General features: G+C 25.8%; 4 protein-coding genes across 4 annotated transcripts; 1 reads left to right on the top strand and 3 right to left on the bottom strand.

Moving 5' to 3' along the window:
- Positions 1–7049: 7049 nt before the first annotated feature.
- LOC145843917 (uncharacterized) lies at positions 7050–16320 on the bottom strand. The gene is made up of 3 exons (XM_082951196.1): positions 16217–16320; positions 12173–12197; positions 7050–7964 (listed from the first exon to the last, which is right to left on the bottom strand). The coding sequence occupies exon 3, from the start codon at positions 7864–7866 to the stop codon at positions 7579–7581; it is 288 nt and encodes a 95-aa protein (XP_082807322.1). The 5' UTR covers positions 7867–7964; positions 12173–12197; positions 16217–16320; the 3' UTR covers positions 7050–7578.
- Positions 16321–27821: 11501 nt separating this feature from the next.
- LOC145829275 (phosphopantothenoylcysteine decarboxylase-like) lies at positions 27822–31225 on the top strand. The gene is made up of 2 exons (XM_082937029.1): positions 27822–28036; positions 30509–31225. Exons 1-2 carry the CDS (start codon positions 27872–27874, stop codon positions 30890–30892), a joined length of 549 nt encoding a protein of 182 aa, XP_082793155.1. The 5' UTR covers positions 27822–27871; the 3' UTR covers positions 30893–31225.
- A 10196-nt stretch (positions 31226–41421) lies between these two features.
- LOC145849281 (plexin-B2-like) lies at positions 41422–94225 on the bottom strand. The gene is made up of 42 exons (XM_082954438.1): positions 94112–94225; positions 93289–93485; positions 90673–90874; positions 88703–88914; positions 87621–87870; positions 87262–87463; positions 84008–84180; positions 83489–83689; positions 81122–81283; positions 80793–80921; positions 79671–79771; positions 77976–78111; positions 77594–77771; positions 77133–77283; positions 76729–76804; positions 76146–76330; positions 75442–75520; positions 74548–74637; positions 73897–74058; positions 68783–68934; positions 67543–67659; positions 66824–66973; positions 66450–66588; positions 65409–65527; positions 65064–65205; positions 63166–63345; positions 62311–62449; positions 61946–62144; positions 54017–54221; positions 53691–53881; positions 51523–51594; positions 51392–51458; positions 49654–49800; positions 49341–49484; positions 48264–48342; positions 47753–47919; positions 46904–47005; positions 46649–46753; positions 46038–46195; positions 44762–44909; positions 43289–43429; positions 41422–42518 (listed from the first exon to the last, which is right to left on the bottom strand). Exons 2-42 carry the CDS (start codon positions 93447–93449, stop codon positions 42318–42320), a joined length of 6114 nt encoding a protein of 2037 aa, XP_082810564.1. The 5' UTR covers positions 93450–93485; positions 94112–94225; the 3' UTR covers positions 41422–42317.
- Positions 94226–134635: 40410 nt separating this feature from the next.
- Positions 134636–138569, bottom strand: LOC145843946 (ATP-dependent RNA helicase DHX8-like). Its single transcript, XM_082951232.1, has one exon. The coding sequence runs from the start codon at positions 138549–138551 to the stop codon at positions 134937–134939; it is 3615 nt and encodes a 1204-aa protein (XP_082807358.1). The 5' UTR covers positions 138552–138569; the 3' UTR covers positions 134636–134936.
- Positions 138570–144179: the final 5610 nt, after the last annotated feature.

The following is a 144179-nucleotide window of genomic DNA, read 5'->3' as shown; positions in this document are numbered from 1 at the left end:
AAGGGTTTGAAAAATATGGAATTTTGTAAACTAAAACTGATAAAATCTGACTTTTTTTTAATTTTGTCAAACTTCCTGACTTTTTTTCAAAAACCCACATTTTTCCTGACATTCCTGACTTTTGTCATTCTTTTTAGTTTTTCCTTACTTTTCCTGACGTTGTGGCAACCCGTCACAAACTAATTTTTTAAGCGGTAAAAGGGGTCATCCAGGGTTGCCACAGATCAAGTCGAGAAAAAGTTCCTGACTTTTTATTAAATTTTCCTGACTTTTCTTAATCAATTTCTTAACTTAAACTTATTCTAAAATACATAATCAAACACTTGTAACTAATCAATTAAAACAATTAATTAAATTATAACTACACAGAGATATAAGATTACTAAAATTTTAATAAAAACATGTATAGGTTTGTCATAGTCTAAACCAAACTATCAGCCATAATTAAATGAAAACATTAAATCTAACAAAATGATAATTATTATAGCTATTTCAAATAAACTAGGCACAACTAATGACTCATAACTTATACTACAAATTTAAAATTCATTAAAGCCGTTATGAATACATTGGGCATAAAACATTCCATCAGACATTTTTATTTGGCTCTTTTCTTGCTTTTAATTTTCTCTTGCTCTTCCCATAACCTAAACTCTATGAAGTTGCATCAGTCAGAAACAGTTTTTTATTTACTGACTTTACATGACATTCAAAACAATGCAACTAAAAAATTAGTTTCATTAATTTAAGTAATAATTTAACTAACAATTTATCAATTAGTAATAAAAAAAAGTTGTGTACATTTTTTGAAGTCTAAAAATGATAATATTTACAACTTTTATTATATCAAGTTATAAAAAACAAAAATTTGAAAAAATTTCAGGTTTTTTCAGTTTTATACAAAATTCCAGATTTTTTGGCGACCCTGCCTGAGTCATCCTGAGATTTTCAAAAACTAAAAAATATTCGTAGTTAATTAAAGTGTGTGGCAACCCTGAGTACTATGCAAAAAGTTAATCCTGAAAATCAAATGTTTAAGATTTTTTCAAATGCTTCCAGAAAAACCCAGTGACTTTACGTAATTTTGCAATTATGCATGACACTGTAACATATAGTTTTTTTTCTGTGTAACTTTACAAGATTTCTTCATTTGTAATCAATCTTTAGAATATTATTATTAGTAAATAATGTTTGCTTCAGCTTACAAATAACCAACTGCAAAAGCTGAAGACAAGAAGAAGGTATTTAATCCTATTTTGGTTAAATTAAGATATTTTTAGCAGAAGGTTAAGATCATAAAAGAGAAAAAAAGTTGGCAAATGCTAGTTTTAAGACCATAGATTAAAATGTTGAGAAGGTGTACATCAATGAGAATCTTATTTCATTTAGCCAGAACCTTATTTTCCATACAAAAAGGTTTCAAAAGGATAATGGCTGGAACTTCTCTTGGCCATCTGGTGGGGCTGTACTGATGAGGGAGAAGGAAACAAGCAAGGCTGTCATAGTTTGTTGTGTAGAAGAGTTAAAAAATATTCTATCAGTGGTTGTTAACTATCACTTAATTCTAAATGTTTTTTGTTTTTGTTTATTTTTATTGAATTTTTTATATTATTTTAAATAAGCTCAAATAAAACAAAATTAGTTAAAACTGCTTTTGTTGAGATTTGAAGAGTTTGTAAAAATGATTTTAAACCTCCAAATTTTGAATCTATATATTGTAATGGGTGTAAAAGATGGATACATTTTAATTGTTCTGGGCTAACTAAGCTTAACTTTAATTTATATTTATATAACAATGATTTATTTTATTGTAAATATTGTACAAATAATTTTGAATTTGACATTGTTGGGAGTGAAGACTTTTGTAAAAATTATTTTAAAAGAATTTCTGTTAAACATTAATGTGTGTATTTTGAAGAATTGCAATTGTGTCAGTATATCAAACAAGAGTCTTACTAAAATATGTAAAAATTATTCACCTCTTTTTTGTAAAGATTGTGATTTGAACATGTCTGATTGTTATAGATGTGATTTAGTTTGTAAAGACTCAGAAAATTGTTTAATTTGGTTTTTATGTGATAAAAAACATCACTTTGAATGTACAATTAGTAAAAGCGCTCTATAATACCAATTTAATAGCGATAATTTTAGGTTTTAATGTGGTCTATGTGAAAAATGTGTTTTTCCATTTCAGTGTGTTGATGATCTTGACTGTGATTGCTTTAAAAAAATTAATAAGATAAGTATTAGTTGATAAGATGTTGACCAATATTTAGACTTGAGTTGTGTGAATTTTGGAGAAGAAAATACTATTAGTGTTGTTTACATGAATATTAGAAGCATAAATTAAAATCTACATAAAATTGAGAAATTTTTGAGTGAAGTGAAAATTCTATCTGACATAATTTATGTTTGTGAAATTTGGTTGACTAGTCTGAGACCTTTCACGGGTTAACTGCATGGGTATGATTTTGCAAATAAGTTGTCCAATAGTAATCAATCTGGTGGTGTTGCATTTTTTGTTAGAGCTTGTCACTCTAATGAGGTTGTAGAAGGTGTCTTTTGGACAGTGTGATGTAGATGATTTGTGGATCTCTATTAAACTTAAAAACAATAAACTTATACTTGGTAATGAGTACAGACACCCAAGCTCTACATTAAATACTTTTAAATAAAATTTTCTTGAAGTTTTAGGTATATTAAATTAAAAGCAAAAAGATTTTATAATTGGCGGTAATGTAAATATAAACTAATTTAATAGAGATCAGTGTACTTGTGACTATTTGAATTGTATTTCTAGTGATGGTGCTAAACAAAAATAAATGTTTTTTTTTTTTTTAATAAAATTTTTATTTTTTTATTTTTTTAAATTTCATTTTGACATTTTTTTAAATATATCAAGAAACACTTCCTAAAAATTTAAGGTAGTTTTCTCAAAAAACGTAGGAGAAGATAGATGTTTAGTGAAATAGTCTATTTTTGCTGTTTTAGTTTGTGCCTCCCATAAGAATCCTATTGCTGTCTCCGACTTTGACCAGCTATACCTCAAAAATTTTATAGAATTCTTATAATCTGTAAAAACTCTCTTGTAGCTTAGTAAAAACTTTATAAAATAAGATCAAATTCCAACAAAAAAATGTTTTACCCCCTATGTCCTTAGACTTTATCCTAAACTAATACAACTTTAACATTTAATTGCTTTTATTTGAAAATTTAATTATTCATTACAATCATCCTAAATAATTACCATTAGTTTGTTGTTTACTTTATTTTGGATAGTTAAAGTTAAATATTAATGGGGCAGGTAATATTACATATGATGTAACAGTCTCACTGTTCCCCTGAATACATTTATTAGTGCAAGGGGTAGAGTTTGAGACTGATGTTTTTCTACATAAAAAGAAATAAAATGAGTGGGCTTAAGTTGTGTTAAATAACCTAAATTGACTTAAGTTAATAAAATCTTTAAACTAGCCCAACTAGCCTAAGTATATGGAAACCCTACACTTGTTTTACTAAGTTTTAAACAAAACTTGCAAAAAAATGTAACAAGTTATAATAATTAGTATAAACTTAATAAAAGAAAAAATTTACATAAGAGATACATTCAAAATATCCGAAATAAGTATAAAAATTAATTTTGAACAACTTAGGCAATGGTAATCTATAACATTTGTACATAAATTTGTGTACATGTATAAATAAATATCTAAATCTTTGGCATTAAAGTTTGAAAAATGCCTCTGACAAAATGGATTTTATTTTTTGTACTTTTGTCTACGCAGTAACTATTTTTGTTTTCGTCTAATTTTTTTCGGAAAATTCTCTTATAAAAAGTCACTTTTAGTGAAACATTATACAATGTCTAAAATAAACTTTTTAGTTTTATAGATGGTTGTTTTTTTAATTATGTTAAAAAAATGTTTTTTCGTTTTTATATATTTTGTCGTAAGTTCTTTTGAAAAGTTATATTTTTGTTTTAAAAAGTCTAAAAAAGTGTTCTTTTGTTTCTGTATTTTTGCAAGTCAGTCTTTGAGTTTTTTTTTCCAAAATTTTACACTTCTCTTGTCCTACAAAAGTTTTATCAGTCGTGTTACTCATATATAGTAAAAATTGGCTATCAAAATTATCAGCATATTAATAAGCTTTGCATTTTTGCCAATTAGTGTTTTATTTTTAAGAATTTTTTTGTTATTAACTACACGAAAGTTCTTTTTGTTTCAATTTTTTTTGAATAATTTCCTTTTATTATGTATTTTTTTATTTAACAGCGTGTTCCTTAATCTTTGAAGTTTTGCAAACTATACTTTAATTATATTTTTTCTTACAAACTTTCATTTTATATATACTGTATCTTTGACTAGTATCTTTACAAAAACACTTTGCCATAAGATGTTACGCTCATTTTTACAAACTAAGTTTTTGATTTATTTAAATATTAATAAAAATCTTTGTTTTATAAGTAATATTTGTAATTTTGAGTGTTTCTTTTTTTTTCTTTATTAGCTTTCTTTCATAGGCTTTCTATGTATAAGGCTCGGGTGCTAATACCTCAGTCCAACATTAGCACAATAAAACACAATAGTTATATTAAAAGTCCCTATTCGGACATTTTTCATAAGAGAATTAGAAAATAAAATTACTCTGAAGTAAAAATCTGAGCGTGTTTTTCAAAGTTTTTAGTTTTGCAATTTTTTTTTTTCATAATGATGTTATAAAAAGTGCTTGTATAGTATAACACCCATAAATACCTAGTAAGTAAAAGTTTTGCGTACAAATAATAAACTGTAAACTTTTTTCATAAACATTTTATTTTAATCATAAATAAAACTTTAAGTATTTGAGGAAACGAAACAAAACTTTACCGAGTTTAAAACTTATTATAATATTTTATTACATAAATGCTGAGGAAATGACTTTTAAAACACTTAACTAGTATCTTACACTTACAATTTTAAACAGGGATTCCCAATTTGGGCCATGATAGAAACTTAGAGGCCACGAGCAGCAAAGAGGGGGGCCTTTTGAAAAAAAAAAGTTTGGGAAACCTTTGTTTTAGAAGATTAAATACTTAATATGTATAATTATAATATCATTAACTATTTATTTTCTTAAACTAACCAAGCGTTGACTAAAATAAAAGTTATTTATATGAGATTTTTTAAAACTTATTCGTTTCTGAACTAACTATATACAAATAAGTTATATAAGAATACTATTTTAAAATAAATAAATAGCTTACTTTTTAAACTTTAAGTACTGTCAAATCATCATTTTTATCTTTCTCGTTAACAAATAATATACTAAAATAAAAGTTATTTATATGAGATTTTTTTAAACTTTTTCGTTTCTGAACTAACTATATACAAATAAGTTATATAAGAATACTATTTTAAAATAAATAAATAGCCTACTTTTTAAACTTTAAGTACTGTCAAATCATCATTTTTATCTTTCTCGTTAACAAATACTGTTGTTTAGTAAAAGGTTTTGTATGTAATTGATGAATAAAACTAAGTCAATTACTATAATCAAATTAGTATATATTTTCTAAAATAAAAAACAAAAAAAATTATGTTATAATTTTTATATACCATTTGCAACTTATTGTTAACAGATTAGTCATTTTGTTTTATATTTTATTTTACAAAGCTTTTCAAAACTATACAAGTTCCATTTTCAAGTGATAAATGTTAAATGAAATTTGAAAAATTTTTGGTTACTGAACAGCTCAAAAAAAAAATTTAAATTATGACGTATGAATAAATTAAAACAAATAAAAAATTTATAGGTTTAGCAAGTAAAACTAAAGGTATGTTTATTAATAAATTGTCAATAATTTTGCTTTTTCATTTAATGCTATTTAACTTAGGTCGCTCTTCCTCAATCAATATTGATTCCAGGCTGTAGAATTCGCTTTGTTTGCATCGTTTCATAACCTCTAAATTTTGTACTTATTTCAAGTTGTTCATACGTCATAATTAAAATTTTTTTTTGAGCTGTTACTAACCAAAAACGTTTTAAAATTCGTTTAATAATTATCACTTGAAAATGGAGCTTGTATAGTTTTGAAAAACTTTGTGAAATAAAATATAAAACAAAATGACTAACCTGTTAATAATATGTTGCAAATGGTATATAAATACGTTTAAAAACCTTCCTATAATAGTACTTAAGTTATAATAATTTATTTAATCTAATAGTGTTTATATTTGAATTATCTTAAGTGAATTATTATAACATAAATATTTTTGTTGTTTTAATAAATATTTGTCTCAATAACATATATGTCAGAAATAACAGTTTAACAATACTTTTATATAAATTATTATAAGGCAGATATTCGTAGACTTTAAATATTTTTAATTTTTCGCCTAATTTTAAATCTATTAACCACGCTTGTCGTTCTTTTTTTTTTTTGTTAAGTAAAAACATATTGTGAATAATATGCTAATCTATAATTTCTGAATTTCTAGTTATTTTGAAACTTAAAAAACACTGTTTACAGCCCAAAATCGAGCTAATTTTTTGCTTATTTGTTTTCTAAAAGTCAGTTTTTTTATGATGTTAATTATGCTAATAACTTTACGTTTAATTCAACAAATAACATTTTAAGCGGGCAATCTAGTTTTTTTGTTCTTCAATATTTAATTATGTTCAATAGAAAGTTCAAAAAGCACTTTTTACAACTCAAAAGTCGCGCTTACTTTCATTTTGTTTTTAGTGAATGCAGAGAAATTTTTTTGAAAATATCATGTTTAAAGGTTAAGCATTTTAAATGGATAGTTAAGCTTTTTTAAATTACAGAATTTCAATCTATACTAATTACAAAACGTAAAAATAGTTTTTATAAAGCAACAAATTTGATGTTTTATTGTTACCAACTTATTTTAGAATAAATTTTTTGTAATCTTTTGCCATTTTTCTTTTTCTTTGTTTAATAAATACAAAGCAACATTTTTTGCAATCAGTCAAGTTTGATATTTTCATTTAAGACATAAATGAAATATATTTGAAGTGAAAAAAATTTAAAAATTAGATGACATAAACCAAAGATATTATATAGAGTTTTATCTAACAACCTAGAAACTACCAAAACATAATTTATGATCGTTGAGTTTATTAGAGTTTTTGAACATTATATAGAAAAGAGAAACAATTCAAGAGATAATTATAATGGTTTATTTAAATATACGAGCTACAATTTAATTTTATGATATATATTGGTTGGCTATTTAAAAATCTAACAAATACATACACGCTAGCAATTGAAAATCAATCAAAGATAAAACATATACATACTTATTTCATTATCATTCGGTTGAAACTAATTTATATGCTCTGACCACAAAAATCATAAAATATTTACTTTATATTTAGTCTTTAGTTATTGTTATACATCTCGATTACATTTAAAAATACTTAGTATATAAAAAAGTTAGCCACCTAAAATTAGATTCGTTTAATACTTTAAAAAATTAATTTAATTCAGTAATAGTAACAACTAACTAATTAAAATGAAGTTAAAAAAAAAATTTTTTTTTTTTCATAAAAGTAAACCACAGTCAACTACAACCGCTACAAATGCATTTTAAAACCAAGTCCAGGGGCTGATTCACCAAAAAAGCTTCCTACCCATTCTTCTTGATTTTCGTCCTGGAAAACTCCCTTTCCCTCAAATTGATTATTAAAAAATTGTCCATCATATATGCATTTGTCATTAAAAGTAAGCTTACCATCACCTTGATAATTCCCGTTTACAAATTGTCCCTCATATGTTGTCCCGTCTTTGAATTTCAAACATCCAAGCCCGTTCATGCGATCATTAAACCACTCACCCGTGTAGGTGAGCCCAATTGGTAACATAGAAATATTGGTACCAAAACCACATCTTTCTATTTGTCCATTAGATCTTATCCGGTATTGCCCATCATAAGTATCGCCATTTGCAAAAAGAAATTTACCTACAATTGATTTAAAGTTACACTATTTGTTAAAGAAAAAAAACAGTGAAAACTTTTAAACTTATAATGTTATAAAAATCATACATAATTTAAATTTAGCAAGATATTTATTTTCTCTAAATTACAAAAAATCATCAAATTATTAAAGAGTTCTAAAAAATAAATAAGCTGGTATTGTCGCTATCTCGACGTTCTACTTATACACTGTTATTGGCCTGGTTTATAACGCAACGTGCGCTCTAACTTGTATAGTAGATGCCCCAAGATAACGCTTAAATTGTAGTTGATAAATTGACTAATATGACTTACTTACTATTTACTAAAGGTATAATAAATCAATTACTTAGACTAATTTAAACTTAGTTCGAATCTGTGATAATGATTATATTTACAATGAAACTGCGAAACGAAAAGATGATAAAATACTGCACAACATTACACTAATAAATAAAATTATCAATTCTTTTAAAAGACGAAAATACTTAAATCAAAGAAACTAAAAAACTAAACGTTTAAACCAAACTCAAAAAGTGTTTTAAAATCGGAATCAACTCGACAAACAAAACTGAAACTAGCAACAACTTAAGTGCGGCGAAAAGCCGCGCTGACTTCAGTTCGCTGCAACGCAGTAGAAACTCAAAGCCCAAATTACGCGCGATATTCTTAATTTATACTCGCTTGAGAGAAAAGAAGAAAATAAAAAAGAGACAATTACCGTGTAAGCAGCACAGTATAAACAACAAATTTTTACTTAAACTTCACTAACAGCATAATCTTTAAAATATAGCTATTACTAAAGTGTTTTAAGTCTGAACTTAGTCTGAACTTTTAAGTCTGAACAAATAAATCTACTAGTCTGAATTGAGTCATCGGTATTTAACTAGGAAACAAATTAATATTAATTTTTTTTAATAAGTAAGATTTAAGGAAATAAGGCATTAAATACTAGAGATCAAAAATCAGAGCCCGTTGGAAAATTAAAAATGATTTTATAACAATTACTTTATTGACTAGCAAAATATTACTGCTCATAAAATATGTGGTCTGCAGAGTTTTGTAACATAACTTACATTAGAAAATTTCATATAAAATTACTTATATATGTGTTAGATATATTTACTACAAACATACATTTGTACATTAAATAAAAATGAGATGTTAAATTTAATCTAACGGTAGAAACCAGGTTTTAATAGTTAAATTTAAGTTTTGTTTTCAACAAAAACAGTATAGTTTTATAATATGTCCTGGACAAGACGTTAAAAGGTATCCGTGGTGTGCGACTCAATAACCGAAAGGTTCTTCGTTCACCAGGTTCTAGAACCAAACATTTTGAGCGTATTTTTGTCGTTCAATAAACTATAATAATAATATGAACAATAAAAATACATTAATAACATTCTATACTTTAAGTAAGTTTATACCATACAATTATACTGCTGTACTTGAATATAATCTTAGATGTAACTATTACTGTTGAACAAAATTTTACATCTTGTCCTTATTTACAACTTCTAAGTAAATATATATATCGGATTTTTAAAATAAAAATTACTTTGTCTCAAATGAAGAGTGAAAATTTGATGTTCTGTAAAACCTGACTTATATTTCATTCTTTAAGGTTTCATAAGAGCAAATGTTAATGTTTGTTAAAAAAATACCTTACTTCCCTCTAATACCTTTAACTTTATTCAAAAGTAATAAAAGTTTAGTTTCAAATTTTATGGAAAATAGAAAACAAATTTTAGTGGATCATTTATTTTGGGACTTTAATTCTTTTTAAACATTAACTAAAACTTCACCTTTACATACATAAAAATTATTATTTTTCACTTAAAGTATAGCATCAAAATTTTTTGTGTATCTTTTAGTTTTATAGATTACTTTTTGAGATTTTTGGATATGGTGTTCAATACTTTTAATTAACAATTTATTGTTTAAGATGCAATTATATTGTATGCAGGATTGCCAATTTTTAAGGTAAAAAACTAGTTTTATGTGATAAAAAACTAGACTGAGTCACTACAAACAGGGTTCTCACTAATTTTTTTCAAGAACTCACAGAAAACTTTTTAAATAAAAATTGTCCGTTAGTAAGCTCTTAAAATAATTAAAGAATATATCTATATAATAAGCTTTAACTATTTTATGCTAGTAGACTTTAAACTTTATTTGTGTAGAAAAAATTAACAAAATAATTAACGATTTTAGAAAAAAGGTGTTTATTTAAAAATCTGGTGTGCACAGGACTTTTCCTTAATTTATCTACTGTGCACAGATATTTAAGAGTTAGAGAACAACTAACTTAAACTTATTTTTATCTTTCGCTTACTTATAATACAAGTTTAACAGGTAATACTGTTAAACTTACTCAGGGTTCGTGCGCAAATTTTTCTATTTTATTCTGATTTAGACCAATATAGCCTGATATTTCTTTAAATAATGGAAAATCCCTTTAGAAGTCATTTTGGGTATCGGGGTGGGGGTCTTAAAAAGTAAATTAACAAAATATAAATGTTCACAAACACTACGTTTAAAGAAAATAAAAGTTAACAAAGTTATTAAACTTTATTTATCAACCATCTATCATTGAAATTGGTTTTTCCCATAACTTTTGATATAATGCTATCACTAAACTAATTTCTTCTACGTTTTTTGAGATAAATGCCTCAAACTTTTAGGAAATGTTCCTTGCAATATTTAGAAAATTCTGTTGGAACAAAGTTTTGAATAATAAGAAATTCTACAAAAAATTAAACAAAAAAACAGTTTTTTTTTGTCATAAAATTATTATTTTTTAATTTTCTTAAATTTTTTAATGACATAATTTTCTAAATATAGCAAGAAAATTTCCTAAAAGTTTGAGGTATTTATCTCAAAAAACATAGGAGGAGATATTTTTTTAATTATTTCTAGTTATTCCCGGTTTTAGTTTGTGCCTCCCATAAGGCTCATATTATAGTCTCCGACCTGCTATATCTCAAAAATTGTTTTGAGCTTTTTAAACCTGTAAAAATCAACTTGTAGCTAAAATAAAAAAAAGTTGGTCCAGCACTAGAAAAAAAAATTACTCAAGAAAATTTAGTGTTTTTCAATATTCTTTAATTTTATCCAGGAAAAACCTAAAAAGTTAAGAGCATGTATAAACTAGCCCAAGTCAGTCTTAGTTAATTAAAACGCTTTAAAAATTTCAATTATTTACTCAAGTGATAAGTATCAACTAATTTTAATAAAACTACACATAATTAAGGCCATAGGGGTGGTAAACCATGTTTTTTACAAGTTGATCTTATTTTAAAGAGTTTTTTCTAAGCTTGTAGATGCTTTTTATTGTTTTAAAAAATTAAAACTACTTTTTGAGATATGACTAGTCCAAGTCGGGCCGCATAATAGTTTCCCTATGGAAAACTAAAACAGCGAAAAAAGACTACTTAATTTAAAATCTATCTCCTCCTACATTTTTCAAGCAATCTTCTTCAAACTTTCACAGTCTAACCTTTATACAATAAAAAAAAACGTTACTTTAGAACTAAAAAAAAATTGTAAACATTTTTTTTAGAAAATAAACACTTTTTTTTTTTTTGTGACAAAATTTTTTTTTTACATTATTAAAATTCTAAAGTCAATTATTTTAATTTTAATAAAAAGAACATTTCCTGAAAATTTGTAGAAGATTGCTTGAAAAATGAAGGAGGAGATAGATTTTTAGTGATTTTTTTCAATTTCCAAGAATATTGACGGCAAAAAGTTTAAGGTCCATATGTTTGTATCAAAAACTTTTTACAAAAAGTAAAATATCTCAAAAGTTAAATGATACTTTTGAATTATATAAAAACAGGCTTGTAATTTGTATTTAAAGCTTTTATATAAAAGCCATACTTAATTTTTGTAAAAAAATGTTGGACCCCCCCTTCCCTATGGCCTTAATACTTACTTGGTTTTTTTAAAACATCACTCAAGTTAGTATCTCTGTTGAAGCTTATACTTTTAACTCTTTTTGAAAACTAGGATATAGTTATAAGTTGCTTTTTAATTTATTTCTTTAAAGTTCTAGTTTAAATAATATTTAGTGTTAATAGATTAAACATCTTTTTGCACTTATTATTTACACTAAAGATTTGTTGTTAAAAATAATTGAAAGTAAAACAGTTAAATAAAGTGTAATACTGAGAACTAACTAATTAAAAGTAAACAAAATTAATCCTTACCCTCTTTGATCTCAGTTTTTGTTTTCTGAAAAAAAGGTATAATTGAAATAGTGTAAGGTAACATTTTAATTTTGAATAACTTTTTTCTAATATTCAAATACCATTTGCAACTTATTAAGAATATATTTTTTATTTTCCAAAACTTGTAAAACTTAAAGCTTTTCGAATCTTATCTCTGATTCTTTTTCAAAAGTTTAATGAAATGTTAAACATTTTGATTAGTGATATAAAGTTTGTTAACTAATTTTGACGTAGTTGTACAAAGTTATAAAAACATGCTAGTAGTAGTAACAAAAAATTAATAAAAATAATTGAGTTAATATATTGTTAGTAGGGCTTCTTTCCATTTCAAAAAATTAGCATATTTAGTTTTGGTTTTTCTTTTTTGATGAGCACTGATTCCTCTTCTTTGTGGTCAGCAACTCTTCTAAACATTTGACGTGAAGTATCCCCAATATAGTAAATGATCTGGTCTACAAAGCAGGTATACTTATATATGACAGGTATACTTCATATATTATAAGTATACCTACTCTGTAGACCACAGAACCTCCTATATTGGGGATAATTCGCGTCAAATGTTTAAAGAGTTGCTGACCACAAAGGAAAGGATAAATGCAGTGCTATTTTGAGCACTTGCACCATTGTACACAATGTCAAAACTCCAATATTGATAATATTTTCAAAGTCCTTAAAAGGTGTTCCCGAGGTGAGCTTTATAGATTGGAATCAATGCTCATCAAAAAATAAAAGCCCAAAAATAATTATGCAAGTTTCTGTGTATGGAAAGAGAGCCCTTTTAACAATATATGAACTTAATTATTGTTATCAATTTTTGTTTTACTAGCATGTTTTTTATAACTTTGTACAACTACTTAATAAGTAATTTAGAAATTCTTTTTTAATATTCAAATCTGTTTAACATTTCATTTAACTTTTAAAAAAGAATCAGAGATCAGATTTGAAAAGCTTCAAGTTTTACAAATTTTTGAAAATGAAAAAAATTCTTGATAAGTTGCAAGTGGTATTTATATACAAAAAATTCTTTCGGACAATAGATTTTTTTTTTTTTTCAAGTATATAGTAAATATAAGTGGTTTTTAACAATTTCTAAAGTTGTGCAAACTGCACTATAAATATTTGAATTATTATTAAAAAAGAATATTTGTTATGTTTTGATTGTCTTAATATAGATATTGTATGAACTGTTACTTTATGTGAATATTATGATTACTTAACAAAAAACTAAACTAACATCACTAAACTTTTTTTTATCTTACTAAATTTTCTGTATACAAAAGAACAATTTATATGCACACTGCTGTGCACACAATGATACCATTAATATATAAACACATAGATATACTATCTTATACTGTTATCATATGAAAACTATACCATTTGCTATAACCAGGTAGTTATTCTTAATGACAACAATAATTTCAACATAGTTAATTGGTAAGCTTTTTTAATACTTCTGCACATATTAGTTTAACCTAAAACTTGGGTGTGGTCAAATATTTCTAACATTATGCATTTTATTAAAAACAATAAAATCTGTAAGACTTATAATAGGAATACAATCAAAACTTTGTATAGCTGTCTACTTGACATGAAAATTATCATCTACTCTCACAATATTTAGAAGAAGCAAGCAAAACGGATAAAATGTGCAACTGTAGAACTAAGCTTAATTTCCCATTTAATAGTAAATGCCTTTTAAAGAGTAAATACAAAGCTAGTCAGGCACAAGGAATGTGTTTCTTTCAAAACGAGATTTCAACAGCACAAGTATAGTATTTTGAAGAAATCTCAAGCAACAGCCCTGGCTATATTTGCTATTATAATTAACATCAAGTTCTCTGAAATTAAATGGGGAATGCTATATAAAATCAACAGCTCAGTACTAAAAAAGGCAACTAATTGTTTCTTTGTAATCTAGAATGAATGACCATTGCTGAAGCAGATAGAGTTAAATAACTTAAAATAAGAAAAGAATTAAGTTCCATGTGCCCTCACTTCAGATTATGTTATTTCTAACTTATTGATTATTGTTGTACCTTTTTTATGTTTATTTTACTTCCAAAAGTTTTATTTTATTCCTCATTAAGTACTTATATTTATTAGTACTACTTAATTTTGATAAATGTTTTTACATAGTTTTTCATTAAATATTTTAAATTCTTTAAAAAACATCTGTTTTCCAATTATTTCCCTTAAATTTACTTAAGTATATAACTATAATGTCTAATATTTATTTTTATTATATTTATAGTTATTTTTATTGCTACTTAAAGCTTTGAAGATCCTTTTAGGTGAAACAGCGTAAGCCTAGTAACAATTTTTGAATAATCATTTGATATTTCTAACATCCACTGAAGGCAGAACTGGTAGCATAACAACTAAAATTTGAAAAGGCTTGAAACTGCTAGTATGTGATCCAAATGGCCATTGCTTGCCAAGATCTTGGTCGGAACAGATTTTGATTTTTAAAATGATCCAAATTCAGTTCTGGCCTAGTTTTGATTTAAAATAAAAAGTTATACCCGGTTACAGCTGGATCTCAATTTCACAATAAGATCCAGATTTGGCTGAACTCAATTTAAAAATAAATTCGTCCTAATTCAAACCTTTAATTTGAATTAATATCAAACCAAAACAACATAAGACTTTTTTAAATCAGAATCGGTCTGATCCTGATCTTAGCAAGCTATGGCTAAATCAGGCATTTGAACCTATTTGCCACAAGTTAAAACACATAACAAAGTTTAATTTCTAGAAGTTAAATTAACTAAACTAAGGTCATACAGATTCCACCTTGTTTTTTTAAACTGATCTTATGCTGTAGATTTAATTACAGATGTCAAACACTTTTTTCTACATCTAAAAATCTAAGTAGTTTTTAAGATATAAAACATTTAACTTGGGTTTTTTAAGTTCCTACAATAAAAAACTAAAATTTGGCATCTCTTGCTCAAAAAAAAAGACAAATTTTTAGCTAATATATTAATTTTAAAGAAAATTATCAGTGAATTATTGTAATCTGTACTTTTGTACAGAAAACAACTTAAAAGTTATCTATATTGCAAAATTAAATTACTGTTTATATATAACTGAGATTTTTACATTCTATGGCATCTAACTTATACTTTATACTCAAAACTTTGATAATGTAGCATTTTTAATGGTTTTATAACCCTTATGGCCTAAGGTTATTAAAGTCAATCTATGTTTGAAATTATTAACAACAGACTTACAGATAACAACATTTATTAGTGTAAAAACTGTTATTACCTGAAAAAAAAAACTTTTACAATAAACATTGAAGCAGTATTTAAATTACATTAAAGAAAGTAAATAAATTATTAGAATAGTTTCTAATAATCTACAGCAGTTGTTTAAAACTTTTTTTAAATAAAACTTCATAAAAGTATCATATAAACAAAATTATAAGTAATTTCTAAGTTTTTCAAAAAAAAAATTGAAGAGTTTTCACTGGTAGATAACATGAAAATTGAATAATTTATTTTCCTGACTCCTGAGTTAATGATATTAATTTAGTTTTTTAATAAAATATTAAAATAATTGTTTTTCTAAATGAATAATATTACCTATCTTAGATAGCATTAAACAAAATAAATGTTGTGAAAGCTATAGTTATCAAAATACAATTTACACTGCTTAAAAAAAGATTTCCTAGTTTATAACCTATTTGTGAATGGAACAGTAGCCTTTCCAAAAAAAAAATAAATCTTAGCACTCAATTTAAATTTAACTAAAACCTATGTACATTTATAATTTATAAAATGTTTTAATAACTGTCTATACATAGATGTACAAAATTTTACTAGAACAAAATTTTTTAATGAGTACTAACTAGAACAAAAACAAAACATAAATAATTTTTTTTGAAGTTGTCTACGCTTAAGCATTTAAAGCAAAAAAAATATATAAATTGTTCATAAGTTTAAACATTGATTTTTTGAAACTTAAACTATTTGGCTATTACTTAAACTTAAATATTATGTTTTAAGAAAAAAAAACCTTTTTATGAGAAGTTTCAATAAAAGCTTCTTCAGATAACTTTACTTCTAAATCACCATCAGGATATTCACTTTTAACAATAGAAATATACTTAATTCCAGACATTATCTGTCAAAAAACAAAGCATTGTGTACTAATCTAATTTAGTTTTCAAAAGATTAACATTTGCTGAAGTTTTTTTTTTTTATAATATTTATGTAAACTACATCAGGCTAGCCACTGGTATATTGGAAATTTATTAATTAATAAAAAATTTTATTTTTAATTTTTAAGTACAATTTATTTTTGTTAATTTGAAAAATTAAAACGTTTAATTTATAACTTAAGGGGATTAATGCAAGGGGATTTGAAATAATTTTTCTTTTAGAACAAACAACATAGGATATTATTAAAAAGGTAAAAATGATAACTATAAATTGCAGTTTACATAAAATTAAAGATGCAATTTGATTTTTATATATATTCAGTTTTTAGAAACTTTGTAATATAGTTATTTGTCTTAACTAAAATTTATTGCTCAACTTACTGGAATGTAAATATATTATTTGAATAATAATGTAAGTGCAAATTTAAGTATTTTATTCACCACCAGGTTTTGGTGAAAAATATTAAGTGCAGTTTACTTTCTTATTATACTTAAAAAAGCGTAACTTTTTTGCCACTAAAACCTGGTTGTGAATAAAGTACTTAAATTGGCACTTGTATTATTACTCAAAAACTTTGTTATAAAAATTATGAGGTATTTTTTTATCAAAAATAATTTAATGTTTTCTTAAAATAAAATTTCCTATATACTCAAGTTATAATAACAAACTTCCAGACATCGTAATTTTTACACTGAACAAAATCACACTGGACAAATATAGTTGCTTTTTAAAGGTAAAATTTTTAAAACATTAGGTAGAACTTTGGAAAACAAACTGCTTCATGACTGTACATTTAACAACATTAAATACATTTTGTATTATCATTACAATATGTTTTTTTTTTAAAGAACATACCTATCTTTAAAATTGAATAAACTTAAAATACATTGGGATTTATTATTGAGGCCCCTTAGATTTCTTTTTCATTTTTGAATAAAATGTGTCTATTCTATAACAGAGGCCATCAAACAAATAAATGATGAATAAAGAGGTGTAATTTTTAGATTAAAGAATGCTTTTAAAGAAAAAAATTGTATGTTAAAACAAATTAGGCTCTTAATCTAGTAGTTACTAATGTTTTATTTTTGATTATTTAACCACATCTTTTATTTGAAAAAAATATATTCATAATTGTATTAAAACTAGATTTTTAAAATTTGGCCAAGTGAAGACTTTTTTTTTATTTTTTCAGATGGTGGATTTTTTTCCTAGTAAAAATGGATCCAATGGCAATTTACAAAAGGCTGCCGTAATTATTATAAGCAATTTTAGTTCTAGCTTTTTAGTTACCATAACAGCTTTTCCGCTTTAGGTAACATTTTATATACTTAACTTTCTGGCTTGTCTAATCAAATTACACAATGAAGTTTTAGTTTATAACCACAGTGATTTAACAAAAGTGATGCTGTACGAATTTGACACGTTCCTTGATTTCACTTATGAATTAGAATACTAAAGTGTAAGTCAAAGTATAGTTGCAGAACATACAAACTACAAATAAAAAATATCAACTAAACATTTTTGATAAAAATTGTAAATTAACACTTTTGTAAGTAAAAAAGGTTAGGGAGATAGTATCATAATTTAGGTTACAGCCTCAATATTTAAAATATTTTAGTCTAGAAACATTTAATACATTTAGTTAATGTAGCGATTTTAAATGTTTTAGTTACTTAAACCTAGATCTAGATCCCAAGCGTATATTCTTGCCACATTAAGGTAAAAAGTAAAGTAATAAATCACCTAATTTCAATGTAGATAAATTTATAACAAATATGCTTAAAGTATTAAAAAAAAGTAAGAATTACTAAAAAAATTAAAAGTACCACAGATGTTCTTGTGCTAAAACTTTATTTCAACTAACGGCGTTTCACTGCTCTCAAACAAATTTAAGAACAGATCTACGGAGTCTATAGAATATTAACACACATTATAAAAAAAGCAGAAAAAGCATGTATTGTATAATTATGTATAGTGTTTATGTAGGTAGTAACTATAAATGAACTTTATGGTTTAAAAACAAAGTTTGGGATAAAAACATAAACCATAAATAAATAATTAATTTTTAAACCACAAAGTTCATTTATAGTTACTACCTACATAAACACTATACATAATTATACAATACATGCTTTTTCTGCTTTTTTTCTAATGTGTGTTTATATTTTATAGACTCCGTAGATCTGTTCTTAAATTTATTTGAGAGCAGTGAAACGACGTTAGTTGAAATAAAGTTTTAACACAAGAACATATGTGGTATATATTCGATAAGCTTAGCTTATCAGGATTTGAAGGATTTAACGCCTTTTAACGTTACATCTTATAAATTAAGAGTAGATGTTTTAAAAAACATCTACAGTTTTAATAGCCACAAAACATCAACAGCAGAGCACTTTGTTACCAGTACAAATCTAAAATATGGGAAATAATATAGTTTAAAATAGTTTAAGAAAAAATTCTCGTAATACTTTTGATTTAATTAAACCTTAAGTTTTTTATGTGTTTAGCTAAAACTGTGTACATAAATAAATGATTATATTGCCTGTTTATATACTTTTAACGTCATATGTATATTTTTGATTTAATTAACTGTAATTTGTTTAGACTTAGTTTGGATTTAATTAGTAAGAATAATGATTAGTTTTTTTTTAATAAACATTAAAAACTTACGTTTTAAATAGGTTTTGTTGATAATCTTGTCTTGCTTTTATGTGAGTTATTTTTCATGTTGCAGAAAACAGCGCAAAACTTTTCAGTTGCTTATAAAGATTGTCTTTTATATATTAATTTAGGAATTTATTCGTAGTTACGGTTATTTCTTAACTGTAAATTGCATTCGTAGCACATTGTTTCGTCGGATACTAGAAATTTTTTTGCTGAAATTATTCGATAAAACTTAATAACTTTGTTTACTAATATAGTTTTTATTGCTCTTGATACTTTTATAAAACACGTTTCAAAACTTCAATTTCTATGATATTGAAGCAAATTAAATTGTGTTTTTTTTTTTCAACAGTAGAATTTTTTATAGTTTTTAAAGGTGAATTAAAAAATTAAACAATCTACAGACTATTGTTGTATTGTATTAGTGATTTGTAGTTTGAATTAGATATTTTTTTAAGTGAGTTATGAGCCAGATTGTAGCTCTTGAAGAAAACCCCTCCCTACCCAAAATGGGTAGGCGTAGGAGTCACATATGCACGAAGGTCACTTTTAAACGGTGTTAATTTTGCATAAATACACTTTTGCACGAAGGGTCACTTTTGTACGAATTGATTTTTTTTTAATAATTGTTTTTTTTATTTCTATTGATAAATCTTTTTTGTTGTTTAGTGTTTTTTGTTTTTAATCAATGTTACCGCTAACCCTTACACTTGGTCGTTAACTTTTTTTGTTTTCTTAAAATTTTTTATTTTTTTACGCTCGTGCAAAAATGACCCTTTTTTAGCAAAATTGACCATTCGTGCAAAAGCGTTCTCGTGCATATTTGACCCGTTCCCACTCCTAGTACAACTAGTAAATTTAATTATCTATAACGGAAAATTTTCATATATAACAATTAATATCAAACAATCTTATCAAAGACAACAATTTAAAATGATGAATGTTTGCTAAAATTTCCAAGTTTACAATTTTTGCAATATTTGCCTAAAAATAGTATTAATAATAATTTAATTTACAACAAATAATATTTATAACATCTGCATTTGAAGTTTTTGTCCTGAAATTATAGTTTAAATTTACTAGTTATATATTTGAAGTTCTTTTATCTGTTAAGATAGTTCTACAAGAATTTTTATTTATGTATTGTTTCAGTAGCATCTATATATTATTAATAGTTGATATTGTCAACTACTTGAAAAAATTTAATTTAAAGAGTTTTGACTAAACGTTAACAGTTTCTCTTAACTTTGGATAATTATAAAAAATTGAGAAATCAATATGTTTTTGAGTTATGGACTAAGTAAAAATAAAATGTTTAGAAATCAAGAGAATATCTTTTAAGTATTTTTTTGTTAGTTGAAAACGTAAACTACTATTAAAACTTATAAACATTTTTAACTAACTGCTTTGACTCTTGTCTCTAAAATTATGTTATCTAAATAATAACTGTTACTTAGTTTTATACAAACACTACTTAATTTTTTTCTTCAGAATGTTCTTTGTAAAACAAGTAAAAAAAAAGGCCATAATCAACTAGTATTAGTGCAGCCGTAGCGAAGTTATTAGTGAGTCATAGTTGCCAGAATTTCTCGATTGTTCTTCTATTAGTTTTGTAAGAAAATTGACGTACACAATTTTTAGCCATTGAGTGTCACTCAAGAGCTATGTTATACTCGGGGACGGTTTCTAACTCTCGGTTTGAAATCTCACTTTTAAAATTAAGCTAAATCATTTGTAATAATGCAAGCTAGAAGTAGCTGCTTAAACTATAAAACATCTAAATTTAAAATGATCACATTTAGTATAAGAAAAAGTATCAGTATGCTTATACAAAAGCATTTTTTATCAAATTTTACTCATTTATGAAGTTAATATGGTGATTTAGTGGTGAATGTCACTTAAAAAAAAAATTAAATGCATTTCTTTATATCAAGCTGCAAGCTATAAATTTAAATTTTATGATTTTCATTCATACAAATAGTATGATGTGTAGAAAGGCTGACCTTAGAGAAGTGTACTTATAGTTATTCATACCCTTATTATAAGTTGTTTAAGCAAAAATTATAAAACAAAATGTAAAAAGTGTAATTGTTAAGTGTAATTCAAATATTTTTATGTTTTTACTCATACTATGAATAAGTTTTTACAAAATCTTTGAAAACAAACTAGAAATTTGTAGGTTTTCATGTTAAATTAGTTATTATAATGAATTATCCTAGCTTGTATCTTATATGCTTAGTGTACTAGGCTTGTTAGTTCATAAACTATAAAGTTTTAGTTATAGTAAACGTGCTAAGATAGAAAAAAAAAAATTAGTAAAAGTTTTTTTCTTTGTAAATTTTATACCGTATATAAAATTTTCACGGTTTTGCTTTATTAAATACTAGTTATATTTAACTAAATTTATAATTTAAAAGAAAATTGTAAACTTTTTTTAGTTGAAACAATTGATAAAAAGAAATTTTATAAGGTAAATACCGATTTTTATAATTAAAATTTTGTGCTATAACAGAAATTCAAATTTTTTAACGTCAATTTCTTTTTTTAAGTAAAAAAGTTTGTTTTAGAACAATTATCGTTGATTTGAATTTAGTTAAACAATTCTAATTTCAAATTCAAACTTAGAATTATTTTATAAAAATTATTAATAAGTGTTTATACAATTAATATTACAATTTATTTTTACATTATCAAATTAAAATTAATCAAAAAAATTAGCAAAAAACTTATAAAATAGTTAAAAGTTAATACTTTATTACATTTTTGTAACTACTAATTAATTGATCGAGTTTGTTAACGTCAAAAACTTTTTTTGGTAAAAAATTAACTTTAAATTATAAAGTTTGCTTAAGAAAAATTATCGTTGATTTTGTTTAGTTATTATTAAATTACACTAGTTCTAAAAAATTAACAAAAAGTTAAAAAATTGTTAAGAGTTAAGATTTTATTATAATTACATAATTATCAATTATTTGACAATTATGTTAAAATTAACTTAAAGATTTATAACACGTACATTGATCAGATGAAAAATATAATTTTCTTTTTGTGGTACTTCTTTTAGTCTATTAATGGTTCGTTTAAAGTTTATTAAAACCTTTACTACTTAATTCTCTTTTAAGCCCTGTTTTTACTATTCACAACTATTGATGTGAACAGTGAGTTTTGATATAAGTGAAATATACAAACCGAGAGTAAGAATCCTTCCCTTATACTCTATTTTGACTATCAATGAATTATTAGTTTACTGTCTAAAAATTATAGTGTAGTGCTTTTCTCAGAAACTTTTAGTTAATGGAGTAAAATTATTCAAGAAATACTAAAAGATATTTTGCAACCGAGCAGAACATATTCGGATATTGTTTTTTAAGTGATTAAAAAATAGTGGTAAATAGCATATTTTTACTTATTAGAGTACTTATGATGATTTCCAAATCTAAAAGTCTGGGTTCGCATTTCTTGAGCTAGCACACTTAGTTAATTTTGCAAATTTTGAGTTTGCCAGGGTTGCCACTTTACTTGGAATCCTGGAAAAACCTGGAGTTTGGGAAATTTTGAAAAATACCTGGAAAACCTGGAATTTTAAACAAAATTCACTAAAAAAAACCTGGAATTTTAAGTATTTTTGTATGTTCAGTAGATTGAGATCTTAATTGGCTAAGATTTTTTTCTGGCTAAGATTTGAAAAAAGTCTGAAAACGTTCTGCTTGAATAACTTCATCGCGGCTAATGTTGACTAAAGTAAAAACTGGCTAATGTTGGCTAATTTTGGCTAAAGTAAGAATTCGACTTACAGACTCATTAAAACTCATTTAAACTAAAAAACAAAATAAAAATTAATAGACTCAAGTTCAAAAGTTATATGTTAATAAGTTAAAACATAATCAATGAAAAACAAAATCAAAAAAAAATAAATAAAAATACTCTTGGTTGTTAATATTTATTAAACGAAAAAAAAACGATTATAAAGTATGTTTTAATTTTAAGAATCTCTTACATAAATCGGAAATCTTTAAGATATCGAGTAATACATCATCATATTACAATACATTTTTTTACAATATAGTTGAAAAGCTAATAACAATTTAAGTTAATTAAAATAATAATAAAAACGTTATAGTCACGTACAAATTAAATGAAAAACCTTCTATTTAAACTGCGCGTTATTTGTAAAAGTATTTGTTTTAGAGCTTAACAGTATTCTTGCATAAAAATCTCCACAGTTAAACACAAATTCATTTAAAACTTTATATAAATATGTTGGATTAAAAAAATTAGAATTTTAAACAAATCACTTTTATATATTAGCTAAAGTTGGCTAAAGTATAAACTTTCAATAAAATTAAACTTTAATAACATTTTATTTATAAAATTAATCAGTTTAATTTGAAAGATGTTATTACTGAATGTAAACCTCAGTAAAAAAGGTAATCATGATGTTAAAAATAGAGAGAGTAGCTCATTAACGCTGTATCCTAAAATGGTTTGGAATTTGAAATATCAGCAGAACAACAACCAAGAAAATATTATATTTTAAGTTGGTGAAACAGAATATAATTTGGTAAAGAATTTTAATAAGTAAAATAAATATGTATTAGAATTTTTTTATATAACAATAAATTTAACTAATATAATTTAAACATATTTTAAGTACCGTAACAGTAAAATTATAATAAACTTATACTGTAAAAAAAAAACTTTATAATAGTCTCATAACCGAAACAGAATAACTCTAGACCATTTCAAATGTTACATTAAAAGAGTTATAGATTTAATAAAGTACTAAGAGAATAAAAGATAGACTATGTCCTTGCCATAGTCATAACTTTAACAGCTTTATTTAAAATCTTGTCAAACTTTGTAAAATTGTTCTTAAATGTTAACTAACTTTCCCAATTAAAAGTTTTTTTAATTTTTTTTACTTAAAAAGTTATAGTCTTTTTAAAATTACATTTTTTACGTAAATGATCTGCGTTTAAACTAAGCGCTGTAACAAAAAGCATATATTTAAGAACTTAACACTTTTTTTCTAGGGTTCATAACTTCTATGTTTTTACTTGAAATCTTGTCAAACTTTGTAAAATCCTTTTTAAATGTTAACTAAACATCCCATTTAAACAAAATTTGTATATATATTGTACTTAAAAAGTTATAGTCTTTTTAAAATTATCTTTTTTACGTGAATGATCTGCTATTAAACTTAGCGCTGTAACAAAAAGCATATATTTAAGAACTTAACACATTTTTTCTAGGGTTCATAACTTCTATGTTTTTACTTTAAATCTTGTCAAACTTTGTAAAATCGTTCTTAAATATTAACTAAACATCACATTCAAACAAATTTGTATATATATTGTACTTAAAAAGTTAAAGTCTTTTTAAAATTACCTTTTTTACGTAAATGGTCTGCATTTAAACTTAGCGCTGTAACAAAAAGTTTAATAGCAGATCATTCACGTAAAAAAGGTAATTTTAAAAAGACTATAACTTTTTAAGTACAATATATATACAAATTTTGTTTAAATGGGATGTTTTGTTAACATTTAAAAACAATTTTACAAAGTTTGACAAGATTTCAAGTAAAACATAGAAGTTATGAACCCTAGAAAAAAAGTGTTAAGTTCTTAAATATATGCTTTTTGTTACAGCGCTAAGTTTAAACGCAGATCATTTTCGTAAAAATGGTAATTTTAAAAAGACTATAACTTTTTAAGTACAATATATTTACAAATTTTGTTTAAATGGGATGTTTTGTTAACATTTAAGAACGATTTTACAAAGTTTGACAAGATTTCAAGTAAAAACATAGAAGTTATGAACCCTAAAAAAAAGTGTTAAGTTCTTAAATATATGCTTTTTGTTACAGCGCTCAGTTTAATAGCAGATCATTCACGTAAAAAAGGTAATTTTAAAAAGACTATAACTTTGAAAGTACAATATATATACAAATTTTGTTTAAATGGGATGTTTTGTTAAGATTTAAGAACGATTTTACAAAGTTTGACAAGATTTCAAGTCAAAACATAGAAGTTATGAACCCTAGAAAAAAAGTGTTAAGTTCTTAAATATATGCTTTTTGTTACAGCGCTAAGTTTAAACGCAGATCATTTTCGTAAAAATGGTAATTTTAAAAAGACAATAACTTTTTAAGTACAATATATATATACAAATTTGTTTGAATGTGATGTTTAGTTAACATTTAAGAACGATTTTACAAAGTTTGACAAGATTTCAAGTAAAAAAATAGAAGTTATGAACCCTAGAAAAAATGTGTTAAGTTCTTAAATATATGCTTTTTGTTACAGCGCTAAGTTTAATAGCAGATCATTCACGTAAAAAAGATAATTTTAAAAAGACTATAACTTTTTAAGTACAATATATATACAAATTTTGTTTAAATGGGATGTTTAGTTAACATTTAAGAACGATTTTACAAAGTTTGACAAAATTTCAAGTAAAAACATAGAAGTTATGAACCCTAGAAAAAAAAGTGTAAATTTCTTAAATATATGCTTTTTATTACAGCGCTTAGTTTAAACGGAGATCATTAACGTAAAAAAGATAATTTTAAAAAGACTATAACTTTTTAAGTAAAAAAAATTAAAACATTTTTTAATTGAGAAAGTTAGTTAACATTTAAGAACAATTTTACAAAGTTTGACAAGATTTTAAACAAAACTGTTAAAGTTATGACTATGGCAAGGACATAGTCTATCTTTTATTCTCTTAGTATATTATTAAATCTATAACTCTTTTAATGTAACGTTTGAAATGGTCTAGAGTTATTCTGTTTCGGTTATGAGACTATTATAAAGTTTTTTTTTTACAGTATAAGTTTATTATAATTTTACTGTTACGGTACTTAAAATGTGTTTAAATTGTATTAGTTAAATTTATTGTTATAAAAAAAAATTCTAATACATATTTATTTATTTTAGTTATTAAAATTCTTTACCAAATTATATTCTGTTTCACCAACTTAAAATATAATATTTTCTTGGTTGTTGTTCTGCTGATATTTCAAATTCCAAACCATTTTAGGATACAGCGTTAAAGAGCTACTCTCTCTATTTTTAACATCATGATTACCTTTTTTACTGAGGTTTACATTCAGTAATAACATCTTTCAAATTAAACTGATTAATTTTATAAATAAAATGTTATTAATGTTTAATTTTTATTGAAAGTTTATACTTTAGCCAACTTTAGCTAATATATAAAAGTGATTTGTTTAAAATTCTAATTTTTTAATCCAACATATTTATATAAAGTTTTAAATGAATTTGTGTTTAACTGTGGAGATTTTTATGCAAGAATACTGTTAAGCTCTAAAACAAACACTTTTACAAATAACGCACAGTTTAAATAGAAGGTTTTTCATTTAATTTGTACGTGACTCTAACGTTTTTATTATTATTTTAATTAACTTAAATTGTTATTAGCTTTTTAACTATATTGTAAAAAAATGTATTGTAGTATGATGATGTATTACTCGATATCTTAAAGATTTACGATTTATGTAAGAGATTCTTAAAACATACTTTATAAGCGTTTTTTTTTTGTTTAATAAATATTAACAATCAAGACTCTTGATTCAAGAGTATTTTTATTTAATTTTTTTTTATTTTGTTTTTTATTGATTATGTTTTAACTTATTAACATATAACTTTTGAACTTGAGTTTATTTTTTTTTTTTTGTTTTTTTAGTTTAAATGAGTTTTAATGAGTCTGTAAGTCGAATTCTTACTTTAGCCAAAATTAGCCAACATTAGCCAGTTTTTACTTTAGTCAACATTAGCCGCGATGAAGTTATTCAAGCAGAACGTTTTCAGACTTTTTTCAAATCTTAGCCAGAAAAAAATCTTAGCCAATTAAGATCTCAATATTTTAAAACATAATTATTTTTAAAAAATAATTTTTTTATTTAAATTGATCTTAATATTTAAAAAAGTTAGGAGATTAATGAAAAGACAATGTAAACTTTTTAATTATATTAAACGTCTTATCAACAAAAATCATTCATTAGTTTAAAATTATAGTTGTCTAAGTAAATTCAATCTTAAAATAAAAGTAATAAATCCTTCTAATTTTTTAAAAGTAAACTATATGATTGTTTATGAATCTTTATTGAAAACTGACCCTATTAAATATATGTAAATTTATTTAATGTTTAGACTTTCAATAATTAAGAAAAAAAAGTTTAAAGTAACTTTAAAATGTGTATCCTTTATGTTAAAAAACAATAGTGAATAAAATCAAACTTTTTGTCATTATTAATTGACTAACTTATTTATCAAACATAGTTGTTAAGCATTGAACACTGTGTGATAACGAAAAGAGTACTGTTTAAATTTGATTTGACAAATTTATAAATTTATTACAAATAGTATTCTATTTTACTTAAAATAAATGAGAAAACCTCAAAACAATGTTATCAACATTTTAAAGTATTTTTATTTATAAAAAAATCTAGTTTTTTACAAAATGTAGTCTTCAAAATAGAAGAAAAAAATTTTCATATAGCTTATTGCTATAAGCTTCATATTGTAAATCTTCTTTTATATTTCAAATAAATAATATTAGTACACAAATATGCTATAAAACTAATAAATATTATGATGTAATTGTGAAAATTATATATGAAACAAACAATTGTACTGTTTCTCAAACATTACATTTTGTAATAAATTATTAAAGCCCTTAAAAAGGCTCAGTGAAAATTGAAAATAATTAGATTCTAGTTTATGTTTAATCTATTTTTTTATTTAATCATTTGCAAATTCTACTATAGCATTTATATTATTTATGAAAAGAAGTATGTTTTATTAAATTGAGTACTTTTGTTATGTCTCCAAACATTTTAATTGGGTGCACAGGAAGTGTTGCTAGCATTAAACTTGAAAGTTTAGTAACTCAAATCAAAAATAACTTTAAATCAAACTGCAATATAAAAGTTATTTTAACCTCTGCTGCAACAAATTTTGTACCATTAGAATCACTTGATGTTAAGGTTAATTGATATTTTTTTTAACAAAAATTAATATTATTAAATTTACTTTGTTTCATCTTAAGTATATATTTTATCAATATGATGGCCATTTAATCTTGAATAACCTAGAATTTGAAAATTTAGTCAAAAAACAACCTAGAAAAATCTGAAGATTGATACTTTTTCAGAAAAACTAGAAGTTTTGAAAAAATTTACATGTAAAATAATGAAATTTGGAAAGAAATTACACAAATAAAAAGTTTAGAATATTAAATCCTGTAAAAGACATTTAGAACACCATTTGTTACAATATGCTTTCAGTAATTTAAATTTATTTATTAACAACTTTAAGTTTAATTTTTTACATAAAAGAAACAAGAAAACTTGTACTTTAAAAAATATTTAAGATAATCAGAAAAACTATAAGAAGTTTTTAAAAACCTACGAGTCAAATAAACAAAGTAAAACTAGTTTTATTTATTTTAAAATGGAAGATGACAAAAATATTTCATGCAGCTTTTTGCCCCAATCTTTAGCAACGCTATTTGAATTTAGACTTCAAATATACAGTAAAGGATCATGACTAACTTTAAATTTTGCTTATGGTGTATTTGCGCAAAATTTTGACTTTGCTTCAAACTAACAACCAACACCTCAAATAAGTGAGCACAAAATTTAAAATCTTATAAATTTGTTATACTAAAAGAGTAGTTATTTTTATGTGACAAGACCATAAAAATTTGCTTTTCTTATTTAAACAAGCCTCTTGGTTTAACAACATATGATTCTTTTGAGCACAGTCTGCACACTGTGTTATCACCATAAGCTACTATAGGCTGTGCTCATTTTATTATTTCCTATGTGATTCTGAAGTTAATGTTTTTGTGCTTCAAGTAACAAACACACTTTAAAAGCTCAGTCTCCTTTTAGTACAGCCGCTTTAAAATATGTTTAAAAAATTAGAAAAATAAAATTTTATAATAATAATAAACAAAAAAATATTATTTTTTGTGTTTTGTCATGAATTTTATTTTAACAACTTTGTTTCAGCATATTTTGTTAAATATTGCCAGGAAAACTTTAAGGTATTTATCTCAAAAACGTAGGAAAAGATAGATTTTCAGTGATTTTTAATTTATTGTTTTGATTTTCTCCTCCAATAAAGAACCTATTGTACTCTCCAGCACTATAACTGGCCATGTATATATATTTTTTGAATTTAAAAATTCTGTGAAAAGCAACTTGTAACTTAGTTAAAACTAAACCAAATAAGACCAAGTTGTGAAAAAAGGTTTACCCCTTTTGCTCTTAAGTCAATAACTGGGGAACGGGTTAAATACACAAAGATATAATTGCACAAAGTTAGTAAATTGCAGGAGGGGACTTAATTGCTTGAGAACAAACTTGCACAAAGCCAATTTTGCACAAGGGCAAAAAATTGAACGGGAAAACAAAATTTTACAAAGACAATTTTGCACCAAGGGTCAATTTTGCACAAGTTACATTTTTGCACAAGAGTAAAAAATACAGACAGATAAAAATAAGCAGAATAAAACAACTGAAAAAATAAGTAAAAATAAATGTTACTGACCGAGGGTAAGGGTTAGGGGTAACAGTGATAGTAAAAATAAAAGCAAAAAAAATAAGTAGGAAATATTTTTATCAAAAAGTATTAATAATAAAAAAAAAAAAATTAATCAAGTAAAAAAGAAGCTATTGACCGAGGGTAAGGGTTAGCGGTAATAGTGATAGTATAAAATAAATTATAAACAAAAATTAAAAATTAAAAAAATATAAATAATAATAAAATAACTTACTGACCAAGGGTAAGGTTTATGGGTAACAGTGATAAAAAAAAAAAACTAAAAGTTTTTAAAATAATCAAATACTAAACTAGAAAAATTTAACTCTTACAAAGTTGTCTGCTGGTGCAAATATTTCTTTGTGCAAGAGTATCATCGTGCAATTTTATCTCCTTGTGAATAAGTGTCTTTGTGAAATTTTGTGCACTCGTGCAATTTTGTACTCTCGTGCAAACTTGACAGCTACCCAAATAACTGTGTTAAAAAATAAAACAATAATATCAACATATGAACTGATAGTTATTTTTAAGTTAAATGTATGAATCAGTAGCTTAATATAGGTGTTCTCTAAATGTTTTAGTTTGCGCCTCCCATAAAGATCCTATTGTTGCCTCCAACTTTGACCAGCTATATCTCAAAAAGTATTTTGAATTTTTAAAATCTGTAAAAAGCATCTCGTAGCTTAGTAAAAACTATATAATATAAGATCAAATTGTGAAAAAAAGTGTTTAACCCCCCCATTCCCTTAATTGTAGTTTGTATTTGTCAACTTACAACTAAGTTAGTATACTAACTAAGTGATAGTTGTTTATGCTGTTAATTTTTTAATTTTTATTAATATTAATTATTTATTAATGTAACACTTTACTATTAATTGAAGTGTAAAATAATGACATTAATTTTGTTATAGACTCTAACAGATGATGATGAGTGGAAAAAATGGGAAACTAAAGAAGTGTTGCACATTCAGCTTCGTAACTGGGCAGACATATTTGTAGTTTCCCCATTAGATGCAAACACGCTTGGTAAGCTTGCAGCTGGTATATGTGACAACTTACTTACTTGCGTTGCTAGAGCTTGGGATATCTTAAGTAAACCTCTCATTATTTGCCCTGCAATGAACACTCAAATGTGGCATCATCCTATAACTGAAGAATCATTGAATAAATTGAAAAGCTGGGGTTATATTCTGATACCACCAATTTCAAAAAAGCTTGCATGTGGCGATTTTGGTATTGGTGGAATGGAAAGAGTTGAAGTAATTGCTGCTAAGATTAATGAATTTTTAATGTGATATATTTATAAACTTAGTAATCATAATTTTTATGTATTTATTTGTTACTTAATTAGTATAAATTTCTGTTTTTCAAACTTGTTTACTGTTTATACAATTTTATAATAATTTGTAATTATTATTTTTACATTTTGTAAACAGTACTTTAAGACTTTCAGTCTTCAGATTTAGATAATATTTGCTTTTTGTTTTTTAACCTTTTGAACTGTTTTTATCATTTTGAGCTTCACCTAGTTTATAAAACTGTAAACTTAAGACTTATAATGATGATGTATGATTTATTGTTTGCAGAATGCATAAAACATTTTATCAAACTTTTTTTTAAATTAATAAAAAGAAGCATAATATGTTTTTACTGTGTTGATTTAAGTAATTCAAAATTAGTTTATAAAACGTTTTTGTAATAATTTAAATACACTATTCAAGGTTGCCAGTGACAAGTTGATACACACTCAGGCTTGTTTTATATGTTGAAGTTCTTTATGTCAACTCAGGCTAGTTTAAATTTTTTTAAGGTATTTAGGAAAACGTTAGCAAATATTGTTATTTAATGAAAACCTTTGGCTAGTTTTGTTAGGTTTAAAATGAATTTGAGTTGATTCCGTTTTAAATAAATAAGTGTTTTATAGTTAAATCAAGTTCTACTATTTTGTTTTTGTTAATATTTCAGTTTTGTTTGAGTTTTGTATATTTTATAATAATATATGTTTAGCTAGTTTTGGTTTGTTGATATGGAAACTAACTTGTGTGGATTTATTATTATGCATATGTATTATTTGGTATACTTACACTTCCCACCCGCCATTAATTCCAACCTGTACAATTCCCAACCGCGCAAATTCCCACCCAACATGTTTTGTTATCTTCTTTATTTATTTGTTTTTTGTTCTTTTTTGTTTTTTTTAAATTTATTCATTGTTTATTTTATACTATTACTGTGAGCCCTTAGTCGTTTAGCCAATCTCGGATTTGTTTGGGTGTAAGTTGAGCGGTTGCCATTTATTTTAATTTAACTATATTAGACTCAGAAGCTTTAATTTTCTTAAAGTCTATAAATATTTATAATATTAGGGTTATTACACTAAAAAAGTTGTAATTCACTCTTTAAAGATTCATGTATTTATTGTAATACTAGTTTAATGCGCTTTGTCAATAACTGATTATGGATTCACTCTAGTGGCAGTGGTCACATGGTTGGACTGTTGTGTAATTTTTGTTGTAGCTCCGTTGAACGCTTGCTTGGGGATTCAAGCTTTATGATTATGATTATGACTCTTGGTAATTTTTATTGAAATTTTAGTGTTATTATAGTTCTTTAAATTGCGTGCCACCAACGTCTTTTTTATTTGTTTAAAAGGTAGTTTAATTTGGTTAATTAAAAATAATAATGGGGCAAATAAAACTACACTTGATGTAACACACTCGCTTTTGACAAGAAAATCTTTATAGTTGCAAAGGGTGGAGTATTAGACTGATGTTTTTTACCATTAAAAAAAATTATAATAAAAATTAGATTTAAACTAGTAGGTAAAATGTACGCCTTATGGCTAGCTTTACTTAAATATAAAAAGTTATATATACAGAAAATATAATACAATATAATGTTATGTATATACAAATCAGTAGAAACGTATACAATTTTGCAAACAAAAAACGCGCTTTTGCTTCAATTCTTTAGCTTAAAAAGACCCTACCTTCTTAGCTGTTAGTATTTTTATACCCAGTTTTGCCCTCCTGATGGATAATTTTGAAATATAAACATTCTCTAGAATTTGTAGTGTCTAAAAAATTAAACATATTTAATTTTTTTACAATTGACTCAGCTCAGACTCTTTATCAAAAAGCAATGCGTTGAAAAAAAATATTTTCAAAAGCTACATAATATTTATATGTGAATTATTAATCATTAGCTTGCGTTAACGCGAGAACAATAAGACGAGTAGTTACAATAATTATCGATATTAGCTGCTTAGAATTTAACTAGTGATCTACCGGATCAAGGATCTCAATGCAAAAAAGAATCTGCATCCGGTCGAATCTTAGTTTGAAAAAATATCCGGATCCGGTAAATCACTACTTAAATTCTAAATCTAAGCAGCTAATTTTGATAATTATTGAACAAAACCTTAGTGTTTTGTTTAATTAAAAACAATTTATCGTGAATTACTTATAGTGTTGAAAAAAATTTAACGCTTGTAAAAGCTAAATTTAGAATATGATAGTAGTTTAAAAGTTTTACAGAAAACTTTATAGACATAAGGATACTCTAAAAATAATTTGGAATTCACGATAAACTTTAGATCAGGGTTTCCCAAAGTGGGCGATTTTAGTATTTCGGGGGATGATAATTAGTAAGGGGGCGATAACTAGTAAGGGGGCGATTTTAAAATTTTGGGTTGTCATAAAATTTTTATTTTGATATTTTACTAATTTAGGCTTGCTATTAAATATTTGACAATGTGGTAAAACTTAAACAAAAAGTTTATGCAAAATATAGAGAAAAAATCAAGTACTTATGACTCTTACTTTCAAGTTAATTACATACTTTCAATTATATATTTTCTTATTTAACACTTACATAGATCATAGACGATCGGAATTCTTTTCACTATTTTTTAACCTTCCATATATGTTATTTAGAATCATAAATGGTTTGTAAAAATCTATGTTTTCTATATTAACTATCACCTCATGATATTTCCATTTTTTTTTTTTGAAAAGTCATTAAGTTAGACTAAGAAATAAAACTATACAGGGTTGCCAATTTACCTAGAAAAACCTGGAATTTGACAATTTAGGAATTTTTTTTTTTAATCTGGAATTTTTAACAATTTCAACATATTAAGTAGTAAAATTTCGATCTGACACAAAAAAGCTATCATATAGATAAAAATATGGATTCCTTCGTGGCAGATCTTTTTGAAGTAAACGACTCACAGGAAATCTTCTCCGACTTACAAACTGACCTTGAACTTAAAATAATTTTTTCCAAAGAACGAAATGAAAGCTTTTGGACTCAACAAAAACTAAGGCAAAAGTATCCAATCATTTGAAAGGAATTTATATTGTTGTGTATAGTTTTTCCTTCTAGCTATGTTGTTGAGAAAGCTTTCAGTTTAATTATCAACATCTCGAGCAAAATATCTAATCTAGATATTTGTAAAGGAGGTGACTTGAGACTTTATTTGACTGATTTAGAATCAGATTAGAAAAATTTGCAAGCATTCGTGAACATCATCCTTCGCATTATATTAGAATTCAGTATCAGGCATTTTTTTATGAAAGTTTTTTTATTTATTTGATCTTTTAAAATACTTCTTGTTTAACCTGGTTTGTATTGTATTTAAGTAGTCTTTTTATATTAAAAATTCTTATAAGTTATTTATTCTATAACAGGTTTGCATAATGCCTAATAAATATTAATTACGGTAGACTTCCTCTTGAGTTCGCACTTTTTACCTAAAAAAGTGCAAGCTTATACTTTCTTAAATTTAACTTAAACAAAGTCTATTACTAACTAAGTATTAATAAAAAAAAAAACACAATATTTAATAGCTTATATAGATCTTTTATTTTTATGAATGTTTGTTTTATGTTTTAAGTGATTTCAAGTTTATTCATAACGTATTGCATATAACATATTTTAATTTATCATTTTGTAAAAAAGATGGAAATAATTTTTGAGTTTAAACTTTTTTATTTTGTACAAAGTGCGAATTGAAGAGGAAGTCTACTGTATTTATAAAATGTTTTATGTTTTAAATATGTTAATAGCTTTGTTTTGACCTGATTATTTTTGTAGTTTATATTTGTCGATTTACATTACACTAAAAGTTTTTATAGCATAGTGGTTAAAGTATTTGTTTGAAAGAAATTTATTTGACATATTTTTGTTATTACTTGTTTAATCTGTTTAAATAAAAAAACCTTAATGACCATTAAAGTTTTTATTTCAAAAATTATTTTTGGTTTTAAAAGAGTATAGATTTGATGTCTCTATTTTTCATTTAAAAGATTATTAAACTCAAATTTATTTTCTAACTTGATATGTTACTGTTAGAAAATCTATAGTTAATAATAGTTTAACACTAGCTTTTAGTTTTTCACTATTTTCTTCTGGTAAATTATTATAGGCTAATAACTAGAGAAAAAATAAATTAAACAGTTTTAAATAATCAAAAAGACTGCTACAGTTACAAAAGAAAGTTTTAACACAATTAAAAGAAATTTTTAATTGATTACTTTCTGTTCACAGAATTAACTGTAAAACATTTGATTTTTTTTGAATTTAAATGAAGAAAAAAAAAGTTAAAATTAAGGTTTAGTTTCCTAGAGGTTATTTTAAGTCAAATACTATTTAATGGTATTCTACTACAAAACATAGAGTTTAAAAAGTTTAGAATTAAATTTTTAATTTTACAACTAACTTGCTTATAATATATCTCAGCATTGAAATTAATAATTTTACTGCATTAACAGAAACTATTGATAAACCCACTTTTCATGTGAGATAATCAACCAGTCGGTCAAAATTCCTAAAACTGGATCAGCAATAATGTTTTAATATCTATTTCATTATGTTTAAAAAAATCTGTTCATTCTTTTATAGTTTTTTAATCTCTGGTATTTAATTTTAGAATATGCCTGTTTATAAAATAATTTAAGTATTTTGTGCGGCTTAAATTAGTTACTTAGTATTCACTCTAAATGTCCGAAGTTCGTTAAATGAGAGATAGTTATAATGTCAGGTTTCAGTTAAGATTTCAGATGGGTAACTTACGGTCCAGATCCAATCAAATTTCGACCTGCCAAGTAACTTGAAACTACTTGTGCAAAATAAACAAAATTTAGTTTTTTGATGCTTATGATTTTGAAATACACTTTCAATATTGTTTTCAGTTCACAATAGTATTTCCTAGATCACAATAATAGTAAATCATTTTATTACAATTATGCTCGAGTTTTTTAGTTTTCTATATGTTACTTTTTTAAATTATGCAGCCCGCAATTACATTTTTTTAACGAGTTGAAACAAGAAAAGATTTTTTAGTAAATATGAATTGCTGACTACAAAAATTGTCCACCACTACCCTAAAAGTTTGATTAGTTTCAAAACAGTTCATATTTAAACAAGATTGATTACAGATTACACAAGGCTTTTTAATAATTAAGTATTTTAATACACTTTACTGGGCTTCTAAGAAAATAACTATAAATTATTTTCTCAAGCCCTGTAAACTACTATGAACACAGCCCAAAAGTGCGTGTATAAGAAATATCAGACTAAATTACATTTCGAACACAACTTTTTTGGCTCAAAAGTTTGTACTCAAAAGAAAAACTACTTTTTAAAATCGTGGGGGCAATTATTTTTCAAATTTCTGAAAAGGGGGCGATTTAGTAAATGAGTTTGGGAAACCCTGGATTAGATACAACAAGAAACTTCCGTAAGTATAATAAGTTTATTGGAAAGAAATTCTGGTATACTTACAATTCCAACCTAACAATCCCCAACTAAGTTAATCGTCACTTCTCCACAGTTGACATTTGTTTACAGTTTAATTTAGTGAGAGTAAGAAAAAATATTTATCAGAAATTAAGTTTTAATTAAATTTCATCAGCCTTTATAAAAATCAAACAAGTCTAAAACTATATTTTATTTAACATAAAACTAATTAAGGTTCCTCTGTACACTAGGTCTTTAGACCAAACTTTTTGAGCGCTTTTTTATCGTTCAATAAATAATATATCTACAAATATACTTATATCATTTGTATTCATATTCTAGCGTATTTTAGTTTTCGTTTAATTTTCGTGTTTTAAGTTTATGTAAATAAACAATAAATTACATTCGCACTTCACTAATAATCTAAGATGCTTTTTATAAAGACGGGTCAATTTTGCATGAGATCAAACATTATTAATGATATAGTTATCGATCAAGGGTTAGGAGTAAAAGTGTAAAAAAAAAGTTACTGGGTAAGGTTTAACAGTGATAGTAAAAGATGAAATTAAATAAAAGCCGTATTAAATTAGATAAAAACTAAGTTCAACCCGTGCTAAACTAAGTTGACGCCGTACAAAAGTGACCCTTCGTGCTTTTTTGAAACCTACTCGTTTTTCATATCCACTCGTAAGCAAGACCTTCTTAGATTGCGACACATACAATTGTAAATTTTTTAAACGATTTGTAAACTAAAAATACCTAATTGTTCTTATATATAGTCAAAGTAAATTTTAGTTTTATCTATAAATACAGCCAATAGTTTAAAGCTTTAGAATTTCAGATCCTGTTAAGTACTAAAGGTTGTGAAAATTTAGAGTTACGAATTTAATTCGTAACTAGTTTTGCAGCATATTTATTTTTTCATCAAATAAAATAAATATTATTTAAGCATCTAAGTATGTGGTAAAATTTAAATATATATTAAGGTAACAAGTATTTAAGACATTGTAATGCATTGGTAATGCATCCCTGATATTAAGTCTTGATTATCAAAATGAAACTTTACGGCTAATCATAATCAACAAACTGATAATTGCAAATTCTTTATAATTAAGTATAGAACTACATTGTCATGGTGCAACAAGAGGAAAAACAAATTTATTTTCTTATATAACTGGCTTGCAGTCACTTCAGTGTTGTCAGTCTACAAATCCTGTACTTGGGTTTTGAGTAAGTGAAATCAGTTTACTTATAGCTCATTTGATTTGAACTTGTTGGAACACAAGTTTTGTTTTTGGATTTAAACAGTTTAATTAAAACTCAGCAGTTAGTTTCCAGTTCAAAATAAAATAACATTTTTAACTGCTGATTTATATAAATTTATTAGGTCTGATACTAATTTAAACTATTCACTGCTAAGTTTTTATATCCGACTAATTTGCCAAGTTTCTAGATTTTTATTTATTTGCATTGATTTAAATTTAATAAATATAATTTTACAATGCCTTATCTTGATTTTGTTTATTAATTGACTCAAAAGTGTACCTGAAATGGACCCTAATTTTTAACCTCTCTCTAGTCTAGATGTAGCAAAGCTACCCTCTAAAAAACCTTCCCCACGGTTTAGCATGGCCAATAATGTGTCCACCACTCCGGGGCACTACCCCCATTAATTAAAACATAATATTTTTATGGTCTTGTTCGCTTTTTGTACAAGTTTTGACATTAACATAAAACAAGGTAAAAAAAACGTAGTTATTTAAAGCAAAATTAACTAAACGTAGTAATACAAAAATGTTATGTTTTAATATTTTTTTCTTGCATTAAATAAAAAAGAAGAATCGCAAAAAAATTATAATCTCATAAATTTTATACTAAATCAGTTATTAAAAACAAAATAAAAACAATTTTTTTATTTAACGTAATAACAAACAGTGTAATTGGCATTAACATACTCAATGATTAAAAAAATAAGTGTCAAAAGCGTTTAAAAAAGCGAAATTAAAATTCATTATTTAACGAATATAAAGCATGATGCAATTGAAATTTATTTAGATACCTTTCAAAACATCATAGTATAACTTATTGTTTGTGTCTAGCAGACACTTTTTGTTGTTCGCAAGTTCTTTCAAAACATTTTAAAAGCTGATTGTAGCTTGCATTTCAGTTAAAGACTGTTATTCTTCTAAAATTACAAATTTTGTTTAAACATTATCAAGAATCTTGGTAGATTGTAAACTTTGACTATTGCTTCAACCATCTATTGGCTCATCCTCATCTGTTTTTTTATTCTGTACTTCATTTACTAATTACTGTTCTTCAAAAAAACTTTTTTTTTCTAACTATTTTCTAGTCTAAACAAAGATTATATATTGAGTATATACTAAGATCATTTTAGATAGACTAACTTAAGCTAATTACTACCTAGCTCATAGTAAGAGTATATATAAAGTTAAATTTTAAGATAAATAAGGTTAGTTAAATAACTACTACCCAGTTGAGCTATTAGTTATATATTTAACGCTTAGTAAGCTACAAGTGCTTGTAACTTGGGATTTTATTAGAATCTAGCCCAGCGATTCTCAACCTGGGGTAAATTTACCCCTGGGGATAATTTCCGTTGTTTTATGGGGTAATTTTTTTATATAAAGCTATGTAAATTAATTATCTTTTTAGTTTAAAAAACTAGTGTTTACCTGTATTCTTTTAAAGTAAATTAAACTCTTTAGGTTTTACGATTTTTTATATTTAATAAGATTAAAGTTCAAAAATTCTCGTTTTTTTTTCTCTAAAAGTTAAACACTATTTTGTAATTACCTTCTAAAAAGGGGTATATTTATTAATAACATTCCAAAAAGGGGGTAAAACATGTAAAAACCGCTGCTCTAGCCTAAAGAAGCAAGTTTCTAAGCAAACCACGCGTGCGCAAACGGCTAAAAAGATTTCAGGTAACAATAGGCACATTCGAAAAAGTAACCCCGAGCTAAATAAAGTCTCTGACCAGCACAACGTATTGTCAGACAAAACTGTAATGGCATAGGATTAAAACACTACAATAATTATGAAATTTTCCGATTTTTTAACTTTTAGCTGGTTGTTTTATACTGAATTAAGACTGAAGTTGTTAGAAGTTTTTTAAATTAAAGTATAACATTGATCTCTTTTTTTTCAAACGTATTTATGGCTTTAACTTGAAAGTTTTAAATATATTAAAAAAATTAAAACGTGATCTATTAACTTTTTTCATTTTCTGCCAAGAGAGCAATTATGAAGGTAAAATTTAGGTACCCTGCGTTATACTTTTTTTGCGTACAGCCGAAACCTTATATTCATTTAAAATATAAATCCTGATCTCAGCGAAAAATCTAGACCTGACAGAAACTAATGTAGTATGGAGTTATTTCAATGAGAAAATTTTAACACTATCTTCAACTAACATAGTTTAGTTTCTTTAGATAACAAACAAATTATTTTGTCAGTTTATCAAAGTTGTCACTGTATTTTGTAAATTTCTTTCAGAAAAGTTTTTGGTCTATATTAAAAATAAAACTTAGGTTAAAAATCTGTCAGAAATGGGTAGGTGTCAAATTTGCACGAGCATACAAAGTTGCAGGAAGACACGAAATTGCACAGGTATTCTTTTTTAACTATTTTTACTTTAATCAATTTTTTTTCAAGTTTCACTCTTACCACTAAATATTACCCTCGGTCGGTAGCTAATATTTTTTCTTTTTATTTCTCTATTAATTAATTTTTCTACTAGTAATTGTTTGTTTTTTATCTTTTTTACTATCACTGTTACCCCTAACCCTTACCGTCGGTAGCTTTTTTTTTTAAATAAGTTACTTTTATAGTTTTTTTTAAATATTAATTATTATTAGTTTTATTGATATTCTTAATATCACTGTTACCCCTAACCCTTACCCACGGTCGGTAACCTTTTTTCTTCTTGTTGTTTTTTAATTAATTAAATATTTAGTTTTTTTTTACATAATTTCTTTTCCCTGTTTTTTTTATACTCTTGTGCAAAAATGACCCTTCGTGCAAGACTGTCTCTCTTGCAAAATTGACCCTCCGTGCAAAATCGTCATTGTGCAATTTTTACCCGTTCCTGTCTTAAAAAGTATAATTACATTGAATAGATACTGTAAAGCTACTTTATATGTGTTATTTATAAAAATAAATGATAATGTAGGATATGGGTGTTGGTATACTCATAATTAAATACCTACTATATTTAATTATTACCTTATTAACACTAGATGCTACTAAAGATCAACTAGACAAGACAGTTTAGGTAATTAATCTTTTACATAAAAGAACAACAATAAAGTAATGTAAGCACTAGATTTCAAAAACATAAGTTACTTTTAAAACTTTTATAAATCACTTGGCAAAAGTGCCAAACTTAAAAATAAACCAAGCTTAATGCAGTAAACTATAAAACAATTAAAAAAGTGTCAAATATTTAAATCTATTCTGAAAGACTATTAACTAAGACAATTAACTAAAACTTTTAATGAGCAATAAACCATAAAATATTTAATAAACTATTAAACATGTAAATCTAGCTCAAATAGTCAAGCAGTTAAACACACAGTTTAAACAATAACTTTATATCTCAATAATACTTAAAACTAACATGCAATCTAATAATTTTCAAATAGAATTCTTTTAGTAGATCCTTCTCTCAGCTACACCAACAACTTTAACACTATTAACAACTAACTGCACAAGTCAATGTATTTGTTATGTTTTTTATAGAATTTCGTCAGTATTTTATGCCTCACTAACCCTTGTTCTCATTGGCTAATTAGGTTGTGGGTTAATTATGAGTTCACTTCTGAATATGGCCGTTCTTGTATGGCTTTCTTTTTAAGAGTTCAAAATATTTAATAATGCTAGTAAATGCAGCACTTTATTACAATACAACAAAATCTTTACCATTACGATAAGTTTTTCGTACCTAATTGCCATTTTGTTACTTCAGATGAAAAAATAGTTTAAAATCAAGATTTTTCCATGATTACAGGTTTATACTGCCTAGGTTAATGTAATTTATCTTAGCTTTTGTATAAGTAATAAACGGCTAACATTAACATTATTATAAGTAAACAAACAAATAAAATTTATTAAAAATTAGAGATATGACAATTAAAAAATTAAAAAAAAAATGAAGCACTTTAAAGCAAAACTCTACAGATTTGAGCACCAAAAGTGTGAGTAACGTATACTGGTGTAAGACTACGACAAAAAGGCTGTATGTGAGGACTTTCACAGGATTAAAAATTACAAATACTACAGTAACATGGTACAAAATACATGACCTAATACTCTTAACTTTCAGATACATTAAAAGTGAAAAAAATTTGCTAAAATTAGTATGTAAAAAATAAAAAATAAAAAAAATACTAACAAATAGAACCTTCGTGTTTTGAGGCAATAAAAAAAAAACTATGAACCTATAAAAAAAATTAAATACAGAAAATAAGTTATAAGTTCATGTTTATAAAAGACCAAGCTTAAAGAAAACAATATGATTATTACTAAATTGAATCAAAAAGGGACTTTTTATTGGTGTTTAATTTTAATATTAATAGAAAACTTCGTAACAAGTAATTTTCGTAGATTTTTTAAAAATTAGCTTTATAGGCTAAAAAATAATAATCTTTAACTTTTTTAAAGAAAAAAAAAGTAATTAATTTAAAATAATACTTTATAAAGATCAAGTAATAAACTTTCAAATAAAATACTTCAATGAAGACTAAACATTATTAGTTGAATAGAAGTAGTTTTTTTATTAAAAGTTTTTTACTCGTAACCCTTTGTTTGTACTTTTTAACTTAAATTTTATATAGTTTTTAGTAACTTTACTCCTCTTGGCACCAGTTGGCTTCAAATGAAACATCAAAGTTTTAGAGAAAACCACGTAAGGTTTACAACTAATACTGATAACTCCATTAAGTTTTCAATTTTAATTTATTTGCTGCCGCTTTCCATCAAGCTATATGTTTGCATTAACAGTTGTTTACTGTAATCGTGTAAAAAAAGGTCATTATTCCCACATCCATCGCTGTCTGCACTAGAGTCCATTTTGTCTACTATGTCATCATAATACTTGCTGACAAAAGGCCACAAATCTTGCATGGCCGCGTTGGCATCTAGGCTACATGCTGTCTCCTAAACAATTTTTAGCTCATAAATGAAAGTTGTTTGTTTTCTATTTTTTTCAAATTTATTTTGAACATTTTATAAGTATTTTTTTCGGCCATCATCAACAAGTTGAGATGTTTTATGCCATCGAATATAAACAATGAACTTAACCGCACGATCAACAACAACAGCATCCGAGACAATCTTACGACCGGTTTCATCCCAATTAGGACTCATCAGGCAGGAACAGTCAGGCGGTTTTTCGCGACTGTTCCTGCCTGATGAGTCCTATTTAGGACGAAACCGGTCGTAGGATTGTCTCGGATGCTGTTGTTGTTGATCGTGCGGTGAAGTTCATTGTTTATATGTACATTTTATAAGATATTAAAATTAGAATACTAAAGCTTATTACGATGAAATATTTAAACATGATATTTTAAGACAACTGTTAATATACAACTCAAACTTTTGTAATTTACTAACTTTTCACCTTAATTTATAATATTTAACCTTTACTATACTTAGAATTCAACTTACATTAGTTGCACTACATCTTATAAGGTAACTTACAACTGTTAATTTAATAAAAACTAATTTAACAACATTTTAAGTAAATTTACCTTATGTGAGTGTTATAAAAAATAACTTATTCATAAAGAAAATACTTATTAATTTGTGTTTTTAAATAAACTTATTGATAAAAGAAAACAAGACAATTAACAAAGTTTAAGTTTATACTTAAAGTTTTTTACTTGAATTGCATTCAAGTATAAAGGATAAATTTGACAATAACGAACAAGTTTCAAAGTTTGAAGAAAAGAATTCAGTTCAATTTCATGGGGGTTAGGAGATTCTTTTATCTTTTTATAATAATCCCGCACCAACTGCATGTAAGTAGGTATCTCTTTAGCAAATAATTGCTTATGTATTGGTGAGTCCTGTGTTATAAAAATAAAAAATGATGTGATTTATATTATTGCTCATAAAAACTTTAGCTACATAAAATGAAGGCAATGTTGTATCAATAAAAACCAAACTTGGGTTTTACAACTAAATTTAAGTACTTATAAATATTGATACATTAGATACAAATTACTAAGTATCTATTAAGATTATTGATTTACCACAACCAGGCCTTTTAAACAAAATTAAAGAGTTCTTAATTGCTTTAATTAAAAATTATTTCAATTTAATCAGGTTTCTAATCGTTTGATTTGCAAAAAATACTAAGTACAATTTACAACTTAACTATTTTTATTTATTTTTTAAGTTTTATTTAAGGTTAGTTTTATAAAGTTATTTTTTTATAAAACTTAGTTTTGCATCAATATTTTATAGCAACAATCAATACGACAATAATAGCCATTTTCCAGTAAACTTTTAATCTTTAACTTAAATTCCAGATTTGTAATTATGACAAACATTACACTTTTATCCATAAATTTTTTAGTCTAGTTTAATTCTTGTTTTTGTATATTCTATACACATGTATACTATAAAGTATATAAAATTCGTATGTATTATTTTTTAGATATTAGATACATTTAAGCGTATTTGTAGATATTAGACACAAATCAATTCAAGAAGTTTTTATTTGTTTTTAACCACAATGCTAACGAAATCTAGTCGTTTACTCTATTTATTTATTTTTTACTAATTTTGGCTTTCAATATCTTTAATTTATTAGTTTAAACACCTTTTCAGATTTTATTAACAAACAACTGACGGTCTCTAGAAAACCTAAAGTGAAAAATTGTATTGCTTTTGACAATCTGTTGAATAAAATATTGATATTTTATATCCTTATATCAGGGCTGCAGAAGATTTTTTGAAAATTTTCTCCAGGTTTTCTGGATTTCTTTCAGGTTTTTCAATTTTCGGTCATTTTTAGTATACAATTTAAATTATGGTAAAAAAACAACTGTTTTAATTAGTATAATAACATTTAAAAGATACTGTAAAGATACTTTAAATGTGTTTTTATACAAATATAAATGTTAATGATAAAATAAAAAATATCTAGATGTTAGATTATTCGTATCTAATCGATATTTTGTTACTCTACATGTAAACGTAGTTTAAAATTCCAGTTTTTTTGTCTAATTTGTCAAATTTTAGGTTTTTCCAGGATCCTAGGCTTTTTTGCATCCCTTTTATATGCATACATGTCGTTAATTTTTTATTGTTAAACTTAGTAATAGACTACAAAAGATAAATCTACTATAGTTATCGAAATAAAACTGAAAAATAGTTACAGAAACAGTACAAACTTTTGTGGGTCGTATTTCATCAAAAGTGCAAGCGTCTATAAATGTTTGTGTGATAACAGCCATGCAGCTTCCAATGGTGTCTGGCTTATCAATGTCAAAAACAAACTCAGGTGATTTAAGTATAGTAACCCAAAACCTTGCTGGAAGGCTGAAGGTAAAATTTATAATTCATTAGTTCAAAAATGTTCAGTTAATAGACAAGAAACTTAAGTCAAGAAAAAGATAATTAGAAAAAAAAGGTACTTAAAGGGCATAGGGAGGTAGGAACTTTTTCAAACTTAGTCTTATTTTTTTACATAATTAGATAAGCTACTTGTTACTTTTTAACACTTGTTAAAACTCAAAGTAACTTTTAAGATATAAGCGATCAAAGAGCATTCAATAAGTTCTTTATGGGAGGTGGAAATTAAAAGGACAAAATAGAATATTTCATTAAAAACCTATCTTCTCCTTCAGTTTTTAAGCAATTGTTTTAAAACTTTTTCGGAGTAATGTTTGACAAACTTTAAACAACTTGTACAAAACAGATTTATTTTTATTTTTGTAAAAATTTTTTAGTTTTGGTCATTAACTTTTTTATGGCTTTTATTCAAAAATCCGATTCCTACAAGTTGCTTGTAATAATAATAAGTAAATTTCCCGAAAATTTTAAATAAATTAAATTAAAATGAAGGAGGAGATAGATTTACAAAACTTGTTAGATCTCAAAAGTTAATATTTTTTTTTATGTTCTGTAAAAAGTATCTTATAGTATAGATAAAAACATCTTTATTATATTCTGATAAAAGTATCTTTGAAATAAGAACCAATAATTTTTGCAAAAAAGAAAGTAGGACCCCACTATTCCTTTAAAACAAAAAAAAAAAACCCTATGATTCTTTGTCTTAAGCTTGAAATTAAAGTAAATTATCTTTATAAAAAATGGTTTATTATAAAAGTTGGATAATTTTTTTTTTGTTTTGTTCAAACATGTTTTGTTCAAAACTGAAAATAATAAGATATTTTAATAACATTTTTATTGTATGTTAAATAGAAGAAAATTAAATGGAACCTTTAAGCATTCCTAAAATTTACTAAGTATAAGCACTTAACTACATATAAAAAACCTTAATTATGTAAGAATAAACTAGTTAAAAAACCTTACAGTATTATAATTTTAGGCTAGTTCAACATTGTTTATTTTACTTAAGTATATATTAGCAGTTATATGTTTGTATCTTTATTTGTTATAAAAATAGGTAAAAAAATTATACTAAAATTATAATGAATTACTAACCAATTTGTTTTCCAGACGTGTAGTATTTTTTCATCAGTAATATTATGTTTTTCAGCTATAGAATCAAGTAAATTAAATAGATAACTGACTGGCAAGGGAGTGTTCTTGTCGTCAAATATGCTATGTATTACTTGTTGCACATATTGTTGCAGTATTCCCTGTTATTACGTTGCATTAAATTCTTATAAATTATTTTTAAATATTTAGTTTGACATTTGAAAAAGAAAAAAAAAACTTTTAAAAACTTTTACTGGGTTTCTATTCAAACAAAACGCCAGCTTAAAGTTATATAAAAGGAAGAAAATTGAAAATATTTACTAATCAAGTTTGAATATTTTTCAAATTTTATAATTAAATGAGACTTAATATTTATCAACAATATATCAAATTCATAAAGTAAGTTTTTAAGGACAAACATAGCCTGAGATTAAAGAAAAAATTTGAAACCAGCCTGAGTTTGTTTCAAGTTGTAGCAACCATGTTTATATACGTAACACCAGGCTTTTATATTAAGAAGAAAAAAATATAATAAGAAACAGAAACAAATTATTTGTTACTTTAACAACACAAACATAATTTTTATAAAAAAAAATTGTCAAAAAATAATCTACCTTCATATTTATAAGCCTAAGCAAGTACAAATCAGGAATATACTTTCTGTCTTTTCTGTTTAAAGTGCTTTGTCGATGAAGGTCTCCATCATCTGTACTTTTAACCTGTGCAACAATACATTTCTTTTAATCTCCAAACGAGATAATTAAATTTAAAGTTTCAAACGTTAGCAGTGATACATTTTAATTGTGACAATAACGCTATTACTATTATGTAGTTTGTAATAAGTTTTATAAAACATTAAAAATAAATACCAAGTGGTAAATCTTGGTATTTTGTATTTCACTCATCATTGGTGTTAGAATATTTGGTGTTTCTTTGCTATGAGTTGAAGAAACTGATATGTCTTGAATGTCCTATAAATATTAGCAAAACATAAACAAGTTTAGAGAAAAATAGGTACGTACTTACGTATTATGAATATTTTAATTTACTTTTTTTTCAAAATCTTTACTGAAGAGTAATGAGCTTTTAAAGAACTCAGATGTGTGCTGCACACTAGTCATTATATATAAGTTTTTTCAATCCAAAATGGTATATACCATTTCTAACTATTCAAAATATAAATTAAAGTATTTGTTACTAAAAGATTTTAGTGAAACAAGTTCACTGGAATATATAATGATAACAAATTATACAGTATCCTTCTTTTATTAGACTGACATATTTTTCTGTGTGTTAACGGATTAACACACTTCAACTGAGCTATGAAATGGAAGGAAGAACTTCTTTTAAAGATGGAAAGAAGAAGAAGGAAGAGTTCATTCTTCCATTTCATAGCTCAGTTGAAGTGTGTTAATCCGTTAACACACAGAAACATATGCCAGTGTAATAAAAGAAGGATACTGTATAATTTGTTATTATTACATACCATTTCCTATTGTTAAACCTAATATTAAAAAATATTGAGAAATATTTTATTAAATAAAATAAATTTTAGACTAAGATATGCTAATTATAATGATAGTTTCAAAAAATTTTCATCGTTTTATCATTTCCCGTAAAAGTTGATTTATAATTTACTGATAACTTACTGTTACATATATATGTTTAATTGTATTATACATTTTAAACTGTTGAATCATATTAAAAATTAAACTAACAGAAGAACTAAGATTAATCTGATTTTTCATTTTAAGTGCGAGAGTAGCCTCATTATTGACTTTGTAGTCGGATATAGTGTACAATCTCCTCCAGCGTGAGTTGTTTTCTAACATAGTAGTTTGATCAATTGGAAGTACTAACTGGCCGGCTTGCCCGTTATGCCATTCTGTTTTTTTTTAAATTGTTATATATTACTATATATATTCAAACATTTTTTATTGATTTTCCAAATAAACTCAAAAAATAAAACTTACATAAAATAAAAAAAGAAATTGAAAATATTTGATTAATCAATAAAACAAAAACCAATATTTTAGCAAAAATTATATTTCATCTAAATTAAGATATTAAAACAATTTATTTGTTTTGAAAGATTTAAAAATAATAAAAGTTTATAGTTACTGTGGTTAACTTTTATTAAACTAAATTTGGTCAAAAATCTTAGCATAAAATATGAAAAAAAATTGTTTACAGCTTAAACATATTTTAATAACATAAAAAAAAACTCACCTAGCTCAAGCTCTTCAGCTTTAGGTCGTTGAGAAAAAGGAACTTTTTTATAAATTACATCCATTACTTTTTCTTTGACCTGTATGATGTACACTTTTTATAAAACAACAATAAAAATGTTTATAAAACAAGCTAATAAATCAAAAAGACACATTTAAAAGAAATACTTCATTTTCGAAACATTTTTTCTAAAAGCTTGTAAATCTATATAGGATATATTTCTTCCGATGATAGATACAGTCTTTTTATATTGAACTTTCATTTAAAGTATGTACCTCAGACTACGTATAACTGATAAATTGCAAGGTAATATGTATTTCATATTAATACATTTTTTTCAATTTAGATGTTTTAAACTACTTGTATAAAGTGTATCGGCTACATTACAGACGTGAAACTATTACAAATATTAAATGTTGTTCTTATGGTGTTATAGAACTTAAATAACTGTTTAACATACAATATTAACAATAATTTAGGGTTGCCAAAGGTTTTTTGAAAGTTATTTTCAGGTTTTCTAAGTTTCCTCAAGGTTTTTGACATTGCAAGAGTTTTGTTCATTTTTAGTATAAAATTAAGTTTAAGGTAAAATACTGTTTTAAATAGTATAAAAATACTGAAAAGATACTTAAATGCCACTTAAGATAAGATAAAAAATAATTTGCTAACATAATTTATCAACCGAATTTTAAAATATAGTAATGAGTTTAATAAAAAATTATTTATACATCAAAAAGTAAATTATATTGTAGTGATTGGCTTACATTTAAAATTTATTTCAGTTAAAATGCATTTTTGTTATTCCTTTTTCCAGAAATTCTTTTCTTTAATTGGTTTTAAACTTAATATAAAATAGTTATAATAAGTATTAAACTATATACTTCCTTTTATAAACTAAAGTAACATTTTAAATAAGTTGTAACAGGATCATAGACATTTGAAATCTTTTTAGAAAATATATCTAATTAAGATGTAAACAAAAAAGTTTTACGTCAAAAAAATTATTATCATTTAGCCAGTAATCTTCAATTTATTAACTTAGTGAAATTTGAAAACTAATGCTTTTTAATGACAAACCTGCCTGATAGTGTCACAGGAAAGAACTTTTACAATGGAAGGGTCATCTTCCTCGTTTAACAGTGGGTAACCTTCTTCAATGTACCGACAGTTTACAGACGTTTTTTCATCATTTATCTGCAATGAGCTTCTCACAAACAGTGTCTGACGGCAAAAACAAATAAGAAATAAATGAAAATATTAAAGTGGTTAGTTTTTATAAGAATAGTTAAAAATACATTAGCCTTATTACTTTCAAAGTTTGAAGACTATCAATTATTCACAGTAAAAGAATGCAATTACAATCCTTAGTCAAGGTATGACACTAACATACCAAGTTTTGATGAGCAATATCTTCTTTAAGTAACCTATCATCTGAAAGAGTATATCTGGCTTTACCTGTTACAGCGTCCAGTGGACCTTTGCTTATTTGTTGTTTTATGGCTTTTAGAAGCATGAAAACTTTCTCTCCGATCTTGTTCTTAAAAAAAAAACATATTTTATTAGTTGTATAAAGTATTTTCTATGAACATAATTTAAAACTTTAGACATCTAAAGAACTTTTTCATAATTGTACATACTATATATAAAAACTATTATACTTCAAAAAAAATCGAAAAAGTTTTAATTTTATAAGTACATTCAACAATATAATGAGTATAAAATTCTTCCTCAGCAAACAAGTTGAATATAAATTGAATGAACACAAATTTTCATGCATGTACAAAAGTTACAAAAAAAACATACTATGACGTAACTATAAAATTTAAAAATGAAGCTTACATATGTACAATTGGTTTACATTGTATGACTTCAAAACTTGGAAACTATTAGAAATAAATTTAAACAATATAATGAGTATAAAATAAAAAACTTTGTCGACTTTTTTGAAGTATAAAAGTTTTTATACATAGTATTTTGGTAAAGAGAAAAAATCACAAAAATTAATTGACAAAGCTAAGGACGATTTGAAAAACTAAAACATTATAACATTGTTACTTTAATTGTACAGTACATATTAATGTTCATTATTAATTTTCTTAAAAAAAAATATTTTCAATTTTAAAATGATTTAATATAATGTTTAAGCTTTCTAAAGCTAATTGGATTGGAAAAAAAAGTTTAGACAATCAAAATAGAAAATCTACTTAACGGTAAATAGATAAAACAAAAACTAGTTAGCAGTGATATATACTTTAAACTTAAAAATAAGTCAAATAGAAAAAAATATTTACAGGTGCAGTAGATATTTACTTGAACAAACTTATACAGGGTTTGTACGCAAAACATAGCAATTTTAGACAATATTTTTCCAAAGTTTTGTAAATGGGCACCCAATATGTCTTATAAGTAGATTAAACAATTTACCATATTATAATAGTTGTAACTGCGTAGCCTACTAAAAGTATAAATTTTTACTACATGCTTTATTTTTTCAATTTAAAATTATTTAATTATCTATAGCCCCTGGAAAATATGAAACAAACTTTATGTAATTCCTACTGACTTATCAAAGATCTTATTGCTATAGTGCTATCTACTTAATCTTTTTTTTTTAATAACTTTTTCTACATCAATACTGATACCTACACTTTATGATACCCCCCTTCTACTAATAAATATACTTACCTTATTGCAAACAATCCTTAAGCACGTCAGTTGAAAAGTAAATTACTGGTAATAAAATTTATAATATTTACTCAATACAAAAAACTTTAATTAAATTCAAAAAACTTCAAGCATTTGAACTGACAAAAATTAATATTTTCCAATACTTTGTAAAATTAAAAGGCTTTAAAAACCAAACTGTTATACTGAAATAAATTAACAATGTAATGATCTACTCAAAAATAAACAGGTTCTGTTTTATTTTTAGAAAATTGCAAACTTTCAAGCATTTGAACTGAAAAAAAACTGACAATCAGAAACTTTCAAGCTTTAATCTGACAAAATCTTACATTTTGCCAATTTTTCAGATATGAAAAAAGTTAGCCTGATGCGTACGAACTCTGCTCATATAATAAGTAAGTAGAATAGTATAGTCATCAGTAAAATCATAGATAAAAACAAACCTTTAAAGATGGGTAAAGCGTAATATAAAGCCAGTTGCTTAAACACAATGCTGCTATGGAGTCATTCCTGAAAATATTAGTTTTAAAGGCCCATTACTTTTATCTACTTCGTATCAAAATAAAATAAAAACCTTCTCATAAGCAGTTTCAAATTCCTTTCTAAATTTTTTTCAATCAAATCAGTAACTAGATGCATCACAGTCCTAAAGAATAAAGTACAACATAAAATACTGTATATCATAATTTTATAAAATTAATATAATTTTTTGTGCCTCATTAATACTATTTTATAAACGAATATTTTGCAAACTAAACTATAAACATTAGTTAGTTAAGTTGTTATTCAAGTTTGCGATCAATAGTGAGATAATAACGTCAAACAATATATTAACGATTAAACAAACAACTAGCAGACTGAATTATAACATAATTAATATGTATTAAATAGTGATCCACCGGATAGGGATGTCTATTTTAAACTTAAAAAATATTTAAAAAGTGAACAGGGTCTGATTAATTTACTAATTAAGGTCTACTAAATTCTCATAAGGACATTGGACATAGTAGCAGATTCCTATTTAGTATAGTTATAAATTTTAGTGATAAAATTACTCGAAGTCTACAGTGACCTTTTTATATAACGTATTAGTTAATACAGTAATCTTACGAATGAGCACATATTTTTGAGCCAAAAAAACTTTTAGCTCAAAATGATTTTAAATCTACTAACGAAAAGTTTCTACCTTTAAGTAAAAATTTAATGATGATAAAAAAAAACTTAAAGTATACCTACTAAAATACTAAAGAGTACAGAATATTCATTATTTATTAAAGGAAAATAACGAATAGTTACATTACATACCTCATGATTAAACTTTAAATGCAAAAAAACAAACTAAATTATATTTAATTAAAATGCAAAAAATATTCACTTAGAACGAAACACTTACAAAATAATTAAAAACATATGTTTACAATAAAATTTTATTAAGAAATTTAAAGAGTCATAAACTAAACTAACACTTAGGCGATACAAGGCAGATTACAAAGTTGTAGTATTTTAATATTAGTAAAAACAATTATCATTAACACTTTAAAAATTAAAAAATAGAACCTTTATTTTGAATGTTTATCTTTTGAATTAAAGGATTTTTTGATCATCTATAATAAGTATTTAGTTCATGTATGTAAATTTAAACTAGGACATTGTGAGTAGGACTTCTAAATTGATTCAAAAGGCGTACTCAAGCAGGACATTAATGAAATTATATTAAATTAAGTAAATAATTTATAATTAAATACTAAACGTTCAAAAAACATTTGCAAATAATTTGCTAATAAAGGTCCAAATAAAACAAGTTATTTTGAATATAAAGTGGTAACAATAGTTTAAAAAGTACAAAATTTATTAAAACAAACGATGTTTCTCTATAATAAATTAATAATACAATTCAACTTAGTTTTTGAAGAATGCTAACGTAGTAGTTTGTTAGTAACATTTCAAAAACTCCGTCGAACTGTGTTGTTTATCTAAAATTAAAATAATATCGTTAGTTTTAATAAAGTAAATACTTTAAAAGTGTTATTATTATATTCCAACGAACTTGTATCGTTTGGATCTTTTATTAGAAAACATCATGAATAATCAATACTTTAAACATTTGTAACTTCTGTCTTAAAAACTTTTAATTCAATCAACTTGGTTGTAGAAACTAAACAAAACATACGTAGGTAATTAGATTTGAAAATACAAAGAGTACAGACAAAAAAAAAGTGTTGGTTTGTCATAAAGTAAAGAAAGTAAAATGACTATGAATCCATCAACATTCTTTTGTCAATCCAATCAAGGAAAAAAAGATGGAAGTTGAAAATTTACTTTTGCATTTTTCATTAAAAATTTTGTAATTTTTTAGCAAAAAGGAAATGTTTTTCAATTGTTAACCTTTACAATATAGATCAATTACTATTTGTACTAGTAGTACTTATTAATAAGTATTTTTTGCTCGATGGTTTGCGTAGCTCTTGTGTTTTTTTCAAGGCTTTTATCGACTTAAATTTAGTATTAGTACTTTATTAAATTTTAGATTTTTGTATCTGAAAAAAAAAGACTCAAATGTTTTTTTTTTAATTAATTGAACTCAGACCTTTTATTTCAAATCAATATAAGGCTAGATTTAAGCAAAAGATACCAGATTTACAGATCCGGTAGAGTACTAGAATTGAAGTGTGTACATTAAAAATTAGAGGTATTAACATTTTATAAAACGACTGATAAAAAATTGTTCAAATGAAAACGAACTTGGTAAAATAATTAAGATCTGAATGCAGAACGACCGTTAATAAAGAAGCAACATTAGCTTTGTCCTTGTTAGTACAAGATCGTTCTTCTTCCAATGTTTGAACAAACGCATGTACAAAGTTCCAGTTTTTTAAAAGTTTTAAAAACATCTGATGCGCCTCGGATACCTGACTATCCGCTTCTGTAAGTTCCTGAAAAACCTTGAATTATGAAGCTTGTTGGTTTTATTACATGTAACTAATCATATTCTAGAACTAAATGTTTTTAGTATAATTAAGTCTTTAATATTAAGGAAACCTGCTTAAAATAAGTATATTAGTTTTAACCTGCGGAGGTTCCATGCACTTGTGTTGTCGAGTTCTTGGAAAGAACATGTTTGTAGTGAATACACGATAATCTAAACAAGGAATTCCTCCATCATTCACATCACTGTTAATGTCACTCATTTCTATTGATAATTCAGCAAAAGCCTTTCTGAAATCAGCTCTTACTGCTGTTTCCATTTTTTCCAAAGTATTTTGAAATTCATTTCTAGCAATTTTTGTTCAATTATTTTGTTATTTGATATTGTAACTTATAACATATAAACTTCCTTAATTTGAATTTTATTTAAATTTAAAACATAACTCACATCAACATTATTTGTAAAAGATATCAAATATAATATGTAATTAGTAATTACCAAAACCAGTGATATAGAACAATCTCAAATTTTTGAATATCGTTTTATTGCAAAACAAATTACGTTTTAACTTTATTACAACTTGAGCTAGCTATGGGAATTAATGCATTACTGTGTCAAAAAAAACTTAAATTCTTAATAAATAATTGAAACAATATGGTCAGTTTAAAACTAAATACTTATAAAAATACATAAGTAATATTAATTACATATAGTTAGCTGAAATCGGATTGTCTAAACAAAAAACTAATTAAAATGGATTATTTAAAAACATTAATAGTTGGTTAGTAAGTTAGGTTGATGTTTTTTGATCAGTAAAGCTTCTGAAGATATGTTCTGAAGGGGTGGGTGTCACTTTTGCACGAGCGTCACTTTTACACGAGGGGACACTTTTGCATGAGCGTCACTTTTGCACGGCGACTCTTTTGCGAGAGCGTCACTTTAGCACGAGGTGACACTTTTGCGCGGCGTCACTTTTGCACGGAGGGTCACTTTTGCACGCAGGGTCAATTTTGCACGGGGCATTTTTTTACGGTAGCATTGTTGCATAACGATACTTTTGCACAACGTCACATTTTTACGATGAAATTTTTGCACAGAGACATTTTGGCACGATGACTTATTCGCACGGAACATCAGTTTTGGTAAAATGTTTTTTAGCTAGTACTAAATTTTTAATATAAAAAGAAACTGAAAACTAAAATTCTATAACACATTTATATTAACGGCAATAAATGAAAGATTAAAAATATCAAACAGTAAAAGTTAATGTTAGAAACAAACTGAAGAAAGATAAATAAAATTATTTATAAATGAATCATACCAGGGACAAAAAAATAAATATATTTAGAAACTAGGATAAAAAAAACTTTAAGTGTAAGTAAATTGTTTTAGTTTGTTTTGAACTTTAATATATTAATTAACACCTATGTCTTTTTATATATTTTACTATACGGTTACAAGTTTATTGTCCATATGATTGACCTCGGCATCAAAACCTAGACCACTTAAACTGAAAGACACATAAAAAAAAAAAAATTAACACAAGTAGTTTATTTATTAAAACAAAGATAAAAACATAATTTGATATAAAATTCATACGTTAACATATAAACCAAAATTTTAACCAGAAACTTATACTTATTTACGCTTTGATGTAGAACGATCAACGTCAAATATTTGAATACATTAACTAACATTAAAAGTAAATCCTAACTCTCCAAGGACATTAACATTAGACTGGCCAGATGAATAATCATAAAATCTATTGAAAAAGGACTTATTATTGGTAGAGTAAAGGTGCTGCTAATTAAATTGAACTATAAACTAAGCTAAATATTAAAATTAAACTAACGGTTGATAAAAGTTACTTATTAATTTTACTAACACAAACATAATTCTGATTAAATATATTTTACTTTAATCGAAATTATCTAAAATTTTTGCAAGAAACTAATTCATTTGTGAGTTTGTTCCATGCTTCAACTGACCGATAAAAAAAAGAATTCTGCCAAGTCTCATTATTGAAATGTTGCAGCGGTTAAAGACTAATATGGTAGACTTTCTTTGAACATAAGTTCAAACTTCCAAATGTTACTATCTCATTGGCTTATCATGATCATGCAACATTGTAGAAATGAAATAATCCTAGTTTAAATCATGAAAAATGCGCTATGTTATTGCTCTTTTTATTCTCACACCGAATAAATAAAAAAAAACTAAAAAATTAACATCAAGTAAAATCTGAAATACCTTTAAACTTCAAAAATTAACTAATTTTAATTTAACAATTGTTTAAAATTAAAATGAATTTAAAATGTTTGTTTAACAACTATATAATGCTAATTGAAAGGTTAATCAGATTTTACTTGATGTTTATATTTCAGTTATTTTTTTAATTTAGCGCGATAATAAAAAGAGCAATAAAAGAGCGCATTTTTAATGAATTTAACTTGGATTATTTCATTTCTATTAAGTTTATGTTTCTGTTAAAAAATTACTGAGATCCAGACCATTTTTATTTAGAGTATTCAAAAATGTTTCTATTTAGAATTAGAAACTTTAGTTTATTTTGTATCATTTAGTTTATTTTAATTAAGATAATAAATATGAATTAATGAATTGGGGTACGTAATTATATTGTTCTCCGTAAAACTTCAAATAAAAACTTTTTTTGAAAAACTTTGTTTAAGCACTGACGAAGTCTTTGACCGATACTTAGTTTGTAAAATAAATTTTTGCAAGAATAAATTCATAAAAACTTTACATTAAAATTTCATTAGAAAACTACCACATTTTGTTCATTCAAAACAACTTGCATTTAAAAGCGAATATTATTTAAGTTGACATAAAAAAAATATTATATTTAAATTTTTATTTGAAAAATAAAATTAAAAGCGTGCAAAAGTGAAGTTCCGTTCAAAATTGACTGATTGTTTAAAATTTTCGCAGATCATAAGTATATCCGTGAAAATATAACACCGTGCAAAAGTGACGCTATGCAAAATTGTCGCCATACAAATGTAACGTTGTGCAAAATTTTTGACGTGTAAAAATGTCGCCGTGCAAAAGTGACCCCATGCAAAAAATAACTCTGCGTGCAAAAGTGACGACAGTGCAAAAGTAACGCATTGCAAAAGTGTCCCTCGTGCAAAAGTGTCAGCTCGTGCTAAAGTGACGCTCGTGCACAAGAGTCGCCGTGCAAAAGTGTCCCCTCGTGCAAAAGTGACCCTTCGTGCAAAAGTGACGCCATGCAAAAAATAACCCTGCGTGCAAAAGTAACGCCGTGCAAAAGTGACCCTCCGTGCAAAAGTGACGCCGTGTAAAAGTGTTAGCTCGTGCTAAAGTGACGCTTGTGCAAAAGAGTTGCCGTGCAAAAGTGACCCTGCGCGCAAAAGTGACGCCGTGCAAAAGTGTCCCCTCGTGATAAAATGTCTCTCGTGCAAAAGAGTCGCCGTGCAAAAGTGTCCCCTCGTGCAAAAGTGACCCTTCGTGCAAAAGTGACGCTCGTGCAAAAGTGTAGCTCGTGCAAAAGTGTAGTTCGTGCAAAAGTGACCCGTTCCCGTTCTGAAGATAATGTTATCACAATCTTTACTATATGCACAATTTTCAATGTATTTTAATACTGCACTGTTAGTTGGATTTATATTTTCTTTAATTCTTACAAATAGTTGGCGTTTAATCTTACCAATATACTGGTTGTTCAGATCGCTTGGACACTTAAATTTATAGATTACGCAACTTTTACACAGTTGATATATTGAATCCTTTAGAAAGAGATATTTTCCACTTTTTATACGCAAAACGTATTTTTAACCCAATATCTTCGAAAATTTTTGTGGTGGTTTTTGAAAAATTTTCAATGCTTTTTTCACATAGGGTATATTGTTATGAAGTGTTTGTTCTGTTGAGGTATGTTTATTCTCGATTAATTAAAATTAAGAATATGTACTTTATCTTTTGAATTTTTTTATCCATAAACTCTTTAGTTCGAACCAAACCTCGCGTGTATCGCGGTTTTGGAATATAAATTTAATAAAAAACTTTTATTACAGGAACAACAGTACAGTCTCAGAAATTTTACAACACAACGAATAGGTAAAAATAAAAGTACTTTTAATATTAAAAAACTTCCGACTAAATTTATAGATGAACAAACACAAACGATTAAATAAGTTTTTGAAATAATTAAGAATAAAGATACCTCACAAAACAAACACTTTATAACAACATAATATTAATATAATTAAAGGCCCGCTATCAGTCGGGATAGGCTATGCGTAATTATGCATAGAGAATAAAAATAAATGATAATAACAAACTAAAAAGTACAATAATGCAATAAATAAAACAAAGAGATAATAAATAAAAATACAAACACATAAAATTCATTCTGGTTCTCATGTCTTCATCTTCTTCCTTTCTTTCTGTACTTTGTGTACAGGAGATCTCCATTTTGCACGGTCATTTGCAAGCAACTCTAATTCATCTGTTCTTATATTCAAGGTTTTTAGGTCGCGCTTGCATAGTCCTTAAAACGTAATTTTGGACAACCTCGGTTGCGTTTACAAACGACCAACTCGCCATATAACGTAGACTTTGGGATTCGCTTAGCACCCATCCTCAGGACATTACCGAGCCAGCGAAGCCTGCGCTGACTGAGGGTAAAGTACATGGTGGTAAGACTAGTACGTCTCATCACTTCGTCGTTGGTGATATTTTGTTGTCATGCTATTCTAAAGATGCGACAATGGCATCGTAGGGGAAAGGTAATAAATCAGGGTTGCCAAATGTTTTTGGAAAATTTTCTCCTGGTTTTTAACAGTACACATTTTTAAGTATATTTCAATTTTAAAGTTAAGTTTGAGGTAAAAAAAAAACTGCGTTGAATAGTATAAAAATATTGAAAAGATACTGTCAAGCTACTTTAAATGTGCTTTTTCATACAAAATTTTTTGAAGATGACAAATTTTTTCATATATATGATAAATTTTTTGTGTCAAATCGAAATTTTACTGCTTAAATGTGTTAATTGTTTTAAAATTCCAGGTTTTTTAGTGATTTTTGTACAATAATCCAGTTATTTTTTCAAAATTCCCAAATTTCAGGTTTTTAAGTCTAAATAGTAAAACTCAACGTTTTTCCAGGATTCCAGGTTTTTTGGCAACCCTGATTAATTTTCTTCTCATGCACGCTAGACAACGTCCATGTTTCACTACCGTATGACAGAGTACTGCATACACAGGAACGATAAACATTAGCCTTTGTGCGAATACTTAACTTTTGTTTACCTTAAACTCTTGCAGTCAAACGAGCAAATAAGCCTGAGGCCTTACCAATACGACTTCTTATTTCTATGTCCAATGATGCGTTTGACGCAACATTTGGGCTTATGTATACAAAGTTTTTTTTTACATTTTTGATATCCTTGCCATTGATTTTGAATATGTTCCTGTGTAATAAAAAATATGTTTCTTGACTTAGAACTTTAGTCTTCTTATGACTTATAGTAAGGACGAAATCCGAACATGCCGATGAAAACTGATTAAGTAGTGTCTACAGGTCTTAGGCAGAGTGAGCCACGAGTGCAGCATCATCAGCAGAAGATCACGTATTGTAGCAAACTTCAGATTTCGATTTGCTTTTAGACTTGCACGATTGAAAAGTCGTCCATCAATTCTTTTATGGAGCTTACTACCAGTTGTTGATGAACCAAAAGCATGCTTTAATAGCATTGTAAAAAAGATTCCAAACAGAGTTGGAGCAAGTACGCAGCCTTGCTTTATCCCACTTTTGATTTCAAATGAATCAAATACTATCATCCAAAAATACTATCATCATATTAGATGGTTGCCCTTGTGTTCGTGTGAAAAGACTTCACAACGTTAAATAAATTTGGAAGATATCCAATCTTCAGCAGTATAGCAAATACTCCCTCTCTACTCACTAAGTTAAAGATCAAGAACTAGCTTATAACAATACACCGATGTGAAAAAAACATTAAAAAGTTTTAGAAAAGCATCACGAAAATTTTCGAAAATATTTGAGTAAAAATACGTATTACGTTTAAACAGAAAAAGTGTAACGATAGCTTCACACATCGTTCTGAAGATAGTATAAAAAACGCAAAAAAAAACGCGAAAACGGTATAAAAATCACCGCGAGAGAGATCAAGCGTTGTAGTTGAGTCGTTGTGATCGTGGTAGCCGTAGCGTGGTTGCGTTAGCGTTAATATTAGATAACATTAATTTGTTTTCTCGTAGGGGTAGGCGTATGCGTTTATTTTTCTAGCACTACTTTTGATTATGTTTAAGATGTACTTTTGAGTCGTTTACTAAGCATTATTTTGTTATTAGGCATTGATTCATAATATTACTAATCTTCTTAATTTTCATTGAGCGAGTCGCTTAGGTTCTTTTCTAAGATCGTAGATTTTTACATACATTGTACAATAAACATTGAGTGTTAATTCATATTTGTATACTTACTAGAATTTAACCTGGTTAAGTGTAACTTATATATCTAGTATTAATTTATAGGCGAGATTACATTAGACCGTTTGTAGAACACGTTTAGTTGTAACACACACTCACTAACACGGTTAGTAACACTAATCACCTATATTTGAGTATGAGCACTAGCAGCAAGAAATCCATACCTGTGTCAGTATACGACCGCTCGAGGTTAGTTACTGATGCTGAAGAGGGTATGGACGCTGATTATCACATACCAACTATAAACCCTGAGCCAATTAATTTGAGAGAAGATATAGTAAGAGGTGAGGGTTATAAAAGTAGGGAGATATTTCTCTTCAAAAGATCCAATAAATCAAGTACATGAAAGTTTCGTAGTCTATAAATTCACGTGTCCCAGAGATCTGAACAACCAGTATATTGGTAGGACTAAATGACAACTATTTGTGAGAATTTAAAGAAAATATAAATCCAACTAACCGTGCAGTATTTAAACACATTGAAAATTGTGCATTTAGTAAAAATTGTGATAACATTGTAATGAAATCAACATTTCGATTTATAATTTCAAAGTGTGTAATAATTAAGGGATTTTTTTGAAAACATTCTCTAAGCTTTCTCAAAACAATTTTCCAACTTCCAAAACAACATTGTTTATTCGAAGGAGTTAATTTCTTTCTAATGAATACGTAAGTTAAAATAAATTTTTCTTTTTTGTAAACATAAAATAGACAACATTTTGAAAGTGTTTGGAATTCGGCAGTAATCAGTGTGCTTTTATGTTGTGCTATAAACACGTTAGATATAAGAATTAAATGTTTATTTTACTTAAGTTCTAAGATACTTATTAGTATTTCTTTGATCATTTGTGTTCAACTGTAGTTTTAATATAGTGTGATGTAGTTATAATGTATTTATTGTGCTTTTTTACTTCATGTAAATGAAATAAGTTTTGTTTCGCTTGTTGTATTAATTTTCTATACTTTACTATTACCTATTACACATAAGCAACCCCCTCTGTGTGGAGATAACATTTATAACTGTTTTGTGATTTTTAAAGTTTGTAATTCTTATAATAGTTTACTGTCTACAGACGCTTTACTGATCAAAAACTTCTAAGTAGTTTAGATAATAAACTTGGTGCTGATAAAGATACTAATATATTTAAAAAATAATTTTGTTTTGATAAGTTCGTTTTTTAAACAACCCATTTTGTGTTAATATATGTATTAGTTACTACTTGTGCATTTTTATTAAGTATTTAGTTTTACGCTGATTATGTTGTTTCCAATGTTCAAGGAGTATCCAATTTTTTTAAAAGTAGTGTATTATTTCCGAAAGCTAGCTCAAGTTGAAATAAAGTTTAAAAAGGAATAAAAAGTGTTTTACCTTGCAATAAATTAGTATTTAAAAATGTTTAAGTTCTTCCTATACTTTAATCTTAAGTTTATTTTCAAAAAAAAAAATTGGTTTTAATATAACCAGTTTGTAGTTATGTTTACAGCAAAAGTATCTGTTGAATTACAAATACTTAAATTTAACCTAATTAAAAGTGTTGTATAAAACATAAAAACTGTCAGATAAAAAAATAGTAAACTTACTTGTTTTGCTTGTATCTCTTGTGACTTCTCCTGAAGTACACTCCAACTAATATCGCTATCACTATAACAACCCCAATAACAACAGCCAGCATATAGATTAGCTGACTATTTCCTTGGACAACCGAGTTGTAAGTAGCACTACCTAAATCCCACGTATGCTTTCCCATTGACACAGTTAACTCATACTCCACTTGTTCGTCTAACAACAATTATAATTATTTTAAATTTATTTTGGGTGTGTAATATTAGTTTGTCAAGTTAAATCTATTCTACTCTTTTAGTAAGTAACCTTTTTAATTGAACTAAGATAAGACTATAATCATAAACTTTTAAGAGTATGATTATTACAGATATAAAGAAACAACCTTCTGTATTTGGAGGTACAATGCAAATAATTTCAGTAGGAACCACATTGTAATTTATAGAGGTTATATTACACTGTTGACTTCCTATCATAAAAATCATCTCTTCTTTAGTAACCAAATTTTCATTCAAGTTTTTAGCCTTAAAAGTGTTAAAAGATTTTTTTAAAGATATCATTTGGTTAATGGTTTATAATTTTTCAGTTATGGTTATTAATTAAAAGAAGGAAATATGGTGTTTTAATTGGTTAATTTAGCTATCTTCAACAAAGTTAAGGGGTTTTTACGCCATCATCAATAGTCATTTAATTGCACCACACGACTATCAACAACAGTTGATGTGACATATTGCGCCCTGGTTTTGTTCTAATTAAGATTCTTCAAGCACACACAGTTACGACAAACCACTGTATTTTTCATACCAAACGTCCATAAGTACTTTTACACTAAGCGTTCGTTCGTGGTTACAGGTAAAAATTGACGTTGAGTTATAAACGATTTAGTTGCGTACATTTTTCGACTGTACCCTCAAACGAACGCTTCAACTCGATATATACACACGTTAGGTAAGGCTAATAAAACGATTCATTGTGACTATGTTTGCCTGAAAAGTCGTAATGAGGACAAAACCAGGTCGCATAATGTCGCATAAACTGTTAATGATGGTCGTGGGCGCAGTCAGATGCTTATTATATTTAAATGTAAACTGTTGATTTTTTAGACTACATAAACAGTATTTTTAAACTGTCATTAACAAAACTACAAAAAAAAGACAAACAAATTAAAATATTAATATATACGCGCATATATAGGTGTTTATGTATGAAATAAAACAATAAAAGCCTATATTTTACTAACATTGATGATAAGGTATTTCGAAGTCTTTAGTTCTCGGTTGTCAATAGAAAACTCAGGATCAGGCATGTACACTAGGTTATTTATATCCGACACAACTACACTATCAAAATAAAGTGTCAAACTAGCTTTTAAAGGTGCAGATTGAATGTGAACACCTCCAACTGTACCATTAAACATTACCTGAATTATAAAAAAAACATTATGCATAAAATAACTACATCAGAATTTCAAAATGATGAAGTTTTAACTAAAAAAATATACTTTGTAAGAATTTCTTAAAACAAAAATTTAAATATCATTTAAATGTAATACTATTGATGGCTAAAAAATTTTCTCGATGTAGATTTGGCAAGCTTAAATATATAGACATCAATACAGTGATCTCTAGCGAATCTACGCACTTGTTTGGTAACGAACTTTCGTTTAGTAAACGCATTTTAGAAATCTTAGAAACTACAAAAATTAATTGAATTACATAAATATATAAAAACACCATTTTTTGAAAAAAATTGTAAGAAATACTTACTTTATTTTATTTTTAAATTCTTACAATAGGAATTTATGATTAACAAAAGGACCATTTCCTGAAATTATGGTAGGTATATTTGCTAACTCTCGTTTAATTATGCACTTATGCTGTGGTCGCAATGTGCGTAGATTCGCGAAAGGTTACTGTAGTACACCAAATATTTTCTAACTTAAAACAAGAGTCAAAATTGAACAATAAAAGGTTAAATTATCATAATCATTATTACTTCTACGTTTTAAATTATTGTAGTTTTTTAAATCCTAAAATTCTTTTTTATGATATTGAATACAAAAAAGTAAAAACTTTGTTTAAAATTAACTTGTTTAATATAGAAAATTACTGAAAAGCAGAAGCAAACTTTAAAAATTTTAAACTTAACGTTTTTATTTATCGTGGTTACTTAATAATTGAGATACAATTTGATTAACTTTAAACAACAAAAAAGATTAATTATCCATAAATCTATTTATGTGATAGTTCTTATTTTGTGTTTAATTATCACGATTCACAAAAAGTTATTTTAACTACTTAAATGATAACGTAAATTTAACTACTTTCAAAGAATGATTTTAGAAAATAGTCATTAGTGCAATATATCAAAACAATTTTTTGAGCTTAAAAAAGATAGGTATAAAAAGTCGGATAAACTGATTTTTATTGAAAATAACTTATATTTATACAACTGCAGTAGTATTTTATGTGAAAGTAGTATTTATGAACACAACAAGTCATTTATGTTCATTTTCATTAACAACTTAATAATCAGCTTTTTAAAACTATTAAACACTTTAATTTGAAACACAGTATGAACATAAGAAAAACAAACTAGGAAAAAATAATCTTACAAACTGTAAGTGTTAATTTTAGGCTACTATTAGGCCCGCTATCGATCGAAATAAAATAACTTAATATGTACAAAATACACAACACTAGTGATGCAACAAAATTACATAAATTATCAATAAATAACTAATAAAATAAAAATAAAACATTAAAAAAAAAGATGATTCCCATTCTTACGTCTGCTTCGGTTTCTTAAAGTGCTGGTTTTCTGTCTCTTTCAGTCTGTTGTAGGTAGAATACCACCATTTGTCGCGGTCATTAGCAAGCTCATTTCAATCATTAGTACTGACATTCAAGCTCTTTATATCGCGTTTGCAGACATACATAAAATGCAGTTTTGGACGACCGCAGTTGCGTATGCCAACGACCAACTTGCTGTAAACAGATACTTTGGACTCGATCGTCGCACATCCTTAGAACATGACCAGGCTAGCAATCTACTAATCTATTAGGGCTACAAATCTGAATTATAAACACGAGAAAAAATCTTTAAGAGCAGTAAGCTGTCTAATATTTTAAAACTAACAGCGGGAGTGAGACAGCTCATAAATGTGTTGTTCGAAGCTTTACATTTGATAATTTCTGTCTTAAGATTGTACATTTCTAATTGTCCATAAACAGATGCATTTGTTATGGTGATGCTTTCTTCCATTCCAATTAGTTTTACTCTTGAAATTAGGTTTTAAAGTTAATAATGGTACACCTTTAAAATAATTTATAAGTCAAACTCTTAGAGGTTTATTTTCACAAGATTAAAAAAAATATCACCAATGATGCTTACTCCACTAATATTTGATACTTCAATTAAGTAAAGCATGCAAAGTTATAAAAACTATTTAAACATAAGCTATAACAATAAATAGTTGTTTACTTTAAAAATGGTTCTAGGACACTTGATAATGAATCTCCAGTAAAAATAATACTTCTTCCTCCTGCCATGTAGCTATATAAACCTACATCTTCTCCTGATAAAGTTTTTGTTGAGAACACCTGTTAGGTTTAATAGAATCTTTGAAATATTTATTTTTAACAAATGAGGCAAACTAGAATAATTAATTTAGCGTGATTTATTTTTCACGCCACAACTAATCAAGTTTAAGGCCATAGGGGGTCCGACATTTTTTTTTACAAAAGCTAACTATGGCTTTTATATGAAAGCTTTAAACACAAACTACAAGACTGTTTTTAAAGAATTCAAAAATATCATATAACTTTTGAAATATTTTATTTTTTGTAAAATGTTTCTGATACAAACATATGGACCGCAAATTTTTCGGCATCAATTTTCTCAGAAATTAAAAAATTCACTAAAAATATATCTTCTCCTTCATATTTTCAGCAATCTTCTTCAAATTTTCAGGAAATGTTCATTATGTTAAAGAAAAAAATGTTACTTTAGAATTTTAATAATGTAAAAAATTAAAAATTTTATTACAAAAAAAAAAAACTGTTTATTTTTCAAGAAAAAAAAAAAAATTTTTTATTATTCCAAAGTAAAGTTTTTTTGTTATTTTATAAAGATTAGACTGTGAAACTTTGAAGAAGATTGCTAGAAAAATGTAGGAGGAGATAGATTTTTAAAAAAATTGTGTTTTTTCGCTGTTTTAGTTTTCCATAGGGAACCTATTATGCGGCCCGACTTTGACTAGTCATATCTCAAAAAATAATTTGAATTTTTAAAAACAGTAAAAAGTATCTACAACCTTAGAAAAAACTCTTTAAAATAAGATCAATTTGTAAAAAAACATGGTTTCCCCCCCCCCCCCCCTATGGCCTTAATATCAATATCATTTTTAAAGATTACTTTGTAGTATATAGTAAGGCAGTTTGTATACCTTAAATTTACGCCAACAGTATATAAAAAAATACATTAACTAATAAATAACTTATAGTTTAATAATAATATAGTAACCTGAGGATCTGGTAAATAAGAAAACAGAGTGGGCACTTTGAAAATATTTCCGTCTATAGTATATCGTACTTGTAAATCAACTCCGGTATCTTTAAAATAGGGCGTCCTGCACTGGATTAATGATGAATTTAAAACTTCCCTGGCAAAAAAAAAATACTTATTTTAAGAGTAATTATATAACTCTAACAGTTATATTTCGACTAACTGTTTTACAGATAGCGTAAAATATACGTTTAACTAAAAAAAAACTTTTCTATAATTTATGCACCGTTTGATAACACTATACTGTTGAACTTATTAAAAAAATATTCATAGTGCATATTATAATAAAATAAAAAGTACACAATACTGTTATAAATAGTAACTTAACTTACACTTCATGAATAGGAATAACTATAGAATCTTCAAATACTAAATCCAATTTTCTATTAACACCAATGTTTAAATTACTTCCTGTTAACGTAACATAAGTTCCTCCAGAAGCTGGACCAAAATCCGGAAACATTTTGTCTATTGTTGGTATTCTTAAAAATAATACATGAGTATCAGAAAAGTTTAAAAATAACACTATCAACATTAAAGTTGTATAAAATAAACTTTTTATAAAGTAAGACTTACTTCGTATGTTATTTAAGTGTTTTTATGCCTGATGCGAAATTATAACTTGCATTAGTAATCTAAATATATGTCAAAAAAGTATGTGAAAGGGATAAATATTTAATTAAAACAAGAATGTTTCCAAGCTCTTATATGATACCTTGTTCTATAACCATCGATACCGTAGTTACTTTAACAATTTTAACATTTTTTAAATAAAAATTAAGCAAACAAGTTGAGCTATAATTAATATAGATCTAAATGAAGAGTAAACATTGATGTCATTTTATAACTGTAAACAAATGATGAAAATCTAATGACTTTATAGTTGAGACATAGTTTATACTTTTAGATATTTAACTTTTTTACTATTTAAAAAATTAAAATTTAAACAATTTATATTGATAAATAAAAAGTTGAGATTTTAATAGTATTTCAAAAAACTTGCATATACAAATAAAAAAGTCTACAAACTAAATAAATCATATGTACTAACAGAAACTTAAAAACTTCTTTTGATTTAACAGTGTAATTTCTTACAGTTACGGCAACATGACCTTCGATTTCTTCGGTTTTTGAAATATTTTCGTTCCACTCTATGTAACAAGCAATCCTAAAAATTTAGCAATAAACAAAATAAATTATTGTTACAACTGCTTGTATAACATAAGTACAGTATTAAAGAAAGACTACACTGGGTTTTGGTAACAAACAACGTTTCGAAGTGATTTTTTTATCAACTTTAAATTTTTAAAAGCTCAAGTTTTAATAAAATATAAAAAATACTAACATAGGTTTCATACAATTTTACTTACTACGAGCTTTCGTTGCCAAAATTGTTGTAAAAAAAATTACAGATAATAATTATAAATGTTTCTATTTGCATTGCAGTTTGATAATCTGTTTAGCGGTTAAACCGGTAACTGCTAAAACTAGTAAAAAAAAAATTATATTAGTTATAACTACGAAACGTAAACAATAAAATTAAATAAAAAAAAAGTATTTTAAAAAGTCGCAATACGAGGTTGCTTTAGCTTATGGGTTGATAAGGGGATATTGTGAACGGTGTGCCCTCGTGTAAAGCAATCATCTTATAGTATAAATGTGAGTAATATAAACAGTTTATTTACACGAACTAAAACAAGATGAGGATAAAAAAACTACAACAACCAAGCTAGAATAAAACTACTAGTGAGAAAAAACAACTAAATACAAATGAAGGATAAGATAATTGATAAGCACTATTATAAACATTTTAAGCAACAAACACCATACATTTTATCTGTTTTTAATGCACCAAAAATAATAACGTAAATAAAACACTTTAAGACACTAAATAATACCACAAATGCTACTGCGCGGAATCTTAAGTCAAATGCAGATTTACACACAATCCAAGAAATGTTTCCGTTTTAAATAAAAAACTTGTTTAATTTTACAATATTTTGCTTTCGAAAACTTTAAAGCGTTATTTTTTTTCTAAGCTATTTTAGCTTATTCGCGTAACCTTTAAGTTTAACAAAATCAAATACGCAATATCGTCCGAAAATTTTGTTAACTTAAATATAAACTAGCAAAACCACCTAAACGTAAAAAGAAACGAGTTTTCATTCTAAATAAAAAAAATATATTTAAATAACGCAAATTGTTAATATTAACAGCTGTGAGTTTTTATTAATTCGTCAGTAATAATTTTCAAAAGTAAGAAAACTAAAAGTTATATAAAAACAAGTAACCTTTCGGATACTATAAATGAATATTTGTCAACACGACACGGCATCATAGCAACAGTTATACTTGTAACTTCATCGTAATGACTTGCAATATTTTTTCCACTAATTTCCAATTTAGTTCCGCCACCAACAGGACCAAATAATGGACTGATTTTCTATAATAACAGAATTTACAGAACATTAACGTATAAATTAAACAACAACAACAATAGATAATGTGATTTTAATTAATTATCATTAATAACCTACAAAATAAAACAAAATAGTTATATTTTAATACTTTAAATCAGTGGTCGTCAAGGTGTACACTGGTGCACACTAGTGTAAACGAAACTTATTTTGGGGGCACGAAATTTTTAGGGTACACGAAACTCATTCAGGGTGCACGAAATTTTGAGAACACAAAAAAAATACATAGATTTCCATTAAGTATGTAGTTAATATTTAATAAAGTGTATAAACAATACTGAACTGGGGATTTTTTAGTGATTGCGGAGAAGTGTTCAATTAATAAGTATATAAGACAAAGCCATATAACTAAAATACCATTGTGAAAACAAATAAAGAGGTCAATTAAAAAGAGGATCAAATAAAAAGTTTCAGCTTCAGTTGTTAAATAGCTTGCATGTAAATACAAACTGAGTTATGACTTTTAAAGAGAAATGCACTAATAAAAGTGTTTACGTAGTCCCACCACTAGCGGCACTTAACAAAATTAGATCTTGGGGTGCACCGATTATATTTTTTGCAGCTTGGTGTACACAAAGTTTTATTAGCTTGACGACCACTGCTTTAAATAACTCCACTGAAAAAATCCTTAAGTGGTGGACAGTCTACTGAAGCGGAGAAACTAAATAAAATACTATTCAATAAATGAAGCAGCATTTTAATAATCTAACTGTTAATTATTTTTAAAAACATTCTGATATACAAAAAATAAACGACCAAGACTTTAAGTTTTTCTCCATAAAGGTTTAATTTTACTTTTTATAAACCGATAGTAGCTTTAACTAATTTTAGTTCAATCTTAACTTAAAAAACAATTAATACGAAATTTGTGAGTGAAATTTTCAGAGCTTTTATTTTTAAATAAAAAAGAAAAATATTTGTTAATCCAGATCACAACTTTCAATTTTTTAATGATTAAAACATCTTAAAACTTAAATTAAATTCACCACTAGATTGTTATTTAAAATTATTTAGACTATCTGTACATATTCAAGTTTCAAGCAACTAAACTCAACATTTTTAACTAAGCTTTTATAATAATGATTTACCGGATTTTAATATTTTTTAAAACTAGATCCGATCGGATCCGGATTATGTTTTCAAATTAGGATCCAGTCGAATCCATATCCTACGGAATTTCAAAACATTTCCATAATATGTAGTGTAGGTTTCAAAAGTCTCCTTAAATACGCCTTAAACTTCTTTTTTTCTCTTTATAATTTTCAGAATATCAAGTGTAATTTTCTAAACTCCACTAAAATGATACTAAAACCTTTTTTTAAAGGATAACTAATAAAGAATTTCTAACCAATATAATAATAACTGGAAGGGGCTGAAACGAGTTAAGTAAATTCAGTGAAATACCGGATCCATAATATTAGGATCCGGCCAAATCCTGATATTTTTCTTAATTAGGATACGATAGATCCAGATCTTACTTTCAAATTAGGGTCTGTCCGAATCCTCAATCCGATAGATCACTAATTTAAAAACAACTGAAAATTAAAAATTAATCTTCAAATATTGAGGCCTTAGGCGTAGTCTAAGAAACTGTCATATATGAAAGCTCAAAGTATGAACTCATAATTAAGTAACCAAATGCGTCATTTATTTCTCTCATTATCAAAGGTGATCGTGTCCTGCCCCTAACAAATCTACTAAGTTCCCTGCAAAATGTACTATTATTGTGCTTTTTTAGTTATGTATCAGCGTTAGAAAGAATTTTGTAGTTATATATATATATTTGTTTCAGAAGCTGTATTCAGCAAAAAGTGTAATTGTAATAGTTTACCAAAAGCTGTTATCGTATTGTTAGATATACTTATCCGAATATATGGAAAATTGATATCTCTGCCACATCTATTTTTACCCAAGTATAATAATGTAAGTACTAATTCAAGTTCAAGTTTAACGAGCAATTGTTCAAACAGAAGTAAAACATTTATGTTGTTTATTATGACAAAGAATTCAGTGCTCGGCTACTGAGATATAATGTCAGGCATCTGTCACCCAAGCAAAATTCGTATAACAAAAAGTTACAATCAAACTGAATTATAAACAGAAGTTACTTTATAAAAAAATCAATTAAATAAAATTTAATTTAATTACTCAAAAATGCTTAAGTGCAAATCAGATTCCAACCGCGTAGTAGATTCTTTTCTAAAAAAGGTGTCATTAGCATAAAGGTATTTGTAACTTTATATTTTATCATGGATTCATTAGTTCGTAAAGCTACTATTATCAATACTTACGGTTTAAATGGATTGTAGTTTATGTTTATATGTACTTTACAGATTTATCATTTCAAAATCCGTTTTTGGGGTGAAATATTATAATAAAAACTTTATGAAACGAAACTATTGTGGTAGTATTTCTTTAAGCAAACTATGAGACTTCTAGCTCTGATTAAGGAAAACAAGATTGTATACACTATTAGTAAGCATAATATTTTTTTTATTTTATAACACAAAAAAAATTAGACGCATCCTACATACAGGGTTTGTGCGCGAAATTTTTTTCATTTAGCCTGAATGAGAACAATTTAGCCTGATATTTTTTCAAAGTAAGTAAAATCCCCTTTAGAAGTCAATTTAGGTATTGGTAACTACTTGATTACTACTATTGTAGTCTCTGACTTCAACCAGCTTTATCTCAAAAATATTTTGAGCATTAAAAATCTGCAAAAAGCAACTCATAGCTTAATTACAAGTCAATAAAATAAGACTAAATTGTAAAAAAGGTGATTTGACCCCCTTATACCCCGTGCATTGTCGTGTTTTATTAAAATTTAAAATGAAACGCTTACACGAGTATTAAGTATTAAAATAAGCAAAAATGTTTATTATAGTATTTTGACTAATACTTAAAGTGATACATAATTATAGATCCTAAAATCTAAATAAATACAGTGATTGTTGACGTCGTATCGGATTTAAAAAGCTTACACTTAAATAAAAAAAAACCCTTAATGTTTTGTTCTTGTAAAGAAAAATTAATTATACCTAAAATTTGTAATCCCACAAAACTTAGTACTTATATCTTAAAGCTAAGTTTTAGTGTTGTGAATATCTCTTATAACTTTAAACAAACAGTAAAACAAATGAATAAACTGCTAAGAGTTTTAATCTAAAAAGTATTTGGTATAGTCAGGGTTCGTGCGCGAAATTTTTTTCATTTAGCCTGACTGAGAACAATTTAGCCTGACATTTTTTCAAAGTAAGGAAAAACCCTTTTAGAAGTCAATTTAGGTATTGGGGGTCTTGATTAGTACTATTGTAGTCTCTGACTTCAACCAGCTTTATCTCAAAATCATTTAATCTGCAAAAAGCAACTCATTACTTAGTTACAACTCAATAAAGTAAGACTAAATTGTGGAAAAGGTGATTGACATTCCCCTATGCCTTTAACATAAGAAATTCAGTGATAAGTTTTAAAATAAGTGTTATATTTAATCTATTACTAGTGAACAAATTTAATATATATTACTAAACACAATTGTTCAATTTAATTAAACACTAAGTAAAAACATTATAACCAGAAGATTTATAATAAACTGACGTGCTTTGTCGTGTTTTATTAAAATTTAAAATGAAACGCTTACACGAGTATTAAGTATAAAAATGAGCAAAAATGTTTATTATAGTATTTTGACTAACACTTAAAATTGAAACATAATTATAAATCCTGAACTCTAAATAAATACAGTGATTGTTGACGTCGTATCAGATTTAAAAAGCTTACATTTAAATAGAAAAAAACCTTAAATGTTTTGTTCTTGTAAAGAAAAATGAATTGTACCTAAAATTTGTACTCCCACAAAACTTAGTACTTATATCTTAAAGCTAAGTTTTAGTGTTGTGAATATCTCTAATAACTTTAAACAAACAGTAAAATATATGAATAAACTGCTAAAAGTTTTAATCTAAAAAGTATTTGGTGTAAAGACTTTAAATTAGAAAATAAAACAGTTCAACTGACTAAGCTCTGATAAACATAGCTGATGTAAACAAATTCAAACAAACAGCTAGGTTGTTGAACTAAACTGTAATGTTTAAACTGTATTGTTTTTATGAAGTTTTATAATTATGACGTATATAATCTACTCAAAACAAAATTATGAAAATTCTTATTTTTTTTTAGAGATTCAACAAAAGGTCTTAAGCATTTATATTTACAAATACTGACTGATTTTGTCTTTAATAACTAAATTTTTATTTAGAAATAAATTCATATTTCAATTTGATCTTAAAATAAATTTTCAATTTTTTTTAATCAAAAGTTTTTAAGCATTTGAACTGAGAAAAACTGAGATTCTCAAACTTTTAAATAAAAAAACTGATTTAGCCTGACTTAGCCTGACGCGCACGAACCCTGTATAGTGCCTTTAAATTAGAAATTAAAACAGTGCAACTAACTAAGCTCTGAAAAACATAGCTGACGTAAACAAATTCAAACAAACAGCTAAGTTGTTGAACTAAATTGTAATGTTAAACTGTTTTTTTTTATGAAGTTTCATAATTATGACGTATATAATCTACTCAAAACAAAATAATGAAGATTCTTAAAAACTTTTTAGATATTCAACAAAAGGTCTTAAGCAAATATTGACTGATTTTGTCGTTAATAACTAAATCTTTGTTTAGAAATATATTCACATTTCAACTTGATCTTAAAAAGATTTCTCAATTTTTTCTAATCAAAAATTTTCAAGCATTTGAACTGAGAAAAACTGAGATTCTCAAACTTTAAAATAAAAAAACTGATTTAGCCTGACGTTTTTCAACTTTTTTCAAAAAAACTGATTTAGTCTGACTTAGCCTGACGCGCACGAACCCTGTACATAGTTTAAATATGAAACTAAACACAACGGAGTGATTGTAAAAACTTACAGATATGTTGTGATAGGGACACTGGTATGAAAAGTTTCTAAAATCTGCTTTACAAAGTTGACTAATACTACACAACTGCTTTGAAGCACACCAACCACATTTGTATTTAGAACCGATGGATAAACATTTACTACAATCATTTTGAATGGAGCACTTGTAAAACTGTAAAATGAAGTTTTTGATATAAACTGTATAAAACATACAAGTTATAAGACAATATCAAAAACTAACTATTTTTTCTTAAAAATAAAAACTATTTTTATACAAAAATTTTAAGTTTTGAATAATAAACTTATTTTCATATAAAGTTTTTTTTTATGTACTGATTTTTTACTTTGAATGAGAAGTCTATACAATTTTGATAAATCGTATGTTATTTTAAACTTTTGTAAGCTATGAAAAGTTTTTAGTGCCTAACTTCAAAGAAGTTAAAGATAAGATCAAATGAAAAAAAAAAACAATAAATCTTTACTTCAAAATGATTTGATTCTACAAAAATATTTAATCAACTATTTTTTCTTTTGGAAGAAGCATTAACATTTTATAAAAAAGCTACAAAAATAATAATCAATACTTATAGAACGAATTTTTGATTTAAACTTTGTTACATTTTGTTCAGTAGTGCTAAAGATTATAAAATACGTAACTTACAGTAAACGTATTATTAGAGAAGTCAATGTAATGAGTGACATTGCTAGTTTTCCAAAACAGTCGCATTGTTCCGTTTATTTCAGATAAATTCTGTAAAACGATAACATTCTTTAGTATTGCAGAAGTCTTACTTACAAAACTTAAAGCTTTAATCTACAACACCAGAATTATTAAAACTCTGAGCAAGATAAACGATTTATAACTATCGCTAGCTTTTACAGGAATTTTTTTTTAAATTAATTAGATTTTGTAACAAAAAGAAGCCTTTCAAAATAATAAGTCAACATACTTTATATCAACTACCATAATTTAGTGGTGTGTACTAAGACAGAAAAACTACAAACTAATCTATTTATAATATATATATATATACATATATATGTTTATGCATTTAAGATTTTATTAGCTGTTTTTAGTGTACTATTATGAAACTTAGTTTATTGTGATTTATCGATAAAAAAGGTACTAACGTCTTGCTATTGAAAATTAAAGACTGTAAAGCACTTTGCTAAAAAAAAAAGTATGTAGGAGTAAATATTTAATTTTATTGTTTACCATACAATTACTAATACCTTTTTGAGAAAAATTGGGCTACACTGACCAATAAGCATAAAATATTCTATTCAAAGGTTTTACTTTGTATTTATTGAAATTCAACTGAAATTTTTATACGATACTTGATAATTTATTTAAATCTACAGTTTTTTCAAAAAATTCTTTAATTTAAGTAAAAATCGTTATAAATACTGACTTTTATATCAAAAATATTTTGTTAAATATAAAGTAAATTAAATATTTTATAAATTTAAATTAGAAAAAAAATAGTAGCAATAAAGATATATTACTTATAAAACTTATTACGTAATAATCTCTTATGTAGTTTTAAATTCAAACCTTTTTATAATAAAATTTTCGATCTTCACAATCTACTCTCATCATAGGCTTATCATTAGACCCAACTAGTTCTGAATCTCTGTTTTGAAAAAATTTATCTTAAACTATGTAAAAACGTTACTCTAATAACACTTGTTAGTATATTTATAAACAAATATACTATGTACAGATGATCATATCAAAAAAAGCGAAAGCTATTTTTAGCATTTTAAAATAGTCTAACGTAAGTAATGTTTGTTAACTTTTTTTAAGTAAGTAAAAATAAATGTATATCATAAATTTCTGCTCAATAATTACTTAGTGCTATCTTGACTCACTATGACAGATCAGAAAAGTATGCGATACAATTTAAATTAAGTGCAAGGATTGGTAAAGTAGTTGAAACATAGTGCGATACTTTAGCTCTGTCTCGTCTGAATTATTGCAAAAAATATAAATTAAGCTTTGTATTCACAAGTTTTTTATTAATATAAATAAAGATTTTGATCCATAAGTACTCATTTACTTCTTTGAGTTTCGTCGGTGAAAGCATACTACTTTTAACTCGATTATCTACTTTTTTTACACAACGTTATCGCTCTTGTTAATTTTTTAAGTAGTTTTAATTGATGCACCATACAATTTGAAGAGCTTTTTATTCTGACTGTAGCCAAAATACATAAAATTATATAAATTCATCATATATAAACTAAATAAATACTAACTGTTTAACTAGAGTAGCTTTAGCAATCACGGTGTTGTTTTCGTGAACATTCCATCTACAAAACATATCATTATAGTTTTGGTTGCTGGGTAGATTTTGGACAAACAAAGATACTTTTGTTGACAAGTTGACGTGAATAAGATTGTTAGTGGAAGAGTCAATAACAACATGCGGACATTGAGTTACCTGTAATTTAAAGTAGGTTTAAGCTAAACACTATACTAATTGATTTCAAAAACAAATAGCTAGCACGTAAACAAGCACACAATTCTATTTATATTGTTAAGTTACCAAGAAGTTAGTTACCATTTTGAATACACTAGTTTCATAGTAACATCAAGGGAACACTTGATGTTTTTTTTGATTTTAGGTTTCATTAGTGTAACTATGCAACCGTTTATCAAATATTTGTTGTTATATATTTAAACTACTTTAAACATATGGCATATTTATGTGACATAAAAAAGTTCTAAATTTTAGCTATACTTACAATCAAACACTGTGTATATACTTTTTAAATCTCATTGTAAGGTAAATAAAAACACAAAGTCATTATCAAGTCAAGTATGATCCGACATTCAAACCTGTTTAGAACTTATCCATTTAAGATTTTCATCAATTTCTTCTTTGTCTACACAAATATGATTTTTTATATTCCATCTAAAAAATATTCACAATTAACATTTTTATTTATTATGCAGTTTACTATTTTATTATACTTGAAAAGGTCGTAATTTTGGCACTGAAACCTGGTAGTAAACAAAATGTTTAATTTGCACATTATTATTTTAAATTAATTAATTAAATGAAATTTACTATGCACACTAAGTCAAAAAGTAACTAAAATATTAAGAATGTGAATTGTTCAGACAACAATGTAAACAAAACAAAAAAACTTTATACTAATTATATTTTTCCAGCCTAAAAATTTTATTGTCAAATCAATAAAAACCCTTTTTTTAACAAAATTAAGCATGAAAATTCATACCTACAATCCCAACGACTAGAAATGCATTCAGCACAAGGGGCAGACACTTGTGGTACGTTCGAGCTAAAATACGAGCAATCATACAACATCATTACTGATGTTAGAACTTTGACGTTTCCATAGGTCACATAAATTTCTACTTCTAAGTAGTCTGAAATAGTTAAACTATTTAACTGTAAACATTCCCTTTAAATATAGAAATATCTCATGTTTTTTTCAAATATAAAAATGTTAAGCTAAAACGTCCAAAACGAGTAAATGAGTTAAAAAAACATTAGAGAAGCTTATTAAATAACTTAATTTACTATATTTGTAAAATTTATTATTCCCAAACACATTTATTAGTACTTGTAAAAGATTTAACTTAATTAATATGTCGACACCTTACTAGAAATATTATAATAATTAGATAAACTTATTAACTTTTCTTAAAACAATTTTTTCCTTATTTATTACTTAACCTTTATCTAATGTTGAAATATTAGAAATTTGGCTTTGCAGTGGAATATTACACTCGAGAACGGAAAATTTTTCCGAGTGAGAAAAATCAACTTTTGCATTGTATTGATCATTGCTGCCTTCTAACTTACACGCGTAATTAAGCTCTGAATTAGTTTTCAGAACAGGTAGTGATAATATCTGTGAAGTTTAATATAGTAATTTATATATTAATTCTAGTTGTACCAAAGAAATGAAAATAAACTATATCAAAGTTAGAAAAAATTCTTAATTTTGGCCAATGACAACAGAATTTACAAAAAAGAGGTTATAAAAGTAATAAATTATTTTTTAGTTTTATTTTTTTAAACGATGAATTCTCAATTTTAAGAAATCAACACAGACTTTAAGTTTCACTGGAAGTTTGTATGTAACAGAATACACCAAACTGTTAATGTTTCGAACACAAACGTCCTGACCAGGAACCAACCATCTATATTTCTCAACTTTGCCAGATATACATTCGTCTTTTGTAGTGCACCTAAAAATTTCGGTACTTGAGTAAACAATTACTAAAGTTTTATATCTTCAATTAAAACTGATAAACTGTAAGACCTAAACATTAAATTTTTACAGCCAAATAGTGAAGATTACCACACTTTTTTGAAATTTGTTCAGAGATTTTCCAGAACTTACTGTCTAAATCAGAGATTTTAAAATACAACTTTTAGCAAACAATCCGTAAAGTTGAAAATAAATATATGTATAGACCTTTATAGAACTTTTATATTTTAATAACTTTTTCCGAAGAATTTAGTAGTGTTTCTGAGCTAAATTAATTGAAATCCATGTTCATCAAAAAACACGGTTTATTACTAATAAACTTGATCATAACTTTTTTTATTTTAGCTATACGGCTAGAAATTTTATAACTATGAATAATAAAGAAATTTAATGCTAAGTTTTACATAAAATAAATTCAAATACTTGTAGTGGGATAACTTGAAAGTGTTTTATTAAAAAAGCATCACTTTTTATTTCAATGAATTTACATAAAAGTTATATTTGCTTTAAAAAACAAACAAGTTTTGAAGAAAATTTTTTAGTCAGTCGTTGAATTCGTACTTTGAACGCAGCCCTAAAGTTCGAACTCAGCAAAAAACTGGCCTTTAATAATTTAAACCAGAATTTCTGCAGTCTGTATGTTTTTATTTAGGTCAATTTAGTACAAAACAAATTATTTTGTTTGTTTTGTCGTATTTTCACTACTTCTGATTTTTTGAAATCACGATAATAGTTTATTAAATTAAAACTTTTGATCATTAAAAACTATTTAAATCATAAAGTAGTACAAAGACAACAACAAAGAGTCGTCTAGACTTAGATAAAAAGCTAATATAACTAAATGTTTTTAAAAGCATCCAGTTCTAGTCAGTTTCATTGTTAAAGTTTTTTCATAAGATAATTTAATGTTTACTATACTATGTATACTTGTTATTCTATACTGACACCGTATTTTTCGCTTATCTACATTAAATTTAACTCAGATTAATTAAAAAACTATGAATTTCTTCATTTATTGTTCAACATCTTTTTAATTATTTAAAACATAAAATTTTGGCTCAGAAGTCAGAAGTGTAAAATTTAGAAAACGAACTTAAGTAGCAGACTACTGTAATTTCGTTTTATTTTTAAGGTGAAACATATATTACCTGAAAAGAGTGCAGTAAAATGTATAACCAAATAAAAGAACACTAAATAATTTATAAGTAATTTGAATAAGGCATACTTATTTTTTGTATTTTAAAAACTAAAATAATACTTAAAATATTATTTTTACACCTAAATTACAAGTGATATAATTTACACAGAATAATAATTTTAAATAACTTTAATCAAAACAACTTAAAAACTGCTATACTTTTAAATCTATATTATTTTTATTATTATCACTGTATTGTTTATTGAGGAATGTTGGACTCAGGCATCAAGACCTAAGCCACTAACTCAGTACACTCAAAGAAAAAGAAAATAAATTTATATAAAAAACTTTTTAGAAAACTAGTCTGACAAAAAACAGAATCTTTAAATAAAACTTACTTGTTTTGTAAAGTACACCAACCGCAATAAACATCTTTAGACAAGTGGCATGAAGCACAATCATGATACATATTGCAAAACGCAGCCTTCACTAAAACTACCTGGTAATTTGTTTATATTATATAAAATTAATTTAATGTTTCTAGGAATTGAAATTAATCTATTAAGCAGGTCAAAAATTATTTTAAGATAATTAGTATAAATTAAATTTTAGAACACGACACTGATAAAAATTTTATTTTTTATGTTAAATAAAATAAAATTTTAACAAAGTTTTTTTTTCAAAACATTATCTTCGTAAAGTTAAGCAGAGGGTACCTCTTGTTTGACCTCGAAGTGGAATTTACAAGGTTTTATTAACAATTTAAACTTTTTATATTACTTTATTATGTTACTTTTTTTACATTCACGATACGATTATGAAGCTTTTTTTTAATCTGTTAAAAAATAATAGAGTTAGTTTTAATTTATGTAAAAACTTGTACCTACTTTAGCTAATTTGTACATAATATTTATCCTAAATCTTGTTTAACTTATTTTCATTTGAACAACTTGCACATTTGGGAATTTGTAGGTTTTTTGATAATTTAGTCTTTTAAAAATATTCTAAATATTACTATAAACTCATAAGCAAGTTTTTATAATACAATGCTGTTCTTAAATTCGAAATTTAAACTTAATTTTCCTTTAGATAAAAAAAAAATAATTATGGGTTTCCTAATGACTTCATTAGAGTTACTAAAACTTATCTATCTTATCACCATTTTTAATTTTTAAGTAATCTAGATAAATGATCATTTTTAATTTTTAAATGATCACTTCATTAATTTAATTTTTATTGATACTGTACACAATTAATTACTGAAAAAAAAAACGTGAGAATATTACACATCATATTATTGACTATAATTACAACTATACTACAATATTACAACTTCTTATAGTACAAAATATTCTAAAACTTGTCACAATCAAAAGAGTAAGTAAATTTGAAATAAAAATTGACAACACACTAATATTTTTATTAACTTTTAAGAAAAGTAGTGAATTTTTATACATGGATTTATAGTTTTACTACACTAACCTGTTTTTGATTACAATTATTTTTCATTTCATACTTACCTCATTTTTACCTCTAGCGTAAAATGAAGGAACTTTTAGTTTTTTACTTTTGGGGTTCCACAAAAATTTACCTTCTAAAGTAAATCCCAATTCTAGTGAAGCGTATATTTGACGTTTATTTATATTGACCTAAAGAAATCTATATTTAATTGTATACTATTTAACTGAAGATATTTTTTTAATATAGCTGATGCTTGTCTTTAAATACTCAATATATTATTTGTAAACACTAAACTTGACTTGTCAAACACAACATTAAGAAATAAGTTTTAATCAGTAAAATGATAATGGAAAAACAATATTTTAGACAGCATAATACTTAAACAAACTTTCAGTATTTTTCCATTTATATCACCAATAAAGGCGACCTCTTTATTATGATCCACGATTAGACTTGTTAAATTAACACCATAATCATTTAAAATGATAGTTCCATTTACTGTTTGATCCCGATGAAGCTTGTACTTGCGAAAATCAGAACCACATTCCGTCTAATATTTAGTAGTTTTGCTTAATATTTTGAGATAATACAACAACAAATGAATCATAATTTAGTAATTATTAAGAGCTAAAAAAAATTGACGCTACTGAAAATACTTCCGTTTCTTTAAATACTTAAATAAAGAAATGTTTTATTTTTAATTTGGTTCAGAAAGCTTCAATATACAACATTATTTTAAAATTTAAACTTTTATTAAACTGTTTAAAACATAAAATTATATACTGACAATTTATGAAATAGTGTCAGCTGTACTTTAATTTCTGACACTTAACATAATAACTTAGCTTTTCTTTTTTTTATTTTAATAACTTGAAACTGCATATAAACAACTGTTCATAATCGACGTATATTTTGACTTATATACGACTTTATAGGACAGGATACTTACAAAAAGTAAGGTTGTATACTGACAACACTCTTTGGAAGTTTCTTTTTGCTTCTTTTCAGACATTCTTTTAGTACAGCGAAAAGAAAAAATATATCTGCAAACAAGAACTGAAGGCAAATTGTTCTTTCCTTCTCGTTTGAAAGCAAAGACGAAATAAAATAAAAATGTAATAAGAGAAATTGTGTTCGCAAAAGATGATGCAGTAGCAGCACACAATCACTAAAAATTTAACTTCTGATTATTCGCTTTGCTAATGCATGCACAGATTTCGAATTCACCACCAGTCTCAAGAAATTAAGGTCCTTATACAATGAACCTGATCGCCTAAAATCACTATCAATAAGGACCAAAATCAAGTAATTGACAAGTTTACACAGTGAGGATCCGCTAAAATAGCAATGTTTTTGTTTACTAAAAAAGAAAGGCACATTAGTAAGGTAAACACTACTTTTAATCGTCTTTTAACACATGTATGAAAAACATTCGTCTCTATATTCCACGGAAAACGCTTGTGTACTTGGTACGCTTCTATACAGAAGCGAATCCTGAATAACATAAATGGACCATAAGAAAATATTAAATTTCTTTCATATGCATATTCAATAGGGAAGCTGCTTGGGTAAGCAGGAAACTAATCATAGTTGTGCAGTATAGTAATTTGTACATTGTGGTCATATAGCTATTCCATGATGCATTTCCAAAGACTGTGTTGTTTTAGACACATCTGTCGAAGAGAAGAACACCAAAAAATACTTTTACGTAGAATTTATTGCTAGTGAGCGCAATCTTAGACGCATAAAATTAATTAACTAAGTAAAGCGCAAGCTTGGCAATAAAGAGCTTAACAGATGAAAAAAATTACCATGAACAGTTATAGGTGGATTAATTACTTACAAACACGCTTTGAAATTTATCAAAAAAAAAATCTAAGCCTTTAGTAATAATTTTAAACTCGAGAAAAATTAAAGCCGCCAACCAACAGAGAAATTCAATTCAACTATATAACAACACTGTGACTTATGATTTTGATCCATAACCATTCGTGATCTAAGGAAGCCTACTAATAAACGACAAATATTTAATTATAATTAAGTTTTTTAATTATAGTATTTTGTAAAATTAAGTTTTTATTTTCTAAAATTTATAACTTTTAAATTAGCATAAGATCATACTCCCGATTGTTTTAAAAATATAAGTTCAATTTTTTAAACAATATAAGTATGAAGTAATTTTGTAACCGTAATTTAGTAGTATTGTTTGTCATGCACAGCATTCCCGCTACACTTTAAAACTCTGGCAAAACTCAATTTTCGAAAACGTAACTGGAAAATAACCGATAAAACTGAAATTTATGAAAAACATGGGAAAATATAGATTTTTAATTTTATTTTGTTTAGTGGTGGAACATTTCTTATTGATACTAAATACAAAAGTTCATTTTTAAAATTTATTATGTTATATAAAAATTATTTCTGTGCTTATTTTATATAAACAAGCTAAAAACGATTAGCGCTATATCTATCGCAAATGGTGTATTCATCTAAACTGTTAAACCGATTTAAAATTCAAATACATATAAAAATTTATACTACACTGCACTACTAATATAAGCATACTCTATTACCAAATAATTAAATTTTATCATACAAAAATATATTATTAGTAAAAAAAACAATATCCAGAAACATCTAGTATTTTTTATAATTTAAAAAATATTCAGTGAAATCCAGTAAAATCCAAGGTAAGTTTCATTAATGTACTTAATACAAAAACTAATCTATTTGTTTAAACATAATGTATACTAACATTGGTAAAGCTAAGAAATACGCATCTAGGTCTACCATCCGGACTAAGATATTTGGGATCTGGGTCTACAAAGTCTTTATCAGTCTTGTTATAGCAGCTTCCATTAACTGGTTTGTATCTCTTGTAATACGGCATCTCAGGTGCTAAAAATGGCTCATTTTGCTGAATAACTGGACTCTTTTTCTTGTCAATAAAGTTCCACTAGATTATTTAATGATTATAAAATACAAACAAATAACCATTTTTAATGCTTGATTGAAATAAGTATTTAGTCGATACAACTTACTATAGATAATTCATTATACTTTATTTTTTAAAACCACACAAATACAACAGTTAATAAAAAAATTCAACAAGCGACGCTTAGCACTATAACAACACAAAATTACTTGAAGGTTTTAGAAAGTCTTAAAAAAAATCCAAGGTTTTTAATGTTATTGCTTTAGAACAAGTCAAAAGTACTAATTAGAAACTTAAATCTAAGTAAACACAAACTAATTTAGTCTTATGACTACAAACTTTATAATTGTCTGTCCAGCAGGTCTTCTTTTTATCGACCCCGTCATCTTCGATTAGGAAAGTGCGATCCTTATACCAACTATCGTAATTTTCGCTCCAACATGCGTAAATTGAGTCATTGTAATTATTGTTTATTTCATTCAAATCAAAGTGGCACGCAGTTGAATTTTTTCCTTTCAACAATAATTAAGTTAGAGTTTTTTTGTTAAATATACATAGCACGATATAATAGCGAAAAATTGAAAATCGATATAGTCAGTTGCTGCGTAGCTAATTATGATGAACCGTGGTTCAAATAGTGTAATTATACGGTGGTACGTCTTACGGGCAACTTCAATTTTAAAGTTATATTTAGTAGTCTTAATTATTATTTTATGTAAAAATAAGTTTAATTTTGTCAAATTAAATGAATAGTATTAACACATCAGGAATAAGGTTTAACCTTTTATTAACTAGTAGTAAACAGCTTAACTTGGAAAATATTTTTTTAAACTAAGGTTAACATAAAAAAAACTCTAAATCTATTTGTAAAAAATGATGACAACACAAAAATATTATTTGGAAATTTCCAGCTATAAAAACAAAAACAATTTTAAGGGCATAGGGAGGTTAACATTTTCTTAAATAAATTTAACATTGGTACTTATACTACAAACTATAAATCATATAAGTATAAACTATAAGTAGGTTTTAATATAATAAAAATAAATTTAATTTGGTTTTGAGATATATATGTTTTTGTAAAAAACTTCCAATACAAACATATGGACCGTAATTTGTTCATCATCAATTTTATCAGAAATTAAAAATTCTCCTTCATTTTTTGAGCTAGAGACTTCAAATTTTACACTTTTTGAATGTAGACTTTTCAAATTTAAGACATTGTTATTTAAGAGGGTAAATTGTAAAAAGAACAAAAAAAATTGAATTTAGAAACAAATAAATGTCTACCAACTTCAGCTCAGATAAAATTTAAGATACCCAATGAAGTAGTTTTTAATTGAATGCATTAGTGAAAGACTAAATCACTTAAAGACACAACTAACTTCGTCAATAGATGGATTTTACGATTATCAATGTAAATATATAGCTACGGATAATAAAGCTGAATTTACGAAGGTACACAACAAAGTTTTCCCTTGGAGCTTTCAAAAGGCTCTCAAAAAAGTATGGTATATCAAAAAGAACAACTTGAAAAGGGCAGAAAAAAAAACAGCTAAATGTATTTGACATTTTAAGTAAAATCTTAAATTTAATTCAAAGAAAAAATAAAACAAAGCTTAGTATACTTTAGAATAAAATAATAAATTAAAGGTGCTATTTATATTTTAATTTTTTTAAATTAAATAAACGAGTATTTAGATACATACATTTAAAATTTATAAGTAGGCAGTTTTTTTTAATAAAATCAAACATCAAAACTTTGACTAGTAATTTAGGTCAAGATATAAATAAAAGGCTTTATTGAAGAACATATTATGACCTTTACATATTTAATTTTTAGACTTAACAGCCTAATTATAGTGACTTTTTTATCCATCTTTATAATAATTGGACCTTGTGTTCATTTTTCCCTGTGGTTGCTCTTTTAGTAAGAACATAAGTAAAATTTGAACGTAAAATATCGAATAATTGTGAAAATCGAAACCTAAGGTTGGAAATAGTATGATGTCATGGTAGTCTGCGGTTTTCATGGTCAACATAACCATAAATTTAAAAGGAACATCTATGGCTTATTTTAATATTAAAACTACATAACTTATGGTATTGATATATTGATTCTTATTTCGTTAGTTTTAAATATAATTTACAATGTTTTATTGAAAAAATAAAGTTTGTTCTCATGCTTTTGTTCTTATTGTAATTTTGGCTATCTTACTTCACAATTTCTACTGTAAAGCTATAACATATTTCTTTATTTAGCTCTAAAACAGTGTGTAGCAACTGAAATAAAAAAAACATATTGAGTACGTTACTTAAATTCTTATTTTAATTAAACAATGAATTTTGTTTAAGATTTAATTAATAATCTTTAAACTTAAAAAAATTAAATAAGGTTTTGTATAAATTTATAGAAGTGTTAAAGATGAAGTTGGTACAATCATTAAAAATTTGATACTATCAATTAGATTACTAAAAACAAACTGATACTTTTCTACTTTTGTATAAATCATAGCACTGTTTATCTAAAATAAAACACTTTGAAAACTGAAGTTTCTGCTAATAAAAATATTACTTATTTATTCTTTTTTTCTTATTACAATTTTTTTTTTTAATACAGTTAAGAGCAAAATTAACTTTGAAATAGAATAACAATTTACATTAAACAATACGACTTACAGTAACCTCTTGCATCTTTACGCACTCATGACGTTACGCACTCTCGTTTAGTTACGCATTTTAGAATTCTAGATAAATTTTAAAAATAAAATTCTAATTTGCTTTAATATTGCACAAATTAGGTTTATTGTATATGTTTAACTTAAAAATGTTTTTAAATGCTAACTCACCTCTATATATCTTTAGACTTAGTAAATTTATGTTCCTTGACTAACTAATAAACATTTATAATACCTCAGTATATCAGAAATTTTGTTAACAACAAGAGATTAAATTAAAATTCTTAAAAAATATGACTTTGTTAAATAATGAAAGTATAATGAAATAATGAGAGTTTAAAACACAAATAAATAATACAGCACTTTTGCCCTATATATGAATAAACATCTAAAAAAGAAATCTAATGAAACTTTCTAGCATAACGTAGCAGTGATACTTAATAAATATAGAGCTTACAATTAACACTAATCTCAGTTGTTTATTTTTATTATTATTATTAAAATTAGTAAAAGTTTTAAACAAGTATTTTTATTTTATATAAACTTAAATCCTTTTTTTAGTATATGTATAGTTTTATCTTTTATTTTCATATTTATAAATAAAGTAAACAAATTTTTAAAAGTGGAGAAGTCTCCAGTCTGTTTATAACTAGAAGCAATATCAAAAAACAGCCATTATAGTAAGTATATTTGGTACCTCTCGTATTTTTACGATCTCTCATATCTTTACGCACTTTTTCTGTGGACACAACGTGCGTAAATAAGCGAGAGGTTGCTGTATTTATTTAGGTCAGATCTAGGATTAAAAAATAATAATTTTTATAAAATTTTATATGTTTTTGACTTAAGCATTTTCAATACTCTAAATAAGGTTTGACAGCTAGGTTTAACTTCTAGAATTAAATTTTAAATAACCATGATTAAACGTGGCATAGACTTTGCCCTGTGTACCACCGAGTTTATCAAAGTAAGCACTACTAATGTGGCCTCCAAGCGTAGACTCATCTGTTCTCGGACATCTAAGCGGCATTTCAATGTAAGAAAAAAAGCCCATGTCTCTTTTACATATTCGGGCTATAACAGGCTCATGCACAACAGAAAATTCATCTTCACTTTTCTGTAATGAAAAATGTTATTTTAACTTGATTTACTATTTAGTTTTTAAATTTCAAAACATCAACTAGATTATTTATACATTATATAGATTAAAAACTCACAATTAATTTTTATATCATACATGCATAACAAGTTTTTTTTTAATCCTAAAAACTTACATCTGCTGATTTGTAAGTATTTATGACAAAGTAAACGTATCCATTCTCATAATCACCAGTTTCAAATACTAGCACGTATTCTGGAGGGTAAAGTTTGTTGTGAGAAAAAAATCCAGATATATTGGTGTTGTACTTTGTTACGGAAAATTTAAACAACTTGTTTTCCACATTATTATCATTATGTAGACTAAAAACTCCTATGCTTGCAGTTGTTTTTTTACCTTTTTCTTCTTCCGTTGCTTTTGGTGGTCTTAAAAGTAGTTACAAAATTATTAACTAGAGAATAAAATAAATTAAAAGTACCTTTTTAAAAGTATTCAAACAAGGTTTTGTACTTAAATCATAAATAGTTAGAAAATATATTATAGAAAACTACTCATTTAAAGCTAATTATTGAGCTAATGTTTAAACACTTAACTCTAAAGGTAATATTAGCCAAAAAGCTATGGTCTTCTTAAATTGTGAAAAAATTGTATCGATTTCTGTAGGACATCTTTAGAAATAAAACATTTTTGTTAGTCATTAAAGTAGTTTAAATATACAGTTATGCTTAAGTTATACTGTAACTAACTTAAACTATCATATGTACTACACCTTTTTATTGAACAACAATAATCAATGCTGCCAACTATGTAGGAAAACACTTATACTTTGTAAAAGCAAAGTTTTGCAATAATTTGTATTAAAAAAATTCAAGCAGGTGAAATTGTAACTGTAGTTTTAAAATTATGTAACAAAACATTTAATTAAATTTCAATTGTGGCTTACAAAGAATCTATTTTATATTTAAATTTCAAAAGTTTATTAGACAACAGTTTAATAAATAAAAATACTACCACTTTACAAACATAACTGTAGTAAAAGCAATAAAGTTTACTTGAAACTTAGTAACGAAAAGCTTAGTCCAATTCTGCTTATTAAGTTAGAAATAATTTTACTACCATATGAATAAATTAAAGTCAAAAGGTTTGTAATAAAATATATCAAAAAACGTTTCCAAATCCTCTATTTTTAACACTAAGATTTAAAATGGAAACTCAAACTAAAAGTAGTAAAATTCATCATAATTAAATTAAACTTACTCAACAAAAGTAGCAAGATACAGGACGTTGGATCCCGATGTCATACCTTGAGTAATGATACCTTCACAATTGCAGTTGTTAATATTTCCACACACATGTCTGTAAGGTGACTCGTTGCTGTTAACACAAGTTTGATTGCTCACTGCACTATCTTTGTAATCCCCTCTTGTAATTAGCCTTAATGTTTTCCAGTCTCTTATTTCGCAGGATCCCTATACAAAAATTTCTACCGTATGATCAAAATGAAGAATAAATTCAAAAATTAAAACCCAGACTGCATCTAGCCAAACAGGCACAAGTATGGAAACAAACAACTGAAATTGAATTTTAAAAAACATAACAAATTTTATTAATCTATTTTAATCTTTTATTAAGACCTTTGATCCTTGCTAATTGCATTAAAAATCATATTTACAGAACACGAAAAAAATGTTTTAAATAATTTTCAATATAACGAATCAAAATATAACACTGATATGAAAGTAAGACTTTACACAAATAATCATATACTTAATTATTTTGTTTTATAAAGCACATAACCTACTTTTAGTTTTACTTTTTTTTTTCTAGCAACAAAAAATTGCACAATAATTAGTATTAAAGCCTAAAAAGTTTAACTTTAACCACATATGGACTATACAATGAAAAAACAGAAGATTTTGAAAATGCACTAATTAACTTAAAGATTAAATGCAGTAGATCAAGTATTGGAAAAAATTAATTAATAATACCTTTAATGAATTAGATGTAGTATGTAATAAAGATCTTAAAACAAAAAACAATCAAAACAAGGTGAAAAAGTGACTTGGGCAACCAGCTTTAAACAATTTATAAACTTTAACAAAAATTAACAATGTAATAATACAGAATTATTAAGATTAACTTATAAAAGACCAAAAACACGAAGAATATATTAATATACAAAAATAATTTTACAAAAAAAAAGAAACCAACAAAATAGCTGAATGAGAAAGGGGTTTTTATGTGAAAATTTTGGAAATTATAGTAAAAGTATGACAAGTAATAATAAAACAATACAAAATATGAAAATTAGATAAGATTTAAATTGCAAAAATTATGGAATATATGCAGCTACATGCAAAATATGCAAATATTTATACATTGTACAAACTATGAACAGCTTTACTAAGAGGTGGAATGCCCACAGAAACATATGGAAAAACAATAAAACTAAACTTAACCATGAAATAAAAGACCAATTTGCTCTAACTATACATTATAAAAATTTCAAAAGGAAAATATACCAGAACAGATTGAAAATGCATACATAGTCCAGTTTTTAGAAAAAAAAAATTAAATTCCAACATTCAAAGTCTTTTAAATTATAAAAGGAACGTTTCCTGAAAATTTGATGTCTCTATCTCAAAAAATGAAGGAGAATATAGGTTTTTAGTGATTTTTTAAATTTCTAGAAAATTGACCCAAAAAAACTTGCGGTCCATACGTTTGTATTGGAAACTTTTTATAAAAAGCACAATATCTCAAAAGTTAAATAATATTTTTATTTTTTAATTCTATAAAATCTGGCTTGTAGTTTGTACTTTAAGCTTTCATATAAGATTCAATGTTATTTTTGCAAAAAAAAATGTTGGACCCCCCCCCCCCTAAGCCCTTAATCTAGATGTAAAAGTATAAAATGCAGTATTTTAGAAAATATTTATTTTTTGTTTCAGTTTTATTTTAAATTTTTAACAAAAAATATCTAATTTACGGTATTTAAATTTCTCTAGTTGCTAATATATTTTTTGGTTTTCTACAGAATAGAAATAGTTTGTTTTTTAATAAACAAAAGATCTCTTCTAAGTGTGTGTATAAGACTGAGACTGATTTTTTTGATGGTTCTAACCATTTTTTATTATTATCATAACAAAAAATGTTCTTTAATGGCTGAAAAATGATACTAAATACAAAATATAATACAAAAAACAATAAAAACTATACTAACTTACCTCAAAAGAGCTTCCACAGGTTACTAATCTCTCCCCATTTCTGTCAATTAAAATAAGTCTACTTAGGTTATCTTCAGGTGTGCAGCTTTTACAAATCCCTGATGCACAATTATGACAATGTTCAGCAAACTTACAATTCACTCCAGGTCCAGTTGATATATTTGCAAAAACAGAACTTAAAAGTAAATCTGTTCTAACTATTCTGAAAAGAAAGGTTACTTAAACACATTTTTATTTAATTTGTCAAGCATATATTTCTTAAGAGTTTATTAAATTAGATTATGCATATAAATCTATTTACCTCAAAAATAGGAATATAAATAAAAACTATAAAAAATGTAAAACTAATTAAACAACTCTGTCAAAACTTTTCAGCTTAAATTAAAAACTTTTGATACTACTTTTTATTAATGCTCATATCTTTAAATTATTTTTATTTTCTGGTGTTGAGAACTTTTGTAAATTTACAAAAAAATATTGTACATAACTTATTATGTTAATTATGGGGATAGTTAACAACAGAAATAAATAGTAATGTAGTTTTTACATTGGTGTCACTTTTTCATTGTGTCAATTTTGCATAGATGACTTTTGTGAAACTAACGCAACATTATAAAAATTTATTAATTTTATCAAAGAATATAAACTAAAATAGTTCTTTTTAAAACAAAACTAATAAAAAATCTGTTTTTTTATTTATTTACAGTAAATTTCAAAATTTGTTTAGATGTTCCTGAAAAATAGGTCCTATTTTGTTTTAAGACAAGTGTTATTTTACAAGATATTTTGATGACATTTTAACATAGCAAAATACTTTAACTGTAATAATTATAACTTTTACAAATCTTATAACTTTTCAAACTTAAATCTATGTAGAATTTTCAATTTCATTTTTTTTTAACTAGAAGAATAAAACTAAGTATGAATGCTGCAGCACAATTTTTTATTGAAAAATAAACAAGAGAAAGTTTTGTAGCTTGCTGAAATAACTTGCACGAATTATGACCCAGCAGATAAAAATGTTAAAACTCACTGCTCTACAACATAAATAACTTTAAATAGGTTTAGACTAAAAATTTTAATATTGTGATAACTGTAGGCTTAAAAAAAATCATTTCTTAATAATTCTAACTTGAAAAAACAGAAAATCTGATTTGTAAAACAAGGTAAAATGTATAGATGAATAAATAATTTTGATGTCTAAGCAAAAAGTATAAGACTTATATAACACTATAATTTAAAAAAAAATTAGAAAGTTTCAATCAAAAATAATTTTTAAATAACTTGTTTTTAGATTATGAAACTTTAATTTTTCTTTTTTTAATATTTAACTTTAATATTTAACTATTCTATTTGAATAAGATTTATTTAAGCACTGACGAGGTCTTTGACCGAAACTTAGTTTGTAAAATAAATTTTTGAAAGAATAAATATATTATGAAACTTGAATGTGATTTAACTTTATTATAGTATCATATTAATATACTGCTAATTGTTGTTATGTCTTGGGACAACAATTTGAAAAAAAAAGTTTAGTTAATTTATAGTTTTGATTTGCTCATTTCATCTATTAGTTAAAATTGTAAATGATATGAAATTTGATATATTTTTATTTCTAATATAAATAATCAAGTATAATATCAATTTTCGGCATTGTACTAACTTATAATCAAAACTATAAGCCAATTCAGGAAGCATACAGATTTGATTACTTCCTGTTCAAAGTTTACTTAAAATCTTTATTAGTAAAAATATTAAGGATAGAATGCTTTCTACTTAGTTATTTTTAATTGTTTTTAAGTGTTTTTAGTTCTATGTTTGTTGAAAATATGTTCTTCTTTATTTGCTGTAAAATAAATTTTCAAAAACTTATTTCTTTAACTTAAAACTTCAAACTAAAACAAAATATATTTAAAATGTTTTACATACATAAACATGAATGGAAAAAAAAACATGTTATTTTATATCAGTATATGAAATAATTAATTCCTATGTAATAAAAATAAGCTTTCAATTACTGTTAATTTAGAAAAACATTGTTTTAAAACAAACTAAGCAACTTTTTAAGTCCTAATTTATTGAGCTACAAAAGTTCTTTTCCAGCCATATCCTTCTTCATTTAACTTTTTGTAACTTTCTTAGGTATTTATGTAATTATATTCTTATGTTAAGAAAACTATAACTAAAAATGTTATAAACTTAAATTGAAAGAAATAGCTTATAAATTTTTTTTGGTGAAATGCAGCACAGTAATTCAGCAATTAAAAAAATTTAAAAATAATTTATGGTAGCTTTGATAACAGGGATAAAAATCCAATGTTTTTTTCAATAAATGATTGTAACATATTCTTTGTTGTTAACTAAACTTTTTTATTTTATTTCATATCAAGTTTTAGATGATGTACTGGCACATAATTAAAAACAAGAATTATTTTAATATTAAAATAAATGTGATTAACAACTACAAAAAATAATAAAGTGTACTTTTAAAAGAACAAATAGGTTTGTTAAACAAACAATTAAATAAAAAAGAGAAACACAAGAAAAATTACTGGAACAAAAACATTTGAAAAATACTTAACATTAAATACTGTTTTTACAACATTAAATACTTACCTATTTAGAGATCCAATATAAACTGAATTTGTTTCTTGACTGACATGATATTTTGATATTTTTTCTTTGGTTTTAAACTTATTGAAAATATGATGATTAGTTTCTTCAGCAGAAAAAATAACAATAATTTGTGAAAATAACAGCAAAGTTATTTTCTTCATTTATTCTTTAATCTGATTTCTTTTGTAGTATAACTTCTGTTTTAAATACACAATTTCGAGCTTTAATAATAAATCTGACAAAAAATAATCATAATAAAAAATAAAGTTATTTATTTATTTCGTTCTTAGGTTTTAGAATTGCTTTATACAAAACATATTTTAAAGTAAATGCTAACAAAACTAAATTAAATAATTAGTTTATGAGAAACTGAACATTGTTAGATTAGAAATGTAGAGATACTTAAATAAGGGTAGTAATTAATTAGAGAAATGCAATAAGTTATTTTGCTAATTTAGATATTATTCAAAAGGTTTGAAAGCACTTAATTTTAAAGTTTTTCAATTGTTAATATAAATTAAAAAACAGATAACAACATCAAAATGAGAGGAAGCAAGATAAAAACATTCCTCAGCCTTTTTTTTCCAGACAAACAATTAAATGAAAGTTACAGTCAGCAGCACTACTCTAAACAGATATAAAACACAGGGTGGGCACTGTTTTTTATACTCTTCAAGTTTTTAAAATTTTATTCCAGCTTTTTCTAAGTACAGATTTGCTTGTCTGTTTTTGGTAAAAACTAATTCTCCGATATTAAAAACATTATTGTTATAAACTATTTAAAATCTACTGTATTACTACTTAAAATGTATTTTATTGCAACCTGTATTAAAAAATCTTATTTTCATTGTCTTGCAGTTTATTGAACGATAAAAAAAGACGATCAAAATATTTGGTCCTAGGATCTGGTGCACAAAGAACCTTTCAGTTATCAGTGCACACCACAAATACCTTTTAACTTTTTGTCCAGGACATTGCCTTACTTAACAAGATACATAGGTTAGATTAAACATTTTTTAAGTTAAGTTCTGTCAAAATTTAATACAATTTCAAAATAAAAAGCTTATTTTAGACTAATCAGTCTTTATTTTTAAAATAAATATTTTAAAGCTAGATGTTTATTTTGGGGTTCCTAATTTAACAGTTTAGAATAATAAATAAATACTTAATCATTGTCAAAGATGTTTAAAAAGTAAAACATGGAAGAATATTTATTTGTTTTTCCTAAAAAAACTTATTAAAAATTTAAGATTTTTTGGAATTTTATTTTAGTTCCAGGAATTTTTTCCAAAAATTACCAAATTCCATTATTTTCTGCTACAATTCCACTATTATAAAAAAAATTCAAATTCAAAATTATTCCTCGTTTTTTCTAGCCTAAATGGCTTCTTCAAAAATATTAAATTAAACTATGATAAAATTATCTATAACACAAAATTTTCTAAATAATAGTGTTCTAATTTATACAAACACATTGTATAGCAACTATATACAAATACATAGCTACAATGATTAACTAAAACTAAACTAGTATTGATTTAAAGTTGTTTTAAATGTTTAATTATGTATGCAAATATTTTATTAAAATTTATAACTAAATTACAATTTTTTTGTCTATTTTTGGTACAGAGTTAAATATAAGTTAAAAAACTATGCTAAACAGTATAAAAATATTGAAAAGATACTTTAATGCTAATTTAAATGTATTTTAGAAAAAGTTTTAAAGGATACAAAAATATTTTATATGATATGTTTTTGTACATAAACAAAATTTCATTTTTTCAAATGTAAAAACTGTTAAATTTCCAGGTTTTTTTGTTCCTGAAATTCCAGGTCTTTTTTCACAAAATCTTGTTAAATCCAGGCAACTCTGATTTACTTGACTGGAAAATAAATAAAGTATGATTTATAGTGTTAAATATAGTAACCAACTTTTTTTGTGTGCCAATTCAGTAACTATAATATTAATTTTTTATTATGAATTTTATAACAAAGATTGGTAAGGTGTGACATCAAATTTTCCTTAATTCATAACTTGAATACCCTATTTTGTCTGGTGGTTCAATTTATATCGTTGAGTTAATTTGTTAGAAAACCAATTTTAGCAAAAACGCTGCATCAATGTAAAGCATTATAATTTAGTTAAATATTTTAAACAACCGAGTGTTTAATGCAATCTTAATAAAATATTTTATTTTAACAACGTTGTTTATTGTGAACAAACAGTGCAGTATATATTTTTTTTAACAAGAAAAGCAAGTAGAGTAAACTAAGTTTAAGTTTATTTACAATAGAATACTTTATACAGAATTAAATAAATACGCAAGTAATTTTAAGATATATTTTAAAGTTTGCATAAAAAAGCAATCTTAAAATCTTCGAATAAGTTAAATTGAAAACAAGTAATAATGATACATTTAACAACAAACACACTTAAGAAAATAGTTATTGTAAATGAAAAAAGCAGCTAAATAGTACTACAAAATAAGTTTTTAATAAAACAACTAAAAATTATAGCTTATATAAAATCCTTAAAGCAGTAAAAAATAGCAAACTCTCAGAGAACTTTTATAGAAAAAATAATTCTTTAAAAAACAAAAATTCAAATGGCATTTAAAAGTTGAGCATTCCGTAACTTATTCTTTGGAGTTTAACTTTAAGACTGTCTTGGAAAATAAAAAGCTTTTTCCCGGTGCATAACTTATTTAAAAAATATGACAAAAAACAATTCATTTTTAATTTTCTTAAATTTGTTTTAGTACTTTCGTAGTAAGTCTCATCAGAAATTGTATCTTACTAAGCTAGAATGAACAGAAATTGAATTAAAATCATAATGTAGTTTAAAGTTTTAAAATATAATATGACGCAATAATTGAATGTTAAAAATTAACTAAATGCTTATGCTGTATACATTTGGTATACTAATAAAACTTGTTATATTGAAAACAATCTAAAATATACCAGCGATAAATGTTAATATTAAAACTTCTTTTTAAAATAAACTTTGATAAGAAACTAATTACTTTAAAATTACTTAATATAAGGATTTTAAAAAAATAGATTGGTATATGAACTTTTTCAGCTTTTATAAACTGGGCCTTAAAGATTGAATGCATAAGGCTTCCAGAATATGCAGTTAAAAAGAGTTCTCCGCTCTCACTAAAACTGTAAAGTTCTCCTTTTTATAATTTTTAGCACACTCAGGAATCAGGATTGTCCAACAAATGTTGCCAAATCGCCGAGATGTATTTTTTCGTTGGTTTCTCCGAACGGCCATCAAACCAGCTTTTCAAGACTTTCGGAACATGCTGATCGATTCTTACATAAAACCTTTGAGATTTTTTTCCCACGTAGTCAATAAAAAAGGAAAAACATCTCAATTAGTATACCAAATGTATACAGCATAAGCATTTGGGAGGGTGTCACTTTTGCACGAGCGTCACTTTTGCTCAAGGGGACACCTTTGCACGAGGGGACACTTTTGCACGGCGTCACTTCTGCACGGTCGTCACTTTAGCACGAGGGGACCTTTTGAACGGAGACTCTTTTGCACGGAAGGTCAATTTTGAACGAGGGACACTTTTGCACAGCGTAACTTTTGCACGCAGGGTCATTTTTGCACGGCTGCACTTTTGAAGGAGTAGACACTTTTGCACGGCGACATTTTTACACGTCCAAACTTTTGAAAGACGTTACATTTGCATGGCGACATTTTTGCTAAGCGTCACTTTCGCACGGCGTTACATTTTCTCGGAAATACTTATGAACTGCGTAAATTTTAAACAATCAGTTAATTTTGAACGGAGCTTCACTTTTGCACGCTTCTAGTTTTTATTTTCTCAAATAAAAATTTGAACAAATGAATCTTTTTTTTTGTCAACTTAAATAGTATTCGCTTTTAAACGCAAGTTGTTTTGACAAAATAAAATGTAATAGTTTTTTAATGAATTTTTAATGTAAAGTTTTTATATAAAGTTTTACGTAGAACAATAAAATAAGGTACAACAAATCATTAGTTAATATTTATAATCTTAACTTAAACAAATTAGATGAACACAGTATTTTTACTGAATTACGTTTGTTTTTAAACAGAAATATAAACTTAATTTAGTAGGGCTTTAAAACACGAATCTTGAGACTTTTTTTATACTTATATTCTCTTGATGTTAAAAATAGCATTATATAGTTGTTAAATAAATATTTTAAATTTTAAACAATTTTTAAATTAAAAAAAATGATTTAGGTAATTTATGAAGTGTAAAGTTCTTTCAGATTTTACTTAATGTCTATTTTTCAGTTATATGGAAAGTTTTTTTTTTAATTTAGCGTGAGAATAAAAAGAGTATTAAAGTAGCGCATTTTTCATGATTTAAACTTGGATTGTTTTATAGACTTCCCTAAACAATTTATTTTTCTCCCTAACCAAACGTTCTGTTTTCAATTACTAGATTGCTAACACTCTTGGTTGGTATCTTTTTTAGGCAATAAGTCTACTAAGTTATCTATACAGAGTTAAAGCTTTTGACTAAGTCTCTCCATTTGAAAAAGTTAAAACATTATCGCAATACTAAATTCATAGCAGTCATGTTAGTTAGTTAAAAGAGTTTCTAAATGATACAGCTTCAGAAGTTGATATTAGCAGCAACATTAGCCTCTTCGCAGATGACAAAAAAATGTTTTACTAATCGAACATAACTTTAAATTACTCCTTAGATAAAGTAAAGCAAATTAAACTAAAATCCTAGTAAATGTCAAGTTTTTATTATTCAAAAAAACATTACTATCTCTACTTTTGACTTTAAAATAAACAGTATCAACTTATTTTCAACTAAATTGTTTAAAGATCTTTGAATTTTTATTGCTAAAATTGTTAAAAGGAATCACCATATTAATTACGTTTACCGAATTGCATCAAGTACATCTATTCAAGATTTAAAGAGCTTTAAGTCTCCGAATGTAAACATTCTTAATTATTTTTTTCTCATTTAAATACGTCCTAAGCTAAAATATAACACACCAAACTGGTCTACATAATTAAAAAAGATATTAACCATACAGAATCTGTTCAAAGAAAATATACCATATTAGTCTTCAACCGCTGCAATATTTCTGATATGTCTTACCTTGATAGACTAATTAAACTTAATATTAAATTATTAGAATACAGGAAACTTGAATTTGACCTCATGACTTTTTTTTAAAACTAGTTAACGGTGAAACTGCAATTAAAATACAATCAATTTTTAAACCTTATAGAACTAATTACTTACTGGGAGAAAATAGCAAAAAAATTACGTACAAACATTACTTCAATAATGAGGCTTGGCATAATTTTTTTTTATCGGTCAGTTGAAGTATGGAACAAACTTCTAAATGAGTTAGTATATTGCAAAAAATTCAAAGATTATATTAATTGACTATATTTCAATTAAAGTTAAAAAGTTTTTATTTGAATTAAATTTTTGTTATTAAAACTAATAAGTAGTTTTTATCAACCCTTGATTTAATTTTAAGATTTAGCTTACTTTATAGTTCAATTTTGTTAGCAACACTTTTACTCTATTAATGATGAGTCCTTTTTCAACGTGTTTAATGATTATTCATCTGGCCAGTCGATTGTTAATGTCATTGGAGCGTTAGGTTTTTATTTTTGTTGTTAGTCAATGCATTTAAATACTTAATTTTGATTGTTCTAAATCAAAACGTAAATAAGTACAAGTTTGTGTTAAAAATTTTGCTTTTTATGTTAACTTATAAATTTTGTACTAAATAACTTCTTCTTGGTATTAACTTTATATAAAAATTTGAGACAACAATTCATTTTGCAGTTTATTTTGAACTTAACATTTTTCAATCTACCCTTTTCAAAAGTTCTTGTAGATAACAAAAAAGATTTTTGTAAAATAGTAAACTTAATAAAATTGTAAGATTATGCGTCATAATAGGTAAATAAAATTATATGTGCTATGCGATGCTATTATAAAGTTGTTAAACAAAAATTAAGGTATAAAGCTTAAGCACTAGAAATTGAAAGCATCAATAGCAATTTTAATAAGAGGAAACAGACTTATTTAAACTTTCTTTAAAATAAAGTTAAACAACAAAAACAAAACTTACTAACGAATTTAATATTAGCTTTAGTAAATTTAGCTGTTGTGATTGCTTTATTTATCTACACAAAGATTCTTATTCTATCTACTTTATTACATCTCTTTATTAAGTTGTCCTGGACAAGACGTTAAAAGGTACTCAAGTGGTGTGGGTCTAGATAACCAAAAGGTTTTTTGTGCACCAGGTCCTAGAACTAATTATTTTGAGCGCTTTTTTTATCGTTCAATTAACAATATTACACTATTATCAAGAGCAAATACTACATATATAGGTATAGTATAGAATAAACTATATAGAACCACCAAGATTTTATATAGTCTTAATCAGGGACGTAGCGTGGTGAAACTGTGCAGTGTGCGGCATGGTTGCCAAGCTAAAACAAACAAACATTTGGGATAGCAACAACAGTGTTCTAGAAAGTTCTGCTAAACAGTTATTTAAAGCAAAAAAAAAAAACTATAGTACCATGCAGAATATATTAACCACTGCACTATATGCTTAAAGAAATACAAAAAATATGTGTGGCCCACTTTATGGGCAGGCAGATTTTATAATTAACATCAACAGAAATAAATTGCAAATTTAACTTATTAGAAAAAAGTTTTAAGTCCACCTAACTTAGAAATATTTTACAATTAATTACGAAAAATTCAAAAGTATAAGATGTTCAATAAGCACTACACTACTACTACAATGTAATGTACCAGAAACCAAGTTAACAACCTATTTTAAAAGACTTTTTAATTTTTTTTAATTGATTTGTACAGCATGTTTTATAATTATGTCTGGGTTGCACGCTGCCCACCCTTTACGCTCAGGATAAGGATCAAGTCAAAAGAGAGTTTTGCCAATAGCAGTACTACAAACTTGGTTAGAACTTCCAAGCCTCTCGTAAAATAAATAGATGAAATTATCTAAACATAAAAAAAATGAATATAACTGTAAAAACAAATTAGTTTGTTTATATTTACGTTTATCATACATGCTTACATATTTGTTAAGCAAGTATTAGAAAAGTAAAATCATTAAATTAGTTAGGAATATGTAAGATATTTTAATAACATAAAAAATTTTTACATAACTAAAATTTTGTTTAAAAACTAAATGTTATTTTTAAATATATTGTTGAAAACTAAGCTAGACTGTTTTTTTAAACATCTAAAAATTTTGCAGTAGAATGTTTGAATAAAACTCAACATAATCAAAGTGAGGTTTAATTATATTAATGAAAGAAGTAGTCTATGACAACTTAGTGTAGTTTTTTCACTGGTTTCCTATTTCCTGTGCGATCCCTAAAAAAAACAGGAGTGTACGTAATAAAAAAAAAAATTGAAAATGGTTTTGTTCTAAGAATGTTAACTAAAAGTTATATTCATCAATTAGCTTTTTGCTATCAAGTAAAATGTTGTTTACATTTTTTTTTTAATTTGACGTAGTTTTACAAAATTTCTTTTGTATAAAAGATTATAAACTACATAAAAACTGTATGATTATGTCAGAAGCATACTTAGAATAATTTTTTTTATTTAAAATTAGCCAATCAACAGTATTTTATGTAAACACCTTTCTTTCTAAATGATAAACTATTGACTTGATTGCATGTTGTTTTTATTTTTACAACATAAGTAAAACTGTAATTTTACGATTTTTTTTTTTTTATCAAATTGTAAAATAGTTTTTCACGACTGCTAATAGTTTGTTTTGAAAAGTATAATTTATTTTTAGTTTATACTTGGTTTTTAGCTAAATTAATTCATTTAGAACTGTTTCACTCAGCATTTTACTTACATATCCTTGAATATTTTTTTATTAATTAAGACTAGTTAGTCACTGGTATTAATAAGTACTTTTTTTAAGTTTTTTTATTAAAAAAATTTTTTTTTATGAATGATAGCTTCACAATGTGAGATAATATTTTCACGTAGTCAATAACAGAATGACTTAGGTTTATAAATGAGTTTTTATTACTAAAAAGTAAAGAACTGCGTTACTAATTTATATTTTGTTTTATTGGTATTTTAAAATAGTTTATGCACTTGAGAAAGTTTAAGACAGTTATATAATTTTCTAAAGTTTATTATAACAAGCTACTACAGAAAATACTCTGTTTTTGAAAAAAATACTTAACTGAAAAAAGTCTAGACTCTAGACCAGGGTTTCCCAAACTTATTTACTAAATCGCCCCCTTTTCAGAAATTTGAAAAAAAAATCGCCCCCACGATTTAACAAAGTAGTTTTTCTCTTGAGTACAAAATTTTAAGCCAAAAAAGTTGTGTTTGAAATGTAATTCAGTCCGGTACTTCTTATGCACGCACTTTTGGGCTATGTTTAAAGTAGTTTACAGGGCTTTAGAAAATAATCTACAGTTATTTTCTTATAAGCCCAGTAAAGTATATAAAAATACTTAATTACTAAAAATCCTTAAGTAACTTGTAATCAATCCTTTTTAAACATGAATTGTTTCAAAACTAATAAAACTTTTAGGTTAGTGGTGGACAACTTTTGTAGTCAGCAATTCATACTTACTAAAAAGTCTTTTCTAGTTTCAACTCGTTAAAAAATAAGATTGCGGGCTGCATAATTAAAAAAAATAACGTATAAGAAAATAAAAAAACTGGAGGGAAATTGTAATAAAATATTTAGTATTATTGTGATCTAAGAAATACTATTGTGAACTGATACCCAAGTTGAAAGCGTATTTCAAAATATTAAGTATCAAAAAACTAATTTTATTTATTTTTCAGAAACTAGTTTTCAAGTTAATTAGCGGGTCGAAATTTGACTGAATCCGAACCGTACGTTACCCATCTAAAATCTTAACTGAAACCTGGCATTGTAATAATCTCTCATATAACGAATTTTGGACATTTAGTAGTTAATACTAAGTAACTTATTTAAGCCGCACAAAGTACTTTTTTTTTTATAAATAAGCATATTCTAAAATTAATATACCAGAGATTAAAAAACTATAAAAGAATGAACAGTTTATTTTACACATAATGAAATAAATATTAAAACATAATTTCTGATCTAGTTTGAGGAAGTTTGACCGACTGATTGATTATCTCACATAAAAAGTAGTTTCATCAACAGCTTCAGTTAATGCAGTAAAATTATAAATTTCAATGCGAAGATATATTATAAGCAAGTTAGCTGTAAAGTTAAAATTTTAATTTTAAGCATTTTAAAATATATGTTGCGTAGTAGAATACCATGAAATAGTATTTGACTTGGAATAATCTTAAGGAAACTAAACCTTAATTCTAACAAATTTTTTTATCTTAATTTAAATTCAAAAAAAAATCAAATGTTTTACAGTTAATTCTTTGAACAGATAGTAATCAATTAAAAAAAAAACTGTTAATTAGGTTAAAGTTTTGTTTTGTAACTGTAGCAGTCTTTTTGATGGCTTATTTAATTGTGTTTTTTTTTCTAGCTATTAGCCTAAAAAAATTTATCAGAGAAAAATAGTGAAAAACTAAAAGCTAGTGTTGAAATATTAAAATAAACAACACATTCTAATTGCTAAGATACTTTGAATTAAGACAAAACTAAAAACAGTTATATTAATAGTTTGAAAATCCTCAATATATGAATTTCTTAACAATAATAAATCAAATTAGAAAATAAAAATGAGTTTAAGAATCTTTTTGATGTAAAATTTTAAGTCATCTCAAACAAAGACCTTAAATCTATACTCTTTTAAAACCAAAAAAATCTTTTTTGACATAAAAACTTTAATGGTTATCAAGATTTTTTTTTATCAAATAAACAGATTAAACGAGATTAAATAAATATTTTTCAAACAAATATTTTAATCACTATGCTTTAAAAACTTTTAGTGTAATGTAAAACGATAAATATAAACTACAAAATTAACCAGGTCAAAAAAAAAACTATTAAAATTTTTATAACATAAACCATCTAATAGTTTCAGTAGACTTCCGCTTAAGTTCGCACTTTAAACAAAATCGAAAAAAGGCGAACTCAAAAATGCATTATCATTTATTTTTACAAAATGACAAATTTCAATATGTTATATGCAATAATGTTATGAATAAACATGAAATCCACTAAAACATAAAACAAACATTCATTTACAAAATAGATCTATATGAGCTATAAATTTTTTTTTTTGTTTTATTGATACTTAGTTAGTAATAGACTTTTTTTTTATCTTAAATTTAAGAAAATATAAATTTGCACTTTTTTTAGGTAAAAAGTGCGAACTCAAGAGAAAGTCTACCGTAATTAATATTTATTAGGCATTATGCAAACCTGTTATAGAATAAATAACTTAAAGAATTTTTAATATAAAAAGACTACTTAAACACAATACAAACCAGGTTAAACAAGAAGTATTTTAAAAGATCAAATAAATAAAAAAACATCATAAAAATAATGTCTGCTACTGAATTCAAATATAATGCGAAGGATGAGGTTCATGAATTCTTCCAAGTTTTTCTAATCTGATTCTAAATCAGTAAAATAAAGCTTTAAGTCACCTCCTTTACAAATATCTAGATTAGATCTTTTGCTCAAAATGTTAATAACTGAACTGAAAGTTTTTTCAATACCATAGCTAGAAGGAAAAGCTATAAAGAACAATCTAAATTTCTCTTAAACGATTGGAAGCTTTTGTCTTAGTTTTTGTTGAGTCTAAAAGCTTTCAGATCGTTCTTTGAAAAAATTTACTTTAAGTTCAAGGTCAGTTTGTAAGTCTGAGAACGTTTCCTGTAAGTCGTTTACTTAAAAAAGATCTACCTCAAAGGGATTCATATTTTTATCTATATGATAGCTTTATTGTGACAAATCGAAATTTTACTTTTTAATAATTCAAAATTGTTAAACATTCCAGATTTTTCCAGGTTTTTTTTTGCCTAAATTGTCAAACTCCAGGTTTTTCCAGGTTTCTAGGTAAATTGGCAACCCTGTATAGTTTTATTTCTTAGTCTAACTTAGTAAATTTTCAAAAAACAATTGGAAATACCATGAGGTGATACTTAATAATAGACACCATAGATTTTTTTAAACCATTTATGATCACAAATAACATATATGTCAGGTTAAAAAATGTCGAGATGGATTCCAATCGTCTATGATTTATGTAATTTTTAAGTAAAAAAATATATGAATGAAAATATGTAATTTACTTGAAAGTAGGAATCATAAGCAATTGGTTTTTTTCTATATTTTACATAGACAAAATAAACTTTTTTGTTTAAGTTTTACCTCAGGGTCAAATATTTAATAGAAAGCTAAAACTAGTAAAAAAGCAAGATAAAAAGTAAAAATTTTATAACTGCCCAAAATTTTAAAATCGCCCCCTTTTCGCCCCCTTACTAGTTATCGCCCACCCTTTCGCCCCCTTACTAATTATCGCCCCCCGACTTACTAAAATCGCCCCCAGGGGGGCGATATCGCCCACTTTGGGAAACCCTGCTCTAGACACTCCTTTTGTTTTTGGCAAGTTCCCTATTTTATTTACGATTATCCAACACTTATTTAGAAACTTTTTTTGTAGTGAGTAACTTAAGCTAGAAAAATCGCTCAAGCTTGACATTTCACATTAAAAAAAATAACCTTATTTAGTTTTCATTTAACATAGCATGGTAAGTACTAGGCAACCTTGGTCTATGGAATATTTGCTAGAAAAATATTGCATTAATTTTAGCAGTTTAGTCAATCTTTTTATTTTTATTTGGAAAATTTCATATCAACTAAACACATTCTAAAAAAATAAAAACAAAAAAGCTTAATTAATTCCTCTCTATTTTTGATAGTTTAAAACTTAACCTTTAAGATTATATTATTACATTTTTTATAGTTTTAAGGTATGTGACCATAGATGCCAAATGTAGCTGAAACGCGGAAAATTCGTCTTAAAATAAGCTATTTTCACAATAGCTGTTAGCTTAGCATAAACTTAGCTGTTTTAGTTAACTTTAGTATTACTTCATGAACACTGTATCGGTTGAACTGAAGTTTAATAGATGCTAAAGAATGTTAAAAAAATGTATAGCTTGATCTTACTTTGTAGATTTTCAATTAAATTATATGTTGTTTATTTACTGTTTATTTAAATTATTAAACAAATTTTGAAATATAGCTGTTTAAAGTTGAGAGCACAATAATCTTTAAAATATTTAACAAATTTTAAATTTGTAATGATAAACAATGTATTGATTTAGATAAACATTTAAACTAGAAGAAAAAAATTTAAATTGGTTTTAAATATGTTTTCTAACTTTAAATAAAAAAATCTTTGTTATATACCATTTATTTCATTTCTTAGTTGTTTGCAATTTTAATTATAGTACATTAGAAATAACATACTTTACTTAGGGTAACTTGAAGTAATTTGTTATAAATTTTTTTTCAGAATAATTAAAAGAAAAAATTTTTTTAAACCTTTTTATTTTTCAATTAGTTCACTACATATTTATTGTTTTATTACTTACAGTTTTATGTAACAAATTTTGCACTTAAGTATATTTGGTTGTGTTTAAAATGTTCACAAAATGTTGTTCTTGTGTTTTTTTTAAGTTATAGAGCTTATAGTTTTATCATTAATTGTTTTGTAAAACAACTTTAGTAATTATATAAACCACATCTTTTTTAATTACTGTAAATTATTAAAAAAACTATTTCATTTACAGACTTTAAAAAGAATAGTCTTTTAATAAAAATTGAAAATCAATCATATAATTTACTTTTTTTCCAAATAAAAGTGTTTATTACTGCTATTTGAGACTGAATTTACAGAAATATAAAATTAAAGTTTTGAATTAAGAAATTATTTCTTTGATTTGAACATTTAGTACATTTAAAAGTTTCTGTTTTTTTTTCTAATGTTTTTATATATATATTTAAATACATTAGAAAAAATTTACTCAATTAACAATAATATTTTGAAGCTTATATTAAACTCAAATTCACTTAACTTCAAATTGAAAAAGCTACATACTAAGCAAATTTTTTAAACTTAAAATCCAAACTTAAACAGCAGTGCGAAATCATTATTTGCAAATTTAACCGACTGTGCGAACTCAAAAAACGCGAACCTAACTGATAGACTTCTGCATTTGAAAATTTTAAATATGAACAAAAAACTGCAAGCAACTTTTAAATCAGCTAAAAATGATACCGAAATTTGTACTTTTAGTTTGCAAGAATTATTCTTTTACATTTTAGTATAATGAACTTAATTTCCGTAAACTGAAAGTTTTTTTTTTTTTTAAGTTAATAAGAATAGCACTATAGTATAGTGTTTTATTTGTAGACTAATTCATTTACTAAAATTCAAAAAAAAAAAAAACTTAGCTCTTGGGCGATACTTTACGGTTAAAAAATATATATGTTAATTTTCCTACAAAAGTTGAACGAGCGCAAAAATAGCCGGAAAATTCTGGCAATTATGAATGTGACTGATGTTCTAAAACACTTTACCAAATAGTATAAAGTTGACCTACATATATAAAATTAAAGCCATTTAAAGCTAAAAATACAAACTATTCATTATAAATGTTTAATGTTTATAATAAAAGTTTAAAAAAAATTAAGTATATAAAATAAAATCAGTGTGCATTATGCAAATTTTGTTAAAATTAACATCTTGAAACTAGAAACATGAATGAATTGAAATATATAGCCAAAAAATTACACAAAAACTTTTTTTTTCTTATTAGTTTCACTTAGTTTTAACTTTTTGGAACTATTTAAAAGTTTAAATAACAATAAAAAAAGAATACATTAAAGTTTAAAATTTCAAAAAATTTTTAATGAGCCTATTATCAAAAAGTATTTTATATTTAGAAGTAAATAAAAAAGCTTTTGTAGGTCTAACTAATAAAACTATACAATTAATAAATGAAAATAGTTTAAATTAAAAAATAAGCGCATGTAAACCTTAATTAATAAGATCTTTATTTAAAAATAGTTTTGATTTTTAACTTTTATTTTAGAGTTATAAAAAATAATTAATAACTATTAAAGTTTGTGTTGTCGTGCATCCACAAAAAAGTAATGAAAAACGAATTTTAATTAAAAAAACATAAATAAAGTTTAAGAAACATGAGTTTTTTTTCAAATTTTAAAGTTAGTATAAAAATAAAATACTAAGGTTTTTTTTTTATAACTAAATTTTACAATACTTTTACGTGTAAAGGTTTAGTAACTTTCAAATGTGCTGTGCACAAAAATCAGAAAACTAAAATCTCACTGAGTTAAAAAACTTAATGAAAATACAAAAGTATTTTATTATAATTGATTTTTTTTAAATTCATGTAATTTTAAGTAAATATAGTTTGTCGTCGAAGATAAGACGTAGATTTACGATTTATACGGGTTTTTGTTTTTATAAATCGATTATGACGTCAATATTGGTTTATTTAATTTGCAAATTAAGTGCTGTTCTAATACGACTTATCAGAATTAAAACAAAAAAAAACATAAAATAAAGGTTTGTCGTAGAAGATAAGACGTAGATTTACGACTTATCCAGATTTTTCGATTTTATAAGTCGATTATGACGTCAATATTGATTTATTTAATTTGCAAATTAATGGGTCTTCTAAAATGACGTATCAGAACATGATTGCTAAGAATTAAAACAAAAGAACATAAAATAAAGATTTAGCGTCGAAGATAAAGAAGACAGATATATATCGTATATATCGGGTATTTATACATAGTTCAAACTTCAGCTTAGTTCTTAAAGCACTTAATTATAACTAAAATATAAATTTTTGAATTATTTAAGCTACTACACATTAAATTATTGAAAAAAAGCATGTTTAAGTAAAACAAAAACAATATTCATTTTTCTAAATCTGGTTTAAGACCCGTACATTTATAGAGAGTTTTAAATGTGATCTATTTTTGTTAACATCATTGAATAAAAATTATCAAAACTCAAAATTTCAAATCATTTCAGAAAAATCTTATCTTTTTAAAAGTTTTATATGTAATTACTCTTGCTTATTCACAAGCACAGCTATAACAGTTTAGAATCTATAACTGTATTATAAATAGTTGGAGCTGGTACTAAACAAATACTGAAAATAAAAGTTAAAACAAAAAAAGCTCCTCTAAAAATCACAGTTATATATCTAAAAATGTGATGTAGTGATCAAACAAATCAATGTTTATTTGTATTTTTCAAGGAAAGAAACTCAAATTAAGTTTGTTCTAAGGAACTAGTAAACAAAAATGTGTTGGCTGCAGTTCTAAGGTTTTTGAATTTTTTCATTCATAATATTATACAAGTGAGATAAAGTGATGATTCAGCATTATATTAAGAACATCTGTAAAACATATACTATTATCCCAACCCTTACCAAAATATATGAAAAATAATCAAAAAATATTTTGTACTTAAAATTAAAAAATAAAGTAAAATATATGAAGCGCCTTTAATTTGCAGCTAAAGCCAAAAAACGTCTTGTCACATACATAAATGCTTAAATTATATTTGCTTATGCCTAAATAAAAGATATATGCTTAAAAGAACCATCATGTAGGGCTTAATGGCTGCAAGGGTCCTAATGATGGCTTGCAAGATAAAAACCTATGGCCAGCACATATGCAAAAGAAAATCTTAAACCCAAAAAGTTTAACAATAAAGAAATTTAAACTCCTTAAACAAATGAAAACTCATGGTAAAAGTTCAAATTAAACTTAACAAAATAAAAAATAAAATGCAACAATAAATTTAGTAAAAGATTAACATGAATACAAGTACTTAAATTGTGACTAAAGCTGCAGGAAAATAAAAATCTAGTTGTGCTTCCTTTTAATAATAAAAAATATAAGCTAACATAAAGATTGTAACAGTTTTCATCTATGCACTTGAATAAAAAATATTTAAATTAAATTTTACAACCAAATAAGTTTAAAGAAATTAAAAATTAACTTGTATATAAGACAGCAATTTAAGCTGATTTTTTTTAATGGTAGAATAACATCAGTCTCACTCTTCCTTCTACAATGATAATCATTTTTCAAGGTCAAGCAAGTAAGTTTTCATTACCTGTAATTCTACCTGCCCCTTTAAAATTAACATAAAACTAAACCAAAATAAAAAAAATATCTATTTTCACTTAAAAAAAATCCCTTGGCAAATATTCACAACAGGATTGCCAAATAACCTGGAATCATGGAAAAACCTTGATTTTGACATTTTATGCAAAAAAACCTTGAACTTGAAAATATTTTTACAATTTAACTAATGAAATTTCAATTATAAAAAATTTAATATAAAAATAAATAAAAACTTTTTTTCATTAAAAAACAACTTTTAAAATAGCTATGGTATTTTTTCAATGTTGTTGAACAACAAAAAAAGCACTTAAAATGTTTGGTCTAAAGACCTGGTGTACAATAAAACCTTTCAATTATCAAGTTGTACACCACTTGATACTTTTTAACATCTTGTCCAGGACTTGTTATACTACTTAAGACAGTTTTTTTTTATAAAGTTTAATTTTATAATAAAAATGAACCAAAATATTAGTTTTAAATAAACCAGAAAGAAATTCAAAAACTTGTAAGAATTTTACCAAGGTTGATATCTCAACTGTCCTGGACATGACATTAAACTGTATCCTGGTGTATGACTTGATAACCAAAAGGTTTTTTTGTACACCAGGTCCTTGGACCAAATATTTGAGCATTTTTTTTTGTTCAATAAACAATATACACTAAAGTCACAAAGTTTGGAAAAATCATCAAGCTCAAATCCTCAAGCTAGTATCTGCCAACACTGCAACAAAAATACATAAACAATCCAATCCTTTGACCATTGAAATAACAATCATCTGTTGAAATTTAAACTAATATCTAACCAGAAGTATTAAGTTCTAATAAAAATATCAAGAAACTAACAAAATACTGAACAACAAAAATTGATAATGCAGGGTTGCCACTCGTTTTTTCCAAATTTTTTCCAGCTTTTTAAAAGAACACATTTTTGGGTCTATTTATAGTTTGAATTTATAGTTTATATTTTGAGCTAAGTTAAAGGTTAGAAACTGTGTTAAATAGTTTAAACCAGGGGCGTGTCTAGACTTTTTTCAAAGGGGGTTCACAATTTTTTTTTGTTCTTAATTTTCAGCTTAAGTACGCATTTCTTAGGTATGCAGTACGCAAAATTTAGTCAAAAAACTCAAAAATTTAGCCAGTGTTTAAAATGCTTTTTTTGCTCAGTAATAAGAAAAAACATATATGTAGTAATGGGGAAATAATATATTTTTTTATTTATTATTCTGTATTAAATTTAGATTAATTAAAACTAAAAGAGCCGGAAAAATATATTTATCTTAAAATGATTTTTTAAGCAATCTAATCTATAAAAATTTAAATTTCACTATAAATAATGGGTAATTACCAAGGATGATGTCGCACCAATATCAAGCTGAAATTATATTTAATTCAATGTTGTTTTTTACCATAATTATAGGCTTAAAACTTATATTTTATAAATACATAAATAAAACTTATTTATTATATCAAATAAGACTTAAATATTTAATTGCTCTTTATTTTAAAACTAGCAAATGATACAATAAATTATATACATTACCATACTGTAAAATAAAATCAATTAAGTATTTTAGTTTATAACAAACAAATTTAATTCTAACTATGTATTTATATAGCTTGTTTAAAACTAAGTACAATTTTAGATCAATCATCTTAAAATATTGAATTTAAGCCTAAAATTATGGTTCAAAAAGATATTAAACACAATATAATTTCAGCTTGATATTGGTGCAACATCATCCTAGGTAGTTACCAAAAAATGTTTAGACTTTTACAACTAAATTAAAATATCTTTAAATTATAATCAAATGTTTGCCTGATGGAGCAGGAATTCTAATAATGATTTAGAAATCTCACTGAGTTAAAAATTTCAAAAAATCAAGAACAAAACTTGTGGCTAACAGATATACAAAAATATAACAACTTAAATAAAAAAAATTAAAATATCATTAAATAATAAAAGAATGAATTGGCAGGTTGTGTATTGGTCTAAAGATAATTTTGAAAACTCTCTAAAATGAACTTTTCAAGGTTTAAACCCAGTTGGTTGACACATACACAAAAAATATAAATTTTAAAGTACAAAAGCTTCACACAACATTAATATATACATCCAAATAAGTAAAAGAAATTTTAGTGATTATATTGGACATTTTTTAAGTTAAATTGTACTTACTAGTTCAAAAACAATACTGTATTAAATTCAATTTACACTAAGTAACAATTTATAGTGGGAACAAAGAGCATCTTAGTAAAAAGTTTCCTAGGAAGAAAGCGCTACTTTAAAACTTTTACCTATTATCACGTCAAAATTGAAATTTTATTTAAAATCTATTTCAGCTGGGCTAAAAAGAGCATTTTTTGTTCAGAAACTTTTTTATCTTTCAGTGTTATATATTCAACATTCATTATTCAAAGTTTATCAAATAACCAAAACAAAGTCAATAAACAACGTTTTTAGTGATATTCTAAAAATATTTTTTTATTTTTTCTTTTCTTTTTTTTCATGGGGTTCACAGGAAACAGGAAACCAGTCAAAACACGCCCCTGGTATAAACACATTAGATACTGTAAAGCTTCTTTAAATATGTTTTTGATTATAAAAAATTTTTGATAATTACAAAATTTTTTTATTTATATGATACATTTTTTGATTCAACTCAAAATTTTACTACTGAGCATGTGAAAATTGTTATAATTCTAGGTTTTTTAATGATTTTTGATCAAAATTCCAGGTTTTTTTTAGGTTTTATGCCTAAATTGTGAAACTCCAAGTTTTTCCACGTTTCCAGGTAAAGTGGCAAACCTGATAATGTTAATATTTAAAAATAGTAATAATTAAAATTATTATTAAGTCTTTTAGTATTATCTTAACGTGTTACTAAGAAAAAATTAAAAGTAAATTAAAACTTTACTTTTACCCCTAACTTGTAATATAAATATATAAATAGTAAAGTCAACTTTCTTAAAATCTAATACAGTAACAAAAAAAAAAACATTGTCCTAGACATGACTTTAAACTGTATCCTGGTGTATGACTCAATAACCAAAAGGTTTTTTTGTACACCAGGTCCTTGGACCAAATACTTGAGCGCTTTTTTTTTTTGTTCATTATGATTAAATTTAATTAATTTCAATAATTCATAACAATCATTCTTTCATTAACCAGACATTCATAATATAAAACTCCCCAACTCAATCTGGTGTACATATAATATGCTTAAATATTCAATACATATAAAACACATATTCATAAGCACTCTAGATCTACTAATTTAAAAGATAACTTTAATATTTAGTAGTTAAAAGCAATTGTAAACATTTAGATGTACAGTTTTATTGCTTTATTTTCTCTCTTTTGCAGTAAAACTAGCTACTTTATTTTATTTTTGTTTATTAAAAAATAATTGAGTTTGATTAGTACAGCTTTCATTAACACTCAAAGTTATAATAATATCTTAACAAGGTAACATGAAGAATTTTAAGTTTTCTCTTAGAATTATTTAATTATAAGGCAAAACACTTTTTAAGGACTTGAAAAACTCAGGATGACTCAGGATAGTTTATGGTCGCTCATAATAGTTTTTTGATTAAAAAAGTGGTAACCCTTAGATTTACAAGAATTACATAACATGAAAAGGTACTTCTGTAAAACTTACTTCAAGTTGTATTCAATTTTTCTCTATGTGTTTTTGTGACAATTGCCACATGTAAAACAGTTTCAAAGAAAAAAGCTCAAAGGTTGCATTTTTTAGGTACATACAGTTTACATTGAGATTGTTTTATAAAATAAAGAGTTGGTTAACTGTTAAGTGATAGTTTTTTGCAAAATAGTTTATAAATTTCTTTTTCTGAGTAGATCTTTAAAATATAAATATGTATAGACAGCAATAAAATGATTTTACTTAACATATCACTTGGTTTGAAGAACAATTTGTATCCTCCATTAAAAACGGCAAGAGCAAAAGAAAAAGTTATTGATACCAATTAAAATCATCCTAAATTTGTTTATAAAGAGGTGAGTAGCTCAATGACCTAAACATCTTTATACACTGGTCCTTAGACTATATCATTGAGTGTAGAGTGATTTATTGTGTTTGATAAACTGAACTGTTAAAACTATTTTACCTTAATAATTTATCCTAGTTCCTCAATGCTATCTTAAAATAAGAATATGTTGACGCTTACAAAATACCATACAAACAAGCATTACTAAAGAAAAGTTGACTTTGTTATATGTTGGCTTTTTGTATTAGAGCTCTATTTGCATAGCTAACTTTATTGATTTCTTAGTTTTACAAAAGTAAAGTGTCCAACAATAACTTTATGTTAAACAAATGCTGCATCATTATGCCCATCAACTTAGAATTTGCCAAATCTTATTATGGAACAATAGAAAAAAAGGAAATAAAATATTTGATAATCAGATTTAAAAAAATCATTAAAATGTAAAAAACATTTTTTTTTTTTATTGTTTCATAAAAAGATTGAAGCACAATTTATATGTATTGATATATGAAAGTGCTTTTATTGATCAAAATAAGAAAAAACATGTGCCAATCAAGTTTTAGTTGAAATTTACTTATGGGTTTTTCATTAGACAGCTCTTTTACTTCTTTAGCAACAAGGTATTTATATATTAATATAAATCAGTATTATTAATTAATCACAATCAGTAAAAGTACAACTACTGTACATTTGTTTATGCTTGATGGATTTACTTGTGTCTTTTGTTATGAAATTAATGTGAAGCTTAAAAAGTATAAACAGTTGTTCCAACAAAATGACCACTAAAGCTCTTTTTTTTTTTTGGATCTTGATCTTAGCAAAAAATCTGTGTCCTAGATTCAGTAGATCACTACTTATAGTTCATACTTCAAGCTTCCAATAAAAAGCTAATGATAATTTGAAAAAACCTTTTTATACTTCTATGGTCTTGAAAGATTCTATCAACCAAAAATATAGAAGCTGCCTAGTCATATAATTCACAGTAGAAGATCAGAGTAATCAATATATTAGTAAAACAGTATAAAAATGATTTCTCAAAGTATAGAGTACGTTAGTCCATATTGATAGTTTAAGTCTAGGTAAAACATTTTAAAACATCTTTAATTATTTTGAACTACTGAAGTTGTGATAATTTTTTTTATATGTTTTATATCAGAAACTTAAAATAAATTAAACTATATCTCGAATATTTATTGAAAGTTTTATATTCTATGGAATAACTTTAAAGTTCTATAATATAGTAGTTCATTTTATAGTTCATTTTGTAGTTAGTTCTTGTGAAAAGTTCTTAGAATCCCCTAGTATTAAACTATTTGTATAATTTCATGTTAATAAAAAAATAAGTAATTTAACATACAATATTATTGTTAATGCTTGTAATTTTTAGGTTTTTTAATTCTAAGAGTAAATGTTTTTTTTGTTATTAACTTTTTTTGACCATTTTTTTATAGAATTTTTATTTTTTAATTTAGAAAAAAATTTTGTTATTAAGTTTTCTAAATATTGAAAGGAAGATTTCCTGAAAGTTTGAAGTATTTATCTCAATAAATGTAGGAGAAGATATATTTTTAGTGAAATATTTTTTTTTGCAATTTTAGCTGTGCCTCCCATAAGGAACCTAGTGTTGCCCTGACTTTGGCCTGCTATGTCTCAAAAAATATTTTGATTTTTTGAAATCTGTAAAAAGTATCTTGTAGCTTAGAAAAACTCTATAAAATAAGGTCAAATTATGAAAAAAGTGATTTACCACTCCCCTATGCCCTTAATATCTTAAAACAGACCTGAATTAAATATAGCTTGAAACTCTGTTGCTAAATTTATATATATATATTTATTTAAAAAAACTTTTAGTTTAATATACAGGGCTGCCCCACTCAGGACAACTCAGGATATTTTGAAATTCTCATGACATTATGATTTGTTTTTTAACTCAGATGACTCTAGATCAGGGTTTCCCAAAGTGGGCGATATCGCCCCCCTGGGGGCGATTTTAGTAATTCGGGGGGCGATAATTAGTTAGGGGGCGAAAGGGTGGGCGATAACTAGTAAGGGGGCGAAAAGGGGGCGATTTTAAAATTTTGGTCTGTCATAAGATTTTTACTTTTTTTATTGCTATTTTACTAATTTTAGCTTGCTATTAATTATTTGACGTGATTGGTGAAACTTAAACAAAAAAGTTAGTAGAAAGTTGTTATTTGTTTATTAATGTTGTTATTTATAGTTATTTGTTTATGTAACAAAAAAAAATCAAGTGCTTATGACTCCTACTTTCAAGTAAATATTTCCTTATTTAACAATTACATAGATCATAGACGATTGGAATCCCTCTCACTATTTTATAACCTGACTTATATGTTATTTGGGATCATAAATGGTTTGTAAAAATCTATGTTATTTATTATTAACTATCACCTCATGATATTTTCAGTTTTTTTTGAAAAGTCACTAAGTTAGACTAAGAAATAAAACTATACAGAGTTTCCAATTTACCTAGAAACCTGGAAAATTCTGAAATTTGACAATTTAGGCAAAAAAAAACTTGGAAAAAATTTGGAATTTTTAACAATTTTAACATAATAAGTAGTAAAATTTAGATTTGACACAAATAAGCTATCATATAGATAAAAATATGGATCCCTTCGAGGCAGATACTTTTGAAGTAAACAACTTACAGGAAACCTTCTCAGACTTACAAACTGACCTTGAACTTAAAGTAAATTTTTCCAAAGAACGATATGAAAGCTTTTTGGGCTCAACAAAAAATAAGGCAAAAGTATTCAATCATTTGAGAGGAATTTAGACTGTTGTTTATAGCTTTTCCTTCTAGCTATGTTGTTGAGAAAGCTTTCAGTTCAGTTATCAGCATCTTGAGCAAAAGATCTAATCTAGATATTTATAAAAGAGGTGACTTAAGGCTCTATTTTACTGATTAAGAATCAGATTAGAAAAACTTGCAAGCATTCATGAACCTTATCCTTCACATTATATTAGACTTCAGTAGCAGACATTATTTTATGAAAGTTTTGTAATTTTATTTGATCTTTTGAAATATTTCTTATTTAGCCCGGTTTGTATTTTATTTAAGTAGTCTTTTTAAAATAACAACTTTATTAAGTTATTTATTCTACAACAGGTTTGCATAATGCCTAATAAATATTAATTACGGTAGACTTCCTCTTTGGTTCGTCTTTTTTACCCAAAAAAAAGTGCAAATTTATATTTTCTTAAATTTAACTTAAGTTAAGTCTATTACTAACTAAATATTTATAAAAAAAAATATATATAATATTTAATAGCTTGTATAGATCTTCTTTTTTTTAATGAAAGCGGAAGTCTACTATATTTATTAAATGGTTTATGTTTTAAAATTGTTAATAGTTTTATTTTGACCTTGTTAATTTTGTAGTTCATATTCGTCGTTTTACATTACACTAAAAGTTTTTATAGCATAGTGATTAAAATATTTGTTTGAAAGACCTTTATTTGACAGGTTTTTGTTATTACTTGTTTAATCTGTATATAACTTATATCATTATATAACTATTATCTGATTGTAAAATTTTGGTAGCCATTAAAGTTTTTATTTCTAAAAAGAATTTTTTGGTTTTAAAAGAGTATAAATTTGAGGTCTCTATTTGAAATGACTTCTACGTTTTCATTTAAAAGTTTCTTAAACTCAATTTTATTTTCTAACTTTATTTATTATTGTTAAAAAATTTATTATTATATAAGGAGTTTTAAACTATTAATACAACTATTTTTTGTTTTATCTTAATTCACATATATTAGCAATTAGAACATACTTACTTTATTTTAATACTTCAACACTAGCTTTTAGTTTTTCACTATTTTCCTCTGTTAAATTATTAGAGACTAATAGCTAGAAAAAAAAATTTAAACAGAATTAAATAAGCCATCAAAAAGACTGCTACAGTTACAAAACAAAATTTTAACCTACTTAAAAGTTTTTTTTAATTGATTACTTTCTGTTCACAGAATTAACTGTAAAACATTGGATTTTTTTTTGAATTTAAATAAAGAAAAAAAATTGTCAAAATTAAGGTTTAGTTCCCTAAAGATTATTCCAAGTCAAATACTATTTCATAGTGTTGTACTACGAAACAAATAGTTTAAAATTAAATTTTTAACTTTATAACTAACTTGCTTACAATATATCTTAGCATTGAAATTAATAAATTTACTGCATTAACTGAAGCTGTTGATGAAACCACTTTTCATGTGAGATAATCAAACAGTCGGTCAAACTTCCTCAAACTAGATCAGAAATTAGTTTTTAATTTTTATTTTGTTATGTGTAAAATAAACTGTTCATTATTTTATAGTTTTTTAATCTCTTGTATAGTTATTTGAAAATATGCCTATTTATAAAATAATTTAAGTATTTTGTGCGGCTTAAATAAATTACTTAGTATTAACTTCTAAATGTCCGAAATTTGTTATATGTGATATTATTATAATGTCAGGTTTCAGTTAAAATTTCAGATGGGTAACGTAAGGCTCAGATCCAGTCGCAGATCCAGTTGAATTTCGACCCGCTAAGTAAATTTAAAACTACTTGTGCAAAATGAATAAAATTTAGTTTTTTGATACTTAACATTTTGAAATACGCTTTCATTTCGTTTTCAGTTCACAATAGTATTTCCTAGATCACAATAATACTAAATCATTTTATTACAATTTTGCTCGAGTTTTTTAATTTTCTTATTTGTTATTTTTTTTAAATCATGCAGCCCGCAATTACCTTTTTTTAACAAGTTTAAACTAGAAAAGATATTTTAGTAAATATGAATTGCCGACTACAAAAGTTGTCCACCACTGACTTAAAAGTTTCATTAGTTTCAAAACAGTTCATATTTAAACAAGATTGATTACAGATTACACAAGGCTTTTTAATAATTAAGTATTTTAATACACTTTACTGGGCTTCTAAGAAAAAAACTGTAAATTATTTTCTAAAGCCCTCTAAACTACTTTGAACACAAAAGTGCGTGCATAAGAAATACCAGACTAAATTACATTTTGAACACAACTTTTTTTAGCTCAAAAGTTTGTACTCAAAAGAAAAACTACTTTGTAAAATCGTGGGGGGCGATTTTTTTTCAAATTACTGAAAAGGGGGCGATTTAGTAAATGAGTTTGGGAAACCCTGCTCTAGATAGTTTTTTTTTATACAAAACCAAGGATAATTTCAAGATTTTTCTAAAATTGCATTCAGATTTTTTCTAGATCTTGAATGAGAGTTAGTTAATCTAGTTTCAATATTTTTTATCTTAATTACAAATTTTGTTAAAGAAGTTAATTTTTATTGATTTTAAAAAGCTTATTTTTTTACCCTTGTGGGTAGCTCTTCACTACTTTTAGGAATAACATAGTATTTTTTGTTTAAAATCTAATTGATTTGAGTTTATAACAAACAGAAACAGTTTAGAGATTTAGAAGTTAAACTATGCATTTTAAAGATTTTATATACTGTATAAATTTAGTTACTTATGTAGTTTTTTAGTAAAATTGTATTGTATTATCTGTCCATTTATAGATAAAGTTGTTTGTTATAACTTATAAACACTTTTATTCAGTAAAAAAAAAGAAAAGTAAGTATTGACAAGTGTTGTCAAATTTTACATTAGAGGTTAAAGTTTTATCTTTTAAAAGAAAAATGAAATGAGGTATAGTTAGTTTGCGCCAGAGGCAAATTTTTTTTTAAGGAATTGAAAAAATTTCAGGAAGTCTCAGGAAAGTTAAAGGTCACTTAGAACAGTTTTTGGTCACTCAGGTATTTTTTTTGACTGTTTGTGTGGCAATCCTGAATATAATGTTTTTAATTTTTAGTCTGAAGATAAAAAAAAAAGGTTTGGCTTGACTCAGTTGCAAACTTACGTTGCAAAGTACAGCATATATTTTATATCCATAAAAAGTAGTTTTTGTTAGCTATTTTAAAAAACAAATCTTATATATATAAATAAGGTTATTATTTAAACTTGAACACCTTCTACTGAGCCCACTTAAAGGGCTTTTAAATAATTTATTGAAAAACAAAAATTTTAAAAATAATGGTACATGCGTTTCATAAAACTAGGCGCCTTAATCATCAGCCAGTTAAATTCAAAATAAAAAGCACTTGACTAAACATAGATTCAAAAGTTATAAAAAATTACTACATATGTTTTTTTGTATAACTTTTGCATCTATGTTTAGTAAAGTGTTTTTTATTTTGAATAAAACTGGCTGATGATTAAGGCGTCTAGTCTTATGAAACACATGTACCAGTATTTTTGAAATTTTAGTTTTCCAATAAATTATATATATATATATATGTATGTATTAAAGGTTTTTTAAAAAAAGTTCTGAATATTAAAACAAAATAAAATTGAAGCAGCAAAAATGAGTATTTTATAACATTTTTCCAACAACCCAAAAATTTTTTTCTTATAGCTTAAAACATTTTTCTAAAATAACCTTTCTAAACTTTCCTAAAAAGCATAGATTAACAATCACAGCGTATTATTTCAAATTAAGCTAATAGTACAATAAACTGTACCATTACTACGTCACAATTATTATAAAAATTTTCGAAATCTAAATTTCTGTTAACTATTATAATAAACTGTAGCTTACTGAGGAGTACATGAAATTTTACGTTTCATGTGTGAAACAGCTGTATAAATTATAGTTTTTATATAATTAGATAAATAAATATATATATATATATATATGCAGTTTAATATTTAATTTTGCTTGAAGAGGTTGCAACTTTTTGCCACCGAAGTCGGTCGTGAATAAAATATTTAATTTGCACACCTATTTAAAACAAAAACTTGAAACAATAGTTTAATGATGAACAAAAAAGTAGTTTAACTTAACTAGTTTCAAAACATAGTTGAAAATTAATAGTTTTTTTCAAAGCAATATTACTTTGAATTTGCTTACTACTGCAATGGAGTATTTTTGTTCATGTTCCAGTATAAAAAATATTTTCTAAAATTATTTAAACTTGTTTAATAAATGTACTGTTTTTATCTAGTAAAATAACAATTTTTTTATTCATTATTTTTTTAGTAAATTACTAAGCTATTATTAGATATAATTTTAATTGCTAAGAAAAAACCATGAAAGTATTTTTTTTAGACTAAAAGTTAAATACTTTGAAAATAAAATGGCTGAAGATAACATTGATAAGTTTTGGCAAAAAACTCTTGTTAAAAAGGAAGCTATCAAGCAGTCTAGGTATTCTGATTTCAGAAAAGAGGCTTTATTGAGTTCAACTTTACGTAGGCTGTCAATCGAGAGAGTTAGAAATCATGTTATAAATAGTATTTCTATCCAACAAGAAAAACTAGTTGCAGAAAAAATTAAGTTGAGTCAGCCCAAAAAAAATTGTAGTCAAGTTTCTAGTAAAAAATTATCATCTGAAGAAAACAACAAACTTTTTAAGCAGCTCACTGTAGATAGCAAAAAAAGTATGACTTCAGTTCAAAAGGTCAATAATGAATGCAATAATATATTAGGTTTTGGAAATGAATTACCAGTTTTGATTGATCAAAATAACATTGCAAATAAAATTCCACACCTCCCTCCACTTAATAATGAAACAGAAGAATCTGTGGTTCAAAACTATTCAAGTTTGCCACCACTTTCTTCAGTTTCTCTGACAAAAGATCAAAATTTGCTTTCAGAGATTAAGATAACAGACCTCAACGGTTTGTATGAAGGTAATGTTATTGATGTAGGTGATGATCCAAAAGAGCATTTGTTTTCTATGAAATCAAGTTCTTCTTATGAAAATGGTCCTAGTTTGGTAAAAATACCAAATCTATGCCCATTAGATAAAGTTTCTATTCACTCAACATTTGAAGTTTCAAATGATTCGTTGGAATTCTTAAAACCTGTGTGCTCTTCCCCAAAACGAAAGTATCCTGAACCATCTTCACTGCATTGTAGTCAAAGTTTACCTTCTCCAGCTAAGAGAAGAAAACTTGTATTTAATAGAAATGAATATTTAAATGAAAGTCAAGGCAATTCACAGATTATTAACAATCTAAGAAAACACAGTGAACTTTTATTTCCATTAGATCCTTCTACTACAACTACTGAGGACAATTTGTTGGCAGATATTGCTTGCACAGATTTTAGGTCCCAACAGCAGCCACTTGTAATTTGTGACACAAAGCCAATAGTTACAAGTATTTCAAGCTTAAGTTTAGAACCACCAGTAGATTGGAATGATGAATTTATTAACAAAAATAAATGGAAACAACCAAATGAAATAGCTGATCATTGTACCCATAACTTGCTGAACAAAGTAGAATCATGATATCTTAACATTTTCTACAAACTCATTTGTGTTTTTTGATTCAAATACTACAATTATAAATTTTGTATGCTAAAGTTTTAAAGTTTTTTTTTTATCATGTAAAATAATATTCAATCAATGGTTTTTTTTAGCTTGTACTAAAAACTAAAAATTTTTCAGAGAATCGAAATTGATTTACATTTTTGTTGAACTCTAGAACATTCTTAGTTGACCAAAATAATTAACTTTTAATCGTTAGTATATTTTTTGCAGTATTGCATTTCTTCCATCCATTTTCAAGTTTCTATAATTTCACGCCTTATGTTTTTTTTTTGGGTTTTTAGAATATGTAGAAAACTTGCAATATAGTACTATAGCTTTGTTTTAAATCTTATAAAATAATTATCATTACTTTTCTATATATCTCAGTCATCTTTAAATTATTTTTTTTATGTTAAATGTTTCTAAACTAGTGTTTTATGTATTAATAAAAATATATTAGTTAAATAAACTAAATACATCTTGTATTGCTTTTATAACTATTAGCTTAATTTACATGTGGTGTATAAGTGTAAGTTCTATTCTATTACAGTTTACAACACTGTCTGATATTGTTAATAATTCTGTATTCTTAAATCAGTTTGCTTAAAATGTTACATGATTTAAGCATACTTCAAGAATAAGTTTAGAGAGGTTTTTTGAACAATATATTTAAGGATAAGAATTAAAGTTATATTTGGTAACAAGTTTGTTTACAATTAAAAGAAATTCTTTTAGGTCAATAATTAGTTTTTGTAATTTTATTTTTTTAATAGGCAGGAAAATTTTTACGTTTTTTCAGAAAAAAGTCTATTTGAATATGCTTTGTATATTGTATTATATACATGTAAATAAAGTGTAGTGTGGATTATAGTGTTTATTTATACATCATTAACTTAAAAAAAGTAAATTATAAACTAAGCTGAGCTGACCAATAAATATTTAAGATAACCTAGTATTTGAAAATTGTTCAGTCATTTTATAGTACATTTCTAAGTATTTAGGTGTTAGTTTAAGTTTTATACACTAAAATCTAATAAAAAAGTATAAAATTGTCATTTTTTTATTTTTTATAATATCATTAAAGCATGCTAGACTGCACCTTGCATAAATACTCTTAGACCCTTATAAATTTCATTAATTATCTTTTTAACCTTATTGCCTTAATCACTTTCAATGTGATGTGTGTTTGTAGTAAGTTTTTATAAAATTATAGTTTTGTATAAACCTATATACATGTATAGTCTTTGTTATTTTATTTCAGTGATTATCAACAAACAACATTTGCAGTTTTTGTTTAATTTAAGTATACAGACATAACGTTGATTGTTTTAGACAAACTTGTGTAAATGTTATTTAATATTAATTTTATTTACACAAAGGTAACGTCGTTTCACCCAAATGGGATCTTCAAGCCTTTTTTTTTTTTTTGAGAGAGGCCTGAAGATCCCATTTGGGTAAATCAACGTTGCTTTGTGTAAAACTTGTGTCTGACGCATAACAAACACTTATGAAATATGTTCAAAATCACACTAAAACTTTCAATATGGTAGTTAGGTTTGCTCATATCATTTCAATCATCAGATCACGAGATTTCTGCAGCTTGCATATAGAAAGCTTATAGTCTGATCGAAGTAGTACAATTTTATTTTTACTTGAGCTTCTCTCACGGCATATGTACGTCAAGGCTTAAGCTCTTTTAGTCTTTCGCCGATGCTTTCTTTAGTATGGTAGATTATATTTTAAGTTTTGAACTAAGAATATACGTTAATGATGTTTTAGTATAAAAATAGTAAACTTTCTTTTTTTTTTCACAGAACTTTTTTTAGAAGAGATATTCTTTATTAGTATAATTATAAAAAAAATTTTTAATAGTTTTTTATAAGTAATATTCCGATTTTTAACTTATTTTGTAGTAATGATAATTTAGTTAATAATATTTTTAATAAACCCGAAGTTTTAAATTTATACGTTCCTCGCACTTGCCGTTACTTTTAAGACTTAAAATTAGCATAGAAAATTATTTGGCAGGTATAATTGTACTAAGCATAACTTTGTTTTATTAAGTTTAAAGTCTACATCGTATTGAAAACCAAATACTCACAAATTTTGATTAATTTATGAGTTTCTTTTATGATTTTACCTGGTAGCACCCAAATGAAGTGTAATTTATTTATAACTTAGATGAGATGTTTAAAAAAATATAAGGTTGATTTTTTTCCAGAATGTTTTAATGAGTTAATAAAAATAACAAAACAATAAATAATTTAGAGCTTGTCAGTAACTAACCATGATAAAAATTAATTTTAGTTTTTCGTCTATATGTTGTTATTGATGCTCAAAATAAATTTGTTTTACAAATGAGATTATAGGGATCATAACAAAATAAGGTTTTATTACTTTGTACTTAGGTTAATGGTTTAAGAAACAACACAAAAAAATATCCACGAATTAAAATAGTACTTAAATAGTTGTTTAGCGTTTGCTATTTTGTTTAGAAGTTCAAATAAAAATTAAAGCATTTTTTCTATTTAAACTTTTATATCGAAGACTCGGATATATGTATCTCTATATGGTTTACTATCATTCAGTGGCGTCGCGTGGTATTTTTCTTAAGTGGTGCAGAAAAAAAAATCCGAGTTAAAGGCGATCGACTTGCCCTGACTTGAGTTGTCCCTGCTCGAGTTGCCTCTGCTCGCGTTGCTTCTTCTCGAGTTGCTTCTTCTCGAGTTACCTCTTCTCGAGTTACCTCTTCTCGAGTTACCTCTTCTCAAGTTGCCTCTTCTCGAGTTGCTTCTTCTCGAGTTGCCTCTTCATGAGTTGCTTCTGCTTGAGTTACCTCTTCTCGAGTTGCCTCTTCTCGAGTTGCTTCTTTTCGAGTTGCTTCTTCTCGATTTGCCTCTTCTCGAGTTGCTTCTTCTCGAGTTGCTTCTTCTCGAGTTGCCTCTTCTCGAGTTGCTTCTGCTCGAATTGCCTCTTCTCGAGTTACTTTTGCTCGAGTTGCCTGTGCTCTGCTAAGCTTTGTTTTCATTTTTTGTTTAAAATAACTTGTGGAATGATACTTAAACCTGTACTGTTAAATTTGCTGTTTTGAGTTCATTTGCGGCAGTCAGCTAAGAGTGTGTGGCAGTGAAGTGAGCAAAATGGTTGTTTTCTAAATTGGAGTTTTATAAGAGATTTTGTTCTAAAAAATAACGAAAACATTATAGACATCTAAATTTTTCTTACAAAATTTCAAGGTGGTGCAGCTGCGGCAGTGCAACACCCCACGCGACGCCCCTGCTATCATTACTAACTCGCTATCATTTCTAACCCGATCATTTCTAACCCGATCACTTCTAACCTGATTTAACCCAATCATTTCTAACCCGATCTAACCCGACAGTTATTAACTTGATCTGTATTTTATATGTTTGTTTGATATAGTTTTAAAATAAGGTTTGTTTGGAAAACAAATTAAACCCAACAAAGTTGTTTTTTAATGAATTTTAGTTTGTTTTGTTTAAAATAAAACTTAATTTTCTTATAGCTTTTGTTAAAATTTAATTTTTTATATTTATTGCTATTGGAATTTAGTTATCCTACGCTAGACCCAGGCATCAAAATTTAGGCCACTTAAACTGAATGAACACTTAACAAAGAGACGAAAATTTATATACCTTGAAACCAAAAACTACAGTTTTATCCAATGTTTATAGATTAACAGCAAACGAAATCAACACTTTAGTATAATAATAATTGACTTATTTATAATTTGAAGGAGAAGGTTTTAAACAAAATTGATTTTAACTCCCTTATAAGCAATTTTAAGATAAATTCTTTCATCGATCAGTGAGTTCCAATAAAACCAAACATAGCTGCACAATCTTTCAATTTAGAATTAACTTCCGATTTCTTTTCAACAAAAAACCTTCTCTTAAAAATTCAGCAAAAACATATTAAGACAATTTAGTAAATTATTTCAATGATTTAAGTGCAGCAATCAGCAAAATAGTCTGAATCACGCACTTCTTGATTAAAATATGTTCATGGTTACTTTTGTAAAATTCATTTAGAACATACTAGAATGTCAGAATTCAAAAAAACTACAAAAGCTCATGAATAAAATTTATTCTTGTTCAAATATCAATAGGATATACACATCCTGACTTTTAGAGTTAGGTTCTGTACATTTGTACAACCGTTTAGTATTTCATTATTTTTTTTATCGATTATTTTGTCGCTTTGCTAAATAAATAAACATTATTGGAATTAAGGTACAGTCAATTGTAAAAAAAATCCAAAAATTTAGTGCATTGATTAACTATTAAATTTAAAATTTAAATTCCAAAGCACACTAAGAATACAGATCAAATAAATATCTATTGAAAAAATTAAAAAATGGTTTATTATTTACAGAGGAAAGGCGCTGCTAATAAATTCAAACTATAACCAAATGCTACATATTAAATAAATGGTTTATAAGTTTAAAAACTTGTTAAATTACTGATAGTTTCTAGTATAAAGTATTTTATCTTAATAAAGTAAACTTAAATCAAAGTTGATCTTTTTTTTTTTGCAAAATTAGTTTAGTTTGAAAGCTAATTCCACATTTAAACTGAAAGATAAATATGAATGCATGAATTTTTCAATTTATTTTCGCGCTAATTAGTTATTTTAATAAAGTTCAAAAATGGATTATAAATTGATTGTAGTTAATTAGTTTTAAAAAGCATTAGGAAAAGTATAAGTCTTTTGAATTTAAAGATTAAATATTAAGTTTTGATAGTCGTCAATGTAAGAAATATAATGAGTATTGCAGCCGTTAAAGACTACTCCGTACTTTTTCTTTAAGAGATTTATATATGGTTGATATACAATTCTCAAGTATGGAGACCAGATTGGCAAGTTGCATTCAAATTTAGGACGAATTTATATGAAATACAACTTTTTAAGAATATTAATATCAGTATATATAAAACTTGAAATAATAAAGTTAATAAAATTTAGTAATCGTAATTAGTATAGTGTCTTCATTTAGAATTATCATTATTAAATTCTAAGTTGTTAAATCAGAAGTGTATACTGTTTAATAAGTAAAAAGTAGAGGTAGATGTTTTTTTATATTTAGAACCTGTCATTTATTGAAACTTAAATTTAATTTTCTTGCTTTTAGCCAATGGTAAACTATATTTAAAGATTAAATAAGATATACTATATGAGTTTATTCTTTCAAGAATTTATTTTTCAAACTAAGTTTCGGTCAAAGACCTCGTCAGTGCTTAAATAAATCTTAAAAGATATGTGATAGTCATGGAAAATAGCATTTAAACAATTAAATTAAAATTAAAACAGATTTTTACTCAAAATTTTTACTTAAAAAAGTAAACAAATTGAATTTTAATATTAAGATTGAGTTTAAGGTAAAGTTTAAATTTTAGTTAAGTTTTATAATAGTCAAATCAAGAAAATTTTTTCATATTTTGTTAAATAATTTGTTTTTGAATCTGTAAACTATATTTAATTTACACTCTTTTTTATTTAAACTCTATTAGTCTTATTAAAGCTCGCTTAATGTAAAATTAGTTTCTTAACTATTCTAAGCTCTTATTTAAAAACTACTGAGTTTTTCAAAATGTAAGCTGAAGTTTTAAGCTTTGAACTAAGTATACTTTGTCATCGTTTTAGTCTATATTTAAAAATTAAAGTTTATTAATATAGTATTAAAATTTAACTTAAGCTTTTAAAAACAGTTTTTTTTTAAGAGCTAATTTTAATTTATGTATAGGTCTAAAACTTTTACTGGTCATCATTCTTGATTTTAACAAATTCAATTTCGATCTTCTAAGAAATATTTAAATGATTTTAGTTTTTCAAAAAAATGTTGTTCTTTGACACTAGTGAGGTTTTTATATACTTTTGTATTCTGAATCATAAACAAGCGTTGTATATTGAATTTCAAAAATTAATAATAACAAATCGAACTTTAGTCTCGTACATATATAGAGCTGGGAGCCGATCATTTCTAACCTGCTATCATTTCCAACCCGTTCACTTCTAACCCGATCATTTCTAACCTGATCACTTCTAACCCAATCATTTTTAACCCGATCACTTCAAACCCGATCATTTCTAACTAGATCATTTCTAACCCGATCACTTCTAATCCGATCACTTCTAACCCGATCATTTATAACCCGATCATTTCTAACCCGATTTAACCCAATCACGTCTAACCCGATCACTTCTAACCCGATCGTTTCTAACCCATTATACTTGTTTATTTTATTTTTTAATCTGGATTTTGTGCAAAAACAAACTAGTCTTAATAAAGTTATTAAAATACTTTTTTATATATCATTTTTAGTTTCTTAAAAACATTATGATTTTAATGTGTTATATTAAAAATATTATTAGTATAAACTTTTATTTTAGTATTGACTTAACATAAGTTTAATTTATTTTTATTACCTCATTTTTTTATATTTCATCCTACAAATATTTTTTTTCATTATTTTATATTTTTTTGTTCTTTCAATCTATTTTAACAGAAGTGTTTCGTTAATCATATACAATTCACTAAATCGTTTACTTTACAATATTTTGAACTATTCTTTGTAGGATTAAAAGTAAGCAATTATAACTATATTTAAGTTGGATCTTATAATAATTCACGTGACTATAATAATTTTAACATAAGCAAATTTTTAAAAGTGAAACTATACAATTGTAATATTCAGATACAAAAACCTTTATACTACGGTCTAAAAACTACATTGTAAGTCTATTGTAAATGTTGTACTATTGCTGACTAATGTATTAACGTTTTATAGTAGATAATTTCAAATTTAATTTTGTTAACTTTTACAAATTGTTATACAACTTGCATAGGCCTATTAAGATAATGGAATTCAAACAAACACTATGATAAATTAAACATTTTTGTTATATTTAGTGAAAAAGCATGATTTTTAGATATAACCTAGCTATCAAAACAGCTATATCATATAACAAACCGCAAAAATATGTTACGTCGATTGACCGTCTTGATTTCACATCATTAATAAATTCCTACTTAAACCTAGAGCAAAAAATGTCACTAATAATTAAACAGACATGTTTATTTGTATGACAAGTCCGAGGTTATTCAAATCTCGCCCAGATAATCTTCTTTAAACATTCACTTAAATCTATGAAATATACATAATATTTCAATTACGATCTAAATTAGTACTTTAGTTGACATAAATTTCTATAAAATTTACTTTATTATGAACAGTTGAAATAACGTAAGTGAAACGAAATAAGTACTGAAAATAAAGTTGAGATGCATTTTAACGTAGCTTATTATTAATGGTGACGTAACTATTGAAAACTTAAACAATCTTGTGCTTGTAATAGCTGTGAAAATTTGAAATCCCGCCTAAATGATTTATATAAAAAATTATAGTTAAAATAAATTTTAACCTAAAAACGTGACAATTTAAATTATAATATTAAGATTGAATTTGCGGCAAAGTTTAAAAATCAAAGAACAACACAAGCAATAATAAAAATCTGTATGTAGCTTTCTACTTTCTTCTAGTTGACTTTCAAAGTAAACATTGCTTAAATAAAAATGTATATGCAGAAAGTATTCCTTAAGCACAACAGGTCTCGTAAAAACTAATTTCGGAGACAAAGTTAATACTAAATTTATTTATTTACACAAAGACAACGACGTTTCACCCCTAAGGGATCTTCAGGCCTGCAAAATAAAATAAAGACGATGGATAAGTAAAAAAATATATAATAATGCAAGACATTATAATTACATTAAAACTAAATTAAAAATCATTAGACCAATATAGTATTATTACTAAATAACTAATTTAACAAAAGTAAAATGCTATTTAAAATTTATTATTCTTATTTTTGTTTTTTACTTTTGTTAATTTAGTTATTTAGTAAAAATACTAGACTGATATATAATTTTTATTTTAGTTTAAATTTGATTATAATGTCTTGCATTATTATATATTTTTTTAGTTATCCATCGTCATGTTTTTATTTTATTTTCCAGCCTGAAGATCCTTTAGGAGTAAAACGTTGTTGCCTTTGTATAATCAAATAAATTTAATATTAAATATAAATGTAGTTAATAGTAATAATTGAGCTTAAGTTAAAATTTAATCCAGCTAATTTTTATTGTGACTTGATTATTGAAAATTTAAGTAAATTTGTGCTTGTAATAGTTACGAAAATTTGAAACTTTGCTTAAATGATTTTTACAAAAAAAACTTATAGTTTCAAGAAAATAATAGCTAAACAAAAATTATTAAAAGCATGCATAAAACCTGTACTACGGGCAACTTAAGTTTTGAAGTGGAGTTTTCGGAAGTGCGGGAAGGAATAAAAGAGCTCGTACCGTTTATTTAGGTTGTCCCTTCTGTCTGCTTTGGCGATCGCGACCTTTTCTAATATGCAAGTACTGCAAATGCTTTGTAGGTTTTTGGCTTGGCCAATATGGTGGATAATTTCCCAATCTATTTTGTAGTCAATGTTATTATTTTTAAGCTTCCATATATACTTCGATATTTCTGTTCCTATCTCTTTATAGTTTTTAAAGTCACTAATATGGCTGCACCATCTTTTTTTGAAAGTGCCACCCGTTGAGCCCAAATAGTTTTCAAAAACCATATAAGTGACTTTAAAAACTGTAAAGAGAAAGGAACAGAGGTATCGAAGTATATATGGAAGCTTAAAAATAACAACATTGACTACAAAATAGACTGGGAAATTCATTTGCGGCAGTCAGCTAAATGTTTGCGGCAGTGAAGTGAGCAAAATGGTTGTTTTCTAAATTGGAGTTTTATAAAAGATTTTGTTCTAAAAAATAATGAAAACGTTATAGACACTTGTTTTTTTTTTACGAATTTCAAGGTGGTGCAGTTGCGGCAGTGCAACACCCCACGCGACGCCCCTGCCATCAACCACAAACATATTTACAGTACTAAATATTTAAACAAGTTGGTCAAAAAAATTAATAAATGTCATCAAAGCCTGGATTTTTGTGTGCCGAGATACATGTTACATAAAGTCATGATCATACCACCTAAATCATAAGACCACAATTTTTTGATTAACTGAGAAATTTATTTTGAAACAAGTCAGTCAGTCGCAACCGAAGAAGCTTGCAGTTGCCATTCTACAAACAGTTTATAATGTTTTTTAATATATGACTGACGAGTTTCAACAAAAACTAATCCAAGGTCTTAGTTTACTGAAAAGTTGTAGTCTGATAATCAAACGGTATTATCATAATTTTATCATAAATAGTTGTTGCAGACCCATCTTACCAGAATGATCATCTCTGTACTACGACAAAATTGATGAAATATTAACTTGAAAATAGCTATAAATTACGGATAAGCAATGTACGGTACGGTCCACTAAGCAAAAGTCTCTGACTTGCGACATTTTTCTTTTACTTGAAAACAGCTAAGATATATACAAAAAAAAAACTTCGCAAATTTTTTTTTGTATATTCAACAATCATCAGGAAGAGAAGATTAAATAAAATACAGAACTTTGATAGTTACCTAAAAATCATACAAACTAACATTTTAATAAAGTAACAAATTAGTCTAATCAACAGAAATACAACTTAATTTAATAAAAACATTTAGTCAAGTTCTTAAACCTATCACTAATACAACATTAAGTGCACAAGTTTTTAAATATCTGTTAGTATGCTAAGTATAACTACTTCGCAGTAACTGTACTGTACACTTATTTTAAATGCTGAAGTCACTCCGAAACTAATATTATTGAATTTTTTAGCTATTTTTTTAACATAGCTGGCTGCTCCTCGGTTCAAATTTCAAGTTATTATGAATTCCTTAATAATAATTTTTTTTTAATACTATTTTTTTCCATTATAATTTAAGCAACAGGTGCATTTTATTTTTTACATAAAGGAAAACAAAAACTAATACTTGCTTATATGTGGTCATTTTTAAAATGATAAAATTTCTTTGTTGATCAATATTTTTTTGAGTTATCAAAATCTTATTAATTTGACGTTAAGTACAACTATTGAAGTTAAAGAAGCTTTTAAGACATTACTCCATATAATACTTTACAAGACTTTTAACTGTAATCCAACATAGTCATTGACATTTTCCACATCGTTGAATATTTTTAAATAAATTTAAAGTTCATAACTTAGAAACAATACTTTAAAGCTATTTTCAAAAACAATCTAAAGCTTTTATTTTTTAGGAAGTTTAAAATATTAGTATAGTGATTTAAAGTATGTTCACTGGGAATAGGCATGCTCAATATTGTTTGTTTCCTACTTTATATTTAAGGATTAAACTATTGAATAGATTAAAAAAAGAGTGAAATAGTTTAAACTACTGTACTTTTAAATATATGCAAAGCATGTTTTACTTTTTACCTACATATTTTTGATAAGGTTATATACTACTTTACGGATCAGAGATTTAACTTATAATTGAATTTTTTCTAACACCGTTTTTTTAGATGTTGTTAAAGTGGATTTAAACTAGGATTGACCGAATGCCAAATGTTTGATATACCAATGGAACAGTTAATAACCGTATATTTTTTTAACTTGAAATGTCAAGCTAGAGTGGAGTTTTTGTAAATAACTGTAACACTTGGATCCACAAATGAAACGCCTGGCTTAAACAATACGTAATATTAAAAAAATAAGGTGAAAAGATACTATTTTGCAGAAAACTAGTACATCGATTAGCATATTAATGCTTAAACTTTAACACAAAATAAATAAGTTTCAGATAACTAAAATAGAGTTTATCCATAATAAAAATTTTAACCTATGTATTCAATTATAGTTAACGATTACCTCTTTATTTATTTTCTTTAACTTAGAAATGATCATAAAGTTTATTTCTCAAATAATTTTAGCTACTAATGGTTTGACTGATTAAAGTTTTTAATAAATTTTTGTGCAGGAAAAAGTATTTTCGTTATTGTGTTTGAAAATATTGTTGTTCTGTTTTACTTACTTTGTAATAAATTCAAAATTACAACAATAAATCATATTTATAAAATCCCAGTTGAAAATATTAAGAAAAGTAAAACAGCTAATCTATGGTAGTATGTTTTAAATAACTTATTAACTTTAATACTTACGGTATTATTATATGAATTACCGAAAACTTCTAGGGGTTGTGATATCAAAAATAGTTTTTCTATAGCATACTTGTGTTCAAGTTATAAATATTTAGGTAAACATTTATTTAGGGTTCGTGCGCGATTTTTTTTTGTTTTTTAGTATGATTTAGCCTGATATTATTTTAAAGTAAGAAAAATCCCTTTTGGAAGTCATTTGGGGTATCGGGGGGTCTTAAAAAGTAAATAAACAAAATAAAAATGTTCACAAAGACTACTTTTAAAGAAAATAAAAACTTAACAAAGTTATTAAACTTTATTTATCAACCATTTATCATTGAAATAAGTTTTTCCCATAACTTTTTACATAATGCTATCACTTAACTAACTCAGGGTTCGTGCGCGAAATTTTTTTCATTTAGCCTGACATTTTTTCAAAGTAAGGAAAATCCCCTTTAGAAGTCATTTTAGGTATTGAGAAGTCTTGATTAGTACTATTGTAGTCTCAGACTTCAACCAGTTTTATCTCAATTATATTTTGAGCTTTAAAAATCTGCAAAAAACAACTCATAGCTTAGTCACAACTCAATAAAATAAGACTAAATTGTAAAAAAAGGTGATTTAGCCCTGACGTACCCTGCAAACTTTTTCTACGTCTTTTGAGATAAATACCTCAAATTTAAAAAAAATGTTCCTTGAAGTATTAAGAAAATTCTGATGGTTTAAAACTTTGAAAAATAAAAAAAAAACTAAAGAAAAAATACAGTTTTTTTTTTGTTATAAATTTATTATTTTCTCAATATTTTAAAATTTGTTCTGACAGAATTTCTTAAGTATTGCAAGGAAAATTTCCTAAAAGTTTGAGGTATTTATCTTAAAAAACGTAGGAGAGAGATTTTTAGTGATTTCTAGTTATTCGCGGTTTTAGTTTCTGCCTCCCATAAGTATCCTTTATAGTCTCCGAATTCGACCTGCTATATCTCAAAAAATGTTTTAAGCTTTTAAAATCTGTAAAAAGCAACTTGTAGTTTAGTTAAAACTATATAAAATAAGACTAAATTGTGAAAAAGGTGTCCATATACCTATAATTTAAAAAGTATTTTGTATTAAGCTTCTAAATTATAAATTAAAACAGTTAAACTAACTAAGCTCTGAAAAACATAGCTGATGTATACAAATTAAAAAAAACAGCTAAGTTGTTGGATTAAACTTTAATGTTTAAACTGTATTTTTTAATGAAACTTCATAATTATGACGTATATAGTCTACTCAAAAGAAAACAATAAAAATTCTTAAAATTATTTTAGAGATTCAACAAAACGTTTAAAGCTATTGTTTTTACAAATAATGACTGATTTTGCCTTTAATAACAAGATTTATATTTATAGACAATTTCACACCTTAATAAGATTTACTCAAGAAAAATATAAATAATTCTCTTTTTTTTTCAGTTCAGAAGCTTTCAAGTAATTGAAATGAAATAAACTGGATTTCAAAAATTTTCAAGCAAAAAAACTGATGATTTGCAATTTTTATCAAAAAAACTGAATTAGCCTGATGCGCACAAACCATGTTTATAATTATTTTCTTGTTTATTTTAAACTTTTCTAATTAGCCTTTTATATTTATTGAAGTGATAATTTTACAAATAAATAATAACTGAATATTTTTCAAAAAAAAAAACACCAATGTAAAAAATAACTTGTAGTAGTGATGGTATAAATAGAAATCCATGTGAAAAATAAGTTATTTTAAATACACTATTTACTAGACAAATAATTGTGTTAAGCATAAAATACTAAACTTAAATGCTTAAAATAAATTCACTTTTAAAATAAAATTTTTACAATCTACTTATTTATCAAACGTTTATATTTTGTAAAAGTTCTATTTTTTTTTTAACTATTACAAAATCAAAAGACTTAAAAATTTATACGTATTACAAAACTTTTAACGCCATAGATTTGTTTAAAAAACAAAAGAAATATATCTAATAAAAATTTCCAGTTTACATTTTTCATCTGCGACGATAAGCCCTGGAAATTCTCCAAGAGTTTGGTTCCTCATATCTATTGTAGAGTGGCTCTAACCTCATGTTTTTCTTTTGTTTGCTTAGCTTAGTAGGGTCACCAGTTTTAAAAAATTTAGGAGCAAACTCTACAAGCCAACGGGCATCTACAGCAGTTACATCGCGCATGTACTCCTTGGTAGTTAAAACAAGCTCATGGTACACTACCCACTCAGGCTGTCTGTGAAAAAGTGAGCTGCTTGGATGAACATAAACTATCTGCTGATCTAATAACGTCCTATACCCTTCCTGTGGATCCTTTTTAGCTGCATTACGAAAGTAACCACTACAGATTGCTTTTTGAACCTTTGCAGTATTTTTATTACCAGCACTAATAATATCAAGCTTGTGACGATCCATAATGCCAAGCATTTGTTTTCTTACATCCTGTGCTCTTTTTAAAGTTCTTGCCTGAACGAAATTCTCAAAACACCAGTAGTTGCTAAACTTATTATTCTTCCAAGAATTATAAACAGATAAAAGTGTGAGCAAATCTCCTTCACTCTGATGAAATTTAGCTTTTTTCTGATCAGCCACTGCTTGTTTTTCTTTTGGACGATAAAAAACATTTGGTTGGGACAACATGGACACTATTGTCACTATTTCATCACTGCACCCTAAATGAACAGACATGATAAGCATTTTTGACAACATAGGTTCTAGGGGAAACTCAGCCATTCTACGACCAAGTCTTGTCAGCAAACCTTCATCATCAAGCGCACTTATATGATACAATTGTTCCATAGCAGTAACTAATGTCTGCATTGGTGGTTTATCCATAAAGTCAAATGATATTAAATCATTTATTCCCATTGCTTTTAAATTTAATACAGTTGAAGTAAGGTTAGTTCTTTGCAGCTCAGGTACAGGAGTTTCTAACATTTCATCTCTAAAAGCTCTTTCAGTGTACAGTCTGTAGCATTTTCCAGGTCCAGTTCTGCCTGCTCTTCCTGAGCGTTGAGTAGCTTGAGCTTGACTAATTGGAGTTACTACTAGTTGATCAATTCCATTTTTACTGTTGTACACTTTTTGTTTGACAAAACCTGGATCAACAACATAATAAATACCATCTATAGTCAACGAAGTTTCAGCTATGTTTGTTGCGATCACAACTTTTCTACTGCCAGGAGGCGCAGGTTCAAATATTTTTGTTTGCATTTCTGAAGGAAGTGCAGAATAAACAGGCAAGATAATCAATTCAGGTGCTCCTGATCCAAGGTTTTTCATTCTTTCAAAGAGTATTTCACAAGAAGTATCAATCTCTTCTTGACCAGTTAGAAACAAGAGTATATCACCTGGAGGCTCTGTTAGGTGAATTTGCATTACTGTGACCAATGACGCATCTAAATAATCTTGTTCAGGTTCTTTGGCATACATAACTTCAACAGGAAAAGCCCTACCAGGAATGGTAAAGATTGGAGCTTCATTAAAATACTCAGAAAACTTAGCAGCATTTAAAGTTGCAGATGTTACAATTAACTTCAACTCTGGTCGTTTACAAATAGCTTTTTTAAGTAATCCAAACAAAACATCAGTATTAATTGTACGTTCATGAGCTTCATCAAGCATAATCACAGAATATTGAGATAAATCAAAATCAACCAAGCATTCACGAAGCATCATACCTTCTGTCATGTACTTGATTTTAGTTTCTTGACTAGTACGATCTTCAAAACGGATAGAATACCCAACCTCTTGACCAATATTACAGCCAAATTCTTCAGCAACACGAGTAGCAACAGACATTGCAGCAACACGACGTGGTTGGGTGCAGCCAATTTTACCTTTCAATGTGTACCCTTCTTCAGCTAAATATTGAGTTATTTGAGTTGTTTTTCCAGAACCTGTTTCTCCAATTACAATTAAAATTTGGTTTTCCTCAACTGCTTCTAAAAGCTCCTTTTTAAGCTTGTAAATTGGTAAGCTATTTCTTTGTTCTAATATAGACAAATTAGTCTTCTTTCCAAGTGAGGCTTTATGACCACCAAAAACATGTTTTTTCCACTCAGGCTGCTCACTATTAAGAGAGTTTGATTTTTTTGCTTCAGATTGATTACCAGTTCTATCTAATTCAGGCAAAGGGTCATTCCATGACTTTCCCATTGGCTTTGCTTTTCCCTCTTGTTCTGCTTCTCTCTGTTTTTGTTTTTCTTCTCTGCGTTCTTTAGCAAGAGCTCCCTGCATCATTGCTGCTTTAGTTAGAGACCCATCAGGATTTTTCACTATCTTAACTGGCTCCAAGTCTAAAATTTGTCTTGCCTGGCCATTTAAAAATGGTGGATCTTCATCAACAAGGTCAATTTCTAAATCTTCATCGTCACTATCAACTCTTGGCAAAAGACCTGTTTCAGTATCAAAATCTGGTCTCTCAGTTGGAGCAAGGCAGCCAGCTGCTTCCATTTGTCTAATCTCAAAGAGTTCATGATCTGAAATTTTTGTAGTCTTTTTAATAAGATTTGAGGTATGCATCTCTAAATAATCTGTACTAAAGTCACCTGGCATGTCAGGATTTTGACCAAACACAGATGTTGATGGATTATTTTTAACTTCTACTCTACCTTTGTTACGAGAGGGGTTAAGATCTTCACCAGTATTTTGATCAACATCCTTAAGAGTTAGACTAATCTTTAATTGTGGTCTACCATCTTTAGTAATATTACTTATTGTAAGAACTTTAACTTTAACTTTTTGTCTTACACTAACTACTTCAGACACTTCATGTACTCTTCCTTCTTGCTTTAATTCTGAAATATGTACCAAACCTTCAAGTCGCCTAGAAAAGTCCATAAGTTGAACAAAACAACCGAAATTCATTAACTTTGTTACAATACCTTCATAAATTGAACCTTCTTCTGGGTTCTCTAAAAGTTTCTGCTTTTTTTTGTACATGATTCTGTCATTTCTATCATAAGAATTTTTTCTCCTGTCTGGTGATTGTGAATACCTATTACTTTTTCTGTAATGAGGAGACCTAGATCTTTTTTGCCTTTTATATTTCTTATTTATTGGTGATCTAGACCTATGATGTTTGGAACGCTTTTTTGGAGACCTTGACCTGTGACGTCTAGAGCTTTCATTTCTAACCTTTTCTTTTTCAGGTAAAAGTGACTGTTGATCAGATTCCTTTGTTGACTTTATAAAACCTTCTAACTGATCCATCATGTCATTTGTAGCTTTATCTTCAAGAAGTCTATCATTTTCATTATCAATACTGTTTAGTAATAAATTAGCCTTTTCTACATTATCAGGCTGACAAAGAGCAGGAAAGTTCTTCTTGTTATTTTTTTCTATTTTTTCTTCTTTGGAAACGTGTACTTTTTTCCCTTTATTTGGCTTTTTCTTTTTCATTCTTCTAACAAGTGAATGAAGATTTTGAGTAAACGAATCTGCCCAATTAGCATCATTATTTCTTAACTTTTCTCTAAATCGAGTGAGATTGTGCTTATAAGCCAAATGAATAACATATTTTGCCAGAACCTCATCATTAACGTTTATGTGATTGTTTAGTTCTGTACAAACTTTAGAAATAAGTTCTATTTCTTCTAATTTTTTCAAGTCATCCATTTTTAATATTCAAATTTATTAATTTAGCTATAAAATAGATAAAATACACTCTAAAATAACCAAATATAATACATAGATACTTTTAAAAATAAATGTATTATTTTGTTTTTTTACTAAAAAAAAACTACTTATAAGTACCTTGTTAAACTTAAAAACTAGTTAATTAATTAATGATAGTTTAGTTTAAAAATCAATAAAATAAAAATACTGAAATTAAGAAAATATTAAGAATTTTTAACAAAAATAAGTTTAATAAACATAACTTAAATGAAGTAAAAAGGTTGATTATGCCAATTCGATCATCAGACCACAAGTTTCGGTAGACTGAGACCGGTTTCGTCCTTATTAGGACTCATCAGTCAGTTAAATTTGAGCTTGTCTCACGGCAAACGAAAGTCCGGACTTGTTCTGCAGACTTTCGCCGATTTTGTTGATTAAATGAAGTAATATTTACAAAAAAATTACAACTTAGATTTTTTAGAGCATGTTTTTAATCTATAATTACTGTCAATAGCTTTTTTGTGATAGGTTTTAAAAATGTCAAGACTAACAAAGTCAAACTTAAATAAATATTATTTAAGTAAAGATGTTTGAATATATGTAGTTGCTTAGCGCTCTGGTATACATAGAACTTTTCCATTAGTAATCTACTATGCACAAAAGTTTAAGAGTTAAAAGTTAGGCAACTTTTTGTCTTTCCTTTGTTCTACTTTTAACAGGGGTTTGATAGGATAAGGATTAACACTCTTTGAGGCAAAAAAGCCAGCCTGAATGACCAAAAACTAGCCTGAGTTCATCAAGCAAGCCTGAGTTTTTTTAAATTTAAAGAAAATCAACTTAAGCAAAACACTGAAAAAAAAACTCTGAATCAAGCTTAAATATTTAAAAATAACAGCAAAAGGTCTTAATAAAAAAAAGACAATTTTAAAGAAAACTATAAATAAATAAAATTAGACTAGTCTCAGTTTTCCATAAAAAAGACAAACAAGCCCAATTTTTTTCAAAAATGTTCAAACTAGCCTGCTTTGGCCTGATTATTATTTTTTAAACTAATCTGAGTTTTCCTGAGTAGTCGTTTTAGTTTGCACCTCCCATAAGTAACCTATTGTTGACTCTAAATTTGACCGGCTATATCTTAAAAGTTAGTTTGAATTTTTTAAATCTTTAAAAAGCATCTTGTACATGGTTGCCACTGATCAAGCTGAGTAAAATTTCCTGACTTTTCCTGACTTTTCTAAATCAAACTCTAATATTAAATTTATTCTAAAATACATAATCAAACACTTGAAACTATATAAAGCTTTTAATCTAATTTTAATATAGGTTAAAAACAACAGTTTTTTGCTGAATTCTATCATCAAACTTCCTTTACAACACTTAAACCTTCTGTGTATGATTGATGTTTGTAATAAACAGCTCTATCAGCAAAATACTTGTATTATTACCTTATAAACACAGCTTGTCAGAAAAAAGACACAATTTTTTAGAATATTCCAGCATAAACGTATCTAAATAAACGAAACAACATATAAGGAGCTTTTACAACTCAAACCTTAAAACAATAACAAACTTTTACAGTTAAAACAATAAAGAACTTAATCAAATACTGTTTTTTTAAATGTATGTACTAAAATTTAATTTTTCCGTCTTTTTTTTAGCACTTTAACCTCTTCATCTAATAAAGATATGGTTTCCTTCATCTGAACTGCATTTTGCTTCATTTTCTTGGCAGTTAAAATCATTTGCCTCATTTTACTTTAATTGCTCTCATCTGCTGCCCCTACACCTGATGAAGAGAATCTTTTCTCTAAATCAAGCCACAACTTGTGGGCTTCATTTCTTTTCTTTTGGCACTCATTTATTTTCATTTTCATATATAAAATATTTACTCTTATCATTTAGTATAAAATTTGTAACAAATAAATATACTCTTATTTACTTTAAAAACTTAAGTTATTCTACAAAAAATACAAATAATAAGTAAACTTAATCTTGGCTCTTACCTCTCTTATAACTTATTTTATAAATTTAAACAACTTTGAAAAAATTATAAAGAGGTAAAGTATACACATTAACTTGTTACATAAAATACTAAACTAACTGCTTAGTTATAAAGAATTCAATTATTTACTTATACAAAATACACTTTGGTTCGAAAATTATGCTAGACATACTTTTGTGTATATATCACAGTTTCACTATGGAAAAGTCCTTGCTACAGATCATCAATACTAAAAAGCTTACAAAATCTGCTTGTTCAAGTAGGGTACTTGTTCAATATGTAAAATTTTTGTAAAGGATATTTTAGTAATTTAGATCAGATGAAAGCATTGTGAATAAAATTAAATACTTTTGTAAATATCTAGGAAAATTTTGGAATTTTTTTTCAACTTTAAAGGACTTTTAATTAATTTTTACCATTTGAAGGCTTTGGAAAACAAGGAATTTTGTAAATTTAAACTGACAAAATCAGACTTTTTTTTTTTATTTCACAAAATTTCCTGACTTTTGTCATTTAAAAAATTTTTTCCTGACTTTTCCTGACCAAGTGGCAACCCTGCTTGTAGCTTAGTAAAAACTATACAAAATAAGATCAAATTGTGAAAAAAGTTCTTTACCCCCCTATGCCCTTAAGGTAAAAACTATGTTAAATATTATTAAGGGCATAGGGGGTTTACACCCTTTTTTGGTTTTTGATCTTATTTTATAAGTTTTTACTAAGCTACAAGATGCTTTTTAAAGATTTAAAAAATTCAAATTAATTTTTGAGATATAGCCGGTCAAATTTAGAGTCAACAATAGGTTACTTATGGGAGGCGCAAACTAAAACAGCAAATAATTAGAAATCACTAAAAATCTATCTCCTCCTACGTTTTTTGGTATAACTACCTCAAATTTTCAGGAATTGTTTCTTGCAATATTTAAAAAATTCTGTTGGAACAAAATTTTCTAAATATATTAAGGAACATTTCCTGAAAATTTAAGGTAGTTATACCAAAAAACGTAGGAGAAGATAGATTTTTAGTGAAATAGTCTATTTTTGCCGTTTAAGTTTGCGCCTCCCATAAGGAACCTATTGTTGCCTCCAACTTTGACCGGCTATATCTCAAAATTTTTTTTGAATTTTTAAAATCTATAAAAAGCATCTTGTAGCTTAGTAAAAACTATATAAAATAAGATCAAAAACCAAAAATGGGTGTTACCCCCCTATGCCCTTAAGACATTAAAAAGACACTGCTAGTTAAACTACTTGATATGTGTTTTTTGTTCAAGAATTTTTGATGATGACAAATTTTATTTATTTAGTTGATGACAGTTGCCATGCAAAGATTCGTAAACTTAAGCTGACTTTTTAATATTTTGATGAATTAAGCCTGACTTTTACATTCCTCTTAGGTACTGTTTCAAGTACTCACTTCCAGTTAAATATTCATTCTGAGTACGCATATTTTGACAAGTATGCAGTTTTTTATCAGTACACATTTTTAAACAAAAATAAAAACTTTCTCTTAGGTTTCTTTTTTATTTAGACTAGTAATTTTTAGCTACAAACTTTCTATTGAGTAGCTGCTGTGTTCAGAATGTGTACTTTGGGAAAAGTAATAAACTGTAATAATAAATTGTTAAATTGTAAAAATAAATATTAAAAATTAATTCAATAATTTTTTAATAAAATAGGTAACAAAAACTGTTCAAATAGGGTGTTAGTTAAACATGTTTCTAAAAAATTTTTACAATTTTAGTCTGACTTTAAAGGATTTAATGTTAATTTTTTACTATTTTAAGGCTTTAAAATTTAATGAACTTTGTAAATAAGAACTGACAAATTCTGCCATTTTAACTTAAAAATATGGACTTTTGGTCATTTTGACCCCAAAAAAAAACTGACTTAGCCTGACCCATGGCAACCCTGTTGATAGATTTTTCAAGTCAAATCAAAGTTTTACTACTTTACAAGTAAATTATCAAAAACTCAAGGGTTTTAGTGATTTTTGTTCAAAATTTCTCTAACTCTAGGTTTTTTTTAGTTTTTGTAGGCTAAATTGTCATATTACAGGAATCTAGGTTTTTTAGCAACCCTATCTACTGTGTATACACAGGGTTGCCAAATGCTTTTGGCAAATTTTCTCCAGGTTTTTAAAAATATACATTTTTGGGTCTATTTTTAGTTTTAAGTTAAGTTTATGGTAAAAAACTGTGTATAAAAGTATAAAAACATTGAAAAGATATTGTAAAATTACTTTAAATGTGTTTTTTTAATAAAATAAATTTTTGATGATAACAAATTATTTATATCTATATGATAGATGTTTTGTGTCAAATTGAAATTTTACCTATTACATATAAAAACTGTTTAAAATTCTAGGTTTTTTTTTATTTCTCAAATTCCAGGTATTTTGGCAACCCTGATAAACAGCAAAAAGCTGTAAAAAAAATACTTTTTTTTATTTTATAATTTTTTAATGTGAACTTTTTAATTTTTGAAAAAAACTTCTAACAAAACTTATTTAACAAAACCTTATAACACCATTGGTAAACTATGAAAAAAATTGAATTCTTTTCACTAAGATTCTGTTTTTGTATGTTTTTTGTTTGACTGTTTATCTCAACTTTAAGGACTTAAGGGCATAGATTGGGGTAAAACACTGTTTTCACAATTTTATTTATTATAAATAGTTTTACTAAGCTACAAGATGTTTTTTACAGATTTTAAAAGTTCAAAACTTTTTTTGAGATATAGCCAGTCAAATTCAGAGGCAACAATAGGTTCCTTATGGGAAGCACAAACTAAAACTGCAAAAATAGACTATTTCACTAAAAATCTATCTTCACCTATGTTTTTTGAGACAACTACTTTTAATGTTTAAGAAATGCTCCTTGCAATATTTAGAAAATTCTGTAGCAATAAATTAATAAAAATAAATAAATAGTTTTCAATAGTTTTAATGTTATATAATTTTAATTATCTAAAATTTTGTTCTGACAGAACTTTTTAAATATTGCAAGGAACATTTTCTGAAAGTTTGAGGTATTTATCTAAAAAAACACAGGAGAAGATAGATTTTTAGTGATTTCTATTTATTTCTGTTTTAGTTTGCACCTTCCATAAAGAGCCTAATGTTGCCATCGACTTTGACCGGCTATACCTCAAAAAAATTTTTGAGTTTTAAAAATCTGTAAAAAGCATCTTGTACCTTAGTCAAAACTATATAAAATAAGATCATATTGTGAAAAAAGTGTTTTATCCCCCCTATGCCCATAATTGTTTGACTTCTGCAAAAATCCTTTAAATTATCAAACATCAACTGGCATAACTTTTGTTGTTAACAGAATTTATAATTTTATTAGAAGCTTTAATTGCACTAAGATCTTGGCTTTTTATTTTCTTAGTTTAAAAGAAAAAATCATAATTTTTTTTTATGTCAAGTTGCTGGTCCACTGTTGTGATAGGTATTTTTTTACCTTATTTTTACAGAATAGTTCAAGTTGTAAAATCTTTAAATGATAATTTATAGCTTACTTTACTTTTGTTAAAATATTATTAAAACATATACTTTACTATGCACATTAAAGTCCTTCTTTTTTCCACCTGCCAACCACTGCTTTAAAGAATGCTTTAACCTCCAA

Source organism: Thalia democratica, chromosome 1, assembly GCF_965202585.1.
Source record: "Thalia democratica chromosome 1, ktThaDemo2.hap1.1, whole genome shotgun sequence".
In the NCBI taxonomy this organism is placed as follows: domain Eukaryota; kingdom Metazoa; phylum Chordata; class Thaliacea; order Salpida; family Salpidae; genus Thalia; species Thalia democratica.
This window is presented reverse-complemented; position numbering and strand designations above follow the sequence as displayed.

Excerpts from the sequence above, each read along its gene's own strand:
- LOC145843917 (XM_082951196.1), bottom strand. The coding sequence starts at position 7,866 with ATGTTACCAATTGGGCTCACCTACACGGGTGAGTGGTTTAATGATCGC.
- LOC145829275 (XM_082937029.1), top strand. The coding sequence starts at position 27,872 with ATGTCTCCAAACATTTTAATTGGGTGCACAGGAAGTGTTGCTAGCATT. Across the intron at positions 28,037-30,508 it reads TAGAATCACTTGATGTTAAG|ACTCTAACAGATGATGATGA; the intron begins GTTAATTGATAT and ends ATTTTGTTATAG.
- LOC145849281 (XM_082954438.1), bottom strand. The coding sequence starts at position 93,449 with ATGAAGAAAATAACTTTGCTGTTATTTTCACAAATTATTGTTATTTTT. Across the intron at positions 77,284-77,593 it reads TATTTCAACATTAGATAAAG|ACTACTTAGAAGTAGAAATT; the intron begins GTTAAGTAATAA and ends TAACTATTTCAG. Across the intron at positions 65,528-66,449 it reads CTTATTTACCAGATCCTCAG|GTGTTCTCAACAAAAACTTT; the intron begins GTTACTATATTA and ends TAAACCTAACAG.
- LOC145843946 (XM_082951232.1), bottom strand. The coding sequence starts at position 138,551 with ATGGATGACTTGAAAAAATTAGAAGAAATAGAACTTATTTCTAAAGTT.